The sequence below is a fragment of the Chiloscyllium plagiosum genome, unplaced genomic scaffold (assembly GCF_037043375.1).
Source record: "Chiloscyllium plagiosum isolate Xiang-an unplaced genomic scaffold, Cpla_swu_hap1 HiC_scaffold_3, whole genome shotgun sequence".
Lineage (NCBI taxonomy): Eukaryota > Metazoa > Chordata > Chondrichthyes > Orectolobiformes > Hemiscylliidae > Chiloscyllium > Chiloscyllium plagiosum.
This window is the reverse complement of record NW_028270141.1, coordinates 86573558-86706148: the sequence shown is the minus strand read 5'-3', so window position 1 is coordinate 86706148 and position 132591 is coordinate 86573558. Positions and strand designations below refer to the sequence as shown.

The window sequence follows — 132591 nt, the reverse complement described above, 5'->3', positions numbered from 1 at the left end:
TCTGTTAAGCCTTTCATCTGTTAGAATACAGAGTTAGTTTCACTTCTTTCATGTGTAAATCATAAAACCCTTTTTTTTAAGTTGTATTCTTAGCTGTTAACAATGGTGATGGCTCGACAATATGTTGAAAGTGTTAGCCCCCTGTGTTCTCTGTCTATGACCTGATGTTTAGATTGATTCTAATCTAAAATGTTAGATAATGGAGTTTTACATAAATTCATGCAGTTTTTGAGCAAAATACAATGTAACCCTGCAAGTACAAATTCACCCCACAAAATATATGTGTGCATGTGGGTCTTTGTCTGTGTGTGTTTGTCTGGCTTGGAGGTTGTGAGTGTGAGAAAGTCTATGTGTGTGTGTAGTGAGTGCAGAGTGTCTTAAGTCTATGAGGGGATACACGTGTGAGTGTGGGTATCTGTGTGTATAGGAGTGCCTGTGCTGGAGAGCTGCGGGTTCGAAGCAGCGGACGTCGGCTTTTTGGCTCGGATATGTGTAGTTCCTGAGGACCAGAGGAAGAGATTCTGCTCGAGTGCTGTCGGTTCGACGCAGCGGACGTGTGCTGGCGGGGGAAAAACCACGGGGATCGTGTTGCGAGTCGTTGGAGCTGCTGGAGACCATCGCTGGATCGTGATTGGATGTTGGAGGATCGTTTGGTTGTGCTGACCTGCTCTTGGTGAATCTTTATGCTGGCTTCGGCCTAACGCCAATTCAGGTACCAGCCAACCTCAGAGCTATGGCCTCAGCAGCCGCTCGCAGCCCTGGCCAGGGCATTCGCAACACAGTCAGGGTGACTGTGAAGAAGGTGGAGGAGCACACACTGGTCGATCAGACGGTGTTTGTGAAGAAGATTTTGCTGGAGTGCTGTGGGTTTGAAGCAGTGGACTGCCTGCAGCCCTGATGGACATGGTAAAAGATGCCAAGCTGCACGACGTCTTCAGTACCCCTGCAGACGGAGCGCAGCATAGATACACCTAGTCACGGGCAGAAGGGTCTATCCGCTCAAGGATAGATTACCTGTTTGTGTCCCGAAGGCTCTCGGTCAGATCCACCGACGTCAAGCCGGTGTTCTTCTCTGACCACTGCCTCCTGCTGGCTGACTGTCACCTACAGGACGAGCAGTGGGCTGGTAAGGGAACGTGGAAGCTGAACACCAATCTGTTGACCCCGGGAAACATTGAGGAGCTCAAGAGGGACTACGCAGGTTGGAGAACCGTGAAGCCCCTCTTTGAGTCCCCAGCGGACTGGAGGGAAACAGTAAAAGGGAACATCAAGAGGCTCTTCATCCTCAAAGGTGTTCAGGAGGCGAGAGAGAGGCGGGGAAAACTGTCCCAGCTCCAGGAAAGTATGCAGAACCTGCTCCTGCTGCAGACGATGGGGGTGGATATCACGGAGGACCTCAAGGAGGTGAAGGGCCAGCAAGCCTCGCTCTTTGCTTCGGAGGCCTCCAAGATAATCTTCCGGTCCAGGGTCCGCTCGGTGGAGCAGGACGAGACGTGCTCACGTTTCTTCTTCCAGAAGGTACACAAAGAGAGCTCTGTGCTCAGCAGCCTGAAGGAAGAAGATGGCTCGCTAACGTCATCTCAGGCTGACGTCATGAGGATCAGTAAATCCTTCTACGCCAGTCTGTATGACGCGAAGCCGACTGACAGCACGGCCTCCCAGTCGTTCCTGTCCTCTATCACGGAGGTCTTAGGCGACAGAACACGGGAGAGGCTGGACCAGCCGCTATCTCTGGACGAGCTGACCAAGGCCCTCGAGTCCTTCGAAAAAAATAAAACTCCCGGAAGCGACGGCTTACCGGTTGAGCTCTATTCCGCTCTGTGGGACTTGATTGGCCAGGACTTGCTGGAGGTGTATGTCAGTATGTTTCGGGCAGGTACCATGAGTGAATCCATGAGGAAAGACATCATCACCCTCGTCTACAAGCGGAAGGGGGAGAGGGAGGAACTCAAAAATTGGAGACCAATCTCACTATTGAATGCGGATTACAAAATTCTGTCAAAGGTAATCGCCAACCGGGTCAGGTCTGCTCTACGGTCGGTGATTCACCCTGACCAAACCTGTGCTGTGCCGGGCAGGAGGATCGCTGAGAGTCTCGCACTCCTCAGGGATACGATCACCTACGTGCAGGACAGAGGGTTGGACACCTGCCTGATCAGCCTGGACCAGGAGAAAGCCTTTGACAGGATGTCACACAGGTACATGAGAGATGTGCTCTCCAAAATGGGCTTTGGGGAGGGAGTCTGCAATTGGATCAGACTGCTCTACACCAACATTGTCAGTGCAATGGGTGGGAATCAGATAGCTTCCCAGTCAGATCTGGAGTCAGGCAGGGTTGCCCCTCTCTCCTGCCTTGTTTGTGTGCTGCATAGAGCCATTTGCCGAGTCCATCAGGAAGGATGCGAGCCTGAGAGGGGTGACTATTCCTGGCAGCGGGGGCCTGCAGGTTAAGGCCTCCCTGTACATGGATGACGTCGCCGTTTTCTGCTCGGATCCGCTGTCCGTGCGCAGACTCATGTGCATTTGTGACCAGTTCGAACGGGCCTCGGGGGCCAAGGTAAACCGAGGCAAGAGCGAGGCCATGCTCTTCGGGAACTGGGCCGACCAATCCTCGATCCCCTTCACCGTCAGGACCGACCACCTGAAGGTGCTGGGTATTTGGTTCAGAGGGGCTGGGGCGTGCGCCAAGTCTTGGGAGGAGCGTACCAGCAAAGTGAGGCAGATACTGGGCAGATGGAAGCTACGGTCGCTCTCCATCGCGAGAAAAAACCTGGTCATCAGGTGTGAGGCACTGTCATTGCTATTATACGTGGCACAGGTCTGGCCTATTCCCAGAACCTGTGCCGCTGCAGTCACCCGGGCCATCTTCCAGTTTATATGGAGATCAAAGATGGACCGGGTCCGAAGGGACTCACTGTATAAAGATCTGGGCAACGGAGGAAAAAATACACCCAATGCCACCCTCACCCTGATGGCCACCTTTGTGTGTGGCTGCATCAAGCTGTGCGTGGATCCCCGGTGCGCAAACACCAAGTGTCACTACGTACTGAGGTTCTACCTGTCCCCGGTGTTGCGAAGGATGGGCCTGGCCTCGCTGCCGCGGAACGCTCCGAGTAGTTGGACCGTTCCGTATCACCTGTCCTTCGTGGAGAAATTTATGAAGAAAAACACCTTTGACCACAAGTCCATCTGGAAATGGTCAGCACGTAGTGTCCTTGAGACCCTTCGGGAAAAGGAGAGGGCGGATCCTGTCGAGCGGTTCCCTGAGCAGACTGTCAAAGCCATTTGGCAGAATGCCTCATCGCCAGAACTTTCCAATAAGCACCAAGACATGGCTTGGCTGGTGGTGAGAAGGGCTCTGCCTGTGAGATCCTTTATGCACGCCCGGACTCTCAGCCGCACCGCACGCTGCCCTCGAAGCGGCTGCGGGGGGGACGAGACTGTCACACACCTCCTTCTGGAATGTGCCTATGCAGAAGAAGTCTGGAGAGGAATGCAGTGGTGTTTGTCGAGGTTCGTCCCGAGCAGCGCCGTGACGCGGGACTCCGTGCTCTACGGTCTGTTCCCCGGGACGCACACCGAGACGAACATCAACTGTGCCTGGAAGATCATCAACTCGGTGAAGGACGCTCTCTGGGTGGTCCGAAACCTGCTGATCTTCCAGCTGAAGGAGTTGACCCCGACTGAGTGTTGCAGACTGGCACATTCCATGGTCCAGGACTACGTGTTGAGGGACGCGCTGCCGCCAAGGCGCGGTGGAGAAAGACCACTGTGTAACATCTGCCTGCCTAAAGAAGAACAGGGGGCCCATGCAGTCATTTGGGCTCTGCTGACGCCTCAGCTAATCATATGGGCATATGATTGAAAAATGTACAGACCTGTATAAAAATGAGAAATTCTGATCTCTGTATGTACATGTTTACATATGTATGGCATGACCAATTGTACAAACCATCAACTTATTTTATGAATAAAGTATATTTTTGAAATTTAAAAAAGTGTACTGCCTGCAGGATTTCCCTGCGGCTGGCTATTTCGATGTGACCTTCAGGAGCGTGAAGAATTGCGAGCAGCTCCTGAAGGTCTTCAAGGAGAAGGAAGGGGAACCTCTGTTCTCCATGTTGGCAGTCCCATTGTGTGTGCTTCCTGCGAAGAGGAGTCGGGTTGTAACAATCCAGATGTACAACCCTCACGTCCCAGCAGCAGATGTCCTGACCTTCTTGAGAAGATACGTCCAGGTCGAGGGAGAGAGTACCAGTGTGGTCGATCCTTTCGGGATCTGGACCAGCAAACGACCGGTCAGGGTAACCCTGAGGGTCGATGCCAGTGGGAACATCCTCCATCCACCTTCCAGCTTTGCCATCGGAGGAAGCAGAGGTTACCTGACGTACGCAGGACAGCCAAAAGTGTGCCGAACCTGCGGGAGGTCAGGCCACATGGCGGCAGATTGTAAGGTGACTGTCTGCCGAAACTGCAAGCAGGAAGGCCACCCAACCAAGGAATGTAAGGAGGCCAAGAACTGTAATCTGTGCGGAGAGGCGGGCCACATGTACAAGGCCTGCCCAAGACGAGGGGCCGCCACCTACGCACAGATGGCCGGAGGTGGCAACACGAGCCGTGGACCGCCTAAGACCAGCAAGGTACCACAAAACAGCACGGGAACGGTGTCTGAAGGCACCCAGACGGAAGGGCAGGCTGTAGCGGAGCAGACGGCAGACAGCGGGGAGATGCAGCAGCCGATCCAAGCTCCTTCAGGACAGACGGAGGAAATGGAAGAGAAGGGATCAAAGGAGGCAGAGGATTGGATTACCGTGAAAAGCAGGAAGAGGAAACCTCCCAAAGCCACCCAGCAAGGGGGGGAGCGACACCTACACGGCGAGGATACAGGCAGCTCTTCCGACGGTGAGGACGGGCGCAAGGAGGGTCGTCACCAGAGGAAGAGACAGAGCGCCGTGGGGAAAAAGGAGGGCAGCACCGCCCAAGCAGGAAAAGACGATCCCTCTGAGGGGACGGGTAAAGGCCTCCCCCCACCCGGTGAGAACCAAGAGGTACCCACCGGCCCACAGCTCCAGGGAACTGGGAGCAGTGGTCCTGTGACAGCCCTGCTGTCAGATGGAGAACTGAACTATGAGGACCCTGGGCCCGACCCGAAGACACCAGAGCGGGGAAATGGCTCCATCGTGGAGCCAGACAGCTACCTCAGCCCTGGGAGGGTCCAGCAGTTTGCCGTCACCATGGGGATGCACACAGTTACCCCAGAGGGGCAACACCAGCAGCAAATGGACACTGTTAACCTTGTAAACTGTTAAAATGGGGTTAAAAATTGCCAGCATCAATGTGCGTAGCATCAAATCGGCTACGCGATGTGTTTCTACGATGGCCTTCCTGGCCAACGTTAAAGCCGACGTCCTGTTTCTGCAGGAGTGTGGGATACCGCACCTCAGCAGCTACAGGAGATGGTCGAGCTTGTGGGCCCATGGGCCGTCAGTTTGGTCGGAGGGCAACGATAGCCGCGCCTCCGGCCTGGGTATCCTGTTGCGAGGAGGCAACTTCACCAACTCCGAGGTTAAGGAGGTGATGGGCGGGCGCCTCCTCGTCGCCGACGTCATGTACAGGAATGCTCCCCTGAGACTGATTAATGTGTACGCCCCAGTGGGTAAGAGTGAACGGTTGGCCATCCTGCAGCAGCTTCCACTGTTGCTGGCTATGACCAGCGCGGTCATTCTGGCCGGAGACTTCAACTGTATCATTGATGCAGATGGACGATCCGGCGGGGGGGACAGTAAACTGGACGCCATGTCCAGAGCCCTGATGGACACGGTAAAAGATGCCAAGCTGCACGACGTCTTCAGCACCCCTGCAGACTGAGCGCAGCATAGATACACCTGGTCATGGGCAGACAGGTCTATCCGCTCAAGGATAGATTACCTGTTTGTGTCCCGAACGCTCTCGGTCAGATCCACCGACGTCAAGCCGGTGTTCTTCTCTGACCACTGCCTCCTGCTGGCCGACTGTCACCTACAGGACGAACAGCAGGCTGGTAAGGGAACGTGGAAGCTCAACACAAAGCTGTTGACCCCGGGAAACATTGAGGAGCTCAAGAGGGACTACGCAGGTTGGAGAACCGTGAAGCCCCTCTTTGAGTCACCAGCAGACTGGAGGGAAACAGTAAAAGGGAACATCAAGAGGCTCTTCATCCTCAAAGGTGTTCAGGAGGCGAGAGAGAGGCGGGGAAAACTGTCCCAGCTCCAGGAAAGTATGCAGAACCTGCTCCTGCTGCAGACGATGGGGGTGGATGTCACGGAGGACCTCAAGGAGGTGAAGGGCCAGCAAGCTTCGCTCTTTGCTTCGGAGGCCTCCAAGATAATCTTCCGGTCCAGGGTCCGCTTGGTGGAGCAGGACGAGACATGCTCATGTTTCTTCTTCCAGAAGCTGCACAAAGAGAGCTCTGTGCTCAGCAGCCTGAAGGAAGAAGATGGCTCGCTAACGTCATCTCAGGCTGACGTCATGAGGATCAGTAAATCCTTCTACGCCAGTCTGTATGACGCGAAGCCGACCGACAGCGCGGCCTCCCAGTCGTTCCTGTCCTCTATCACGGAGGTCTTAGACGACAGAACACGGGAGAGGCTGGACCAGCCGCTATCTCTGGACGAGCTGACCACAGCCCTCGAGACCTTCGAAAAGAATAAAACTCCCGGAAGCGACGGCTTACCGGTTGAGCTCTATTCCGCTCTGTGGGACTTGATTGGCCAGGACCTGCTGGAGGTGTATGTCAGTATGTTTCGGGCAGGTACCATGAGTAAATCCATGAGGAAAGACATCATCACCCTCATCTACAAGCGGAAGGGGGAGAGGGAGGAACTCAAAAATTGGAGACCAATCTCACTGTTGAATGCGGATTACAAAATTCTGTCAAAGGTAATCGCCAACCGGGTCAGGTCTGCTCTGGGGTCAGTGATTCATCCTGACCAAACCTGTGCTGTGCCGGGCAGGAAGATCGCTGAGAGTCTCGCGCTCCTCAGGGATACGATCGCCTACGTGCAGGACAGAGGGTTGGACACCTGCCTGATCAGCCTGGACCAGGAGAAAGCCTTTGACAGGATGTCACACAGGTACATGAGAGATGTGCTCTCCAAAATGGGCTTTGGGGAGGGAGTCTGCAATTGGATCAGACTGCTCTACACCAACATTGTCAGTGCAGTCTCAATCAATGGGTGGGAATCAGATAGCTTCCCAGTCAGATCTGGAGTCGGGCAGGGCTGCCCTCTCTCTCCTGCCTTGTTTGTGTGCTGCATAGAGCCATTTGCCGAGTCCATCAGGAAGGATGCGAGCCTGAGAGGGGTGACTATTCCTGGCAGTGGTGGCCTACAGGTTAAGGCCTCCCTGTACATGGATGACGTCGCCGTTTTCTGCTCGGATCCGCTGTCCGTGCGCAGACTCATGTGCATATGTGACCAGTTCGAACGGGCCTCGGGGGCCAAGGTAAACCGAGGCAAGAGCGAGGCCATGCTCTTTGGGAACTGGGCCGACCAATCCTCGATCCCCTTCACCGTCAGGACTGACCACCTGAACGTGCTGGGTATTTGGTTCGGAGGAGGCTGGGGCGTGCGCCAAGTCTTGGGAGGAGTGTATCAGCAAAGTGAGGCAGAAACTGGGCAGATGGACGCTACAGTCACTCTCCATCGCGGGAAAAAACCTGGTCATCAGGTGTGAGGCACTGTCATTGCTATTATACGTGGCACAGGTCTGGCCTATTCCCAGAACCTGTGCCGCTGCAGTCACCCGGGCCATCTTCCAGTTCATATGGAGGTCAAAGATGGACCGTGTCCGAAGGGACTCGCTGTACAAAGATCTGGGCAACGGGGGAAAAAATACACCCAATGCCACCCTCACCCTGATGGCCACCTTTGTGTGTGGCTGTATCAAGCTGTGCGTGGATCCCCGGTACGCAAACACCAAGTGTCACTACGTACTGAGGTTCTACCTGTCCCCGGTGTTGCGAAGGATGGGCCTGGCCTCGCTGCCGCGGAACGCTCTGAGTAGTTGGACCGTTCCGTATCACCTGTCCTTCGTGGAGAAGTTTATGAAGAAAAACACCTTTGACCACAAGTCCATCAGGAAGTGGTCAGCACGTAGTGTCCTTGAGACCCTTCGGGAAAAGGAGAGGGCGGATCCTATCGAGCGGTTCCCTGAGCAGACTGTCAAAGCCATTTGGCAGAATGCCTCATCGCCAGAACTTTCCAACAAGCACCAAGACATGGCTTGGCTGGTGGTGAGAAGGGCTTTGCCTGTGAGCTTGGCTGGTGGTGAGAAGGGCTCTGCCTGTGAGATCCTTTATGCACGCCCCGACTCTCAGCCGCACCGCACGCTGCCCTCGAAGCGGCTGCGGGGGGACGAGACTGTCACACACCTCCTTCTGGAATGTGCCTATGCAGAGGAAGTCTGGAGAGGAATGCAGTGGTGTTTGTCAAGGTTCGTCCCGAGCAGCGCCGTGACGCGGGACTCCGTGCTCTACGGCCTGTTCCCCGGGACGCACACCGAGACGAACATCAACTGTGCCTAGAGGATCATCAACTCGGTGAAGGACGCTCTCTGGACGGTCCGAAATCTGCTGATCTTCCAGCTGAAGGAGTTGACCCCGACTGAGTGTTGCAGACTGGCACATTCCAAGGTCCAGGACTACGTGTTGAGGGATGCGCTGAAGCTTGGGGCAGCTGCCGCCAAGGCGCGGTGGGGAAAGACCACTGTGTAAAGTCTGCCTGCCTAATGAAGAACAGGGGGCCCATGCAGTCATTTGGGCTCTGCTGACGCCTCAGCTAATTATATGGGCATATGATTGAAAAATGTACAGACCTGTATAAAAATGATAAATTCTGATCTCTGTATGTACATGTTTACATATGTATGGCATGACCAACTGTACAGACCATCAAATTATTTTATGAATAAAGTATATTTTTGAAATAAAAAAAAGTATAGGCGTGCCTGTGCCTGTGTGTGTGTGTGTGTGTGTGTAGGAGTATCTGTGTGTATGTATAGTGCAATGGTGGTCACCGAGCAGAGGCTGATAGCTAAGTTCGGTACCCATAGGGAGGGCCTCAACCGGGACTTTGGGTTCATGTCATATTACAGGTGACCACCATTGCACTATACACACACGCAGATACTCCTACACACACACACACACACACACAGGCACTCCTATACACACATACGCACGGACACACATACACACAGACGTGCATACTGACACCCACACACATGCACCCCCTCACAAACGTAAGACACTCTGCACTCACTACACACACACACATACACTTTCTCACACTCACAACCCCCAACCCAGACAGACACACACACCCAGACAGACAAAGACCCACATGCACACATATATTTTGTGGGGTGAATTTGTACTTTCAGTGTTACATTGTACTTTGCTCAAAAACTGCATGCATTCATGTAGAACTCTGAGCTCAAAAACTGCATGAATTTATGTAAAACTCCGTTATCTCACTTTTTAGATTCAAATCAATCTAAACATCTTGGCATAGACAGAGAACACAGGGGGCCAACACCTTCAACATATTGTCGAGCTATCACCATTGTTAATAGCTAATCCGAGAATGCAACTTTTTAAAAAAAGGTTTTGTGATTTACACATGAAAGAAGTGAAACTATCACTGTATCCTAACAAATGAAAGGCTTAACAGACAATCAACTTTTCAATGTATAATTTCAGTTACATCACACTGTAAATTTTTGCTATAAATTCCGTGTTAGAATTGAGCCCTCCACTATCACCTGATGAAGGAGCGTCGCTCCGAAAGCTAGTGTGCTTCCAATTAAACCTGTTGGACTATAACCTGGTGTTGTGTGATTTCTAACTTTGTACATCCCAGTCCAACACCGGCATCTCCAAATCATGTTGTCAAGTTGGTCGTGTGTCACTGAGCTTTGGCTTCACTAAGCTTCATCCATCGCTGAACTCTGTCTCCACTTTCACGGAGCTTTATCTTTACAGAGTTTCAACTTCACAGGGCAAGAGAGCAAATGGCGATTTTGAGCGAGTGTAGATATTTTAATAGTGAAACATTGGGGCTTAGATCTCATGCATTTTAGGATTAGGCCACGTTCTGGCGGTGAGTACAGCCCTAATATGATGAACATGTCAAGTCTCTCTGCCCCTGTTCACAACCTCACAGGATAGCTACTGTTTAGCCATTTATGGAAATTTATCCTTGCTGCTTGAAGTTTTCACTGATTCTTAACTGCCCTGTGAACAAGTGACTAACTGTGGGCAAAAGAGACGAAGCACACTCTGTTTTGTGTGTGGCAAGGTGGTCGCTGGCAAGAATTGCTGACTGATAAATGGGGTTCATAGAATCCTGTAGTGGAGATAGAGGCTATTTCGCCAATCGGATCCACACTGATCCTCCAAAGAGCATCCTACTCTATCTGCATAACCTTGTATTTACCATGGTTGTTTCATCCAACCTGCGCATCCCTGTACACTACAGGGCAATTTAGCTTAGCCAATCCACCTAACCTGTACATCTTTGGACTATGTGAGGAAACTGGAACACTCAGCAGAAAGCTATGCAGACACGGGAAGAATATGCAAACTCCACACAGACTGTCACCCAAGGTTGGAATCAAAACTGGATCCCTGGTGCTATGAAGCAGCAGAGCTAACCACTGTGCCGCCATACCGCCCCTATAATACCACTCAGCCACCTCCTCCCTGACTGGGATTGGAGATGGGAGGAGGGGTTTCTGACCCACACAGTCAGATGCTACAGGTCAGATACCTGTCACACCCAACAACATCTCAGCCATGTTTCCACAGTAACATTCACAAATCAGCAAACTGCAGTGCCCATACACAAAAACAAAGCCTGTTTAGACAAAAGAAGTCTGGGAACAAAAGTATCCGCAGAAGGCTGAACCATGGCAAAAGGCCAAATTAGGAGATGTTCATAAAACAGTCAGCCACCATGCACTGAAATGGTTCAGCAAACCACTGCACAATTGTCAAGAAATAAATAAAGCCAAATGTAGCACCAGTAATGTACCATTCCTTTTCATAAATCAATATTCATTTTGTATAACCTTGTTGGTATTTTTTAAGTATCCTGCTAAAACATTCTTCTGCATTTTCCCTACTCAGCCAATTCTGTAACTCTGGTTTTCTCTCTCCTTTCTTTTGCAAATAGTGTGATTACATCTGCCACCGTCCAGTCCGTCAGGACTGTCCATAATGTACAGAATTTTGGAAGATGACCCAACCAACCATTTCCAAGGCAACCTCATTTAGTATCCAGGGTATAGATTATCCGACACTAGGATTTTATTAGCTTTCAGTCCTACCAATTTTCACTAGTGCTATTTTTTTGACTAATACCAATTTCCTGAAATTCCCCCTTTTTTAATAGAAAGTTGCTTCCCTATGTGGGATATAGGTAAATTAATGTTACTTCTGCAGTTCTGCAATTCTGCAATTATAATTTCTGATACAAAGTAAATGAACTCACACCAGTGTGTAAGTGTTTCGGCTGGGAGCTGAGTCAACAAGAATGGAAACTATGTGGAGGAAATATATAATTGTTTTTGTATTAGCTAAATTTGTATGCCAGCATGAAACGTGATTGCAAAACAATGGTAGATATTATGGGCAAATAGATAAGATGTCGTGAGGGAATGAAGTTAGGCTAGATACGCATGTACAAACAGTAGGTATGAACATCAGTTTCCCACTTTTACAGAGACACAGGAACAAACCCTAATTAAAGAGGTCATAGGGATCAGAGTGGCTTTGGGAGAAGCCCAGATGGAAAGAGTAGATACTGATGAAGAAAAAATATGTCTAACAATGACCTGCAGTGGGATGAGGTCAAATGGCCTTGTGAGGCCAGAAATCAGCATTTTGTCACAGACCAGGCCGGATAAGGCAAGAGATAAGCAGGAGTGGTGGGACCAGTCTTAGGGAAGTGGAGGATGTAAACAGGGGGGGAAACAATGAAAAAAGATAAAAATATGTAGGAACCAAATTATATAAATATCGAGAGTTTGTTGAATTTGGTGTGTATGTCCTCTGCCTTATAGGCACTGGACATCACACCCACTTGCAAGTGTAAAAATAAAGGACACTACTGATTCAGATTTTGGTCTCGGACTGCAATTATTGAAGTGTGTGTGAGCTTTGTTTCTCACAATTGGGGGCTCGTCTGGGATTTTCTTCCGTCACCAGGGGTGAGTGGCTGGCCTTGGACACTGGGAAGACGCGTCCCGTTCCCCATTGAGGAGCGGTCCCGTGTCCTGGTTTGGTCCGCTCCCTTGAGCGAATGGTACGGATCCCACAAGAGAGACATCTGAATCAGACAGTGATAGGACTCGATAGGACATACGGCAAAAAGGGGCCAGGCATCTCTGTGCACAAACCAAGGTAAGAAACTTGACTTTTAAGTATTGCCTTGGTGGCCAGGATTGAGTTTTAGTAGTTAATAAGGGACTAACGAAGGAACTCAATATGGGTTGTGCCGTGGGTAAGGAAAAAGCCTCCGGGAAAACAAAAGAAGAAAAAGGCAATGGAAATGGAGGTGGGGTCCCTTACAACATACCTCCAGAATGTCCTTTGGGCAGGATGTTGTGGAATTGGCAAAATAATACTTGTACAAGGGAAAAAGATGATTAAATATTGTTGCTTTGTATGGACTAAGGAATCCATTCTTCTTCCCGCCATCTTCTGGCCAAAGTACAGGTCGGACGAAGACTGGGTTTGTAAATATCTGAATTTATATGTCAATGTGTGAGAGAGAGAGAATGAAAAGAACTGTACAGCTGGTAGAAAGTTTAACCCTTTGTGATTTGGTTTGAATGAACATTTGTTTGTTGGTGATTGAATGTTTGTGTTTTATTCCCTGGTGCTTGAGTTCCAGGACTGTTTTGAATCTGATTTTTATTAAGGAAACTTAACATGATTTCTTTTAAGGTTAAGGATTCTACAGAGATTATGAAAAAAAAAGAATGATAACTCCTGTTCTTTTTATAGGTCATGACTGCCTTATTGTCAGTTTCTAACTAATCTCTTTTATCTTTACATAAAAGCGATTTATGGAGGACAGTTGAAGTTTCAGTTCAACATTAAATTGTAGTAAAAACGAAACTCCTATGGTTAATATCTGTGACCCTGGATTCGGCAATTGTTCATGCATTAGAAGTTTTTTTTTTAAACTTGAATAGACAAATTCTTTTAAGGCAGCTCTGATTATTTCACGACCTATAGTATTGTAATTGAGCAACGATTGGTCAGGACTACTTAAGAAAACTAATTTTGGATTTAAATTAAGGGACTAAGACTGGGTGATTACAGGGGATTTCAAAATTGGGAACTGTATGCATTTTATATTTTAAATATTAAATACTGAATAAATGAAAGTAAATATATAAATATATTTACAAGTTAGGAACAGGCTTTAAAAGTTAGTCAAGCATGAATTGGTGAATTGGTGTTTGAAATTATGGGGAGCTAGAAATAGTGCAATATTTCTTTAAGAAAAAAAAAGGAAGAACGTAACGACTTATCCCCTTCGGGAGGTACCAATAGGGGACAAAGAGATTGGGTTTGTAAGTGCCCCCCTCACTAGTGGGCAGGTCAGAACATTTAAAAAGGGAATGAAGGTCCTGGTTGAGGATCCGGTGGGGTTGTCTGAACAAATTGATCAATTATGGGGCCAAGTCTGTATACCTGGGCTGAGTTAATGTCTATTTTGAATATACTATTTACTGGGGAAGAAAGGGGACTTATACGAGGAGCAGCCATTAAAAAACGGGACAGGGAACACCCGATTGGAGATGGGGATGCTGGACAGGGAGAGGTAAAGTTTCCCCTCAGAGACCCCCAGTGGGAAAACCAAAACCCGGAGCATAGAGAAGAAATGAGGGAATTGAAAGACCTGATTCTAAAAGGAATAAGAGAGGCAGTTCCGAAGTCACAGAATTTGACTAAAGCCTTTGAAGTTAGACAGAGAAAGATGAGACTCCCTCAGCTTTCTTGCAAAGATTAAGGGACTCAATGCGGAAATATTCTGGAATGAACCCTGAGGACCCAGTGGCACAGGGTCTTTTGAAAGTACATTTTGTGACAAAGGCATAACCAGACATACAGAGAAAGATACAGAAGATAGAAGGTTGGAGTGAAAAACCATTAGATGAATTGTTAAGAGAGGCACAGAAAGTGTTTGTAAGAGGGAGGATGAGAGACAAAAACAGAAGGTGAAAATGATGGTAGCTACAGTTGATGAGGTAGTTAAGAAAAGAATGGAACCAATAGTGAGCAACCAGAGCGTCGGGTGGCAGCATGTAGGGCAGAGAGGAAGAGGGAGAGGGAGAGGACAAGGGGGAGCATTTGACAGAGGGTTCGAGCGACAGGGGCAGAGATGGAGGTCTCCACAGGCAGGATGCTATTATTGTGGGAAGAAAGGGCAATTCCACTTATGAATTTTGATGAAGAATAAGGGTGTCAGGGGTTCCTGTCCTCGGGGGCCCACCAGGAACCCTTGATAAACCTGAAGGTGGGACCCTATATGGAAGAGGTAGTCTTCCAAGTAGATACGGGGGCAGCACGGTCATCGCTGAATTTTAAACCAAAGAAAGTAGAAATGTCGACACGGGTCAATTACTGTTTCGGGGGTAAAAGGGGAAGGATTTACTGTTCCAGTATTTAAACGTATGATGATAGAAGGTCCTAAGGATAGGGTCATAGGGGAACTGTTGTATATCCCTGATATAGGAAGTAACTTACTAGGGAGAGACTTAATTATCCTTTTAGGACTGGAGATTGGAATTCAGGAAAAAGAATTAGTTGTACAAATGGCAATGTTGACAGAGGATGTGGAGAGAGAGAGATAGACCCTATTGTATGGGCTAGGGAAGGGAATCGTGGAGGACTACAGATCCCTCCCCTTGAAATAAATTTAAAACGGAAAGGGGACATTGTCTGTGAGCGACAATATCCTATTTCCATAGAAGGTAAATGAGGACTGCAGCCAGTAATTGAAGGACTGATTAGGGATGGACTGTTGGAGCCATGTATGTCTCCTTATAATACCCCAATTCTACCAGTGCAGAAATCTGATGGAACTTATCAATTGGTGCAGGATTTGAGAACATTAAATCGAATAGTACAGATCAGGCACCCAGTGGTGCCAAACCCCTAATTGTTATTAAGTAAGATCCCTCATGACCACAAATGGTTTAGTGTGATAGATTTAAAGGGTGCCTTTTGGGCTTGTCCCTTGGCAGAGGAAAGATTTGGGACTATCCCCCTATGAAATTTTATTTGGATTACCTTATCTGGGAACGAATGGAGAATTGCCAATTCCCGAAACTAAAGATTTGTTTTTAAAGAAGTATATTCTGGGCTTGTCCTCCTCTTTATCTTCCCTCAGGAAACAGGGTTTATTGGCACAGACTCCACCCCTTGAATTCACCGTTCACCCCATCCGGCCGGGCAATTGGATCTTAGTAAAATCATGGACAGAGACTAAATTGCAGCCAGACTGGGAAGGGCCGTACCAGGCTCTTTTGACTACCGAAATGGCAATAAGGACGGCAGAGAAAGGCTGGACTCATTACACTCGGATCAAAGGGCCTGTGGACCCTCCAGTTGAGGAAGAAGTCTGGACAGCCGAATCAATGCAAGACCCACTGAAACTCAGTCTAAAGAGACTTTGAGTAACTGATTATACAGTGGCGACACGAGCGCGGGATTATTTCTGTAAGATTGTATATTAAGTCTTTTTGTGCTTCAGCATGATGTTTAGAATACTGGGAATGCTTAGAGTTATGATGCTAGCCCTCTTAGTATTGGGATTTTGTCAAATATCATTTTCATATGTATTATTAATAGTTCCTGAGTCTGATAATCCACAAGTAATAGACGCTGATGTATGTAGCTTAGTAAATTGTGGGGATGTAGATAATCAGAGACAGTACCGCAGCTCTGAGATACATCTTAAGTCCTATGGGGATGGCCTCGGGGATGGTACTTGGTATAATGGTCTCGTCACAGTACACCGGGCCCCCTTCCAACCAGCTCGCGATTGTCCCGATAAAAAGTGTAACCCAATATACCTAACAATAAGGAAAACCACATGGCACGAAGCAATTCTCGGGGGGGGGGGGCACCTATGAGATACAATTAAATGAAACATTTGGGATCGAAATGAAAGCAAATGGGAAGGATTTCTTGGGCTGTTGTTTTCGAATTAGCATAGGACAGGGAGAACGGGTAGAATTACTGGGTAATAAGGTACAACCTTTCACCCCTCCCGATGATCCTAAAGTAGTAAAAATTATAGAGGTAAAGGACTTGAAACAGACCATCGAAATAGAAACTGGGTACGGGGATGCAAATGCCTGGGTTGAATGGGTAAAGTATACTGTAAAAAGTCTGAATAAAAGCAATTGCTATGGATGTGCCTCCGGTAGGCCAGTGGCCCAGGTGGTTCCCTTTCCGCTCGGGTGGAAGCGAGACAGGAAGGGCATGAAATGTATGATAGCCCTGTATCAGGATGAGACTGCATGGAATGATAGGAATTGTACCTCCCTATCTCTGATGTTCCCTCCCTTGGAGAAGAAAGATGCAAAAGTCCCCCTCACATTTTCCACCGCAGTTGGAAATCACACTTGTACCGAGGTACAAGTCGGTTGAGAGATTTGGGGGAGCTGAAATTATGTATAGAGATTAAGAATGTTACTGAAACGGAGAAGGGAGGGAACTACTCAGCACTAAAGATCCCCAAGCGGATCTGTGGTGGTACTGTGGAGGCAAAATATTGAGACCCACGCTACCTCCGGATTGGAGAGGGATATGTGCAGTTGTACAATTGGCAATTCCATTTACCCTGGCATTTGAGAAAGAAAAGATAGTAGGGAAAAAGGGAAGGGGTAAGAGATTACTGTTAGACACTTCTTTCGATGGCAGGATTTATCTTGATTCGGTAGGAGTCCCTAGGGAAGTACCTGATGAATTCAAGGCTCGTAACCAGATTGCAGCAGGCTTTGAGTCAGCTCTCTTTTGGTGGGTAACAATTAATAAAAATGTACATTGGATAAATTACATTTTCTATAATCAACAGTGATTTATAAATTATACAAGAGATGCGGTTAAAGGAATATCAGAACAGCTTGATGCGACAAGTAGAATGGCATGGAAAAATAGAATAGCCCTTGATATGATTTTAGCAGAAAAAGGGTGTGTGTGTGTGTGATGTTAGGAGGAAGCTGTTGTACCTTTATTCCTAATAACACTGCACCTGATGGTTCAATTACTCGGGCCTTAAGAGGATTTCACCAGTTTCCTCATTTCCCCTCCCCCCACCTTGTCTCAGTCAAATCCATCGAACTCAGCACCACCTTCCTAACCTGCAATCTTCTTCCTGACCTCTCCGCCCCCACCCCAGTCTGACCTATCACCCTCACCTTGACCTCTTTCCACCTATCGCATTTCCGACGCCCCTCCCCCAAGTCCCTCCTCCCTACCTTTTATCTTAGCCTGCTGGACAAACTTTCCTCATTCCTGAAGAAGGGCTTATGCCCAAAACGTCGATTCTCCTGTTCCCTGGATGCTGCCTGACCTGTTGCGCTTTTCCAGCAACACATTTTCAGCCCTTAAGAGGATTGACTACCTTGGACTTCAACAGCTTCCTCATTTCCCCTTCCCCCACCTCATCCTGGTTTCAAACTTCCAGCTCCGCACTGTCCCCTTGACTTGTCCGGACTTGTCCGACCTGCCTAGCTCCTTTTCCACCTATCCACTCCACCCTCTCCTCCCTGACCTATCACCTTCATCTCCTCCCCCACTCACCTATTGTACTCTATGCTACTTTCTCCCCACCCCCACCCTCCTCTAGCTTATCTCTCCACGCTTCAGGCTCTCTGCCTTTATTCCTGATGAAGGGCTTTTGCCCGAAACGTCGATTTTGCTTCTCGTCGGATGTTGCCTGAATTGCTGTGCTCTTCCAGCACCACTGATCCAGAGGAACTGGCTGAGAATTCAGGAGTAGACACATCTCTCACAGGATGGCTTGAATCATGGTTTGGAAAATGGAAGGGGGTGGTGGTTTCTATCCTTACTTCCCTGATAGGAGTAGTCAGGGTATTGGTGGCCATTGGCTGTTGTATCATACCCTGTATACGAGGGCTCACCCAAAGACTGATTGAAACAGCCTTGATGAAACAGATGCCCCTAAAAGGGAAGCAGACAGAGGAACTTTATCGACTAAATGATGAGGAGATGAGTGAGACCAAGATGGATGAAATCTCCGAATGATGCTTGCGAATTTCGGGGGCGATGTTTAAAAGAAAAAAATGCAGAAGATAACAAATGGTAACAAAAGAAAAAGGGGAAATTGTGGGATATAGGTAAATTAATATTATTTCTGCAGTTCTGCAATTCTGCAATTCTAATTTCTGATACAAAGTAAATGAACTCACACCAGTGTGTAATTGTTTCAGCCGGGAGCTGAGTCAACAAGAATGGAAACTATGTGGAGGAAATATATAATTGTTTTTGTATTAGCTAAAATTGTATGCCAGCATGAAACGTGATTGCAAAACAATGGTAGATATTATGGGCAAATAGATAAGATGTCGTGAGGGAATGAAGTTAGGCTAGATACGCCTGTACAAACAGGAGGTATGAACATCTGTTTCCCACTTTTACAGAGACACAGGAACAAATCCTAATTAAAGAGGTCATAGGGATCAGAGTGGCTTCGGGAGAAGCCCAGATGGAAAGAGTAGATACTGATGAAGAAAAAATATGTCTAACAATGACCTGCAGTGGGATGAGGTCAAATGGCCTTGTGAGGCCAGAAATCAGCATTTTGTCACGACCAGGCCGGATAAGGCAAGAGATAAGCAGGAGTGGTGGGACCAGTCTTAGGGGAGTGGAGGATGTAAACAGGGGGGGGGGGGGGGAAACAATGAAATAAGAAAAAAATATGTAGGAACCAAATTATATAAATATTGAGAGTTTGTTGAATTTGGTGTGTATGTCCTCTGCCTTATAGGCACTGGACATCACACCCACTTGCAAGTGTAAAAATAAAGGACACTACTGATTCAGATTTTGGTCTCGGACTGCAATTATTGAAGTGTGTGTGAGCTTTGTTTCTCACACCTAGCACTTCTGAGAAATTTATTCGACCTTCTTCTTTGAAGACAGAACTAAGCAGTTCTTTCACTGCTCTGCCATTTCCTTGCTCTCCTTTTACAATTCTCATGGTCAGTAATGGGCCTACATTTGTTCTTAGTAACCGTTTTGTTTTACATACATTCAGAAGCTCTCACTGTTTGTTTTATGTTTCTTGAACTTTACCCTCATACTTTATTTCTCTCCTCCTAATCAAGCTGTTGGTCCTCCTTTCCTAAATCTAAATTGCTTTCAGTCCTCAGCCTTGCTACCTTTCCAGCAACTTTATGTAATTCTCTTTATTCTAATACTAAATTTGTTTTGCTAACTGTGGTTAACCCACTCTGCCCCATGTGCTCTTTGACCCAAACTAAATATATAACTGCTCCAAGCCATGCATTTGTGAATTAAAATATTAACCATTGTCTATCCACTTTCATATCTTGTATGAAGTGATCCAATCTATTGCAGCCACACACTCCTCATACCTCTGTAACCTTTGTTTCTGGACCCTACTTTCAGATTGGACAACTTCATTTCCAATGAAGTATTCTATCATTTCATGGTAAATTTCTCCTTAAAGGACCTCTCACAAAAAAATCAAATCAACTCTAGGAAGTCTGCCCCCAAGTTGTTTCCTCCAAAAACTAGCTTGAAATCCCGTCTTTTACCAGGAATTCACCATTATTGCTCATATGATTTGCACAGACAATATGTAGATTAAAATCACTCATGATTACTTTAGCATTCTTGTTGCAATGATTTTTAATTTCCTGTTTAATGCCATCTCCTACCTCAGCACTATTGTTTGGAGGCATTTAGACAACAGCCACTGATATTTTCCTCCAGTTGTTGCTTCTTACTTCCATCCAGATTGATTCCACTCCTAGATTGCCTGCACCAATATCCTTTCTCATTATTGTACCGATTGCAGCTTTCACTAACTATGCTCCCTCACCTCCTTTGCCATTTAGCCTGTTGTTCCTAAAGATTGAATGTTCTTTTGGATGTTCAGATCCCAGCCTTGGTCGCCCTACAGCCTTAATAATCGCAATCATATTAAATCCCTATACCAACTATTTGCACTGTTAATTCATCTATCTTATTGCAAATGCCTTATGCATTCAGATTATGATTCCTGTAGACATTTCTTTATGACATTTTTACATATTTTGTTTGTATTCCAACCCTATTTGTTGCTAGCCCTTGTTTCCTCTGTCATCCAATTTTACTCTCTACTGTCTATTATCTCCATCACTGTTTCATCACTCTTGTCTCTCCACGCAGAATCCTATGCCCCATCACTCTACTAAGTCCTCTGTGACTGTACTAGCAAATGACCCGTGAGGATATTTGTCACATCTTCCCCAACATCAAACCCAATGCTGTAAGCATCTAAGTCCCTCCCACCTACACCATCCCCCCAGTCACAAACTAATTCAGTCTAATCTCCTGTTCCTGGTCTTGTTAGCACAGAGCACTGGTAGTAATCCCGAGATAACTACATCTGAGGTCCTGATTTGTTCATTTATTTCCTAAGTCCCTTTATTCTGCCTGCGAAATTTCATCCCTCTTTTTCTCTATTTCATTGATATGGATGCAATTCTCCCTCCTGCAGACACTCAGTGATATGTTACCTCCTTGATCTTGGAGGTTACATACCATCCTATTTTCTAATCTGTGGTCACAGAAACACCTATTCTGTCCCCTTTATAGAACTATAGATTTTACAGTACTGGAGCAGGCCATTCGACCCTGTACCCAGTCCTGAACGAGGGTCATAGTGTTATGCAGCATGAAAACAGATTCTTCAGTTCATCTAGTCTACGCCGACCAAGTTCTCACACCAAATCCGTCCCACTTGCCTATGTTTACTGCATATCCCCCCCGACCCTTTCCTATTCATGTACTTATTCAAACATTTTTAAAATGTTGTAACTGTACTTGCATCCACCACTTCGTCTGGCAGTTCATTCTGCATAGGAACCACTCTCTGTGTAAAAAAAAGTTGTCCCTCATGTCCTTTTTAAATCTTCCTCCTCTCACCTGAAAAATATGCCCTCAGTTTTGAACTCCCCCACTCTAGGGAAAAGATCCTTGCTATTCACTTTATCTAGGCCCCTCATGATTTAATAAACCTCTTTCAGGTCACCCTTCGCTCCAGTGAAAAAGGTCCTAGCCTATTTTGTAGCTCAGACACTTCATTCCCAGACACATGCTGGTAAATATTTTCTGGACCTGTCCAATTTATTGATATTCTTCCTGTATCAGGGCAACCAGAACTGTACATGTTACCTCAGAAGAGGCCTCACCAAAATCCTGGACAACTTCAACAAGACCTGCCAACATGCTCAATGGTCTGATCAATGAAGGCAAGCATGTTAAACATTTTTTTAACCATCCTGTCTACCTATGATGCAACTTTCAAAGAATCATGAACCTGAACCCTAGGTCTCTCTGTTTTGCCACACTATCCAGGGCTTGACCATTAATTGTATAAGTCCTGCCTTTGTTTGTTTAACTAAAATGCAATATCTCACATTTACCCAAATTCAACTCCATCTGCAACTCCTCCACCTATTGACCCCATCTGATTAAGATGGCTACCCACCTAGTTCCATACTCCTGCCTTATCTTCTAGTCCACTAAATTAATTATTTTAAAATATATATCCAGCTCTCTTTTGAAATCTCATATGGAATTCATCTCCATCTCTCTCCTAGTAAGAGCATTCCAAATCCTAGCAATGAGTAAAGACGTTCCTCCTCATCACACTCCTAGCTTCCTTGCTGACAACCTTGAAATTGTGACTAGTTACTGACATAACAACTTGATCCTGTCAAAAGTATTCATAATTTTGAATACCTCAATAAGGTTACCTCTTAAACTTTTCTGCTCCAAGAAGGATAAGTCCAATTTCTGTAAATCTTTTCTTGTATCTAAAATCAATCATTCTTGATATCATTTTATTAAATCTGCTTTGGCTCTCTCAAGGGCATTATCATCTTTCCATGAATAAAATGCCCAGAACTGAACACAGTATTCCAAATGTGGTCTCACCAATGATTCGTAGAGGTATAACATCACTTACTACCTTTTATATTCTGTGCCTATTTATAAACCCAAGGATCCTATAAGCCTTCTTAACTTGCCTAACCACCTTTGGAAAATCATGTATGTAACTTCAAGAGGTCTCTCTGCTCCTCTACTGTCCTCAGGGTTGTACCATTGAGCCTGTATTGTCTCTCCGTGTTTCTTCTACTAAAATGCATTGCCTCACATTTCTCTGCATTGAAATTCATCTGCCAAGTGTCTGCTAATTTGGCCAACATGTCAGTCTCTCTCTAAAGTTGCTAAGCATCATCCTCACAATTCACTATTCTCCCTCACTTAGTATCATCTGCAAATTTAGAGATTTTGCACTGGAAACCCATCTCCAAATCATTTACAGAAAAGCAACAGTCCCAACACCAATCCCTGGGCAACAACATTTTCAACTTGTCTCCAATCTGAGATATGTCCATCTATATATATCTCTGTTACCTATCCTTTTACCAACTTCAAATCCATGCTGCCCAGGACCCAACAATCCCAATCATTTCTAATTTGCTAACCATCTTACCATGTGGGCACCTAATGAAATGCTTTCTAAATGTACAAACATATATCATCCACAGTACTGCCCTCATCTGCTGTCTGTGTCACCTCACCAAAATTATGATGGAATTCCCTGTCAGTATTGCTGTCACGTCTTTTTCTCCTTTTCTCTTGCAATTGAGCCACTCCTGGTGCCACACACTTGGATCTTGCATGACCTACCCTTGAATAATTTGTTCTTTTTGTTTAATTTATCTACATTAAAGGTCATCACTCAGTCTGTGCTGCCTCCCTGTCAAACTTATACAATTATAATACAATACAATTCAGTACAGCACAGGAACATACCCTTCAACCTATCAAACCTGCGCCGATTCCTAATCCTTATTCCTACTTATTACCCATGCACAGCTTCTATCTCTCTGCTCACTTCCCATTCATGTGTCTATCAAGGTACAGCTGAAATGTTGCTAATGTGCCTGCTTCCCCCACTTCCACTGGCAAGTGTGTTCCAGGCACACACCCTCTGCGTGAAAACTTTTCCCCACACTTCTCCCCTAAACTTTCCTCCTCTCACCATGAACCTGCGCCCTCTTGTAGTTGACCTTTCCAGCTTGGAAAAAAGCCTCTGACTATTCCTATCCACATCTCTCATAATTTTGTAGACCTGTATCAGGTTGCCCCTCTTGATCAACCGTGGCTTGGACTTGGTGGCCAGCTTAGAAGGGAGTTGTATGTGGGGACCCTCTGGAATTCCCATCATATCAGACTCCAAAAGAATTTTCTGGGAAATTGAACATTCCACTGGACAATTCCTGCATGCCTGGAACTCACCCACAGTCTCAGGGTTTTGATGAAATTAAGTAAATAGTTAATATGGAAAAGTTAGATATTAAATTCATATTCTAACTTCTTACTAAATGTCAAACTGAGCTGAAAATGTGTTGCTGGAAAAGCGCAGCAGGTCAGGCAGCATCCAAGGAACAGGAGAATCGACGTTTCAGGCATAAGCCCTTCTTCAGGAATGCCCGAAACGTCGATTCTCCTGTTCCTTGGATGCTGCCTGACCTGCTGCGCTTTTCCAGCAACACATTTTCAGCTCTGATCTCCAGCATCTGCAGTCCTCACTTTCTCCTAAATGTCAAACTGACCCCATATTTGTCCAATTACACTTGCACCAGACCCTCATATTTTAAATGGTTGAGATTCTATCACCTTTTTTAGAGTCATAGACATATACAGCTTGGAATAGACCCTTCGATTCAACTCATCCATATCGAGCAGATATTCTATATAAGACTAATTCCATTTGTCAGCATTTGACCCATATCCCTCTAAACCCTTCCTATTCATATACCCATCCAGATGCGTTTTGAATGTTATAATCGCACCAGCCTCCATAACTTCCTCTGGCAGCTCATTCCAAACAGGTACCACTCTCTGTTGAAAAGTTTCCCCATAGGTCTCTTCTATATTTTTCCCCTCTCACCTTAAGCCTATGCCCACTAGATTTGGACTCCCCTACCCTAGGAAAAGACCTTGCCTATCTACACTATTTATGTCCCTCATGATTTTATAAACCTCTATAAGGTCATCCCTCAGCCTCTGACACTCCAGGGAAAATAACCTCAGCCTATCAGAGTGGCATGGTGGCTCAGTGGTTAGCACTGCTGCCTCACAGCACCAGCGTCCCAGGTTCAATTCCAGCCTCGGGTGACTGTCTATGTGGAGTTTGCATATTCTCCCCATGTCTGTGTGGGTTTCCTCTGGGTGCTCCGGTTTCCTCCCACAGTCCAAAGACATGCAGGTCAGGTGAGTTGGCTATGCTAAATTGCCCCATAGTGTAAGGTCAATTAGTCAGAGGGAAGTGGGACTGGGTGGGTTACTCTTCGGAGGGTCAGTGTGGACTTGTTGGGCCGAAGAGCCTATTTCTACACTGTAGGTAATCTAATCTATTCAGCCTCTCCCTAGAGGTCAAACCCTCCAATCCTGGCAACATCCTCATAAATCTTTTCTGAACCCTTTCAAGTTTAACAATATCCTTCCTATAGGAGGGAGACCAGAAAGTAATATGAAAATATTAAATGGGAATATCTCTCTGGACATTAATTTAATATTAAACTGTTTAACTGCACTTACTGAGCATTCTGGAAGTGGGTGGGAACAACATTCATGCAAGAATGCGGACGATTCCCACTCCATTTAGACAGTCATTTGCCACTACTCCCCAACTATTATCAAATTAAACTATCATTCAACCTCTTCCATTCAGAAATGCTTTCTAGCCATCCCCTGAAGCTAGGTGTATCACATCTACATTGTCTTGGGGAATCACTGAGTCAGGAAATCGTCTGCATAACGATTCCCAGGATTTAGGCATTTACATTTGCATTATCTCCGAGGATGACCTCATCCTACAATTGTACTTGGGATAATATGTGACTGTGAGGGAGTGACTGGGGGTTGTCTTGAGTGGCATGTGACTGTGGGGGAGTGGCCAAAGTATCTGTGAGCATGACCAACTGACCTGTATAAAGGGGACGTGTTTTCTTTGTTCAGAGCCTCACTTTGACTTAACTTCGTACGCCTGCGAAGAGGGTCAGAGGGGGGTCACCCAGCTTGTACAAATTTTAGTAAACTTTAACTGTTTGTTGAAGTTGGTGTGTATGAATTGTTTCTCGTATGTGAAACCTCGGGAAAAGAACCTAACAAGAATTGCATGCAGTACTCCAAAAGTGGCTGAACCAATGTCCTGTACAGCTGCAGCATTTACTGTTTTGCACTGTTTTGACATGTTGAGTGTTAAATTTACTAAAACTGTTAAGAAGCCTTTTGCCAAGAGCCATAAAGTTATAGTCATTCAGCATGGAAACAGACCGTTTGGTCCAACTAGTCCACGCCAACCATGCTCTCAAAATAAATTAGCACCACTTGCCTGCGTTTGGCCCATATCCCTCCAACCCTTTCCTATTCATGTACTTATCCAAATGTCTTTTAAATGCTGTAACTGTACCTGCAACCACCACTTTCCTTTGGCAGTTCATTCCACACATGAACTACTCTCTGTGTAAAAAAAGTTGCCTTTCATGTCTTTTTAAAAACTTTCCCCTTTCATCTTAAAAAATATGCCTCTTCGTTTTGAACTCCCCCACCCCAGGGAAACAACCCTTGCTATTCACGTTATCTATGCACCTCATGATTTTATAAATCTCTAGAATGTCACCCCACAACCTGCTATGCTTGTGAAACAAGTCACAACCTATCCAACCCTCCATTCCCAGCAACATGCTAGTAAATCTTTTCTGAACCCTCTTCAATTTAATAATATCCTTCCTCTGCAGGGCAACCAGAACTGCACCCAGTACTCCAGGAGAGGCCTCGCCAACGTCATTTATAACTTCAACTTGACGCGCCAACTCCTATATTCAAAGGTTTGAGCAATGGAGGCATGAGTGATAAACGCTTTCTTAGCCACCCTGTCTACTCTGACGCAAATTTCAAAGAATTATGTGCCTGAACCCCTGGGCCTCTCTCTTCTATAGCACTATCCAAGGCCTTTCCATTAATTGCCTAATTCCTGCCCTTGTTTGTTTTACCAAAATGTGATATTCAAATTCACTCCATCTGCCACTCCTCAGCCCATTGACCCAATTGATCAAGACCTCTTTGTAATCTTAGATAACCTTCTTCCCAGCCCGCTATATCACCAATTTTGGTGTCATCCACTAACTTACTAATCATGCCTCCAATGTTCTCATCCAAATCGTGTATATAAATGACAAACAATAGAGGAAGGACATGAGAGGCAATGTTTTTCCACAGAGTGATTCATGTATGAAATGAACTGCCAGAAGAAGTGGTGGATACAGTTATAACATTTAAAAGATATTTAGATAAGTACATGATTATGGCAGGGTAGGCGCAATATGGATTAAACACAGGAAAGTGGAACTAGTTTGATTTGGAACTTGGTCTGCATGGACTAGTTGGATCTAAGAGTCTGTTTCCATGCTGTATGACTCTACCCTCATGGTGTTCATCATGGTGTAAGATCCATCTGGCTGATTGGCTGCCATGTTCCTCTTTTCTGGTTGACCCCTGAGTTGAGATCTATGTGGACTTCTTGGTGTAGTGTGGTAGAGGAAATCCAAATGATACTACAATGAGAAGAGGCTCTTGTCTTAAACAAGATGTAGTTTATTCCAGGAGAGCAACTTGGTACAAGTTACATTTAAAGTCCAGACTTTGTTACTGAGGCTATGCAAGATATCTTGATGTTTATTGTTAATTTTTCAAAACTCAAAACTGTTTCCTGAACATTCGATGTGACAACATTATATTTGGCAATGCTACGTTCATTTCTCATGTATTGACCCTTTCAGACCTTTTCACATTTAAATAAGGAAATGTAAAGTCAACATAGTTCTGTCCTCTCATTAGAAAGGGAGATGACTAGTGGTGGTTTAACCTGAGGGTCACCATGCCTCAGGTAAGGGAAGAGGTTGTAAAAGAGAGTCCCTCATGGCATCCTCAGCTGGTAAAAGAAGTGAACCTATGCTGGTGTCACACAGGATTGTAAACCAGCCATCTAGCCAATTGATCTAAACAACATAAAGTTGGCAATGAACTGTTATAAATCTATTGCATGTTATTAACTTTTTATCATGGGTTTTGGATTGGTTCCTTTCCCGCACTTAGCTTATTTTGTTCCTAAATTTTGTCGGATTCTGCATGTCCTCAAGATCTTTGTACTGCATTGCCTCATTTGAGATGTCTCTGTATACATCTGCTGCATCAGTGATCTTCAATGCCATTTGAACCTCTGTCTCAGGCTACTCTGGTTCTTTCATATTTCATACTTCCTCTGTCAAATTCTGCTCTTCATTAACTCAGAGGAATGTGGTTCCCTGAAACATAGCTTTTCTTGAATTTCTGTTTTCACTTTACCGACTCCCTTACTTTCCAAAGCTGTACTGTGAAGTTTGGCATTGCACCAGGACTAGACTCGATTGAGATGAATAAAATTTGAGGGGTGTGAGTTCATCTCTTCCTGTACAAGACCTTAATTATTACAAGTGTTGCCAAACCCAAGCTTCATCTCCAAGTACTGCTAAACCTCAGTTTTCAACAGCAAATCTAACTCTTCTTTCCTCAAATGCTGCAAGGTGCTAACTGGTTCCCCAGGTTCTCTGAAGTTCGACCTCTCTGTCCCTAGTCTCCCTTGGTGCAGCTTAATTCAAACGTTCTAACTCTTTCCTCAAATCCTGGCCATATCCAAGTCACCCACTGCCTCTACTGATATCATTCCAAACAGTGATTCTCCCTCCATTTTATTCTTTGCTGTTATCAAGCCTCAATACCTCAGTTTGTCTCTTAATTGTACGTATTATAAAACAAAGGGAACAATCAAAGAATTGGGAAAAGAAAAATGATAAATAGATACGGAAACAAAATAAACTTACGTAAACTCTTGTCAAATGCTTTGCATATTTATTACCTACATGAGTGTTCCTTCTTACAAGCAAACACAATCATTTTTTTGTTCCAGAAATATTCTACAAACAACAATGTGATGAATAACTCATTCATTTATCTGTTTTCGGTCTTATGTTTTGAGCTGAGGGAGGGAATTTGTATGCAACACCCTTATTTAGAGCACAATAATGTTTCCATCCTAATCTAGCACACACTTTTACTCAATATTAATATAAAGTCACAAGACATCCAGTAATCTAAATTATATTAAAAGAAAAGAGATTGCCAGTGCTTATTTTGTGATCTTTAACATTCATGTTTGCTTCCCAAGTAAACTGAATGAATCATGGCAAGTGACAGCATTAAATATTTGATCTTGGGTTGTTGCCATGAGAATGCAGTTGTGTGAATCTATGAGCCATCTGTAAATGTTTATCCAGCTGTTTAGGTTTAGTTACTGCAATTACTCCACGTAACCTTCTGGAAAAACAGAAAGAAATCAACCAAAACTCAAACTGGGCTTTCAGATATCTGCCAAGAGTTCTCTTTATGCCTAAAACTAACATTTTAGAAAGTCTGTTGTTGAAATCATTTCATTTTCTAGACCATGCATGGGTTCTCAATTTGCCAACAGAACATTTTTTTCAGTCTCTGTGGGACAACATTGAATGAATTTGTACTTGTAACTCACACCATTTTATGAGAAATGAAGACTTGAACTGCTAAAAAAGAATTATATTGAAGCAGTTGAACACAATAAAGCAAGCAATTACATATTTGTATCCCTTTGATAATTTATTTATAGTGATTAGAGATCTGTCAGAGCCAAGAAAATACGGCCAATTTTCTGAATTTGTCCTACCAGTGGGAATTAGATTCAAAGATTATTTTCATAGATTCATCTTTAATGTTAAGTCACATTTGTGCACATTTTGAGAAATGAAAGCTTAAAGGAGGAGTTTCACTGAAATGTAACAACAAACTTATTTTTGTTATTAAAGTAATTTTCTGTATTGAATTTTGTCTGATACTTTGCAGTGGACATGAACTGCATATATAATGAGATTAATTATTCATACAACAGTTTGATTTAATTAATAGCTTTGTCGCCTCTCAGTCAGAAAGGTGTGAATCTAAGTCCGAGTTATTTAGGCAAATAAATGAGTATGATGCTGTATGAGTGCTATGTTGTCAGAGGTGCTGACTTTAAGATGAAATGTTAAATTAAGGATTGTTTGCCTGTTTTTGCATTCAGATAAATCATAATGGTACTATGGCATGACCCAATAATGAATTTAGAGTTCTTGAAACATTGTGCGTTTAACCATTACACCAAAAACAGATGAACTAATCATTTATCAGAGTCCTTTTAGACTTGAAACATTAACTCAGGTTTTCTAGATGCTGCCAGAGCTGCTGGGTCATCCCACACATTCGATTTTTATTTTAGATCTCCAGCAATCTGCTGTGTTTTATTTTTATTTCAGGAATGGCATTTGTGGCATGCGATAAACATCATGGACCATTTCAGCTTTATCAGTGTTTGCATATCCACTAATATCATTTATTGTATCCTTTGCGCCCGATGCGGTCTCCTCTACATTGGGGAGACTGGGCGCCTCCTAGCAGAGCACTTTAGGGAACATCTCCGGGACACCCGCACCAATCAACCACACCGCCCCATGGCCCAACATTTCAACTCCCCCTACCACTCTGCCGAGAACATGGAAGTCCTGGGCCTCCTTCACCGCTGCTCCCTCATCACCAGACACCTGGAGGAAGAACGCCTCATCTTCCGCCTCGGAACACTTCAACCCCAGGGCATCAATGTGGACTTCAACAGTTTCCTCATTTCCCCTTCCCCCACCTCACCCTAGTTCCAAACTTCCAGCTCAGCACTGTCCCCATGACTTGTCCGGACTTGTCCTACCTGCCTATCTCCTTTTCCACCTATCTACTCCACCCTCTCCTCCCTGACCTATCACCTTCATCCCCTCCCCCACTCACCCATTGTACTCTATGCTACTTTCTCCCCACCCCCACCCTCCTCTAGCTTATCTCTCCACGCTTCAGACTTACTGCCTTTATTCCTGATGAAGGGCTTTTGCCCGAAACATTGATTTCGCTGCTCCTTGGATCCTGCCTGAACTGCTGTGCTCTTCCAGCACCACTAATCCAGAATCTGGTTTCCAGCATCTGCAGTCATTGTTTTTACCTCTTAAGCATAAAGTGCAGACTCATTGTCAATCTAATGTCCCGAAGTCTGTAGATTGTGAAGGAGCAAAGATGGCCTTCAGTAGAATGATGTGCTCTTCCTGTTGAATATGGGATTTTAGGGAGAGTTTCCATGTTATCGATGATTATGTGTATGGGAGTGCCTTTGGTTGTGAATCCATCATATCACATGGATCAGTTGGGGTGGCAGTTAGAGGCAATAAGAAATTTACAGGAGCTAGGGGGTTTGATGGATGATAGTTATAGGAAGAGATAAAAGCCGCTGATACAGTCAGGTAAATGGGATAACTCCAGAAAAGGTAGGAGAGGGAGGCAAGTGGTGCAGGAGTCTCCTGTGGCTATCCCCATCTCAAACAAGTATGCTGTTTCGGTAAATGTAGGGCGTGATGGAATCTCAGGGGAATTTGCACAAACAGCCAAGTTTCTGGTACGAGAATGGCTGTAATGTAATGAGGGGTACATCGGGTTCCAAGTGATTGATTGTGATAGGGGAATCTCTAATCAGAGGCACAGGTAGATGTTTCTGCAGCCAGCAGCAAAAAATCAGAATGGTGTGTTGCCTCCCTGGTGCCAGGATAAAGGATATTTTGGAGAGGGTGGAGAATGTTCTCAAAGGAGCGAGGGACCAGCAGGAGGTCTGCGTACACATTGGAACTAACAACATAGGAAGGGAGAATATAGAAAGTTAGACAGGAATTTAAAAAGGAGGTCCTCAAGGTTAGTAATATCTGGATTACTTTTAGTGCTACGAGCGAGTGAGGTAAAAATAGGGGTTAGAGCATGTGAATGTGTGGTTGAAGTGTTGGTACAAGGAGAAGGGTTCACATTTTTGGATCATTGTAATCTGGGATCGAAGTGACCTGTATAAGAAGGACAGATTGCATCTGAATTGGAAGGGGACTAATATATTGGCAGGGAGATTGCCAGAGCTGCTTGGGAGGATTTAAACTAGTAATGTCGGGGGATGGGACCCAGGGGGAAATAGTGAGGAAAGAGATCAGTCTGAGACTGGTACAGTTGGGGAAAGGAGTGAGTCAAAATGTCAGGGCAGGCAGGAACAAAGCAGAGAACGAGATAGGACTGATAAATTAAGCTGCATTTATTTCAGTGCAAGAGGTCTAACAAGGAGGGCAGATGAACTCAGGCTATGGTTATGAACATGGGATTGGGATATCATGGTAGTTACAGAGACGTGACTCAGAGATGGACAGGATTGACAGCTTAATGTTCCAGGATACAAATGCTATAGGAAGGACAAGTGAGGAGAGGCGCTTTTGATAAGGGCCAGCATTACCACTGTACTGAGGGCGGAATTTGCTGGGCATTCAGCCAGGGAAATTATTTGGGTGCAACTGAGAATTAGGAAAGGTATGATCATCTTATTGGAATTGTATTATACATACCCCCCCCCCCCACAATAGTCAGAAGGAAATTTAGAAATAGATTTTTAAGGAGATCTCAGTTATCTATAAGAATAATAGGGTTGTTATAGTAGGGCATTTTAACTGTCATAGTGTTAAGGGTTTAGTTGGAAAGGAATTTATTAAGGGTGTATAAGACATTTTTCTGATTCAGTACCTGGGTGTACTGACTACAGAAGGTGCAAAACTTGACCTACTCTTGGAAAATAAGGCAGGGCAGGTGGCTGATGTGTCAGTGGGAGAACGTTTTGGGGCCAGCGAACAGTAGTTTTAAAATAGCGATGGAAAAGGATAGACCTGATCTAAAAGTTGAAGTTCTAAATTGGAGGAAGGCCAATTTTGATGGTATTAGGCACTCTAATCTAGAATCTGGTTTCCAGCATCTGCAGTCCTTGTTTTTACCTAGTTGATTTTAATCCTACTGCGAATCCTCTTGCAAGGATGCCTGCCTTGAAGAAGTTTTCCTCCTCTCTCTACAAGAATCTCAGAGAGTCCCTCTCCCACTGCAACTCCCAGGTCATTTCCTACTCTATGCTACTTTCTCCCCACCCCGACCCTCCACTCATTTATCTCTCCACCCTTCAGGCTCTCTGCCTGTATTCCCGATGAAGGGCTTTTGCCCGAAACGTCAATTTTCCTGCTCCTCGGATGCTGCCTGAACTGCTGTGCTTTTCCAGCACCACTCTAATCCAGAATCTGGTTTCCAGCATCTGCAGTCATTGTTTTTACCAAGAACTTTCAAAACCTGATTGGGGTAAGATGTTCACAGATAAAGGGACAGTTGAAAAATGGGAAGCCTTCAAAAATTAGATAACAAGAGTGCAGACACAGTATATTCCTGTTAGGGCGAAAGGCAAAGCTGGCAGGTATAGGGAATGTTGGATGACTAGAGAAATTGATTCGGAGATGCCGGTGTTGGACTGGGGTATACAAAGTTAAAAATCACACAATACCAGGTTATAGTCCAACAGGTTTAATTGGAAGCACACTAGCTTTCGGAGCGACGCTCCTTCTTCACAATCACCTGATGAAGGAGCGTCGCTCCGAAAGCTAGTGTGCTTCCAATTAAACCTGTTGGACTATAACCTGGTGTTGTGTGATTCTTAACTAGAGAAATTGAGGTTTTGGTTAAGAACAAGAAGGAAGCATATGTCAGGTATGGACAGGATAGATCGAGTGAATCATTAGAAGAGTATAAGGGCAGTGGGGATATACTTAGGAGGGAAATCAGGAGGGCAAAAAAGGGGACATAAGATAGCTTTGGCAAATAACATTAAGGAGTATCCAAAGGGATTTTATAAATATATTAAGGACAAAAGGGTAACTAAGGAGAGAATAGGGCTCCTTAAACATCAGCAAGGCAGTCTATGTGTGAAATTACAGAAGATGGGGAGATATTAAATGAGTATTTTGCATCAGAGTTAACTGTGGAGAAGGACATGGAAGCTGTTGAATGTGGGGAAAAATATTGGTGCCATTTGAAAAATGTTCATATTACAGAGGAGGAGGTATTGGATATCTTAAAATGCATAAAAGTGGATAAATCTCCAGGATCTGTGTACTCCACAACTTTGTGGGAAGCTAGGGAAGTGATTGCTGGAACCCTTGCTGACATATTTGTTTGTTTGATAGTCACAGGTGAGATATCAGAAGACAGGAGGTTGGCTAACGTGCCACTATTTAAGAAAGGTGGTAAGGAAAAGCCAGGGATCAATAGACCAGTGAGCCTGACATTGGTGGTGGGCAAGTTGTTGGAGGAAATCCTGAGGGACAGGATTTACATTCATTTAGAAAGGCAAGGACTGATTAGGGATAGTCAATGTGGCTTTGTGCATAGGAAGTCATGTCTCACAAACTTGATTGAGTCTTTTAAGAAGTAACAAACAGGATTGATGAGAGCAGAGCGGTGGATGTAATCTACATGGACTTCAGTAAGGCATTCAACGAGGTTCCTCATGGGACACTGGTTAGCAAGGTTAGATCTCATGGAATACAGGAGAACCTGCCATTTGGATACAGAACTGACTTGAAGGAGAAGACAGAGGGTGGTGGTGGAGGTTTGCTTTTCAGACTGGAGGCCTGTGACCAATGATGTGCCACAAGGATCGGTGCTGGGTCCACTGCTTTGTGTCATTTATATAAATGATTTGGGTGTGAACATAGGAGGCATAGTTAGTAAGTTTGCAGATGACACCAAAATTGGAGGTGTAGTGGACAGCGAAGAAGGTTACCTCAGAGTACAATGGGATCTTGATCAGATGGGCCAATGGGCTGAGGGGTGGCAAGTGGAGTTTAATTTAAGATAAATGTGAGGCACTGCATTTTGGAAAGGCAAATCAGAGCAGTACTTATATATTTAATGGTAACGTCCTGGGGACTGTTGCTGAGCAAAGAGACCTTGGAGTGCAGGTTCATAGCTCCTTGAAAGTGGAGTCACAGGTACAAAAGTTAGTGAAGAAGGCATTTGATATGCTTTCCTTTATCGGACATTGAGTATAGGAGTTAGGAGATCATGTTGTGGGTATACAGGACATTGGTTAGGCCACTTTTGGAATATTGTGTGCAATTGTGGTCTCCTTCCTATCAGAAGGATGTTGGTGAAACTTGAAAGGATTCAGAACAGATTTACAAGATGTTGCCAGGATTGAAGGATCTGAGTTACAGGGAGAGCCTGAATAGGCTAGGGCTGTTTTCCATGGAGCGTAGGAGGCTGAGGGGTGACCTTATAGAGGTTTATAAAATCATGAGGGGCATGTATAGAATAAAGATAAAAGGTATTTTCCTTGAGGTGGGGGAGTCCAGAACTAGAGGGCGTAGGTTTAGGGTGAGAGGGGAAAAATTTAAAAGGGACCTAAGGGGCAATTTTTTTATGCACATGCTGGTGCATATATGGAATGAGCTTAGAGAGGAAGTGGTAGAGGCTGGTACATTTACAACATTTAAAAGGGATCTGGATAGGTCATAGAGTCATAGAGATGTACAGCATGGAAACAGACCCTTCGGTCCAACCTGTCCATGCCGACCAGATATCCCAACCCAATCTAGTCCCACCTGCCAGCTCCCAGCCCATATCCCTCCAAACCCTTCCTATTCATATACACATCCAAATGCCTCTTAAATGTTGCAATTGTACCAGCCTCCACCACTTCCTCTGGCAGCTCATTCCATACCCTTACCACCCTCTGTGTGAAAACGTTGCCCCTTAGGTCTCTTTTATATCTTTCCCCTCTCACCCTAAACCTATGCCCTCTAGTTCTGGACTCCCCCACCCCAGGGAAAAGACTTTGCCTATTTACCCTATCCATGCCCCTCATAATTTTGTAAACCTCTATAAGATTACCCCTCAGCCTCCAACGCTCCAGGGACAACAGCCCCAGCCTGTTCAGCCTCTCCCTGTAGCTCAAATCCTCCAGCCCTGGCAACATCCTTGTAAATCGTTTTTGAACCCTTTCAAGTTTCACAACATCTTTCCGATAGGAAGGAGACCAGAATTGCACGCAATATTCCAACAGTGTCCTAACCAATGTCCTGTACAACTGCAACATGACCTCCCAACTCCTGTACTCAATACTCTGACCAATAAAGGAAAGCATACAAAACGCCTTCTTCACTATCCTGCCTACCTGCAACTCCACTTTCAAGGAGCTATGAACCTGCACTCCAAGGTCTCTTTGTTCAGCAACACTCCCTAGGACCTTACCATTAAGTGTATAAGTCCTGCTAAGATTTGCTTTCCCAAAATGCAGCACCTCGCATTTATCTGAATTAAACTCCATCTGCCACTTCTCAGCCCATTGGCCCATCTGGTCAAGATCCTGTTGTAATCTGAGGTAACCTTCTTCGCTGTCCACTACACCTCCAATTTTGGTGTCATCTGCAAACTTACTAATTGTACCTCTTATGCTCGCATCCAAATCATTTATGTAAATGACAAAAAGTAGGGGGCCCAGCACCAATCCTTGTCACGCTCCACTGGTCACAGGCCTCCAGTCTGAAAGACAGCCCTCCACCACCACCCTCTGTCTTCTATCTTGGAGCCAGTTCTGTACCCAATGGCTAGTTCTCCCTGTATTCCGTGAGATTTAGCCTTGCTAATCAGTCTCCCATTGGGAACCTTGTCGAACGCCTTACTGAAGTCCATATAGATATCATCTACTGCTCTGCCCTCATCAATCCTGTTTGTTACTTCTTCAAAAACTCAATCAAGTTAGTGACACATGATTTCCTACGCACAAAGCCATGTTGACTATCCAGAATCAGTCCTTGCCTTTCCAAATACATGTACATCCTGTCCCTCAGGATTCCCTCCAACAACCTGTCAACCACTGAGTTCAGGCTCACAGGTCTATAGTACCCTGGCTTGTCCTTACCACCCTTCTTAAACAGTGGCACCACGTTTGCCAACCTCCAGTCTTCCGGCACCTCACCTGTGACTATCGATGATACAAATATCTCAGCAAGAGGCCCACCAATCACTTCTCTAGCTTCCCACAGAGTTCTAGGATACACCCAATCAGGTCCTGGGGATTTATTCACCTTTACCCGTTTCAAGACATCCAGCACTTCCTCCTCTGTAATCTGGACATTTTTCAAGATGTCACCATCTATTTCCCTACAATCTATATCTTCCATATCCGAATAGGAAGGGTTTTGAGGGATATAGGCTAAGTGCTGGCAAATGGGACTAGATTAGGTTCGGATACTTGTTTGGCATGGACGAATTGGACCAAAGGGTCAGTTTTTCTGTTTTTCTCTATGACTCTATGACACCGAACAGGCACAAGTTGAATTGAAGATACGTTATGGAGGTATAAAATTGAATTTGTCTGTATTAGAGAAGCTGATACTGTGTTTAAAGAAATGTGCTTCAGTCAAGGTACATCAAATAATGAATGAAACTTGATTATTGCAGCACTTTGCACGCAATCACAGCATCTTAAAGTGCTCTTGAAATGGGAATGCTGTTAGTTACGTTAACAAGTACCAACCGATTTTCATAACCCGGTTTCCACACACAGCAGGTTGATAAAAGACTGTTTTGAGTAATACTGGCAGATGAAGGTTTATTATCCAGATAATAGTGACATTTTTCATGCTTTTTCAAGTGTTAGGTTATTTTTCTCTTGACATTCCTACGCACTTGGTGCAACTGCAATACGCCAACGTCAGTGAACAGCCAAAATTTATTAAGCCAGTACAAGCTTTAGAGGATTATTTAACACTTTTCGCAATGTTTGCGAAGCGTGTCAATAGAAGTCTCTGAACAAGGGAACAGCTCTCCTTTTTAGAGGATTTTTACATCACAGTCAGTAATGCCCAAAAGTCAACCCCCAGCCATTCTCCCACAGTCACATGCCACTCAAAACACAATGCAATGATCAGATTATCTCCAGTAACAATGTAATGTAAATCATCCCTTAATGGCAAGATCTGGTGTTAATCTTATTTTAACTGCAGGGTATGGTCAGAATTTTAATTGCAATGTTCTTATTGATTCTGAATGGGAGATGATAATGTAAATTTACTCTGAGATGGCAATGTAAAATTTTTTACATTGTACCTGCAAGACATAAATGTACTACCCTACCCCATCAAATTTCTTGAAGGTCAGCAGACCAAATTAACATCTCAAAGAGTGTTGTTGGTTTTCTTTTATTATCATCCCTTGATTAGGTAAAGGACACATTTTATCTGTTTGCCTAACAATACAATGCTGTCTGAGTATTGCATTGAGTTTCCAGGATAGATTATGCTCAGAATGTAAAGAAATGTTTAAAAGCATTATTTTCTGCTTCTGTGGAGAAATAGTCAGTTCTGAGATAAGCTGTGGAACCGCTGGTAAATAAAAATTGCTCTTTTAGGGCATCACCTATCTTTGAATCAACTGTGCAGCTCAAATTAAGCCACAACTGGCCACTAGAGAACAGTATGGCATAATGTGGTTTTCTACAGAACAGAAGGGGAAAGTGTGTATAATTAGTCTTAGAATGTTGTTGGGACTGTCATTAATTATAGTTATACAAAACACTCCTATCCCGGATACAGTAAGCAAAATGGTGGCTACAGGCTGTGAATAAATATTTAAATTGTCAAAATACAATGTTACTTAAATTGTCTAGCTCAAAAGCTGCTAAATTAACACTTCTATAGCTTTAGTGATGTTTTAGCAGCATGTCATTTATTACTAAGTGTGTAACAAACCTCTTAGACTCATAAAAATATTTTACATTTATTTAAAAGACAAAAGAAAGACTTGCACGTATGTGCTACTGCTCAGAAGCTTTGGCCATATCAAAGGACTTTACAGGCAATTAAGTAGTTTTGAAATGAAGTAACTGCTGTAATTGGAAAGCGGTGGCACAATTGTAATGGCACCAGACTAGTAATCCAAAATCCCAGACAAATGTTCAAGTTTCAGGCCAGAGGGCACAGTCCCAGAAATAAGAGTTACCAATTATGGACTGAGATAAGGAGGAATTCCTTCTCTCAGGGGATTGGGAGTCTTTGGAACTTCTTAGCACAGACAGCTGTCGGGACAGAGTCCTAACTAGCTGAGCCAGGTAGATAGATGGATAGACAGATAGACAGATAGGGAGGTAGATAGATAGGGATTATTGATCTGTAGTGGAGGTAAAGGTTATGGGAAAAGGACAGGAAAGTGGATATGATGAATGTTAGTGATCAACCATGATGTTATTGAATGGCAGAGGAGGCTGAAGGCTACTCCTGCTCCTATTTACCATGGTAAGAAACATGGCAGCAACTTGTCCATAGCAATTTCCCACAAATAATAATATTGTAATGACAGATAATCTGTTTACATGATGTTGTTTGATAAATGTAGATCATGACACCATATGTCCCTATAAGCCTCTCCCCCAACCCACTCCTAGACACCCTCCCCTAACTCTCTTTCAGAAAAATGCCATGTGCTTCCTAATGACCATCTGAGAGGGCAGATGAGGCCTCAGCCTAACGTCTGACCAGGAAGAGTTAATGTAGAAACAAAATCAGAAATTGCTGGAAGATCTCAGCAGGTCTGGCAGCATCTGTGAAGAGAAGGTGGAGTTAGCATTTCAGGTCCAGTGAACCTTCTTGAGAACTGGATAAAAGATGCTATTTAACTTCTTCAAATTCTTCATTACATTCCAAGGGTGTTCACTTTTGAAATATTGTTCTTGTTATGTAGGGAAACACATCAGCAGATGGCCAGTGACTGTATTATTGTGCTAGCTGACATTGTAAGTGGCCTCTTTTCTCAGGTTTTGTTCCCATCTCTTGCAAAACCTCTGTTTCAAACCTTGCTCTAGATTACAGAATATTTTGTTGCCTCCAAAATCAATGTGCATCCTTCCCGTTATTCTATCTATATATTTCTTCAATCAGGTTTCCACGTCTGTCATATGTGGGAATCATGATTGCAATGTTTTGTGACAAATGTTATAACTGCTAACTCTCCTTTTCCTTCTTTAGCTCTGTACAGACCTTGAAATGGTGGAACACACCAACTTCCTCCAATAAATCTCCTCAACTACTTAATTAAGTAGATGTTTCAAAATTGACCCATGCGCTCCATTCAGCCCACTGTGTTCTAACTTTACATTGCATTTCTGCACATTATAACTGTAACAACATTTCAAACTCTTCAGAATGTTCTGAGGTAAAAAGACACTATATTAATAGCATTTTTCTTTGTTTTAGTTTCTTCCCAACCCACACAAACCAGAATTGTTGTAGTGGACGCCAGAACGAAAAAAAAAAGGGACATATTAAGCCAACATATGGAATAGGGTCACCACCTCATTAACACACAGCACAAAAGAGTACTTCAGCTGATCAAAAGTGAATTTGCGAGGACATCATCACAGTAGAAGAACAAAATTATGGATGCAAGCAGTCTGATTTTCAATATTCCAGAAATAACATGAAACAAAGAAATAACATGTTAACAGTACTATAATCAGCTGCATAATTTGCCAGGTTAGAGACTGAAAAGTAATATTTTCCTGTACATTCTCCTGAGATCAATTGTTTACTGACACTAACTCACTGTAGTGGAAATAAAATCTGATGTTTTAGCTATGTTTGAGTCATGAACGATTGTCAAATTTAGACGCATGGACCGCATTTCAAAGAGTTCTTACTTCGTCTACAGTGTGTAACAACTGGTTTTGTAATGAGTCCTGCCAAAGCTTGGGAGAAAATCAAGTCAGAAAATGATGTAAAAGTTGGAAGAGCTCACAGATGTTCATTGAACATGTAATACCAATCTGCTTAGAGCAGCTGCACATATTTTAAGTTTGGGTGTGTGAACTTTGCTCTCAAGTCAGTCATGATATGGGAAAGATCAGGTCTCATGTCCACTCAACTTACTGCTATATTGATTATTACAATATGAACTAGTTTATGTAGTGTATGTGATACGTTAGTATTTTGGAGTTTTGAATTTTGAACTAGGAAGTTCGGAGGAAGGGTCACTCAACCTGAAACGTTAACTCTGATTTCTTTCCACAGATACTGCCAGACCTGTTGAGCTTTTCTAGCAATTTCTGTTTCTGTTGCAGATTTACAGCATCCACAGTTTTTTCAGTTTTAATTTATTGGTTTTCTTGTGTCTGAAAAGGTTTCATGTTGACCTTACAAGTACTTTTGTAGCATGTTCATACCTTTTTAAAAATACAGTCTGGGAAAGATTGTTTTGGTTGTTAATAGAAATGTATTTACATTAGGAGTATTTACAAGGCTTTCAGATAGATTTTTCTGGAGTTATTTTGGGGCTATGAAGCTTGGATATGTTCATTTTAAGTTTGGGGCAGTTTGCAGAAGTTTTTACTGAATCTGGAAGAGTCAAACAGTTGCACCTGAGAAAGGTGGGTAATAAGAACTGTAAGAGAATAGGTTACCTTAGTGTAAGCAGTTTAAAACTTGCAAACAACAAATATTTGGTTAAAATTCAAAAGAGGTCGTTTGACACTTAGAAAATCTAAGCTCAGCAGTATGCTCCAGAAAAAGACGAGTCAGTTTTTCAAGATGGCAAATTGAGGACACAGTTAAATTAAACCCTATAGATGTGAATGGAAAGGAAATTCTCTATAGTGTGAGGACTGTAGAGGAATGTTGTTGAGATTGATGAGTTTCAATTTACAGTGTGTTTTGAAATCTTTAAATTTATATTATATGCAAATATTTTATTTTATCTTCATTACTTTTGCCTAATATTTATCTGTTTTATTGTTAAATCTGAATCTATAGCATCAAATATTAATGTTTCAGTGAAAGATGACTGTTAAAACTAAAAAAAAATCTATTGAGCCAGATTTTATTTTGGATCTTACTTGTCCAATAACAGCATTAGCTGGCGTATAGTTTTCCGTGACACTAGTTTTCTGTGGAGACACAACAGACATTCACAGCTCAGTTAAACAATATTAATAAGATCTGAGGCCCAATTCAATTCGTCCTTTAGTATCTCATTTGGAGCACAAACTCCATATGTGATGTTCATTTCTGTTCTGAAAACTGGTCTAAAGCAAGTATCCCACATTCCTGATGAAGGGCTTATTCCCGAAACATCAATTCTCCTGCTCCTCGGATGCTGCCTGACCTGCTGTGCTTTTCCAGCAACACACTTTTCGACTCTGATCTCCAGCATCTGCAGTCTTCACTTACTCCTAAAGCAAGTGTTCAACTATTGTATTTTAAAACAGTTCACTGGTTATTTTATGTTTATAATGCAGCTTCCAGCAGTTACACTTATCTTGGAGTCAGAGCAAGATTGGACCTGCGAAGGAGGAACTCAGAGCAGGAATGTCTAAATCATGGCTGAAGCTTGAGGCCTACATTATTTACCTGGGAGTCAGAGCGGGATCATTCCTAGCAGCTGAGTTTGGGATATCAATAAATTCATTGGTTGTTAGGGAACTGTATTTGGGGACTCTCTGTAAATCATTATAAATTAGAAAACTGTTTACTTTGAAATAAATATTTTAACTGATGCACCAGGAAAAAATGAAAGTCAAACCCAATATTATATAACAATATAAGTAAGCAAAACATGAGTAAATGAAGTACAGTAATATTAACATAAGGGAAGTACGTTTAAGATTTGGTGGTACAGGAGTTGGTTGAATGAAATAGGTGGCCTGTAATATGTGGAATGTCATGGATCCCATCAGGGTCCCACATGATTACATGTCCAGGAAGTGTTTGCAGCTGCAGAAACTTGAGCTCAGAGCTTGAGAGGTGGCTGGAGAGACTGTGGCATATCCACAAGGCTGAGAGTAATGTAGGTGGCACTTTCAGAGGAGTGGTCACATTACAGCTCAACGGGCTGAAAAGTAGAAGGGAATGAGTAACCACAAGACTGTCCAAACTAAACAGTATCAGAGTCCCCAGGATCCTGCTTACAAATTGGTTTTCCATTTTAAAAGCTGATGAGGGTACTGGTTCCACAAGGGAGTGCAGTCAGAGCCATGTTAATGTGGTGTACGGTAACGTCCAGAATGCTTTTGATACAATGCCACATAACAGATGTTTGAGGAAAATTTTAGGCCAGTAACAACATGGATACAAAATTGTATGAGTGATAGGAGACGAGAGTAATGGTCAATAGTTATTTTTCAGGTTGGAGGAAGGCTTGTGATGGAGTTCCCCAGGGCCAGTATTAGGACCCTTGCTTTTCCTACTATATGTTAGTGATCTAGTTCTTGATGTACAGGAGACAATTTCAAAGTTTGCGGATGACATGAAACTTTGAAGAATTGTAAAGATTGATTAGACCTCCAGAAGGACATAGATAAGTTGGCAGAATGGTTGGATAGGAAGCAGATAAGTGGGTGAATAAATGGCGCTGAGTGCACGAGAAGATCAGCCGTAATCTTATTGAATGGCAGACTAGGCTCGATGGGCCAGATGACCTACTACTGCTCTTGTTTCTTATGTGCTCAGATGCGGTTCAATGAAGGGGTGTGAAACAATACAAATTAGAGGGTACAATTCTAAAGAGGGTGCAGGAGCAGACGGCCTGAGTGTAAATGTGTAAAGATTATTGAAGGCAGTAAAATAGATCATAAAGCATATAGTGTCCTAGGCTTTATTAATAGGGGAAGAGAGTACAGTAGCAAGGAGGTGATATTGAGGTGTAAGATATGTTTAAACTTCAGCTAGAGTACTGTAAACAGTTCTTCCATTTTATGGGAAGGGTGGGAGCACACTGGGAAGAGTGCAGAAGCAACTTAGAAGAATACCTTTATTCTATAAGGTATTTATAAAGGTAGATCAAAGAAGTTGGGGCTGTTCTCTTTAGAGAGAAGGTCATGAGGAGATCTGATAGAAGATTTCAGAATCATGAGCATGCTGAATAGAATGCATAGGGTTAAACTGTCTCCATTCATAAAAGGAATCAAGAACAAGACAGCACAGATTTAAAGTGATTTGCAATAGGAGCAAATGTGATATTCACACAGAGAAAAAAATATTCACACGTGTAGTTAGGGTATGGAACGTATTGCCTAGAAAGGTGTACAGTTCAGATCAACACAGGTTGTTGAGGCATTCAAGACAGCATTAGATGCTTAGGAGAAAGTGAGGACTGCAGATGCTGGAGATCAGAGCTGAAAAATGTGTTGCTGGAAAAGCGCAGCAGGTCAGGCAGCATTCAAGGAGCAGGAGAATCGACGTTTCGGGCATAAGCCCTTCTTCAGGAATATCGATGTTTCGGGCATAAGCCCTTCTTCAGGAATATTCCTGAAGAAGGGCTTATGCCGAAACGTTGATTCTCCTGCTCCTTAGATGCTGCCTGACCTGCTGCGCTTTTCCAGCAACACATTTTTCAGCATTAGATGATTATTTGGATATAAATAAAGTTTGATGATATGATGAAAAAGCAGGAGATTGACAATAGGTAGAATTAGAATTAGCTTTATTATCACATGTACTCACAAGTTTACAGGTCGTCACTTATAATGCCATCCTAGGTACCAACTTACAGATTCTTAAGAACAAATTCTTAGGGAAAAAAATCAGAAAAATAAAGCAATTTAAAACTCCAGCAATTAATTAGAAAAATAGAGAATTAAGTGTTCAGAATAATAGTTCATCTAACCCAGACTGGACTGAACCGGGAGTCCATGCTGGCTTTTACTCCGGACATCACTGATGCTGCCTGAGGAAGGGAGGTAGAAAGAAATAGAAAGAAAAGGCAAAAAAGAGAGAGAGAAAAATAAAAGAAACAGACAGAGCAGACGGGTTCTGGCTTAGGAGTCTGACTCTACCGCCATCTTGTAAGTAAGTTTCAGGTAATGATGCTCATTTGAACAGCCAGTGCAGGAACACTAGGCCAAATGGTCTCCTTCTGTGCCATAACACTCCTGTCATTCTGTGATTACCTTGTTTTCACATTAAACGAAGTGGAGGACCATCAAAATTATTATCACTTTTTATTTTGTATAACCTGAGGTAAGTTTTCAAGTGAGTTCTTTATCTGTAAACTGTGATTGGAAAAAGAATCAATGCTACAGAGGGAGGAACAGCAGAGTACTGAGATGTTGCCACTGCCCAGATACAAAAACTGACTAAAGTATGAAAAATAAATCAGAAGTGGAAACTAATCAAAATCTTCACAATTAAACAGGTATGACTTTCATATACAGCATTATTTTGTCAGAAAGTGGCCATTTTAATGTGTGAAGCTCTGAAAATTGTTCACAAGTTCTAAAAGTCACTAGGTAAGTGCTTTCATCACTATTATTACTGAATTGAACTCAGTGCTACAGTAAAATAGTTATCATAAACCCCTATCGTATCTGTCAAGGTAAGACAGATAGAGAAAGTTTACCTTAATATGTAAAGCACTTTCACTGTAGTTTGCATTGGTTTAATACCAATTTCCCAATTGCAATATTAACATGTAATCTTATTTGCATATAAATACATGTGTGTAGGGAACAAAAATTGCCTTAAATTCAAAGTGTTGGAGACAAGTAAATAGGAGAAAAGAAAAGCAGGGAAATAAAACTGGCTTCTGGCTTATATTAAGAAGCATGTTAACTCATCAGATATCTTTGCTATTGTGGGGAGGGCATGGTATAAAGAAGTGGCAAACAAAAGGTAAAAGACCTGGAGATGCATGTGTTTGCACATAAGTGATCATGGCACTCGGTTGTCTCTTTGCTAGCACATAAATTTGAAGCGGTGTTGTTGTCAGGTGAATTTCCTCTGTCCCACATATGGCACTATCCTTGTTTTCAAATCTTTTGAAGGCTTTGCCCCTCCCTAACTCTGTAATATTTTGTAGCTTGACAACACTCTCCACATCCCAATCATTGGATTTCTCAAACTCTGTTCTATTTACATTCCTGATTTTAACTATTTCCACAATTAGCAGGTGTATTTTCAGCTGCATGACTCCGAAGGTCTGAAATTCCATTCTTATATCTTCACATCTGTACCTAACTTCCTTCTTTTAAGCTTCTCCTTAAAACCTACCTCGTTTGCCAAGCCTTTAAATCATCTTGCTGAATATCTCCTTGTGTAGTTTAGTGTCAAACATTGTGATGTAACACACCTATAAAGCATGTTATGCTGTTTAATTATTGTAAAGGTGCTACATAAATTAAACTTGTTGTTCTCTCATTGTTGGACCAAACTCCTGCAGATGCCTAACTAAAAATACTCTGGAACTACCTTTTCCACATGGTTCAAGTGGACAGCACACCATCACCTCCTCCAGCAAAATTGATGGTATTTAATAACAGTAACACCCATATCATAAGAATGAATATTAAAGAAAAAGAACTGTGGAGCAGCAAGGAGATCAAGTATCAGTGTATACCAGTCACTAAGCTAATGGGCAGACCCCGAAATTGACCTTTCTGCCTACCTGGCCCCACTTCATACAGAGGATTTGTCCTGAGACCCTTCTAGTCTCCTGTGGTAACATCATCCCTTTCTTCCCAACACCCCCCCCCCCCCCCCCCCACTATTCCTCATCCACATTTAACCAGGGAAATTAAGGATAGTATCAAATTGAAAGAAAAACAATGCAATGCATCAAGGATTAGTGGTAAGACACAGGATTGGGTAAATTTTAAAAACCAACAAAAGATGACCAAAAAGTAATAAAGAGGAAGGAGTAACATTTCGAGGGTCAATTTGCAAATATTATCAAGATGCTCAGCAGGAGCTTCTTTACACATAAAAGGAGAGAGCAACCAAAGTTATACTAGGCTCTTCGAGAAGGCAACATAGAAAATTGGTGCAGGTGCAGGTCACTTGACTCTTCATGCTTGCTCTACCATTACCCAACAAAACCAAAGAAATAATAATTGAGAACCAGGAAATGGCAGAGGAGTAGAATATATGCATTGCATCAATCTTCACTGTATAAGATACTATTAGTATTTCAAAATTATAAATATTCAAAGGGTAAAAGGAAGAGAGGAAACAAATATAATAACTATCACAAGAGAAAAGGGACCAGGGAAATTAATGGGGCTAAAGACTGGTAAGTCCCCTGGACTGGATGGGATGCATTCTTGAATATTAAAGGAAGTAGCTGCAGAGATAGTGGATGCAACGGTAGAAATCCTCCAAGAGTCCTTGGACTCTGCATTCCGGAAGATTAGAAAACTTAAAAAGACAAGACAAAACCAAGAATTATAGGTCAGTTAGCTTAATGTCTGTCATTGGGAAATTGTTAGATTCTGTCATTAACAATAAAATAGAAAGCATCTTAAAACACATAATATGATCAAGCTGAGACAGCATGGCTTCATGTAGAGGAATTAGGCCTGACAAATTTATTAGAATTTTTTGAGGAGGTAACAATTATGATAGATAAAGAAGAAATAATATACTTGCATTTTCAGAAGGCAGTTGATAAGATACCATGCTTTAGACAATTTAATAAGACAAAAATCTATGGTGTTAGAAGAAGTACATTGAGATAGATAGATAGACTGACAGACTAATTAGTAGAAGACAGAGAGTTAGGATAAGGGGGGGCATTTTCAGGATGGCAAGATGCAACTCGAAGAGTGTCTTAGGGGTAAGTGCTGGAACCACAATTACATGCAATATATATTAATGATATACGCGAAAAAAATGAATATACAATAGTCAACTTTGCGGGTGATACAAAAATAGGTTTGAAAACAAATGTTAAGTATGATAGAAAGAGTCCAAGGAGGGATATGTGCAGGTTAAGGACATGGTCAAAGATTTAACGGATGGAACATAATGTGTGAAAATGTGAAGTTATACACTTTGGCAGAAAGAGTAGAGGAACTAAATATTTTTTTAAATGGAGAACACCTGCAAAAAGGTACAGCACAGAAGGATTTACAAGTCCTCATGCAGAAAAGCTAGCATATAAATTCAGCAAGAATGTCTGCCTTTATTTCAAAGGGAATGGAGTATAAAAGTAGGGAAGTCTTGCTGAAAGTATATGAGGCATTAATCAGATCACAGCTGAAATACTGTGAACAGTTTTGGGCCCTTTATTGAAGGAAAAATATACTGTTAGTAGAGACAGCCCAGAGAAGGTTAACTAGGCCAATCCTAGATACGTAGAGATTGTTTTATGAAGATAGAGCTTCAGGTTGCTCCATTTGAAGCGTCCTATCTTACCTCCAACACTTTCTGTTCCAGTTCCAGCAACTGCTGCTGCAGCATGAAAGCACTTCTCCTTTAAGAGAGTGAGTTGCCTTTATCACACGTTCCTAAGTTCTCTGTTAAGTTGCAGTCAGTCAGAAGCATGTTTTGGATGGGCTGCACAGCATAATCAATGAGGTGAACAAGTCATCTGAAGCTTATGTGCTGTCTGTCTCAACTTGTCCAAACTCAGGATAATTATGCTTCACGATCTGAACATGAGACTGATAATTTTTTTAATCCAAATTATTTTTACTGATAGGAGAATCCAGAACAAAAGTGAATAACCTTAAAATTAAAGCCAAGCAATTCTTTAATATAATCAGAGAGAACTTCATGAGGAAACTAGTAGCAATCTCCCATAAGTCTGTGGATCTTGTGTCAATTAAGCTTTCAAAGTTTGAGATAATATTGTTTCTTAGAATTAACAGAAATATAGTTCTGGACTTTGCATTGTCCTACCAGTGTAAAGATTGTTTAAAGATGTTTAAAGATTGCCAGCCTGCTCACTGCAACCCAATTGTCCCTGCCCCTCCTGTGGTTTTAGCAGTGGAGGGAGAGGCATTCAGCAGCCAGCCACCAGTGGGCTGATTAAGACCCTTAAATGATGAGATTACAAACAACAAGAGAGGCCACCTCTTCCTAAACTCGTAGGCTTCCCTGTATAGGTTGGGATGGACAGGGGAAGGGCACCATCTAACATGCCCCTGGGTCCATAGAATGGCTCCTAATGTGTTACCACTGTCCGTCACTTTATGGCCTCTCATACTGAAAGTGCCACATCCAGTTGCGAGAGCCAACGATCCACCACTGAATGTCTCTTGATCATGAATGAAGCATTGAGAATGACCTCTGTGCCTGGTGCCCCTGCTAGTCATGGAAGACATTTGGCATCTGATTAGCTGGCTGCATTTTAAGTGGAACTTCATATCTCTAAAGCATGGAAACTCCACTGACAGTCTATTTCAAGCCAATTGACTGTTAACTCGCTGCAGGCCAGCTGTTTTTCACCGGGGCTTCTACCTTGGCATCTAGTAAAATCCATTCCCTGGAATAAAGGCAGATAATTATGATTGCTGTGCAGGTCAGCTGTGTTCCAGTTGAATGGTGGTAGAATCTTGAGGGGTCAATAACTTAGTCTGCAATCCTATGTCCTATGTTCTAATACCCTTTAGTTAGAAACATGCTATGTGAGAAGCTACCAGCACAATTCAGTTCATTCCTTTGCTGTAAGTTATGTTGCAGGATTTGGATATTGCAGCACTGCATCACTTAAAGTGGTTAATTCTTAGACAAAATTGCAATGAGCTCTGGGTGAGGATATAATTCTTAAGTCAACCCTGTTAATGAATGGAATATTTGAGATGCTATCTTGGAAAAATAAATATTCGTATATCAAATGCAGGTTTTGTTTGAACATCTTGGACTGCCAATATACCCCAGATCATTCTAACATATAGCTAGTAATTCAACACCAACTTAATGGAAGGAACAAATGACAGTAATAACGTTTTCTTCTATTGCTGCTTTTCAAAGTCATGCCAGTAACAAGAACTATAAAATTTGGGTCCATATTCTTCAGTGCAAAGAATTGTGATTATCAAACAATATAACTATTTATAATAATGGTCTTTTTCACACATAATATTTCTTGAATATAACTGCTTTTCATAGATATTGTGAAATAAATGATTAAATTATGAAAAATGGGTTTACTTTTAACAGGGTTTTTAACAATAAAAGAGAAATCAAAGCAGAAACAAATACCATTTAAAATGAAAATGTTTAAATGATCAATGATTCCCTTTCCAAATCAGTCAATCTTGCAGACTACTCCTGCATCCTCTGCATGCCCACAGTTAGTTTTTCCCCATCCTGAGAATTTGCATTGAAGAATCGTCTCCTCAGCTCCCGTACAAGCAACGTCATCCATCCAGATATGACCAGTACCTGTAAACAATCAACACAATCCTCTTAATCAACCTGTTTTCATTTAAAAATACTTAAAGTAAAAATTCTCTTTGCAGACATAAAGTAAATCAAAATGACTTGATATTTGAAGGTGAACAACTTTGATGATGAAATTATATCTTTCAAATTTATTTTAAATTTACTGCCTGTATTCAGATTTGTTATCCATTGATGTGTCCATGACATTTAATGTGATTTTTTCTGATTCAAACTGTTGATCGTTGCCTGGAACAGCAAATATAACTTTGTGTGCCAGATTTCAGATACTAGCATATTTGTCCAGAATAGATAAACACTGAAGTGAAAATTTGTTGAAAGTTGTCCAAAATGTGCTCCTTTTAGCATTTTAAGAAATGGCAAATTTTGTGCAGTTTCTGTCATATCAGCTTTGACACAAACTTAGATTTCAGAACTTCATGCTTTCTGGTGAGCATCCTTGATTATTTTTCGGAACGTGAAATGGGCTGACAAGAACAATGTTGTGAGTTGAGTGCATGCGAAGGAAGAGCTTAAAAGTATATGATTGGAACTGGGTTTAGTAAATTGAATTGAGATGACAGTGAACCCAAAAGTAGATCAAAACCAAACATTTCTATTTCTCTACATTTTGCATATAATCTTGCAGTGTTTTTAAGAGCATTTAAAAATGACTTTTAAGTGTTTGCATCAATTTTAAGGGGATCAATTGTAATTTCTTTGATCATGAGAAACCCTTGACTTAGAAGTAGTTCCAAGATAATGGAAGTAACATACAAATCAATATGGCCAGATACAAAAAAAAATTGCTGCACAGGGCACATTTACTAGGAGCTTTACATGAAGATTAGATTCCATACAGTGTGAAAACAGGCCCTTCGGCCTAGCCAGTCCACACTGACCCTCTGAAGAGTAACCCACCCAGTCCCATCTCCCTCTGACTAATGCACCTAACACTATGGGCAATTTAGCATGACCAATTCACCTGACCTGCACATCTTTGGATTGTGAAAGGAAACCGGAGCACATCCACGCAGACACGGGGAGAATGTGCAAACTCCACACAGACAGTCGCCCGAGGCTGGAAGCAAACCTAGGACCCTGGTGCTGTGAGGCAACAGTGCTAACCACTGAACCACTTTGCCACCCCCCCCCCCACCCCCCCTAGAAGCAGGGCAGAAAACTAAATGCAGGTTAGAACCAGGATTGTGAATTAAACAATTTTACTGCTGTTATTTCAGCTTTGCCAGAACTAACCAGATCATTTAACTGGGAGTGTCTGAGGAATCTGTGCGATGAAAACTGTCATGAACCTTAGGATATTCTGCAGTAGTGTGCCATTTTTTGTGCTGACTTTCTCAAGGGACTTTGGATGGAATACAACTATCAATACAATGCACAATAAAACCATAGTCTGGTCATAAAATGACTCAGTGAGGATCAATGATTAACAAATGTGACCATAGAGAATATCCAATCAAAAATTAAGGCATTTCAAGCGGTGAAAACTGTTGGTAGGCAAGAGGATTAGAATGATTTTTTAGAAACCGGCAGTGGATGACTAAAAAGCTAACAAAAAGGGAGAAAATTAATACTGAAACTAAATTAACAAGAAATTAAAAACAAACAGCAAGACCTTCTAGTAGTGTATAAAAAGAAACAGAACAGATAAAGTGAGTGTTGGAACAAGAAATGGCAGATAATTTAAACATATATTTTGCATCAGACTTCATGGCAGAAGACACTGTAAACATTCCAGGGAAATCAGATAAGCGATGTGCTATTGAGAGGAAATATTTTATAGCATTCTGTAATACAAGGAACAATATATTTAACAAATTAACTGAAATCATAACAGACAAGTTATCAGGACCTCCACCCTCAAAACCCATCCCTCGAACTGAAACAAGGACAGAACCCCCCGATCCTCACCTTCAACCCCACCAACCACTGGATACATCGCATCATCCTCCACCATTTCCACCACCTACAAACAGACCCCACCACCAGTGATATATTTCCATCCCCAACCCTATCTGTGTTCCATAAAGGCCATTCCCTCTGTGACTCTCTTGTCAGGTCCACTATCCCAATCATCCCACCCTGCCCTCCCAGCAAGAATTGCAAAACTTGCACCAATACCTCCACCCTCACCTCTGTCTAAGGCCCCAAAGGAGCTTTCCACATCCATCAGAGATTTACCCGCACTTTCATACATGTCATTTACTGTATCCATTGCTCCCGATGCGGTCTCCTCTATATTGGGGAGACAGGACACCTACTTGTGGAATGCTTCACAGAACATCTCCAGGACACACACACAAATCAACCTCACTGCCCCGAGGCTGAACACTTTAACTCCCCTCCCACTCCCCCAAGGACATGGAGGTCCTGGGTTTCTTCCATTGCCAAACCCTTACCACCCACCACCTGAAAGAAGAACGCCTCTTTTTCTGCCTAGGGACCCTCCAACTACATGGCATCAATGTGGATTTCACCAGTTTCCTCGTTTCCCCTGCCCCCCCCCACCTTATCCGAGGTCCAACCTTCCAACTTGGCACCACTTCTTGACCTGTCCATCTTCCTTCCCATCTAGCCGCTCCACCCTCCTCTCCGACCTATCACCTTTACCCCCACCTTCAGCTACCTATCGCACTCTCAGCTACCTACCCTCCCAGCCTCAGCCCCCGACCCCCATCCTACGCCACCTCCCATTTATCTCTCAGCCTCCTTAGCCCACAAGCCTCATTCCTGATGAAGGGCTTATGCCCAAAATGTCAATTCTCCTACTCCTCGGATGCTGCCTGACTGGCTGTGCTTTTCCAGTACCACATTCTCAACTCTGATCTCCAGCATCTGCATTTGCAGTCCTCACTTTCTTCCATCAGGACCTGATAGTCTGCACTTGTTTTACAGCAAGTTGTTATGGAGATGATGGAGACATTGGTCAAAATATTCCAGTTCTCACTAAATTCTGGGAGGGTTCGAGGTGACTGGAAAACTGCTAATGTGATCCTCCAATCAAGGAGGGCAGGAGACACAAAGCAGGAATATATAAGCCAGTTAACCTTACATCTATCATTGGGAAAATGCTAGAATCCATTATAAAGGTAGAAATAGCAGGACATTTAGAAATGTTTATGCAATCAGTCAATATGGTTTTGTGAGAAAAAAATCATGTTTTACAAACTTGCTAAAGTTCTTTGAGGATATAACAAACAAAGTTGATAAAGCCAAATGGGAAAATGTATTGTATTTGGATTTCCAGCAGGCTTTCTTTAAGGTGCCACATAAAAAGTTATTGCATGAGATAGGAGTTCATGATATATGGGGTAATTATTAGCATGGTTTGAGAATTGGTTAAGACATAGATGACAGAAATCAGATTAATAAATCTTGCAGATTAAATTAGTGGCATGCCACAAGGATCAGTCCATGGCACTTAATTATTTGCTGCCTATATTACTGACTTGGAGGGGAGGGGGCAGAGTGTAATGTGTCCAACTTTGCTGCTGATACAAAAGTAGGTGAGAGGGTATTTTGCAATGAGGGCATAAGGAATCTGCAATGGGATATAAATATACTGAGTGTGTAGGCAAAAACTTGATAGGTGGAGTTTAACACAAAAGTGTAAAGTCATGTACTTTGGTAGGAAGAATCAAAGGCAAACTATGAGTTAAAGTCTCCAAAAAGGTGTAGCACATATGGATCTGTACGTTCTTGTGCTTGAAACACTAAAAGTTAGCAAGCAGATGCAGCAAATAATTAGGAAGGCAAAAGGAATTTTTGGCTTTGGAATTTGGAGTTCAAAATAGAGGAATATTGTTACAACTGTATAGGTTGCTAGTGAGTCCACACTTGGTGTTTTGGTTCCCATGCTTAAGAAAGGATATAATGGCACTGGAGACTGTTCAAAAGAGATTCACTAAGCGGTTTCCTGAGGTGAAGAGATTGACTTATCAATAACGGATATTTCGGCTGGCTGGCCTTTTATTTATTAGTGTTTAGAAGAATAATGGGAGACTCGTGAAAAAAGATGGGAAGGAATTTCTTCTCAGAGGGTAACAAATGTCTGGCTATGTGTACACAGAGAGTTCTGGGGATTGAATCACTGAAAATATATAATGAGGAGGTAGGTAGATGTTGGAAATAAGGAGGGCTATGATGACTTAGTATGAAAGAGCAGCTGAGGGCTGGGGCAGATCAGCAATGATCTCATTGAATGGCGGGTCAGGCTTGAGAGGTTACATAGAGTCATAGAGATGTACAGCATGGAAACAGACTGTCTTGCTTCTATTTTCGTTAATCTGACTGAATGGGCAAATTGATTCGATGGGAAAATGAAATATGCCATGAATCAATTCAGTTTTAATTTCAGTTTTTATCTATATTTGAAGTCATCTCACTGAAAACTCGTCTGAAGTCACAAGATTGCATTCTTTCCAACTGTCAGATTATAAGGTAGTTCTGAAGGAGAGCAAGGCAGAGCTAAATCTGATGTACCAAGAGTTGGTGTATGGGTGCATGGGTTAAAAATTGGACGATCAATGGTGCCTGCTTTTATGGAGGTGAGCTTGGTGGGCAGGGAGAAGCACTCCTGCTCCTTCTGGCCACCAACAATGTTTCAAAGTCTTTCACAACTCCCCTCAACTGCCGAGATTCCACAGGCACAAGAAACTCAGTCTTCGGGTATTAAAATTTAAATTACAATGCAGTTATTCATCCTCTTTAAAATCTTTCAGTGACTAACCTGTCTCCTTACAGTGGGTTGGTTAACTGTCTCAAGATAAATCAATGCTGAGGGAGGATACCAACCCAGCATTTTACCAGTTTTCTTGCTTTGGAAATACTCTGCTTCAAGCATGGGTAAAGAACACCACCTCCTTCCATTATATTCAGAGGTGAAAGATTTGAAGGTAGGTTATTTTTAAAATTTTGCAGTGCTAAACCACCCTGTGTAGGAGAAACTCAGCAGGTCTGGCAGCATATGTGGAGAGAAATTGGAGTTAAGATTTCAGGTCCAGTGACCTTCTATAAAACAGAAGAACTGAAAAGGACGAAAGTAAGGACTGCAGATGCTGGAGATTAGAATCGAGAGTGTGATCCTGGAAAAGCACAGCAAGTCAGGCAGCATCCAAGGAGCAGAAGAATCAATGTTTTGGGCAAAAGCCCTTCATCAGAAGAACTGAAAAACCCTGCCCTGGATTAAACCTCAGCGTGCCTTTTTTCTTTTCCAATGTTGAACCTAACTACGTTGTGGTCTGTCTTTTATTAATTTATTTTTCCTAGGCCAGTTGTTCTCCTTAGCTCTAAATAATTTATTTCCTTTATTGGACTTGAAAGACATTCATCTAGAAGCAGTCCTGACTGCAATGTAAAACTCCTACATGAATTACCTTTATCACAGTCAAAATTAAGAAGCTAGAATACAACAAAGGAAAAATAAAATGGCATTTGGATTTTTAGCAGACTTTCAATTATCCGGAAGTACCTCAGTAGTTAATTTCTACTTGTTGCCCACTTTTAAAAAGGCACTGTACTTGTGTGACTCAGTTCATATGGATCCTGTATCCTCCAGTTGATCATCTTTCACTGAGACACTGGGGTGGAAGTTAGCCAACATTGGTCTTTAAACATGGGCACTATGTGGCCAACTATGGCCTCCAAATGGCAGTTTAGAAGTGAGTCCGTGTTCATATTGGGCAAGGACAAAAAAAAAGGTGTTCTTTACCACGCTTGAAGTAAATGTTGCAGTTTTGCCAAAAGCAGGAAATGTGGTAAAGCCCCTGCTGGAGATCTTCCCTCCAGCATTGATTTACCCTGAGTCTGTCAGTCTGTGCAATTAGAGAAGCAGTCCTGCTGAATACCTAACACCATATTAAAGGACCCTGATGACTGCCACCACTTCAGTCCTTAACTTCTCCTTTGCAACGAGATCTCTGATCCCTGATTTTAAACCTGTACATATCTAAGTGTCCAGCTTTCCATCTACACCTTGTCCCACATCCCATCAGCCCTGTCACCCTTCTATTCTTTCTCCCCAGTGACTCTAGGAATCCATCTGTTCTTTCCCCTGGACCACCCACTGAACTCTGGCACTACCTTCCTCTGCATCTTGTTCCTGAACTTCCAGGATCCACTAACTTGAGGAAAGCTGCAAAATTAGGCAGCAGCCTGATATTTATTGCAGTTCTCTCCAGTCCCTGAAGTGGGCTGTAGTTCCAGTCATTGAGATTTAGGCAAAAGTATCAAGAACAGCTTGGATCCTGCTATTCTGATCTCACCACCTGACACTCTTTGTCCTTTTTTCACCTAGTCAGGCTGCTTTGAACAAAATGGAAGCAATTTTTAGCCAACAGACATGTTTATTACTTGAAAAAGCATCAACACGCACAATTTGATCCAGACCTGAAAAACAAGGAAGTAAGCACTGGGATTTGAATCGGCAATCAGATGACTCATAGTCAAGAGAACAGCCACAGCTAACACTAAAGACAGAGTCACTAAGCACTGACAGCAGGGATTTATTTTGCTGATAGGCAGCCTAGCCTGCGGGCACATGTGGGAAATTGATGGGAAGTTTTGGGACACATGCCCACTATAGCCTGCTGTGAGCTGCTTGGGTGTGAGACCCCCCATCAGCAACATGGACAATCATTCTTAATAAGTCATGGCAAAACTACTAAGATATTTATGTAGGATGGTTCATGGTGTTTGGAAACATCTTCAAAGTCTCAATTAACTACAAGCATCTGTCTTTAATCACAATTTCTGCAAAAGTCCTGCAGCCAACAAATATGTAGTCTCTCACCCTGACAAAGCCATCTGTGTAACTAATGGATATCATTTTTTCTAAGGGATGCGCATTGTTTTTGTCAGTTTTAAATTAATTCACTTGTAATATACCTTTTTTTTGTTTCAAATAAATGATATTGAGCTAAATATTTGTAACATACACTTAAAAACATTGTTTCCCTCTTTGTAGCATATTCTAATTGATAGCAAATGTAAAACCAAATGTTGCAGAACAGGTTTTTCTTTGCAAATACAATTTGTTCTTTATGTAGAAGAAATACATTAATAATTTTCTTTCATCCAACTAAGAGTTATGTGCTAAATAACTCATCACATTTGCCCACATGGGTTACATTTACGAAAAAACAGAAGATATGAGCTATAAACATTCATAGCAATTAATTGCATCCAAATCCTTTTATTTTAATGCCAAGTTTTCTTCTGCAAGATGTGTAAACAAGCAAAGTTGATCACCAGTCAGGCACTAATTTAACACATTTTTCTTCTTTCAGGTTTCCTCTCATTTAATGCAGGCAATGGATGAGTACTTAGAACACAGAACATAGAACATTACAACGCAGTACAGGCCCTTCGGCCCTCGATGTTGCGCCAACCTGTCACACCAATCTGAAGCCCATTTAACCTACACTATTCCATGTACGTCCATGTGCTTGTCCAACGACGACTTAAATGTACTTAAAGTTGGCAAATCTAATACTGTTGCAGGCAAAGCATTCCATACCCTGACTACTCTCTGAGTAAAGAAACTACCTCTGACATCTGTCCTATATCTATCACCTCTCAATTTAAAGCTTTGTCCCCTCATGCTCGCTGTCACCATACTTGGAAAAAGGCTCTCCCTGTCCACCCTATCCAACCCTCTGATTATCTTATATGTCTCTATTAAGTCACCTCTCAACCTTCTTCTCTCTAACGAAAACAGCCTCAAATCCCTCAGCCTTTCCTCATACCAGGCAACATTCTAGTAAATCTCCTCTGCACCCGGTCCAAACTTCCACATCCTTCTTATAATGCAGTGACCAGAACTGTGCACAATGCTCCAAGTGCGGCCGCACCAGAGTTTTGTACAGCTGCAGCATAACCTCATGGTTCCGGAACTCGATCCCTCTATTAATAAAAGCTAAAACACTGTATTCCTTCTTAACAACCCTGTCAACCTGTGGGAACTTTCAAGGATCTGTGTACCTGGACACCGAGATCTCTCTGCTCATCTGCACTACCAAGAATCTTACCATTAGCCCAGTACTTTGCATTCCGGTTACTCCGACCAAAATGAATCACCTCACACTTGTCCGCATTAAGCTCCATTTGCCACCTCTCAGCCCAGCTCTGCAGTTTATCTATGTCTCTCTGTAACCCACAACATCCTTCGTCACTATCCACAACTCCACCGACCTTAGTGTGGTCTGCAAATTTACTAACCCACCCTTCTACGCCCTCATCCAGGTCGTTTATAAAAGTGACCAACAGCAGTGGACCCAACACTGACCCTTGCGGTACACCACTAGTAACTGGACTCCAGGATGAATATTTCCCATCGACCACCACCCTCTGTCTTCTTTCAGCAAGCCAATTACTGATCTAAACTGCTATATCTCCCACAATCCCATTCCTCCGCATTTTGTACAATAGCCTACTGGGGAGGAACCTTATTGAACGCCTTGCTGAAATCAATATACACCACATCAACCGGTTTACTCTCATCTACCTGTTTGGTCACCTTCTCAAAGAACTCAATAAAGTTTGTGAGATACAACCTACCCTTCACAAAACCGTGCTGACTATCCCTAATCAAATTATTATTTTCTAGATGATTATAAATTCCTTGAATAAGCTCCACATTTCTAAGTTATATGCATTTGACTAGTCCTATCAGAACTGGATAGCAATCTCTGAAAATATTTAATCACCAATTGACAGTCTTTTTCACGTGTTGCTTCTGTGACATGGACTGACTGAAAATTGCTGCTCAAAAATGCCTTACAACTCAGTATTTCTCCTTGGTAAAGAACTGAAATATGAATGGGTGGAGTTAGAGCATCTGTATGAATATTGCACTTCAAGGATACCATGTGAGCAAAAATGAATGATGATAGTTAAGTTTTTTTGTGTTCCAGATCTGGAAGTCCTTATAATGCAAATTCTTAAATTGCAATCCCTTGCTGGCCAAAATTGGAAATTTGGCTGCAATCCATACTTTTCTGTGAATTAAAATTTATAAAATTTCTGATATGCAACTGGAATGTGAGTTCATAAATGACCTACAACCTGTACCCCTGTAACATATTGCACGTTTATATCTCATGGGATTATTTTTAGCTTCCCAGTATTATTGTTAACAGAATCATTGAATTATATTGCTGTAGAAAGCTAAAGTACATTTGGATTGATTCTGGAAGAAACAATTGATGCAGCATTATCTTTTATGTAAGTTGAATTCTGATACAATAGATTAAAATATTTAAATGAAGTTTATCATTAAGCCATTTTGAATCAAGAAGAAAATACCACACATTTGCAGTTAAGATGCAGAAACTGGCTTAGTACAAAAGCTTAAATTGACATATCTCCCTCTTTACTATTACCATCAGGCCAGATTATTGACCCTGGTTAAATGAAGAGGGCAGGAGGCTGTGCCTGTTTAAAAAAGGTGTAAACATGAGAAGCTACAACACAGAACTACTTGCATACAACATGAGACAGACAGAATTAAGCAATTACCCATAGATCAGATCAAACTTTTGCAGTATCCAGTCGCGAATGGTCATGGATAATTAAACAACTAAGTCTAACCCTATTGAGGAAGCTCCACAAATAGATAGACTTGATGGCAAGGTTACATCATGTGAAATCCAGAGGTAGCTAGCCATTTCAATACAAAATTTTACTTGAAAGGTTGGAAACAGAGAGTGATGGTGGAGGGTTGTTATTCAGAACAGAGGCCTGTGACCACTGGTGTGCCGCAAAGATTGGTGCTAGATCCACTGCCTTTCGTCATTTATATAAATGATTTGGGCTTGAATATAGGAGGAACGGTTAGTAAGTTTGCAGATTACACCAAAATTAGTGGTGTAGTGGACAGTGAAGAAGGTTATCTCAGCATACAACAGGATCTTGATCAGATGGGCTGAGGAGTGACAGATGGAGTTTAATGTAGGTAAATGTGAGGTGTTGCATTTTGTCAAGGCAAATCAGGACTGGACATACATGTAATGGTAGGATCTTGGGAGTGATGCCAAACAAAAGCAACATTCTTGAGTTGCAGTTTCATAGTTCCTTGAATGTGGGGTCACAGGTAGACAAGGAAGTGAAAAAGGTGTTTGGTATACTTGCCTTTATTGGTCAGTACATTGAGTATAGGAGTTGGGATGTCATTTTGCAGCTGTACAGCATATTGGCTAGGCCATGTTTGGAATACTACATGCAATTCTGGTATCGCTCTTATAAGGAAGATGTTGTTAAACTTGAAAGGGTTCAGAAAAGATTGACAAGAATGTTGCTGGGGTTGGAGGGTTTGAGTTATAGGGAGAGGTTTAATAGGCTGGGGCTATTTTCTGTTGAGTATCAGAATTTGAGGGGTGAACTTGAGAGGTTTACAACATCGTGAGGGGCATGGATAGTGTGAAATAGTCAAGGTCTTTTTCACAGGGTAAGCGGTCCAAAACTAGAGGGCATAGGTTTAAGGTGAGAGGGGAAAAATATAAGAAACGTTGACCTAAGAGACAACATTTTCATTCAGAGGGTGGTGCAGGTATGAAATGAGCTACCGGGGAAGTGGTGGAGGCTGGTATAATTACAACTCTTAAAAGGCATCTGGATGGATACATGAATAGGCAGGGTTTAGAGGGATGTGGGCCAAATGCTGACAAATGGGATTAGATTAATTTAGGATATCTGGTCGGCATGGACGAGTTGGACCAAACGGTCTATTTCCGTCCTGCGCAACTCTATGACTATGGCTTTATCCCTATCCTAAACCACTCCTTAACTTCCATTGACAGATGAATACAGCCGTATGCAGCATCAATGGACAGGAAAATCACTGCAAGAATTTTAGATATGTATGTTCTACCAAGTGTGTATCACTGAGTTGAAAACAAATGTCTTTTGTGATGTATTCCTCTAAGCTTTTTCTGATCAAGCCTCTTTCATTTCTTTATCTTCTCAACAATACAGGAAGAGAATATTTCCCATTCAGAAATTCTTCTTAGAATCCCTACTGTGTGGAAGCAGGCTTTTCAGCCCAACGAGTCCACATCAACACTCCAAAGAGCATCCCACCCAGAACCTTCCTCTCCCCATAGCCTTGCATTTCTCATGGTCAATCCACCCAATCCACATGTTCCTGGACACTCTGGGCAATTTAGTATGGCCAATCCACCTAACCTGCACATCTTTGGATTGTGGGCGGAAACCTACACAGACATGGGGAGAAAGTAAGTTGGAACGGGTGACAATGGAAAAGCACAGAGGGTCAGGCAGCATCGGAGGAAAAGGAGAGTCGACATTTTGGCCTGAAACGTCGACTCTCCTGCTCCTCCGATGCTACCTGACTAGCTGTGCTTTTCCAGCAACACCTCTTTTCAACTCTCCAGCATGTACAGTCCTCACTTTCTCCACAGGGAGAAAGTGCAAACTCCACACAGACAGTCACCTGAGGCTGAAATTGAACCCAGGTTCCTGGTGCTGAGAGGCAGCAGTGCTAACCACTTTGCTACCCAAATTCTTTACAGTGCAAAGGTTAATTTGTTCAATATTTATCTTATAATGTCAGAAAACCTCTGTGGCACTGAGCAAAATTCCAAAAGTCACTGTCCTGGGAATGTCAGAGAAAGATGCTTTTAGGCGAAATATAAGGTCCTTCTTGTATTTAATATCCAAGCGTTCTGCAATGCTCATTCTGATACTTACATTTTTAAAAATTGAATTTGAGACATTTATTTGGAAAAATTAAAGCAAGATTTTGGCCATGCCCAAATATTGCTCCTTCTCCCCAATATGCATGGACTGGACCAGGTTAAAAAGAGGCAATTGTGAAAACTAGTGGTTTTTGGAATGAAGACATCTGATCAATTTCTGAATGCTTGATTGTGATCCAGATTTTTACACCTCAAACCTCCCAAAAGGGGTTGATATTTCAAAGGTAGAATCCTGTCCAACATTTTTAATGCTTGCAATAACATTGAAAACTCAAAAGTGAATTCCAGCCATGTGCAACAAACACACTACACTCATTACAGGCAAAGTTAAAAGGAGCCCATATGTCAGGAATCACAATGAGCTCCTGCCTCTGAAATTAAATGTTAGAATAACATACTGCAGCTTTTTTCTGTTAGGAAAACATACTGTGCCTATTTCCTTCTGCGTGCAAAAGAAAATCAGGAATAATTCTTAAATCAGTCCTGCCAACTGAAGTACAGAAATACTAAACATCAAAAGTGCACTCCTGTTTAACATGTAAACAATAATATGATGATTTAAATCCTCCCTTGACTATTTGCTCACCAGGTCCTGTAAGCTCAATACACTAGTAACTTTTCAGTCATTTTTGAAGTTGACTTCTCACCTACATAGGAGTCTGTCATGAAGCAGGAACTTTGAGGCATTTTTAAACATCTGAAGCTGTATATCTGGATCAAATTGATACAAAATTATGACACACGTTTTCCTAATGCTTTGTCTGATCCATTAGTTTATTAATTGCTGTATTTTTTCAGAAAAAGTAGCTTAGTAAATATCGAATTAAAATGTATAATGTGTACTCCGGTTTGTAAAGGTCAAAAAAAAGCAAATTAATTGCTGATTTCAGTTTAGTATGTAAAATGTTGTAAAGAATGTTTTAGGCTCTCTTCCGTTTCCTTTTACTTAACTAGATCCTGGAAAATTATTAACTTATTTTGTATTATTTTTCTTTTAGAACCTAGTGGTCAGAGTATTTAATTCACACCATATACCTGCTAATGTATCATTAATAGTTCCATGCCACCTGTTTTGATTTGGAAATGGATATTAATATCAAAGATCTACTCAGGTATTGATCTGGTGACATTATTGGTTCAACTGATCAATTGAATATTTGTAATTGTACATTTAATTGAAGTTCCGCATGAAATGAACTTTGAGAATTTTAATATTGAACTTAGCAGACATATGCCCAAAGCCCCTTATTGCCACTAATTTGGACACAGTTGTGAGGATTAATTATGTGTTTTTTTTCCCCTCAGTAATTAAGACATGGACTTTGACTCTTTAGTTATTTTGACTGCAGTTTATATGTAGACAGAAGGTAACCCCCACCCTCCTCTAGCTTATCTCTCCACGCTTCAGGCTCTCTGCCTTTATTCCTGATGAAGGGCTTTTGCCCGAAACGTCGATTTCGTTGCTCCTTGGATGCTGCCTGAACTGCTGTGCTCTTCCAGCACCACTAATCCAGAAGATAAGTTGTGACAAAAGTGGTCTCTGAGGATGGGTCCTTTTAGTTACCAGGCTGGAATTTGCCCAGCCTGAAATGAAAGGGAACAGAGATTAGTGGCAAACAAACGAGCCAATCAAGGACGTCCCCACCTGTGTTTCCATCAGGTATCGTTTTCATGAGAACCAGGGAAGGTCCAAGTCCTCTGTGGTTCTACTCCTTTGAATAAGCTCGTAACATTATCGTGGGGTGACTTGCAGCAACAAGTCTGAGTTCCAGAAACTCTCGAGTTTTCTACCAGTTATGTGGAAGCAAGAACAATGGTGATGGAAGCCAAAAGACTTTTAAAAGGCAAGTAAAATGGTTGCGACTATTTCATGTTTCACATAAAATTACGTCTTTTTTTAATTGAGTCATGATGGTGCTGTGAGTGGAAGATTTCACAACCAAGGTATTTTCCAAATGTTATGCTGCTATTGTTGAATGTTCTTGTAGGTTGAATGATGTGGTGTGTGACAAGGAGAACAATTAGCTGCTAACAATGAACAATAAGCTTGTTGCTGCACCTCTATTTGGACAGTTGAAGAGTAATGCCTGAGCATTTGCTTAACCATCCTTTCATGTGGAAATATGAATAGCTGCAGTCTAGCAATTTTTTTCTCATGGAAGAAGTGAACATTAAACCAGATTCTTTCTGTTAGCTATTTTGCTACCTGCCAACTGACAAGCTGCCAAATAAAAGATTGTAAACAGTCAGAATGGTCTTTTCACACATCTAACCAAATTGGTGCCAGTTACAAGAGATCTTCCATATTTGCTTTTAGAAACAAGTTTAGTTCACAAGTCTGCACAATAATTTCTTTTTCTGAGGTTTGATGATTGTGACCTTAAGCATTACAGGTGTAAATGATACTTACATGTCATGTAGGAATTGATGTGGAGCTTTTAATCTGCCTGTTTTAGAGTCAGCCCACCTCCTATCTCTTATCTGCTGACAAAGGCAACAGACTCTCCTTCTGGCCAACTAAAACCACCATCCTGGGAAAATCCACTTCCTTGGAGGCTGGTGGTAGAGGTGGAATTGGTCCTACCTCCTGACTCCATCTACAATGGGATAATCTGCCCCTAGGTACCTGGGAAAAGAGGGTGTTGACTACTTCAACATTTTTCCTTCTATGTTCTGTTGGGGTATTTGGTACTACATGGTGATCAAGTCAGATAAGACATTAACATTCTTCACCAGCAGGGTGGTTGTTAAGCTCAGGAAGTCTGCACATTGCCACTCTTAATCTGTATTCTGCAACTTACTCATCACAAATGATGAATTTTACCTGTTGTCGGTTTATAAATGTGTGTAACTTTGAAATGTTTAAGTATGTAAAGCTATTCAATCTGTTAAAAATCACACAACAATCAGGTTATAGTCCAACAGGTTTATTTGGAAGCACTAGCTTTCAAAGCACTGCTCCTTCATCGGGTGGTTGCCAACATGATAATTTTCATAGGGTTGTGTTAAATTTAGAAGGGAAAGACTAAGGCAATAGGACAAACTGGTGGCTCTTTCAGTGAGCTGAGCCAGGCATAATTGGTCCCTATAGCTTGCTTTGGTTTTGGCAGACTAACCAGTAGAAGCCTGCGGTTGGGTAGTTTGCTGCTAACAACTGAGTCTTACCAAAGAGACTCCTATCTTAAATGGGATGGAGTTTATTGCATAGTAATCAAATGCAAATTACTTGAATAAAATAAACTTTTTCACGGAGATTGTGAAGGGACCTGAGGGTACCTTCGCTCCAAAAATTCCATAATGTTCTGCCTTGCTTCAATCCAAGCTTGCATGGAACTTTTAATAAGATTGGATGGAGCTTAATGCAGTCTCCAACATTAGCCCTGTCAGAACCATTATCTTATTATACAATACTTTTGTAGCTGTATATTTCCATGACTAAAAGATCCCATTCTGCCTAAAATCTATTGAAAGATTGAAAATGATCAGAAATAAATAATTTTTCTTAAAGTCAAGTAACATATGGTTAATCTTTCTCAACGTTTTAATGCATCAGCATCCCAAAACATTTAATTCTGTAGATTAGAAATTTGTTTGCAACAAATCCTTTGTACACAGAGTGTGTTTTAGTCTGCCTCCTTACTTAAATGATTGGAGCTTGTGGCTCACTGTGACCAGAATACTGCTGACTGGATGCCCCTCACTTGAGCTGTAAAGGCAGACAAGACCAAGACATGTTAGAGAATTGTATTACTGTACCCAAAAATAGTCATAAATTGTTTTGGGTATCAGAAAAACTGAGTGGGGGTAGGGTTGAAAATTTGAATTCCCACTTAGAAACAGCAACACACAAACTGGCTCAGGTTGCTGCCCCCCCCCCCCCCCCATACATGTCCTGTGACATCGGAGTCCCCATCGACAGACCTAAGGAAAGTTTATATTTATGTCTCACACTATTTTGTCAAGTCAAGATTTTAGAATCCTTTGGAAAACTGGCCAAGAAACAGAATTTGCAAACTTTTAAGAAGCCTGCTGAGAAGATGGGAACATTCAACCTTTTGACAACTTCAAGTGTCACTATTAGATGCTTTCTTCTATGTTAAATGTGTTTTTATAGCAGTGATTATCATAATACTCTACCGTTGAAAGAGTAAGTTGACCATTGACAACCATTTGTTTAAGTGTGGTGATGCTTTACAGTATATTTCCTTTATGTAAAATTGCTATTGAGCCGTTAGAACTACAGGACACAGTGGTGGAAACTCTAGTGTCTCAATAAATGGCTTGACAGGATATGCTGAGATGTTGTTTGACTAACCAATTTGATTTTACCAGTCTAAAAGAAGATTAAAGACAATTATGATTAATATGCTACCATTTTTAACATGCCCTCATTATCTCCTTAGTCATAGAGTCATAAAGTCATGCAGCATAAAACAGGTCCTTCGGCCCAACTCATCCATGCTGACCAGGTTTTTTGGTCCCATTTGCCTTGGGCCCATATCCCTCTAAATCTTTCCTAACCATGTACCTGCCCAAATATTTTTTAAATGTTGTAATTGTACTTGCCTCTACCACTTGCTCTGGTAACTCACTCTGTGTGAAAAAGTTGCCTCTTGAGTTCCTTTTAAATCTTTCCCCTCTCATCCTAATCCTATGCGCTCTAGTTTTGGACTCCCTGACCCTGGGAAAAGAACTTGGCTATTCGTCTTATCTATGCCCCTCACGATTTTATAAATTTTATAAAATCAGCCCTCAACCTGCTTCATTCCAACCTTCCAGTCTTGGTAACATCCCTGTAAATCATTTTGAACTCTTTCCAGTTAAAAAACATATTTCCTGTAACAGGGTGATCAGAATTGTATGCAGTACTCCAAATGTGGCCATACTAATGTCTTGTACAGCAGTACATGATATCCCAACTCCTGTACTCAATGCTATAACTGATGAAGACAAGTGGATCAAGTCCTGTGTACCTGTGATGCCATTTTCAAGGAACAAGGTACCTGTGCCCCAATTCTCTCTGCTTGACCATACTGCCCAGAGCCTTGCCATTAACTGTGTAAGTCCTGCTCTTGTTTGTCTTATCAAAATGCTAGACCTCACATTTACCATTAAACTTCATCTGTCATTCCTTGGTCCACTGACCCAGTTGATCAAGATCCCATTGTATTCTTAGATAACCTTCTTCACTGCCCACTGTATTCCTTTGATTACTCCTGATTATCTCTGTCCTGCAGTAAAGCTACTTTGAGGGGGCATATAGACTATTCTCTCCAGCATCTTCTCCCTTATTATTTCTTCTCTCCACCCACATGGATTCTATATCTTCAAATCTAAGATTATTTCTTGCTACTGCACTTATTCCATTTTACCAGAACAAAGTTACCCCACTGCCCATTCATTCCTGCCTGCCCTTTTGAAAACGCATGTACTCCTGTTCACAGCTTTGATCTCCTTTTAATCACATTCCTGTAATGGCTATAAGATCATACCCATTAACCTCTATTTGTACTGTTAATTCGTTTATTTTGTTCTTGATACTACATGCTTTTAAGTAAAGAGCCATTACTTTTGCCTTTTTATCATTTTCCCCCCTTCAACCCAATTTATTGTTTTTTTCTATTGTTGTATACTTTGTTCCTTCCTGACTACTCTTGGTAACATTTCATAAAAAGCTACCCTGCATTACTACCACGTCATTTTGCTTTGTAAGCCTATTTATCCCCTTTGTCTGGACACTGGCCCAGCTCGGTTCAAGTGCAGCCCATTCCAATGGAACAGCTCCCTTCTATTCCAGTACTAGTGGCAGTGTCCCATGAACTGAAATGAATGCACCCAGACCAATCTTTAAGCCAGGCATTGAACTGATTGACTTTATTTATCCTATGCCAATTTGTCCTAGACTGAGGTTGCAAGCCAGAGATCATTCCCTTGGAGGTTATGCTTTTTCATTTAGTTACTAACTGTTCAATTTCTTTCAGTGGAACCTCCTTTCTAGATCTATCAATGTTGTTTCTACTAAAATGTGGACAACAGTAGCTGCATCCCTCCCATCCATTCCAAGTTCTTCTCCAGCCCCGAGGAGATGTCCTTAACCCTAGCAAGAGGCAGACAACAGACCTTGGGACTCCTGCTTATTGTTGCAGGGAATAGAATACATCCCTCAAATTGTTCTGAAACCTAGCACTACCACATTCCTACTTCCTTCCCCCACATCAATAGCTCCCTGTACCATGATGCTCTGGTCTACTCATCCTTCCTACTGTCCCAACTTTCATTCACTCAGCTTGCATGAACCACCTAACCATTAAATATTTACAGGAGCTGGGGCTTCTTAAGTGTTACCTTGATTCACCAGACCTGTCTCATCTTCAGTCATACCCTCCTGTCTCTGATTACAGGACAAATTTGAATTACCTATTCTGAGGGCTGTGATCATCACCTGTAGGAAAGTGTTCAGGTAACTTTCCCCCTCCCCGATGCGACACAACATCTGCAACTCAGATTCCAGCTCCACAGCTTGGTTTCAAGGGTCCTTGAGCTACAAATACTTACTACAGATGTGTTTGGTCTGGATCACGTTTGTGTCCAGCAGCTCCCACATGTTACAGCAGCAATATATCACCATATTATATATCACAATATATCCTACTACCATCATATTTTATTTATTAATTAATTACTCTAGTTTCCCCACTCTCTGCACTTACTTGTTTTTTTTTGTTTCTCTCTCGTATCAACCGTACAATAATACAAGCTATTTTAAAACAAAGTGATAAACAAAGACTAGAGACCTGAACACAAGCTCAAGTCCTTACTTTATTTTAAAGAGTAGAAATACTGACCAATCCTACTAACTAACAAGTTGCTTTTTCTAAGTTATTGCCACATTGTGGTTCATGATACCACTCTTCCCTGGTCCCACAGTAGTTAGGTTTCTCTATTCTCCCCTTATATCCTCCCCATTAACCGCTTACTCTGAAAATATTATTTCTTGCAGTAAACCTTACATAAAGCATCTGTTTCCTCCTCTGCACCAAAATTCCACTTTGAATCAAATTCCCAGATGTACTCACTTGGCCTCACTTACTGAGAACAAGTCTCCCTCACACTGATTCCTTACTGAAGCATTAGCAAAATATAAAATCTGACACTGTACCATTCTAGAGCATCAGTGGTTGGCTCACACAAATCCCCTCTCCAAACCTGATGGAGGAGATTGTTCTGCAATTGAGAGGCCAGCTGCAACAGAAGCTTTATCGTTCATTGACAAAAGGTTAATTTTGGAGAAAGTTATTGCACAAATGGGAAATATCAATTCACACTGATTCAATAATGGTGCTCCCATCAGTATATTGCGAAGTGCTCTAATTATCAGTGGGATTTCATCAGTGAAAAATGTAAAGTTTATCATTGCTAATAGCTCCAAGATGAAGAGTCAGGAAAAGAGAGATATAAAGATAAATCTTTATTCATGTTTGTTTTTTTTTAGAAGCAATGGAATCTTGAAATCAAACAAAGCCTCTTTTATATAAATAATTGAGAAAGATTGGTAGATAAAAGAAAGGAAGAAAACAAGTGGAGTGTAAGTTTGATACATCTTCCAGCCTCCTAAAAACGATCTTTGAGAAATCAAGTGGGAGTGATGGAAAAGGATTTCAGTGACAGTGAGAGTAGGCTACATGAATCCGGGGGTAGTTAGATCAACGTGAAGGTTGTTAGTGTTAATTAATACATCTACAAATGCTGATGGAGAATAAAAAACAGAGGAGGCCATAAAATACAGAGATGTGGAGAATGAGATGGGAGTGAGGGCATTGGAGGACTAATAGAAGTAGGGAACGGGAAATGAGTCACAGAGGGCTACAGCCCACAAAAGTATTTATTTTGATCAGGCCCTCATTTAGGAGCAAGTGAGTGTGACTTGGAAATGAAGTCCTATCTCCTCATCTTATGGTGGCATTAGTGGGGTTGGAGGAGATTATTGAGATAGGGTTTGTGGGGAAGGGTAGAAAGAAAAGTGGAATCTCAGTGCTCCCTACTACAAGATTATCTCAATAGGCCAGAAAAGTGGCAGAGGTCTAAATGGTTCTTAGAAATGGTTACAGCACTGAAGGTGGCCATATGGCCTATTGTGTCCATGCTAGCTCCCTGTGTGAACAACGTGGCTTGACTTACCTCAAATTGCACCCCTCACCCAGATTGCGTTTGTTTTGTGTTAAAGAGAGACAAGAATGTCTATCTCCAATCATTTCTGGTTGACAAAGAGTCAAGGGTTATGGGGAGATTTGGTGGCATACAGCAAAATGGAATTGAGGCCACAATCGATCGAGCATTCTCTTACTGAAAGACAGAGTGGGTTCAAAGGCCAAATGGCACACTCCTGTTCCAAAGTCCTTTGTTCCGATTAAACTTAATTGGCAAATCGCTACTGGCAATCCAGCATATTGTTTGATGATAACAGAAACCAAACACTCACTGACATTTCCACTTTCTGAAAAAGAGAATAGTTACCTTGACCAAATTTATTTGCCGTGTGAATTTCATAAGCTTCTTTATAACCGAGCATCCTGCAGACCACTTCAGCATCCTGTTTGTCCCATTTATCATCACACACTGTTCCCCAGAGCTGGTCATAGAAAACCTCCACCCTGCCTTCATGAGGTCCTGATCCATTCACCAGTCTTATGATAGGTCCAAGTTCTCCTAGTGAAAAGATTAACAAATTGATTAATATCCCATCAAGGTAACTAAGCCCACTGAGTAGCCAGCAAGATATAGGTAGGATTTTTTCAGATGACAGGAATTGGTGGGGTATCTGCCTGCCAGTTATAACAGACCCACAGCTTTTAATGCTCCAAGGAAATTTGATTAGATGTTTGGTCCTTTATCTCACCCTGATTGGTTGAGCCACATGCAGTAACAACCAACAATGCACTTGCTCCTTTTGTGCTTTCTTACTCTTACCACCCACATGGCCTCATTTTTAAAAATTTTTTTTCATGATATCGTCTCTCCTCCCCGATAGAAGTGATTCTTTGATCAATATTGTCAAACTCTTTCCTCTTCTATTTCCTCCTTTCCCCCCACCCACCTCCAATCTAAATACCCTATATACAGGAATGTTGAGCTCCAATTCTGCCAATCCAGCAGCCAACAATTGGTCACAGTCTAGATATCAGACACCCAATTGTCTACTTGTACTCTTGTTTGTCTTATTCTTCAGGCTTGGATTGGAACATTTCAAATATCGTTCCATTATTTACAAATGATTGCAATGAATGAAGAAACCACCAAAAATAGCCTATCAATTTAACATCAGTGCAGAAAATCCACTGAAATCTTTCCTAGCAGGCAGATTGACTGTGCACATGGAGAAATATGAGCTGGGCAAAGATACAGCATAGATTTGTAGTCTGACTAATCTAGTTGAACTATTTGTGGAGTTGTTAACACAAATAATTATTAGTCAAGACGAAAATGCAGAGTCTTGGAGGTAACTTTGTAATGCAGATCGGTGTTGGTTAGAATGTTAAAGAATAAAACAAAACAGGCTTTGTAGCTAATTAGCCACAGTAGATCTGTGACTAAAGAATCCAGAGAATGAACAAAATGTCAACGCGTAGCTCTGTTGGAAGTGGACATTACCATGCAATTTTAATTATTACAGTGTGGTCTCCACAGCTATATCAGCAATGTCTGAGCCACATCAGAGGCTGCCAATGTGTAAACATTTACAGGAATGGAACTGCAAGCTGCTGAACCTGAAACAATTCAATGGAGACAATGGGGTGTAATTTTCAACAAAAGAAACCCTTTTTACAGCATATGATCAGAGAATCACAGAATAGCTATGAAGGATAATAGGATTAACATTATCTGCACGTGTAATAATGCAATGCTGATGTCAATGTCACATGAAGAGGTCACACTGGAGTCAAAATATTAACTCTGTTTCTCTCTCCACTGATGCTGCCAAACCCACTGAGTTTCTCCAGTATTCTCTGAGTTTGGTTCACATGATTATGAAATGGAGTGGATGCTGTAACAGGGTCTTGTGTGTACAGGTCAAGCTGTAAATAGACTCAAACAAAGAAAAGACTTAAGCAGCAGTAATTTGAGAGACTAAATAGAGTTAGACACCACATATGCAACAAAACAGGATACAGAACAGAAGGTCATTTGGCCCAATGCATCTGCACTAGCTCTTCAAAGGAACAATTTATTTTGTGCCATTCACTGGTCTTCAGCCAGAGTCCTGTGCATGCTGTCTTATCAGATAATCATTTAATTTTCTCTTAAAGTTTCAATTTAATGCACCTCCACCCATTCTCTCAAGCATTGAATTTCTGATGCAAAAGTCTTACAATGAAAAATGTAATTCTCAAACGTAATTTTACTTCATGGGGCATGAACGTAATTATGGTATGTGAGTGCACGTGGTAGGCTGAGTATTTGTGCTCCCACAGTGATGGAACTATAGGCAGAGGGAGTGCCTGGAATTGGGCTAGAGCCTCATCGTTAACATCCTTTTTCTAATCATTCTTGGGATAGCGGTATGGCATGTGAGACCTGCATTTATTGCCCTTCCCTAATTGGCTGCAAATGGCCACTGGTGAGCCAGCTTGCATAGTTCATCCTGATCGGCTGGGTTTTGTTAATCTGTCCACCATCCTCAACAGGTTGGCAAGTGTAGAGGCTGGTGTGATTTGAGGAAGTCAATAGAATTATTTGAATTGTGCTTATGCTTGGCACAAGCAAATGAGTAAAGGATGCGGATCTGTTTTGGTGTTGTTGCAGGAAGAATATTCCTCTTTGATTTGAGCCAAGGGATTATATCCAGTAGAGTCAGCAAATAGAGCCTTCAGTGACTGCCTCATTTGAAGTGTGATATTTCTGAGAATGCAGTCCTGCCTTAGTACTGCACTAAAGTATTAGTCTAGATTATATCAGAAGTCTATGAAGAAGATTTAACACACAAAACTTTGAATGTGCTACAATCTGAACTGAGTGACACTAATGGCAAAGGCAGACTTGTTATCTTTCCAAGCATATCAAAGACATTGAAGGAAGAATAGCCCAGCTTCCATTACTAGTAGTGTAAATTTCAATTTGATTCCTCACAGACAGTTAAATGCCATTATTATTAGAATTATTATTAGACAAATAATATGTGATCCATACTCAATGTCCACATGAAAAATCTTAAATTGTAAATGTGAATTATTTTCTATATGTGGGAGTTCCTGGCAGTATTTTACAGATTGTGATTAATGATTAACAGATGGTATTGTTAGAAATACTTTCATTTACAAGTGAAAGCATACCTACTGGGCCCCTTTTTATGATATCATGATGGAAAAATCCACATGCTGCATTACAAATCCAACTAAAGCGGCATTTATTTTTATTCATTCACAGGCTATGGGTTTTGCCGGCTCGGCCAGCATTTGCTGCCTGCCCCCAATTGCCTTTGATGGTGAGTTGTCGCCTTTGACTGCTGCAGTACACATTGAATGGTCTAACCCCACAGTGCTGTTAGGAAAAAGTTTCAGGAATTTGCCCAGCATTACAGGTAATCAGCATGGATTTGTAAGAGGGAGATCAGATCTGACTAATTTAGTTGAGTTTTTTTAAAAGGTGACTCGATATATAGATGAAGGTCATGCAGTTGATATGCTTTACATAGACTTCAGTAGAGACTTTGATTGAGGTGTACTAAGTTATGAATGGCATGGACAGGGTAGGTCATGAGAGTCCTTTCCCTATGGCAGACGTGTTTTAAGACCTGAGAGCATACATTTAAAGTGAGGAGTAAGTGGTTTAGAGGAGATCTGAGGAAACATTTTTCTCACCCAGAGAGTGGTAGAAATATGAGACGTGCTGCCTGAGAAGGTGTGGAAGCAGGTGTTCTTGCAATATTTAAAAAGCATCTGGACAAGCACTTAAAATGCAATGGCATAATCAGCTGTGGAACAAATACAGAGAAATGGGAATTGGTGTAGTTTAGACATGAAAGGCCTGTTTCTATGCTATATGACTATGATTCTAATAGCAAAGCAACAGCAACATATTTATTGCCAGGGTGCTATTTGGTTAGGAGAGGAATGTGCATGTGGTTGGTCATTGTCTTCTAGTGGGTAGAGCCCATGCTTTTGGGTGGCGCTGTCAAATAATCTTGCTGAGTTGCTGCAGTGGATCTTGTAGCTTACACACACACACACACACTACTGACACTTTGTGTTGATGGTGGAAGGAGCAAATGTTTAAGCTGGTGAATGGGTTGGCAACGTTATCAAAATGTTTGATCATTAGTGGCTACTTCTTTCCAGGCAAGTGAAGTTTATTTCACCATTCTCCTGACCTCTGTGTTGTAGATGGCAGATGTTTCGGGGTAGTCAGGAGGGGAGTTACTCACCACAGAATTCCTAGCCTCTGACCTGCTCTTGCAAGTGTCGTACTTTTATAATTGCTTCAGTTAAGTTTTTGGTCAACATCAAATCCCAGGATATTGATAATGGGGGATTATGGAAGTGAGATTGAATTTTAAAGGAAGATGGTTTGATTTTCTATTGATGGTTCTCTTGTTTTTGTGGTGTGCTTGTGAAAATTAAATTACATTTAATTAATAAACCCGGAATTGAAATGTCATCTCAGTAATGGTGACCATGATCTATTGTTCACTCATGCCTTTCAGGGAAGGATGTCTCCAATTCTTACCCAATCTGGCCTATATATGACTCCAGACCTTCAGCGATATAATTGTTTCTCAACAGCTCTTTGATAAGGCCTGGCATATTACTCAACAAATACTGGCATTGCCCAAGGTACCAACACCCCAAGAAAGAAAAAATAGAAGTAAAAAAGACTAAGATTGTTGGGACGAGATGAACTCCTGTAACAACATTCTGGGATGAGATGATTGACCTCCAACAACCATAATATGAGCTAGATATGATTCCAACCAGTGGACAGAATTCTCTCTGTTCCCGTTGATACATGTTTTGCTTGAGATCCCTGATTTCCCACTCAGTTAAATGCTGCCTTGATGTCATGAACACTCACTTTCACCCCGTGGTGCTGAGGTCTGCTCTTTTGTTTATTTGTGGACCCAGACTGTAATGAGGTCAGGAGCTAAGGAGCGTTAATGGAACCCAAACTGAGCATTAATTAGCATACTGTTTTTGAGGAAGTGTTTTTTTTGTTGTTAGTTCTGTTGATGAGTCCTTCATTTTACTGATGATCTAAAGTGGATGGGACAGCAGTTGACCTAGTTTTTGTGAACAGGACACTTTTTAGCTTGGTGGCACTGCGAGGACCGAAGAACTGCTAACTCTTAGATTAACAGGTGGCTTTTGGAGGCAGGATGTTCTGTGTTGGTGTGAATTAGAGGTGCAGAGAGCCATGACTACAGGCAATTAATTACACAAACAACATAAAATTGAGTGTGGCTTCTAGGCCAATGGAGAGGTTTGGCCCTGGACCTTCTAGCCATTAAGCACATAAACAAAAAAGGAGACACTGCCTTTGGAATAGAAAGAGAAAAAACTCTGAAGAGTTAAAAGAAGAAGTCAAGATATGATGCAAAGATATGAGCTAGATACTAGCATTTAGATGTAGTTGCATGACTAGTGCTCAGGGGATGGTTGAGACCTTCAAGTTCCCAGGAATAAATATCACCACAATCTGTCCTGGTCCACCCATGTTGATGCTATGGTCAAGGAAACACACCGATGACTATTTCCTCAGAAGGCTAAAGAAATTCAGCATGTCCACAATGACTCTTACCATTTTTAAAATAAATGTTCCATAGAAAACCTCCTATCCAGTTGCATCACAGCTTGGTATGGTAACTACTCTGCCCAAGCCCACAAGAAATTACAGAGAGCTGTGAGCGCTGCCCAGTCCATCACGCAACCAGTCTTCCTTCCATTGACTCCATCCATACTTCCCCCTGCCCCAGCAAATGGCATGGTGGCACAGTGGTTAGCACTGCTGCCTCACAGCGTCAGAGACCCGGGTTCAATTCCCGCCTCAGGCGACTGACTGTGTGGAGTTTGCACGTTCTCCCCGTGTCTGCGTGGGTTTCCTCCGGGTGCTCCGGTTTCCTCCCACAGTCCAAAAGATGTGCAGGTTAGGTGAATTGGCCATGCTAAATTGCCCGTAGTGTTAGGTAAGGGGTAAAATGTAAGGGTATGGGTGGGTTGCGCTTCGGCGGGGCGGTGTGGACTTGTTGGGCCGAAGGGCCTGTTTCCACACTGTAAGTAATCTAATCTAATCTAAAACAGCCAACATAATCAAAGATCCCTCCCACTCCGGTTATACTGTCTTCCACCCTCTTCTACTTTTCAGAAGATACAAAAATTTAAAAACACATACAAGCAGATTCAAGAATAGCTTCTGCCTCACTGTTTTTAATGAACCTCTCATATACCAGATTTACCACATTGCCACACAGTACTTGGGAGCTGTATTGGAGCAGTTTGGCTGGGATATGGCTAGTCTGGAGCACAAGCATTTAGTACTATTTACAGAATGTTATCTGAGTCAGGGCCTTTGCAGTTTCCATTACAGATGTTCAACAAATACTAACCGAACATATATTAACTCTCTTCGTTAAATGATGTCCAAATGAAAGAATGATATAATTACACCTTTAGGAAGAGAATATAAATACTTGTCTTTGTATAATATCTCTCAGGCAAGAAAACCACCAATCCCACCTCACATATCTTAAAGCGTTTCTTTATTTTATTTCAATATCATGTGTTGTGCTTCTTTCAGTGGCTTTTGATCAGGATGAGCCCATGTGTTGATCTTAAAAATATTCCAGGCAACAAGTTAAGGTGAAGTCAATTCCATAATTGCTAATTAACACTCAAAAATAGTGTACTCCAACATTTTCTGACCACAGGGACAAGAAGAATAATGGTGAAAACACTACCACATCCAACTTTCCCACAGAGACTTAATTCATCCTGATTTAATCAAATATTACTGTTTCTTCTTCACTGTTGGATCAAGGTTCTGGAATTTCCTGTGTAAATACCAGGGCAGCACCACTACCATAAGGATTCAACAGGTTTTGTTCAAGGCTAACCACCACCTTTTCAGTGCGACAAGGAATGGAAGATAGAATGCCTTTCAGAATTGTCTATGTCCAGATTTTGAAATAAGGAAGATGCAAAGAAAAATCTCTACATCTCAATTTAGATATAACGAAACTAATCCTCTGCATAAAGTTTAAAAAAAAAAATTTGCTGCAGCTCAAACAGAAGAAAATAAGTGCAACTTTTGTTCATGATTTTGTGACAAAAGCAGCAGAGTAGAAGTTTTTACTGAGCCTACGCAAAAACCATTTGAGTCACTGCCAATTTGTCTGCAGTAAATAAACTGGGAGAGCTATGTGAGAAAATTAACAATGTAGACATGATAGACTACATGATCTGATTGTGAGCTGCAATATTCTCTAGTTATGTAGTGATACATACCCAAGTATGGCTATGCAGTGTTATTCAGTAACTCATACCATTTGATTTGTTCACCAATAGAATTTACAGGTGCAGATTAAAAGCTCTATCCCAGCATGTCTAATGGGCATTTGTTACTACTGTCCTTTTTTAAAAGATTCACTCAGTGACTCACCTTGATCACCTTTCTCCCCCTTTTCTCCTTTTCTTCCTCTCTCACCTCTACGACCTTTAAAACAAATCACAAAAGAAACACAAATATTAACATAGAAGAATGCCCATGTTGTAAACCGATTGCTGTCCATAGCACTGGAATTATAAGTGCCCAATCAAAATACATGCAAATGAAGAAAGAAAGATTTGTAAACTGCCAAGATGGTTACATTTTCTGGATCAGTGGTGCTGGAAGAGCACAGCAATTCAGGCAGCATCCGAGGACAGGCAAAATCGACATTTCGGGCAAAAGCCCTTCCTGATGAAGGGCTTTTGCCTGAAACGTCTATTTTGCTGTCCTCGGATGCTGCCTGAACTGCTGTGCTCTTCCAGTACCACTGATCCAGAATCTGGTTTCCAGCATCTGCAGTCATTGTTTTTACCACCAAGATGATTACATTTGTTTGTTCTTCTTGGTTTGTACTTTGTTAGTGCCTGGTTTGGCTCAAAGTGAAGCTTTATTCTAAACTATTACTTATTATAAAATTAGAGCTTAATCTAGCCACAAAGTGTGTTGAATATTGCCAGGAATTGACTGTTATAAAAAACACAAAATATTTTATCTAAATCAAAAATTGCATTTAGTTGCACCAGTAGAATAGGAAGGGCATGGGTTCAAGTGAGTATCCCAAGCATAATAGGAGAGTTTATCATGTTACAATACTGAAGTTTAGAAGATTGGTGTATTTTGGAACACTGCCTTTCATTTAGGATAAAATGGAAGGCATGAGGTCTCGACCAAAGCCCATCCAACATTGGGCCTCATTGAGCAGACTACTAGCTATTAAAGGATAATTTAGAATGTTTTACTGAGAAGAAGCTGTAAGGTGTTCACACTTGGAGACAATGGCAGCGGCATTTGTAATAACAGTAATTAGACAAGTCCTGTCCGAAGTCCCAGGTAGGTGTTAAGAATGCCAGGATGTAAACAATTATACTTTAAACTGTGCATTTAATTGTTAAAAATGGAATATAATTGGAACATAAAGAATAGCTAATCAAGCTCCTAAGGGATCTCAGAAACTCAGACAAGTTATTCTGCCAGGATCTGTGAAAGAGAGATCAACTAGAGGCCAAAAGTCTCTCTGGTTCATTGCAGAGGAATGTGGGTACGAGCTCATGCTCAGATGAAAAGATTAAATTTGTCAGGATTTGCAAGAGGTTAGACAGAGAATCTCCAGTTAGAAACCCCACTATAAAAGATAACAAAATTTTCTGCTGTGTTGAGCAGTGTGATTGGGAAAATAAGGCAAGAATGAAAAGGTCAGATTCTTGATGCAAGAAAAATATTCCAATCATTCCCTGAGGGTTTAAATGTCAAGTGATTGAATCTTGCTATTGAGCGGTGACTATCTTATTTCGATGCATATGCACCTATTATTAGCTTATCTCTCCTCATTTCTATGCAGCTCCCAAATTTCCCTTCCCTCTCCAAGGAACTAGATGGCATAATTTGGAATATGAAAAGCAGTGTGGCTGCCTGGTGGTAGCAGCTCACCATTTGGTTCTCTGGGCTTTTAATCAACTCTACCTTCATCACCGTCCCCTGACCAATCCATTAACATTGTCCTCTTCCACAAAACAATACAGAGAAGCTGAATAGGCTGGGGGCTATTTTTCCTGGAGCATCAGATGTGGAGGGGTGACCTTATAGAGGTTTATAAAATCATGAGGGCGCATGCATAGGGTGAATAGCCAAGATCATTTTCTCAGGGTAGGACAGTCCAAAACTAGAGGGCATAGGTTAAGGTGAGAGGGGAAAGATTTAAAAAGGACCTGAGGGGCACCTTTTTCATACAGAGGGTGGTGCATGTATGGAATGAGCTGCCAGAGGCAGTGGTGGAGGCTGGTACAATGCATTATTTAAAAGGCATCTGGATGGGTGTATGAATAGGAAGGGTTAAGAGGGATATAGGCTAAATGCTGGCAAATGGGACTAGATTTGTTTCGGATATCTGGTCGCCATGGACAAGTCTGTTCCTATGCTGTACACCTCTATGACTCTTATGATTCACAAAAGTTGGCAGGCCACCAGACTCACTACATCATCAGAACTATTTTTGGACCAATTAACAGGTCTTATCAGCCTTTCACCTTGGAGCTCAGGGATACTTATGACTTGCATACTTTGTGTGCAGGGACACGCACATCTTACGTTGGAGCGGGGCTTGCACTCAAAAGGATTGGTTTCTGTCAGGGTTACATCTACCACAAATCTTTATGCCAATGGCTCATTTCAAGGAATTAGTGTGGACTCTGCAAGATGTCTCTCTATTCTTGGTCCACAACTACATCCAGAATGTCACTACCACATTTTCCCCACAGTCCCCTCTAGTTTATATCCTTCCCCTACAATGAGGAAGGTCAATTAGCTCAGGCAGTGGGATTCTCCAACATCACTGGTGCCCCCCACCCCCAGCCCTGGTGCAGGATCATATGGAGAGCACTCACTTTTCTTTGAGAGTGTCCTATCACCAACTTGCAAAGTTCATCAACTGAATTCTAGGAATGCTGAGCTTGTGAAAGATCATTGATGTGAGTTTTAGTGGTCTGTCTCAGCTATCGTGGGAGTTGCCATGATGTGTATATACACTCTCAGGTTCCTGCTTCTCTTCAAGATCCTCAGACTGTAATGGGATGGCTGTTGGGAAATAAGAAGTACTCTCTACAAACATAGCTGATGACATCTTTACATAATCCTCGGACTGATTCATACCAGAGGTACAACTCTACCCAGGGCCATAGTGGAATAGAGCGCAGGTCTCCTTAAAATAAGGGCCTCAATGCACTGCTCTAGGGGTCTTGCAGTAAAGTCCAGGAAGAAGGCACCACAATATTGGAGTATGCTGTGCCCTTCACAACTGGAGCCCACAAAGGCCACTTTATTATCCTGGATGCCCAAGAAATGTGGGATCAAATGCTATTCTGAGAATGAAGATCAGGACATTGACAGGATGGATGTTCAGGAGACCATGATAGGGCTGTGCATCATGGTACGCGAGAGGTCAAACAGAGCCTGCACTTTACAGGTCCTACTCAGTGTTTTGGAAAAGGGCTGCAATCAGTGAGACATAGCAGTAACATTACATTGCACCTGTAAATATGGATGATTTGTGGAGCAGAGGCACTTTTGCAGTTTCTGAAGAATGGGTTTAGTCTCATCAAGTTAATCATGTTAAATATCAGATTGAAATAAATCAGAACATTAATGTGCTAAGATGGGCTACTTAGAATGTGGAAAGCTAATAACATACCCCATGATCCCTTTTGTCCTTTGACAGAAAATCCAGGTAGGCCACGTTCTCCTGGATCTCCTTTGAGGCCTGGTATTCCAGGTGCTCCTGTCAAGCCAGGTAAACCTAAAATACAAAATTGCATTGTTTGGTGAGCAATGTGTTTATAGTATCACAAATAAAATGGGATAAAATCACAAAGAGGAATACACGAATACAATTTCTCACATTTTGAATCCTTCAATAAAGAAACTAGAAGAGTGACATAAATTATATAAGAACAAATTTACTCCCACACACTCCTCCACCCATCCTGCTTATCACCCCACCCGTCAGTTGTGCTAACATACAACTTAGAGTAAATACGTCTGAGTGTTCATTGCTTTGTCTACTTTAAAGCCACCCCACAGAATCACAGAAATTTTACTACAAGAGATCAATTTTACCCAAGGTTACATAGCCCTAGCACAAAAGTACCTTCAGAAGCTCTATTGGAATATTTTATCTTCCACTTACATCTTTAAAAACTATATTCAACTAATTACAAGAAATGAGCAAGTTACAATATGGGAAAATGTGAATATACAAATTAGGAATAGAAGTAGGCCATTTGTTCTCTTGTGCCATTTAATAAGATGATGGCTTATAAATAATAATTTAAAAGCATGTTTATGGAATAACTCTCATTTAACAAATTTACCATCAGGTTATTTATTTTGCATCAATTTAACATGCATTGACTGATTATAATATTTCCTGTTTGTGGAGGCTTTTGCTACCTTTGGAAGCTCACCTATTATCAATTACTATTAGAAGTACCAAACAATCCTCCTTCTTTAACTACTTTTTGGTATCAGTTGAGGAAAATTTGCTTTTGGAACTTGCAAGATCTTTTCAGTTAATAAAAGTTGGCCAGATCTTCTGGAGAAACTTCAATTTTCAGCAACATAATTTATATTTTGCTTCGCATCCTTTGTTGAACTCACCTTTTTTCCCAGCTACACCAGTGAGTCCAGGAAGTCCATCCAATCCGTCATCACCCTTTTCACCTTTTGGCCCAGGAGGCCCTAAAATATTGAATAGTCAATAAAGCAATTGAACTGCAGTTAACCAACCTATGCAGGTTACCTTATTTCATCAGGGAATTCAAAGTGTTTTGACCTGATCAGTTGTTTCAAAGATCACTGTACTTTGACTTTTTGTTGTTTATTGAGTACTCAGATTCAACAAGTTGTTGAAAATCATGTCCTAAGAAATGAAAATTTTTATTAAATAAATGTTTGCTTTCAGCAGCGAAATCACACATGCAGCCAGCACATATCAACTAAACAGAGGCATGTTTTCACCAGTAACCCAATAAAACAACAAAAAAGTGATAGTTTTATTTCTATGTTTTGGTTAAGATTAAAAATGATCAAAACCAAACACTGTAAACTGATGGCAGCTTTGAGGAAATTGTGATGTTGTAGTAGGGCCTACATGACACCTTCTATTTCCTTGCAGTTTTTATTCATCTTATCAATGGACTATTACTTAATGTTCAACACATACCTCTACAATTCTTCCCTGCATAATCTAATATTGAAACTTTTAATTATCTAATTGTATAGTTTTCTCTCCATAACCATCACATAAGCCATCAGTTAATCTATTCATTTATGCTTTGTTGTATGCATTATTTGTGGTGGAATTCCATAGAGATACAGTTTGTATTTCAAATGAACTGTTTCCATTTGCAAAGATCATTTTACTGTTTAACTTTGGCAATCTCCGTAAGCTTTTCTAAGTTTGTTTTATTGCCATATTTGTGGTTTCAAGAGAATGGTGAGCTGTCAGGCCTCAACTTTAGGAAGTGAAATTCTGCTACTTGTAAAGCACATGTACTTGGCTGTGTTTGTCACTAACAAGACACAAAGGAACAATATATGAACAAGTTAGTATAATAGGTGAAATTTAGCATGGTTTCCTTAAGGTCATGTGATATATGAGCGAAAAACCACAAACCAGTGGTTTAAATTATTTCTACATATTAAAGGCATGCCTCTTTTCAAGTTTCTATTGCTCTGAACAGTGCAACGTAGAAGAGGGTATTATAAAGACTACAGAGTTCAATTTAAGGTAGACAAATAATGAATTATCCCTGTTCATTAAGTAGCTGCTTTTAAAAGTTTTAATGAACGTAGTTAGGAAAGTGATTCCCTGCTCACAATTCTCACCAACTATGATGAGTACATAAGAAGATTCAACATAAAAGAGTATTTGAAAGTATCAAAAGAGTTATATTCAATAATAACAAAATTATAAATGTTCTATAAATTAAAACAAAATATGGTGCAACTTTAAAATATTTAGTTCATGTAAAATACTTTAGCAATGATGTAGAAACTATTTGAATCTGCACTCATATCATAGGTATACCTCACAGGCACCAAAGTGGCCAGTGAGTAGTGTCAAAAGTGAATGTTCTGCAAAAGGCATTCACAACTAGAAGAGCTAATATTGTTTGAGAATCCCATTATACAGAATTCAAGAAATATGCTGTACATATGGTTTGAATAACAATCTTCAAAAGGATTGGAGCCTACCATGAAGATAATAGGCTTGTTGAAGTTACGAACCTGAATACTCCTCCATGTTTCACTGCAACGCTGAACATTGTTAGAATTCACTTGATGTTCTCCTCCTCTGCAAGTTGTCTACCCCAGTAATTGGGCCCCTCTCGCCTCATTGCCTCCTAACCCCCTCAATTACTTTCACACTCTGACTGTTTGCCCAATGCCGGTCACCTCCCACATTTGTCTAATCTCTTGTCCCTGACTCCAGATCACCCCCTCTCCCTCCCAATCAGCACATCAGGGGCTAAGGCTGATGAGCCACCCAATGTAAATAACATCATAATGTGCTGATAAGTTGCCCGGCACACCCTTTACTGTTGTATGTCCACAGCTTGCTGGTTTAAGTGAGTAAATCTTGAGTCTGTTGGTTATGATGCAGGTATGGTTATCTGTGCCAGTTCATTTTGACCTGTTGGCATAAAGCACTTTCGAAGTTACTGTTTGCTTTCATCAGGGCATGATCTCCTTACCAGACAGGCCTGTGCCTGTCTCCAAGGTTTCCCCACAATCAACCCTGCAGGTCCTGTGCATCATATCCTCAAAATACTTTCTCACAGTGATACAACATGCATCATTAAAGGTAGAATTCCAACTAAAAGATATGCTACTTGCACAAAATAAAGAAGAGAAAACAAAATAAAGAGAATGCTTCAAGCAACAAAACGACGGTAAAGTAAGGATATCCCTCATTATACCCTGTTATCTTTCATCACATTTATAATTTATCTTCCTTTGGGATATTATTAAAATGGAAGAATAAAAGGGAAACAAACTTCAAAGAATATTAAATTACAAACTTCTCATACCCTGCACTAAGGTAAGATTTTTCAGGGTAATTGAATGTTCCCAGTCTTTCAGTCTCAGGTCTTCTGTGACATTGCTGAGTATGGCTACCTCATCTTTCAGTTGTTTCTCTATATTTTGCTGAATGACTTTCAATATTTTTGCATCTTCTGACACATTTGCAACTTGTATTTGAAGCTGCAGTAGACTTGTATGGTGGATGCTTATATCCTCTGTGAAGGTGCCATTGACTGCATTTAGAGTCCAACGTGCCTCCTTTACCTGCCTGCTAAGATTTCCTACATTTGATGTTATTTGTTTCAAGTTTGCTTGTTGGTGTCGCAGTGTACCCTGTGCACTGTTTATACTTATAGACAAATTGTATATCTCTTGTCTATTTGTTGAACTGAACTGTTGTAAATCATCATCTAAATCATTCACAGATGCATTAATGTCATCCATGCGTGCCTCAAAACTCTGTAACTTGTTTTCCAGTTTCTGGACAGACTGACTCAGTTGAAGGAATAGGATTGTGTGATTCTGGAAAAGCTCCTGCAGTTTGAAAATATTATCCATGACATCTTCCTTGGGTGCCTTCTGCTCCATTGTTTGACGCATGTCTTTGAAGCCTTCACCTAAGTTTGTGACGTTTTCTGTTAATATTTTCCAATCAGAAGGTGGAGGTTGATATCTGGGAACTGAAATATATCAAAAGAGGTGTCATTTATAAACATCTTGCTGTCATTTGATCTTATATCTTTTGGATAAGCGTTTCTTTAAATTCTTAATAAAAGTGAGCAATTTGCAATTCATCAATTCATTTACTCTTCAAGCCAGAATCAAAGTACGTATTTTTATACAAAATAGTTTTAAAAATATGTTGGTCTCTGCAAAATTCATGAAACATATTGGACAGATCATTGAGAACTCATTGGCTTCTCATTAGAAACAGGTAATTATAACTCTTTTCTGCAAATATCTAATCAATGTAATAGAAAACATTTTGATTGTGTGAAGCTATTTGCCATGTCTTACATGCTTCCTCTTTTAAAGTAGTGATTTATACTGGGATAGAGTCTCACTAGTCTCTTCTGATGCCTCACTTATTAGCTGTTTTCATAGATGAACCTAATAATCAACACCAGTTAGAGCACTTGATTCTTGGAATCATGCAATCACAATTATCTGTCCAGTTTCTTTCATTTCAGCTATTGTGAATCATTTCATGTTACCACAAAAGCACAATTTTATCCTCCAGTAGCCTCAGTGCTCTGTTAGCTGAGTTCATCTAACTGAACATAAAATCATCATTAGAACTTCTTTAATCTTGTGGCTAAGAATCTCTTCATAATGAATCACTGGAAAAGCCTCATTGCAAGTGTCCTTTTCCTAATTTACAATAATTCAATTATGTCAACAAACTGTACCACACCGGTAGAGGATGTTCAACCCATCAAGCAGAATCTTAACATAAAAGTCACATCGTCATGGGACCGATAGTAGGTCAGAAACTCAGTTGCAATTGAAATGGGTTTGTCTGTCTCTTCACCTCAGCCATAGTATTGATATTCTACTTTCACATTTCATGACTTATCACTGTAGAAGTATGTGATGACGAGTTCAATGTGTCAAAGGAAGGGTTTCTATTTGAAAGGACCCAGGTGAGAATCCTAATAAGTGAAACATGTTGATGACTGATATTTCATAGTATGCAATGCAAGAGCCATTCTCTAATTGGTATCTAATATTATTCCAGCAGATTTATGATCTTATAAGAATATAAGATAGGCATTGGTGTTCAGGTCCATTGTAACCTGAAGGTGGCAACACAGGTCGATAGAGTTGCCAAGAAGGCATTTGGCATGCTTTCCTTGATTGGCTGGGATATTGAGTACAAGAGTTGACAGGTCATGTTACAGTTGTATATTTGGTTTAACCACATTTGTAATACTGCATACAGTTCTGCAAACCACATTACCATAAGGATGTGGATGCTTTGGAGAGGGGGCAGAGGAGGTTCACCAATGTGTTGCCTGGTGTGGAGGGCACTAGCTATGAAGAGATGTTGAGTTGATTAGGATTATTTTCATTGGAAAGACGGAGGTTGAGTGGGGACCTTATTGAGGTCTACAAAATCATGAGAGCTGTAGACAGGGTGGATAGCAAGAAGCTTTTTTCTAGAGTGGGGGACTGAATTACTAGAGGTCATGAGTTCAAAGTGAGTGAGGAAAAGTTTAAGGGAGATATGCATGGAAAGTGTTTTACACAGAGGGTGGCGGGTGCGTGGGATGTGTTGCCAGCAGAGATGGTAGAGGTGGGCACGATAGCATCACTTAACATAGAACATAGAACAATACAGCGCAGTACAGGCCCTTTGGCCCTCGATGTTGCGCCGATCCAAGCCCACCTAACCTATACTAACCCACTATCCTCCATATACCTATCCAATGCCCGCTTAAATGCCCATAAAGAGGGAGAGTCCACCACTGCTGCTGGCAGGGCATTCCATGAACTTACGACTCGCTGAGTGAAGAACCTACCCCTAACATCAGTCCTATATCTACCCCCCCTTAATTTAAAGCTATGCCCCCTTGTAATACCCGACTCCATACGCGGGAAAAGGTTCACACTGTCAACCCTATCTAACCCCCTAATCATCTTGTACACCTCAATCAAGTCACCCCTAAACCTTCTTTTCTCTAATGAAAACAGCCCCAAGTGTCTCAGTCTATCCTCATACGATCTTCCTTCCATACCAGGCAACATCCTGGTAAACCTCCTCTGCACCCGTTCCAGTGCCTCCACATCCTTCCTATAGTATGGCGACCAAAACTGCACACAATATTCCAGATGCGGCCGCACCAGAGTTTTATACAACTGCATCATGACCTCAGGACTCCGGAACTCAATTCCTCTACCAATAAAAGCCAGTACGCCATATGCCTTCCTCACCGCACTATTTACCTGGGTGGCAACTTTCAGAGATCTGTGTACATGGACACCAAGATCCCTCTGCTCATCCACACTACCAAGTATCCGACCATTAGCCCAGTACCCCATCTTTTTGTTATTCTTCCCAAAGTGAATCACCTCACATTTAGCTACATTGAATTCCATTTGCCACCTTTCTGCCCAGCTCTGCAGCTTCTCTATATCCTGCTGTAACCTGCCACATCCTTCCTCACTGTCAACAACTCCTCCGACTTTCGTATCATCCGCAAACTTGCTCACCCAACCTTCTAACCCCTCTTCCAGGTCATTTATAAAAATGACAAACAGCAATGGTCCCAAAACAGATCCTTGCGGAACACCGCTAGTGACGGCACTCCATGAAGAAACTTTGCCATCAACTACTACCCTCTGTCTTCTTCCATCCAGCCAATTCCTAATCCAAACCTCCAACTCACCCTCAATGCCATATCTCCGTATTTTCTGCAGTAGCCTACCATGGGGAACCTTATCAAACGCCTTACTAAAATCCATATATACCACATCTACCGCTTTCCCCTCATCAACCTCCTTCGTCACCTTTTCAAAGAATTCAATAAGGTTTGTGAGGCACGACCTGCCCTTCACAAAACCATGCTGACTATCCTTGATCACATTATTCCTATCCAGATGTGCATAAATCCTATCCCTTACAATTCTCTCTAAGACTTTGCCCACAACAGAAGTGAGACTCACCGGCCTATAGTTACTAGGGTTATCCCTACTCCCCTTTTTGAACAAGGGAACCACATTTGCTATCCTCCAGTCTTCTGGCACTACTCCTGTAGACAAAGAGGACATAAAAATCAAGGCCAATGGCTCTGCAATCTCCTCCCTTGCTTCCCAGAGAATCCTAGGATAAATGCCATCAGGCCCAGGGGACTTACCTATTTTCACCTTTTCCAGGATTTCCAACACCTCTTCTCTACATACCTCAAAGCCATCCATTCTACTTATTTGTGACTCAGTATTCACATCGACGACAATGCCCTGTTCCTGAGTAAATACTGAAGAAAAGTATTCATTCAGTGTCTCCCCAATCTCTTCCGCCTCCACACGCAACTTCCCACTACTATCCTTGACTGGACCTATTCCTACCCTAGTCATTCTTTTATTCCTAACATACCTATAGAAAGCCTTAGGGTTTTCCCTAATCCTACCGACTAAGGACCTTTCATGTCCCCTCCTTGCTGCTCTTAACTCTCTCTTCAGGTCCTTCCTGGCTACCCTATAACTCTCAATCGCCCCAATTGAACCTTCACGTCTCATCTTGAGATAGGCCGCCCTCTTCCATTTAACAAGGGATTCCAATTCCTTATTAAACCACGGCTCCCTCGCACGACCCTTTCCTCCCTGCCTGACAGGTACATAATTATCAAGGACACTCAATAGTTGCTCCTTGAACAAGCTCCACATATCATTTACTTAAGGTGTATCTAGACAGATACATGAATGGGTAGGGATCAGAGGGATACAGATCCTTAGAAAATAGGCGACAGGTTTACATAGAGGATCTGGATCAGCACTTAGAGAGCTGAAGGGCCTTTTCCTATGCTGTAATTTTCTTTATTCTTTGTTCTATATTTCAGCTTCAAGGAAAGTATGCTGTGTGCCTTCTGACACTTTCGCATTTTTCTTCCTCACTATCGTCTACACTATCAATTTTGTATCATCTGCAAATTTTGTAATTGTTCTTAGATATATAAGTCTTTGTGGGTGGCACGGTGGCACAGTGGTTAGCACTACTGCCTCACAGCGCCAGAGACCCGGGTTCAATTCCCGCCTCAGGCGACTCTCTGTGTGGAGTTTGCACATCCTCCCCATCTTGCTTCCTATCCCTAAGCTAATTTTGGATCCAATATGCTATAATCCCTTGGATGTTGTGGTTGTTTTATAAACCCAACCAAAATTCATTCAGACGATGTATTGCATGTTTCCCTCATCCATCCTCCCTGTTACCTGCTCAAAAAGCTCAAACAAGTTAGTCAGATACAAGGGGCAGACTGTTCTAGGAGCCACATGGGCTTTAGCAAGAATTGTGCAAGAAGTCTGGTGAGACCTATCTTGATGGCAAGAGCATCTCGCTCCATCTGATATGCTTTTGTTGAGTCCCATGGTGAGCTTCTTGTCAGGTAATGGTTAGTTGACAATTAAGAGGGATTAAAGGTTGTTAAATGTCTTGCTAATGGCCCAACTCACCTCAGTAATATTTATCTTCCTATTTTCCCAAACACATCAAGCAAGCTCGATATCAACAAAACACAGCTAGGAAATAATCACAGCAAATGACATCAGCTTACCACATGCTCCATGCTGGCCTTGATGACAGTGGGTCAGGGAAGATTTTGTTGGTAATAGTGAGACTCGTAGAGCATAAGCCTTGGTGGGAGGTGGGTACAGTAGCAGAAATGAAGTGAGTGTCAAGTATTGGATAGAAAATGGCAGCACTTACACTGGTGAAGTGGAGAAGGTCATTGAACTTCTTCCTACTGTGCTGAACATTCCTCCAGCTGGCTGAGGCTACTCTAAACTGGGTGGCAGCTTTGGACTAGGCTGATACGGCCTGGCGTCCTCACCTGCTCCTGGAGGATGTGGAATTTCTGCCTCTACACTACCTCATCCAGTAGGATCTCCAGGTCCCTGTCCACAAAGAACAGTGGGGATTTCCCTTGTCTAGTAAGTCCATTCCCAATGACTTCAGACTAACAGTGATTATCCAGGTATGACAATGTACTCTTAAAGATGGCTTAAGGACATCAAGAATGCTGGTTAATTCAGGCTATGCTGAGTTGTTGCAGGAAGGGCACATGAGATGAGGCTGGAATCAGATGTGAGGGCATCATAAGCATAGAGTAGGTAGTTCATGAGGTAAGTTTCTTAAGAGACGATGAGAAAGTTTGTGAGGTCTCACGGCAAAACGCCATTCCAGAAAACTCAATTCAGCTTACACTTAACCAAAAAAAGTGACGTTCACCCTGAGATCTTTGTTGACGTTTTGCTTTGGCTAAAGACAATTAAGATTGAAAATAGAATGAATCAAACAAAACCACAAATTTCTATTTTTGTTTGTTTCAGATCTCCAGCATACACAGTTCTTTGTTTTATTATAAATAAACTGAATAATGAGTATGAAATTGAGACTATTCAAAGAAGGGAATGGAGAAAGACTTTGAAATAAAAAGGAATGAGAAGCTAGTTCCAAAATGAACAACCACCACATTTCAGTTGCTTCGATAATGTTTACTAGCCAGAGAGAACGTCTTTGGACAAAACAGCAGAATTAGGTTGGTGGACATGTATCACTTACATTTTCCAATGTTAGTAATGATCTGGACATATATGTGGAAGGAGATATTCAAGTTGGGGTTGATGGCAAACTGCGAGATGTGACAAAATGCTGAAAACAAGCCAAAGACTACGAGGGATGGATAGCTACCATTTAATGCAGAAAAAATTATGGTATGCTTTAGCTTTAGCCAAAAAGAATAAAAAATGTAATGGGATCCAAGTGTGTAGATTCATAAATTCTCAAAAATATGATTACAAACTTTAAAAACAAAGAAAAACTATATTTTTTTGTGTATTTTGAGAACAACTGGTAACAAAAACACTGCGGTTAGGCCATCTCTGGAATGCAAGACAGAAAATTACAAGCCAGAAACAACATTCATTCCCAGTATATATCCCTGAGAGCATACTTTCATTGCATGACATCACCACAGTATTAGGTTCCTCAGTTTAGGAGAAATATAATTAAATAATACTGGGTGAAATAATGATTTATGATAACAGAGGTTAAGGGATTGAGTTGTTAGGAAAGGTAGAGTAACTTAAATTGAAGGGATATTTAAATGACATCAAAATGATACAAATCTAGATGACTGATTTCCTTTAGAAGATTTAGTGAAGAAACTATAATCTTAAGATTATAAACTATAACCATTTACCACTCTATTGCCATTGGTTATGCTTGCTATGATTTTGACCACACCATTTAACTTCTGAACTCCCATTCAGTGTGCACTACACCTATTCAATACCCCTAGTATATCTTCCTGATGTCTGACACCAACGTAACATTACTTCCACAACTTTGCAATCCAGGTCTCTACAGATGAAGACCAAAATTCCATTATCTTTTATAATTACAATTTGTATTTATCCACTAGATTTTAACAACTTGTGTGAACTGGCAGCTCTGTTCCACCACAGATTCTAGTTTGCCATTGTTTAGAAAATACTTTGACTTTGTTGTTTTTAATCTAAAGTGCATGATCATACAGTAAATGTAATGTTTTATCCCTCTACAGGCTAAGTTTTTTCCTTGTAACCTCTTGCTTTCATTCATGCCACTTAGTGTGCATCCTAACTTAGTTTAGGCTAGATGATACCCCAGTAGATACCCAGAGAGAGAGCCTATTCTAATAATTGGCTGAATATTTTTTTTTCTTATGCTTTCAGGCAATATCACAAGCAAGACCAGTATGTGTTGGCCATTCCTAATTGGCCTTGAACTAAGTGGCTTCCTTAGCCTTTTTTTTAAGGTGGCTAAAAGTCAAACGTGGGTCTGGACTCTTATGTAAGCCAGACCAGGTAAGGACTGCAGTTGCCATTGTACTTACTTTTAATTCTAGATTTATTGATTAAATTTTGAATTTCAGCACCTGCTCTGATGGGATTTAAACTCATTAGTCTGTGTCCTGGATTACTAGATCAGTGACAATGCCACTATGACACCCTCTCCACAAATGGTTGTTAATACACTTTGCTATTTAACTTAATTTCACACACACTGTGCACTGCCAACTCAATTTCTCTACACTTTTGATCTGTAGGTTCATCTATTTTTATTTTGTGTTTTTACCTCAGATCATTAACATATGCACTTTGCTTCTTTTTGTACATCTTCTAATTTATCTTCTAAATGAAACAAATCATCTGCAAATGATTACATTTTTGCTTTTCAAGCTGGTACCAAATCTGTTAACATTAGCAAACTTCAAAAACATAATTTAGATAAAAATAAGGATTGCTGAAAATGCTCACCATGTTAACCACTGTCTTTGGAAGGTAAAACAGAGCAAGTTACCACTTCAAGTCAATAACAACATAACTTTAAATATTAACTCTGCTTTTTCTTTCCACAGGTTCACTTCCTGGCAATTTGTAACATATTTGGTTTTTGTTTCAGATTTCCAATAACAACATTTTGTTTTTGCATGAGAAAAGATATTATTGTGCCACACAGTTTACTACATTAGGGCATGAAATTATATCTTTGGACAATTTTCTCAACCTGTGAAATGCTAGTGTATTCATGTAATGGTCAGAGTGTAAACTGTTACACCTGGTCCCTGTGAATCTTATATTGTCTAGAATTATCTCGGCATTGAGATGAGATGTGTATTTCTATAATAGGATTAGAGTTAGGGTTAGGGTCTCATAACTTGCACACATTAGATATAGCTGCTGGACCTGTTCTCTTGCCACTATTTCCACTTCTCATATTTATTGCAGACTTATTTTTAGCAAATCCTATAGAAATAAGACACTAAAATAGTTTTCATGGTTCCTGGAAATGTATTGTCTGCAAAAATCTTAGGGCAGCCTAAAGGGAATAGGTTCTGGCAATCAGAAGCACAAATGTAATCATCTCAATGGCAACAACAACAACAATTTGCAATCATAAAGCATCTTTAACTGTTAAAATGTCTCAAATTACAACAAAGGGTTGCTATGAAACTAAATTTCAGAACAACAGTCTACATTGCTTTCTAAGGTATGATGAAAAGCAGAAAACAGCAGTGTAGTTGGATGGGCTAAGAGTTGAAATGGGAGAAGGAAAGTCAGCTCATTATTTTTACAGTGTAAATATTCAGTAGTGTTGTTTATTTACCACTTACATCTCAATTTCAATTTTGAGAAGTCTTATTATTCATCAGAAGTAGAAAGACCATCATTAACTTGGTCTGTATTTTGAGAACATTTGATGAAATTATGAACTCATGAGTTTTTTGACATGTGCCTCTCAGTCTCTAGGAGCAATATGAAATGTAATTATTTGACATCCTAAAGTATCTTGGATGTGTATCTAACATTGGTGCCATGGCTCTGTGCAGCATATCATCTTTTCTATGTTGTATTTGAGCCTCAAAGCCATTTAATTACATCTTATTTCCTTTGATTTAGTATATAAGACCTTGAACAAGTGACCTTAACCAATGCAACATTGACAACTCGCTGCTTAAAAGCAAGCCACCCTGTATGCATTATGTCCCATACTGCAGAAACATTGTGTTCTTCCCTTTGAAGAACACACAAAAAAGGAGCTAAAAAGCCTGTTTTAACAGTATTGGAGTGCGCTATTGGGATTGAATATTCCTCTGTGCACCAGCTCATGTTTGTCCATTAATGTACTGTGAAGATTATAAAAGAGTCCCCAAGTCATCCCGATGTTGTAGGTAAAGGGACTATTTCACCCTACATGCTGCAAATTAGTTAAAGTTGGATATAGGGTAATGAAAGGATTTCTGTCTCTCTGAGTGGAGGAACTCAGTCACAACTGAAAGGAATTGAAACAATGGCATCTTAACCAATCTGCAAAATGAAGGATTGTGGAAATGTGTATTGAACAACTGATGTCAAACTACCAGGAGCCTCCACCACAATGGCTGCAAAGTTCAATTCAATCTCTTTGCAAACAGGTGTCACCAAGATTGGTGGTATAGTAGACAGTGAAGAAAGTTATCTGGGAATTTTGGTAGGTCAAACTAGGGCAGGACTTACACAGTCATCAATGGTAGGGGAGTGTTATAGAACAAAGAAATAAAGGGGCACAGGCTCATAATCCCTTAAATTGATTCACAGGTAGTCAAGGTGGTGAAGAAGGCTTTCGACATGCTTGCTTTCATCAGTCAGAGCTTTGAATGTAGCAGTTGGGATGTCTTGTTGCAGCTATATGAGACATTGGTAAGGCTACATTTGGAGTGCAATTCTGGTCGCCCTATTATCGAAAGAATATTCTTAAACTAGAAAGAGTACAGAAAAGATTTACTAGGATGCTACCAGGAGAGGCTGTTTGAATTATAAGGAGAGACTGTATCGGCTGGGATATTTTACCCTCGAGCATGGGAGACTGGCGGGTGATCTTATAGATCTATAAAGTCATGAGAGACATAGAGAGCCAACAGCTTTTACCCATGGTAGGGGAGTCTAAAACTAGAGGGCATAGGGTTAAGGTGAGAGGGGAGAGATACAAAATGGTCTAGATGAGGTAATATTTCCACACAGAGAGTGGTGAGTATCTGGAATGGACTGCCAGAGGTAGTGGTGAAGGTGGGTACATATTTGTAATTTTAAGAAACATTTGGATAGTTACATGAATGGAATAGGTATGGAGAGATATGGACCAAACACCAGCAAATGGGACGAGATTGATAGTGAAAACTGGGCAGTATGGTCAATTTGGATCGAAGGACCTGTTTCCATGCTGTAAATCTCCGTGACTCTAAACAATTCAGAGACTGATCCATATTTGAATTTTTTTTGGAGAGTGTGTCTGTGTCTGTGGGAGAAAAATATTCACAAGGAAAGAGATCTTGTTTTTTAAATTAACTTTGTTGAAACCAACCAAGGGAACATATGAAAAGGGAAGGGGGTGCCCCAAGAGATTAATGACTGGGGATATCCCGCCTGGAACTGTAACAAATGGAGGAAATTTATCTGCGGTCTGGTCACTCTGCAAGGGTACGTGTCATCATCTTCTGCTATTTCACATTTACAGCTCTGCCATTACACATTCATCTCACAAAGACTGATGGACAACTCTCAGTATTGCATGCATCATATCCAGTCAAGGCTTCACACCCACCTCATCATCCTGAACTACTAACCCTTCCTGCCCTCTGTGTTTCTGATTTATTCCATCATACTCAATCTCTCCTTATCTCCTGACAGGAAAAACTGGCCCATAACTGGATCATTAGGTCTAAGACCCCAGTACTTGGGTGGGTGGTGGACATTAGACCCCTGAGGTAATAAATCTGAATATGGCCAGAGAAGAGTGGGACTGTTTATGTGGGGAGGGCAAGATGCAAATGGACAAGCAACTCACTGAGTTTCATTATGCTGCTCTTCCACTATCACCAGTGTTAACAAATTCTTAATGTGCACAAACCTGTATCCATTTCCTACAACTAATTCCCCCTCTTTGCTTATATAATCACTGGTCGCATTCAACATAACTGCAATGAAGAGACCAGTGCTGAAGACTGTCAGGGCCACCTGCATCCCTGAGGAAGTCACTGGATCCTCGGAGGATACACTGGCAAGGTTTTCATCAAGGCACCTTCCACCAGCTCAGAGACTTTCTGGGAATCTCAGTAGGATCTCCATCTAGATTCAACCATGAACACAATCTGATAGATACATCAATGAGACCGCTCTACAGCTGGTCAAGTAAGGACCTCCCCAAGTTTCTGGCATTCAGAGGCCTGACAGAGCTCAGCCTCAAAGAGAATTACTGTCTTGGTCAAGATCCAGTGACAGGCACAGGGACATCAGGCAGGCTGGCTGGTGGAAGTCAATAACGTAGGATTAAGAGGGCAATGTTCTCAGTATTGTGCTGTCTCCAGCATTTCTGTGTTTGGCTGCTTCCATAAAAAGTTTGCCGAATGACCTGGAGACCCAGGTCCCAGCTAAGAGTCTGTCAGGTACAAGCATGAACCTGCAATGCATTACTTTGGCCACTGGTGCTCAGTGGGTGAGGTCCTTACTCTTACTCTAAGTGCCCTTTCTCTCAAGCATACAGGGTTGAGTCAGCAGGTGCTCACAGGGAGGAATTTGATGACATTGATAATACATAGCAGCTTTAAAAATATAAGCCAAACAATTCTAAATTGAAGAATATATGGGAGAGCAGCAAAGTTAACACCAAAGGTTTTTGGATATATAAATATTGTGTTTTGCAATCAAAAAAGTCAAACATTTTAAATAATTGCAAGGCAGCTCAATGAAGTAACTTTTCATCAATTTGAAGAGAAGGGAACATACTTCCTTCTGAGACAAGAATTGATAGTTAAGCTTCATAACAATGATGATGCTGACACATTGATATTCCACATTGGATTCGAAATTCTTACCAGCTCTTTGAAACCTTATCGGCATATTGCTTTGCTAGCTGTACTCATTCACCAAAGGGAGTTTGCACTTAAGAGTGCAGTAATTCTAAGGAACAGGAAGAGGCCATTACTACCATATCTATTCATTCTGGAGTGATGTGGATGCCAGGTCAGATTATCAAATAAAATCAAGGGAACAACAATTGTTTTAAAATTAAGAAACAAAATACTAAACAAAATCACTTGCAGATGATATCAACACAATACATAAACCATCAGTATTTTGATGAATCTCAGCTTTCTGAGATTTATTGCCCCTTTATGCTTGGACACACAAATTGGGCACAGTAATCTCACTGGCGCCTAAAATATATCTTGTACAATTTCCTTATTGCTTCATACCTGGTGTACTGTATAGTCAATATTTATAAAACCCTAAATTTTATTAATCCTCTCTTTGGTTCATGATGCATTCACATTTTCAAAGAATTTTGGCAGAGAAATTAGATTGTATTGCAGATTCTTTGATAAACACATATGGACTAATTTCAGCACATAAATTCCCAGACTCTTTTTTATTCTTTCATGGGTATGAGTGTCACTGGCTAGACAAGCAATTATTGCCTATCGCTAATTGCACTTGAGATGATGATGATGAGATGCCTTCTTGATCTGCTGCATATGGCAACAATGCTATTAAGAAGGGGTGTCCAGAATGTTGACCCAATAGCACTGAAGAAATATCAATACATTTCCAAACCAAAATGGTATGTGGCTTAAATGGGAATTTGTAGGGGTGGTATTTCTATGTATCTCTTGATTTTACCTTTCTGCATGGTAGAGTTTGCTAGTTTGGACAATGATGCAAAAAGACACTTGCTGAGTTGCTATTGTGAAGCTTGTAGATAGTATGTAATGCTACACATCAATGCTAGAGGGAGCAAATATTTAAGGTGGTATGTGGGGATGCTTATTAACGAGGCTCAACTCAAGCTTCTTAAGTTTTGTTGCAGCCGTAGTCATCCAGGATAGTTAACAATGCTCCACAATTCTCCTGACTTGTGCCTTGTAGATGATGGGCAGACTTAGGTACTCATCAGAAGAAATATTTGCTATTATCCTAACTTTTGACATGGTCTTGCATCCATAGCATTAATTAGGCTGGTCCAGTTCAATTTTTGATCAGTGATCACCCCAGGATTTTGATGGTGGGGATTCAGCTATGATAATGCTGTTGTACATCAAGGTGAAATGACTAGATTGCCCTTGTTGGAGATGGTCATTACCTAGCACTTGTGTGGTACAAATGTTACTTGCCACTAATCTGTCAAAGGTTAACTATTGATCAGATCTTTTCTGATCTGGTCATGGACTGCATCAATATCTGAGGAATTGCAGATGCTACTAAACATTGTGCAATCACCAACAAACATTCCCATTTCTGACCTTACAATGGAGGGAAAGTCATTGATAGAAGAATCTGAAAATGGTTGGACCGAAAGACTACCCTAAAAAACTCCTGCAGAGATGTCCCTTGTGTATGATAATTGCCTTCCATCTTCAACAACCATCTTACTTTGTGGTGGGCACATCCAATGAGTAAGGGGTTTTCCCCTCTGATTCTCTCATTGTTTTCAATTTTGCTGGGTATCTCTGATATCATATTTTGTCGAAGGCTGCCTTGATGTCAAGGCTGGATATTTGCACCTCATCTCTTGAGTGCTGTCTTTTTGTTCATGGGTTTTGAGAAAATTTGTAGCTCAGGTTGAGGTTCTGGTTGTGGGTTTTTAGATGTTCCATCACCATACTAGGTAACATCATCTGTGAGCCTCCAGATGAAGCACTGGTGGCATGGACCGCTTTCTATTTATGTGTTTAAGTTTCCTTGGTTGGTGACGTCATTTCTGGTGGTGACATCATTCCTGTGGTGATGTCATTTTCTGTGGTGATGTGGAAATGGCATCACCAACGGAAATGATTTCATCACAGGAAATGACATCACCGACCGAAGAAAACCTAAACACATAAATAGAAAGCGGGCCATGCCATCAGTGCTTCATCCAGAGGCTCACTGATGATGTTTCCTAGTATGGTGACAAAACATCTGAAAATAAACCTTCTAGCTCAGTGAGCAAATTTGTTTTTCATGTTTGGACTAAGGTTGTAATAGGTAAGGAGCTGGCCCTCCTTGGCAGAAGCCAAGCTGAACATCAGTGAGCCAGTTTTTGCTGAGCAAGTGCCATTTGATATTGCTTTCAATGACACTTTCCATCACTTCACTAACAATCAAGAGTTGGTTAGAGGGTGGAAGTTGTTCAGGTTGCATGCAAGCTGCTTTTTGTGGAAAGAAAATACTTAGGACAATGTTGAGTAAAAGCTAATGTTGCAATTGTACTGGGTCAGCGTGGTTAAGGGCACAATGATTTCTGGAACATAAGTCTTGAATGCTATATATGGCATGCTGTTTGACCAAGTATTCTTTGCTGAATCCAATGCCTTCAGTCATTTTTTGATATTGTGAGGAGAGAACTGAACTATCTGAAGACTAGTGTCTGTGATATTGGAAACTACAAGAGAAGGCCACGATAGATCAAAATACTTTAACCTTGACTTTTATGCTGATCTGCTGACCCCCACCCTTCCACCATCCATACTGATGACAGGGACTTTTTGTGCAGCCTCCTCCTCCTGACAATTACTGTCCACCACCATTCATGGTGGCACTGAAGAGATTTGACTTGGATCCATTGGTTGTGGAATCACTTAACTCTGTAAATTGTGTGCTATTCTACTATTTGTTATGAATATCATCCTGTGTTGTAGCTTTTCCAGGTTTGCACTTCATTTTTAGTATGCTGGGTGCTGCCTCATGTTCCCTCACCCACACTCTCACTTGAGCCAAGTTTAATCCAGGCTTGATGGTAATGGTATTGTAAGGAATATGTCACACTTAAAGTTTACAGATTATGGTTGAATATAATTCTGCTGTAGCTGATCAGTCACAGCGCTACATGAATGTCCAGTTATACATTCATAGGATGTCATAATAGTTTGGAAAGCCAACATTTATTGTTGTCATGAAGATTCATAATATATTATTATTCTTTGATGGCTTGGGTTCTAAAATGGAGAAATAATTATAGCTTTAAGTTTGATTTGCATTTGCATATGCATGTTAAGAAGTGGGAAAACATGGTTCATAGTTTCATTTCTATTTTGTTCTAAAAGTGCTGTGGAGGTTTATGAAAATATGTTTTGTTTACTTGCATTTTAATGGAGTTTTTAAACCCTTGAGGAGAACAATTGTTAGAAAAACAAAGATTATGAGGAAACTGCTATTGCCTAGCAACAGGGGTCAAGTAACGTAGAAAACCAGAACAATCCAAAAGATGTCAGGCATTATGAAAGGTCATTGAGAGAGAAGTGGTCCTTAACAGTGAAGGTGCTATTAGGTTAGCAATCTTTAACAGAGTTAAGGCAGGACTGGGGGGAGTTTTGATTTGCTTAGAAGAAAACTCCAGAAGGAGAAGGCTGTTGAACTTTCCAAGGAAGAATGCATCTTACAAGGCTGTTATGGTGGTTCAATGGTTCGTACTGCTGCCTCACAATGCCAGGGACCCAGATTCAATTCCACCATCATCTGAACGAAGTTTGCACGTTCTCTTCATGCCTGTGAGTGTTTCTTCCCACAGTCCAAAGATGTACAGGTTAGGTGGATTGGCCATACTAAATTGTCCATAGTATAGGCTAAGTGGGTTAGCCATGGAAAATGTAGGGTCACCATGGATGGGGTGGGTCTGACTGGGCTGCTCTTTGAAGGGTTGATGTGGGCTTGATGGACTGAATGGCTTGCTTCCACACTGTAGGGATTCCATTCAGTAAAGACATAAATTTTCCATAAAGAAACTGACTACAGTCAGGCCAGCTGAACAAGGAGCTTTAGAGTGTAGACTGGCGAGACCGCTCCCTGAGATTTGAGTGTCTATCTACTTGTGTTATGGTTTTAATGAGATTGTTATAAATGATTATTGTATAGTATAATATATAGGGTGTATGCTTTTCCTTTGTGTATACATTTATATTTTGTACATTGGTAGCCTTTTGTGAATGTTTTCAGTGACTGATCACAGTAAACAAAAAGTCAGCTGTCACTCTGGAAACTGACTTGTTCAGCCTTGCCATCATATTGTCTATACCAAAGGTGACGCACCTTCTTCAACACAAGACTGGTAGTTTTTGGGGTGGGGCAATAAAAAAAGACCATCCCCTTTCACCATCCACAATTTATAAAACAAAGAAAATGAAAGTTAATTGGATAGTGATGTCTCAGAAGAAGGATTGTATGTGACCATACTACATTTATCAATATCTCAGGCCCTGCATTACCCATGGCTATTGAGTATCCCAACAATGATCAACTTTATCTTCCATGAGGTTAGAACATTCAGCCTCATCTGTTCCCTCTAGTCATCTCCTACTGTTTCTGATGATGTATTATCTTGTTCAGCAAGAGACAGGACAGTACATTTGTTAGAATCAAGCAATCTGTCTGACTGACGCGATTGCTAAGTTTGAAAATTGTAAGATGATGTGAATCTTTCAGCAGTGTTGATGATATGGTGTAGTGATCAATGTAGGAGCTCTGATTGATTGTTAGTGGATGTGGGCTGTAGATGTGGTGAATTAATCAGAATAATGGTGCAATTGGTGGGTCATGCTCTTTGAAAATGCGTTCACGGACCTTGACCATTCATGTGAACCGTTGAACATAGACCATTTATTCCAGGTCCTCAAGCTTGACATATGGGATTGGTGTCTCCAGCTATCTGCTCCCAATGTCTCTGAATGTATATCTGGAGAGACTCCTGACCCCCAGCAGGTACAGGGCATTTATCCTAAATGCCTCTAGCAATGCCTCCAATGTAGCATCTGAAAACTGTGGAGTCAACTGTAGAGCATTTTGAGCCAATTCTCAGTATTTCTCATGTCAGATTTAGTTCCTGCCTTGCTGTACATTTGCCAGCGTCTGAGGCAGCCTTTCTATACTTCCCATTTAATAGGTGCAGACAAGTATACACAGTGGGCAGGTTAGATTTACTTGATGCTAGCAAGTTGCAGTTTTGCCCTCCGCTGCTCTGTGCAGCGAATGGTTGGTGTGGTTAGCGTGGCTGCATGCAGGTATCCTTCAAATGAGCAGGCTGTCTAAAGTTGCTGAGCTATTTGTGTAACATTGAAAGGGCATTGATTACTTGCCCATTGCAATCCCACATCTATTTTGGCTAATTTAGTAACCAAGGAGTTTTAGAACTTAGAAGAAGGTTATCTGGCCTATCCCACATATCCAGTTTTCTGAAAGGACTGTCCACTTATTTCCATTTCCATGGGTTCTTACATCTACGATATATTTCCACCTAACTGCTACGTTGAATTTATGAGATGGCTGGTTAGCAGTTTCAACTTTGCATGGATAATTTTTTATGTTAGTTTGCTTGGTGGGTTCAGTTCTTTAGTGAGATTATCATTTCCCATTGTAGCTGGTTTAACCATAAAGGTCCAGTTTATGCCAGTTAGTGCTGATTTGATTTATGATTCAAGAAAGCTATGACTCATTCCTCTGAACCAAATGCAGCCAATTTTCCATTGCTGATAAAATATAGCTTTACTCAATTATAAAATATAATTGAGTAAAGCAGTAAATTGCATGTCACAAATGGATGTTGATGATAATTTCCAAGAGGGGGTCACCTCATTCTTGTGTGTCTGCGCTGTATGCATGAGGCACCACGACATGAGCAGATCAGTTTGCCGGATTGGCTGGTTGACATTAATAAGTAGGTTAGATGTGACCTGGGATTGCAGATCCTAGCCTGAGGGAAAATGCTAGGTGTGAATCAAGCTGATAAACCTGTGCAGAGCATCACACCACACCACAACAAAGTGAAGAGAACGGCTCTTGTGGTTCAATGTGCCTGATTCTCTCATGACTTCTTGAACCTTTTAGGAATGAACAGCTTCAGAAAATCCTCAATTTATATATTTCAACAGCAAGAAATTGAGATTAAAATTGATAACCTGAATTGATGCTAACATTGGAACAAGTATAATAGACTGGGTGAAATTTCCATGATTATATGCAGCTGTTGAAGGCTATAAACCCCCTTTTTCAGATCTGTTTGGAGAAATATTTATTATTAAAAATGAACAACTGTTTCCACTATCTCATTAAATCTGTGTTGCTTCATTTGCACATTACTGATGCATAATGGTCTTGAAAAATGTCCATATTACAGAGGAGGAAGTGCTGGATGTCTGGAAACGCATATAAGTGGATAAATCCCTCAGACCTGATCAGGTGTACCCAAGAACTCTAGGAAGCTAGGGAAGTGATTGCTGGGCCTCTTGCTGAGATATTTGTATCATCAATAGTCACAGGTGAGGTGCCAGAAGACTAGAGGTTGGCTAATGTGGTGACACTGTTTAAGAAGGGTGGTAAGGACAAGCCAGGGAACTATAGACCAGTGAGCCTGACGTCGGTGGTGGGCAAGTTGTTGGAGGGAATCCTCAGGGACAGGATGTACATGTATTTGGAAAGGCAAGGACTGCTTAGGGATAGTCAACATGGCTTTGTGCGTGGGAAATCATGTCTCATAAACTTCATTGAGTTTTTTGAAAAAGTAACAAAGAAGATTGATGAGGGCAGAGCTGTAGATGTGATCTATATGGACTTCAGTAAGGCATTCAACAAGGTTACCCATAGGAGACTGGTTAGCAAGGTTAGATCTCATGGAATACAGGGAGAACTAACTGTTTGTATACAGAACTGGCTCAAAGGTAGAAGACAGATGGTGGTGGTGGAGGGTTGTTTTTCAGACTGGAGGCCTGTGACCAGTGGAGTGTCACAAGGATCGGTGCTGGGTCCACTACTTTGCATCATTTATATAAATGATTTGGATGTGAGCATAAGGGATATAGTTAGTAAGTTTGCAGATGACACCAAAATTGCAAGTGTAGTAGACAGCGAAGAGGGTTACCTCAGATTACAACAGGATCTGGACCAGATGGGCCAATGGGTTGAGAAGTGGCAGGTGGAGTTTAATTCAGATAAATGCAAGGTGCTGCATTTTGGGAAAACAAATCTTATCAGGACTTATATACTTAATGGTAAGGTCCTAGGGAGTGTGCTGAACAAAGAGACCTTGGAATGCAGGTTCATATCTCCTTGAAAGTGGAGTCGCAGTTAGATAGGATAGTGAAGAAGGCGTTTGGTATGCTTTCCTTTATTGGTCAGAGTATTGAGTACAGGAGTTGGGAGGTCATGTTGCGGCTGTACAGGTTAGGCCACTGTTGGAATATTGTGTGCAATTCTGGTCTCCTTCCTATCAGAAAGATGTTGTGAAACTTGAAAGGGTTCAGAAAAGATTTACAAGGATGTTGCCAGGGTTGGAGGATCTGAGCTACAGGGAGAGGCTGAACAGGCTGGGGCTGTTTTCTCTGGAGCGTCGGAGGCTGAGGGGTGACCTTATAGAGGTTTACAAAATTATGAGGGGCATGAATAAGATAAATAGACAAAGTCTTTTCCCTGGGATGGGGGAGTCCAGAACTAGAGGGCATAGGTTTAGAGGGGAAAGATATAAAAGAGACCTAAAGGGCAACTTTTTCACACAGAGAGTGGTATGTGCATGGAATGAGCTGCCAGAGGAAGTGGTGGAGGCTAGTACAATTGCAACATTTAAAAGGCATTTGGATGGGTATATGAATAGGAAGGGTTTGGAGGGATATGGGCCGGGTACTGGCAAGTGGGACTAGATTGGGTTGGGATATCTAGTCGGTATGGACGGGTTGGACCGAAGGGTCTGTTTCCATGCTGTACATCTCTATGACTTTAACCTTACTGGAAAATGGGAGATAAAAACTAAGATGGTAACTATTTCCACTATCAAAGCTGAATTGACAAGTGTTCAATCAAGGAAATGAGTGAGATTTATGAACAAGTGAGACCTATTGCAATTGCATTTGTTGTATTTATTTTTCAGGATGAGTTACTAATTTAGAATGTTCATCCATGGTAAGTAACAATTTGCTTATTAGAGACAAAAAAGTAGCCATGTTAGAGAATATTTTGACAAGTTAGAAATTGGGATCATTGCTTCAATCATTTTCGTTCCTGCCATTACAATCTGTTGCAGTAACTAAAATCAAAGTTTGCATCCCTGATACCCGTGAATGAAACTGGAATATTTTTATAAACACCTAAAAGTTTATATAACCTCTGATTCTGGTTCAATCTGTAGATGGAATACGTGCAAACTTAGGACAGCTTCACTGGTGCTGATTATGATTATTGACCTCTACATTCATCTTGCTGTTCTCTGAACCTAAATTGCACTATAACTAAAGGGTCTCATCAGTGGGAGAGAGGAACTTCAAATGAATACAGGCTCATAAAAATACAACTCTCTAATGTACACATACTGTGGGATGACAAACAAATAAGTAGCAGCTGTTTCCTCAGAAAGAAAGCTTTGCTGTTGTGTATCTATAGCAATGCTATTACTGTACAGGTAACAGCTTCAAACCTGGATGAGACACTGCAAAATTGCAGACGAAATTAACATGTTGACTGACTTTCTTATGATGGTAAAATAGTAAGTGTTTGCAAAGGTGGGAACGTTGTTTTTAATCTTCACAACAAATTCTTTTAGTTATGGCATGCATTCTTTCTTAACATGAACAGAATGAAAAATAATTTATTAGCATTTCAGTATGTTCAGTGGACTATCTAGGGATTTTAAATGGGGTTTTATACTGTAGTTATGCAACATCAACTGCTGACCCTTTGTCACATGAGACCACTGTTATTCTTGTTGTAATGTGTTTGGCAGTCTGATGCCTAACCTAATATGTATGTCATCCTGCTGCCATGGCTTTGCTGAACACTCAATTTCAGTGTACATCAACACAAAGGTGATCAGATTACAACAGCCTTTACTAAACTTGAAGGCATCAATATGTGTTAATGTCAAGATATTTACAAAACATAAATACCATCTTTCATTTAAAAATTGAAAGAACTGTGGATACTGTAAATCAAAAGTAGACAAAAGTAGAAGTCTCTGGAAAAGCTGATCTGAGAAAGTGTTCTGAGGAAGGGTCACTTGACCCGAAACATTAACTCTGATTTCTCTCCACTGATGTTGCCAGACCTAATGAGCTTTTCCAGCGATTTCTATTTTTGTTACCATTGTTTATTTACTTACTGCATATTCAATGCCATCATCAAATTTGATGAATTGTGAAATTTATGTTTAAAATGAAATCTGTTCTAGATTTCATCCCTAGTTAGAATTTATATGAATTCATCTATATTTCTGTGACCATGGATCATAATTCTGGATTACTTATAGACATATTAAACTTTAAGGCCAATATATTTTTTAAAGGTGCACTGATACAGCCAAATAACTGCAATTATAAATCCAACAGCTGACTGGATAGAAACTCTGGAATGTTTCCTGATGAAGGGCTTATGCCTGAAATGATAATTCTTCTGCTCCTCAGATGCTGCCTGACCTGTTGTGCTTTTCACTCTAATCTCCAGCATCCGCAGTCCTCACTTTTGCCTAGAAACTCTGGAATGTCACACCTACAATTTTCAAAGAATTTCAAAGGGATAGCAGGCACGATAAACTGAACTGCAATCCTATCTGAATATCTCAGACTGTGAACATGATGGTTTAAAAAAAAACAAGTATGTGCGAGACATATATTTGCGCTTTCCTCTCGCTAGAGAGCTTCAGCCGTGGTCTGTGCATTAGTGACCAGCTATCCTAGTGTGTGTAGGCTAGTGTGCTGTGAAGGTCATAGCTTTGGCAGCAGCCATTAAACACCTCTACACCACAGGTAAAGAAAGGGAATAGACTCTTACTCGAAGTGCTATTGTACATACTCTGTCTAAAGGAACCATGCCAATAGAAGTTCAATTAACTTACAGAGCCAAGAATCTTGAAATTGACTGTTCAACTACCAACATAAATGTTACTGGTAACATTCACTGCAATGGCCACAACCATAATGTTCACTTCATGAATAATTCACCGAAACTGATCCATATATATTGTCTTATTTTTCTTTGGACTCACTTTACATTTCTAATCTGTATGTTTGTGTGTAGCATTATTATTTCCATAGATAAATTAAATTAGATTAGATTACTTACAGTGTGGAAACAGGCCCTTCGGCCCAACAAGTCCACACCGATCTGCCGAAGCGTAACCCACCCATACCCCTACATTTACCCCTTACCTAACACTACGGGCAATTTAGCATGGCCAATTCACCTGACCTGCACATCTTTTGGACTGTGGGAGGAAACCGGAGCACCCAGAGGAAACCCACGCAGACACGGGGAGAACGTGCAAACTCCACACAGTCAATCGCCTGAGGCAGGAATTGAACCCGGGTCTCTGGCGCTGTGAGACAGCAGTGGTAACCACTGTGCCACCGTGCCGCCCACCACATTTCTTCTCACATTTCATAATTAACAAGCTTACTCCCTAGTTAACTTGGGAAATTGACTCCTTCTAAAACATAAATGAATTTCAGTCTAGGAGAAAGGTATCTAGGAGAGGGAATTCATTGTGAATTAACTTTTTGTGAAAAGTAGAGGCAACAGAAGAAGTGGGAAGTGGAGAGATGGAGCAAATTCATTGCCTCTCTCCTGGGAAATTGATAATTTCGAGTAATCCCTCTGGTGCCACAATAACTTGGAAAATCTTGCCCAGGGCCAAGTCATAACATTGTACATGAGAATTATTTTAAAAATGACCTTTCTGCATTATCTAAGCACCTCATGGATAAGTGAGGGAAGCATCTGACTTATGGTTGAGCTGAGATTTTATCAATGATTCAATGCTTGTATATAGTACCTGCCACTTACGACAACAGGGAAAGAACTGCACTATGAAAAGAAAATATGTTACCTGCAACAATGATAATTCCAATACAAATGAGGAAAACCAGGAGATACAGGACTACTATCGCACACTTCATCCCTGCCATTGAGTTCCAGTGGTTGCAAAAATTGCTTGCGGTCCCTCGCCTTCCAGCTGGCCCTTAACAAAATTAAATAAACGGTCAATGGTTGTTCTGTTTTGATGAGCCACAACTATTACACATTGAAACACTTTCAAAAGTATTGCACAAATCCTGTTAGCAATGTGAAATCATCAACATAAAAATCCCTTTAATGTCACCATTACAGAATGAATCTTAAACATGCAAATTTTACATTCATGCAGATAAAGCCTCTTTCTTTGTCCAATGCGTGGTAGTGCATATACGTCTGTAAGCATCCAGAGGTATTCCTACTATGCATTGTGAAGAAAAATGTATATTTACGTTTTACAAAGTTTGCGTTTGCAATAGGTTCAACAAATTGAAGATTTTAATGTAAAAATTTATTTTGTGTCAATGTTTGCAAGAATGAGTGCAAAGGGTAAATTCTAAGCAGAGATTTCACTATTTCCAGCCTCTATTATTTCAGAAGGACATCATTGGAAACTCTGGAGCAATGATGAAAACATCTGTTTGTGCCATTTTATTCTGTTTATTCTGCTGATCTTGCATCAAATGTTTTCCAGACAACCATGCATAGCCAAGTGTTGAATATGGCATACTAGCCATTAAGAAAAAAGACAGCACCTTTCCCACAACCCTAACACAATTGTGTAGTTTGAGAAACATAATTGTTTGAGAATTGGTTAATCACACATCCAAGTGTTTAAAACAGTCTGCATTCACAGCCAGTGTGTCCTTTTTTGTATTTTCTTGAAATCAGTCACAAACAATTAGAAAAATAACATAATGCCAGTTATGTTCGAAATCCTAATTTGGGTTCTCCAAATTAAGTTATATAGACAAAATTATTTATATTGCGCTTTCGTCAGATTATTTCAAGCATTTTATATCCAAAGTGGTCTGCTCTCTGTTATATAGATATAAATAGACAGAGACCAGGAGAACACTATGAAACTGCTGTAGAGACACCTTACACTGGGAACAATCTGCTCCTGATAATTTAAAGTTTTGTCTTTGCACTAAAACATTAATTACCCAATAATTTGTATTACGGTACATTAAATAATGTTGAAAATGATAGTTTAGTATTGAAAAATGAAACTGTCCGATAATCAACTTTAAGTGACTTTGCATTAAAAGCAGACTGCATCAGATATCATATAGAAATAGATAGAATTTACGGCCCAACTGGTTTGTACCAATATTTATGTTACACACAAACCTCCTTACATCATTTAAATGTAATTTTGTCAGCATAACATTCTCTTCTTTCCTCCTCACTTATTTTCCTAGCTTCACATTTAATGTACCTATTTTATTCACTTCAATTACTCAGATGAGCAATTGTTGGCGAGTGATATTTCATCGGGCCAGTGCTGGCACAACTGATCATATTGATGAACAACTGATCACCATATTGGTGAACAATTTAGACTTGGGAACCGGAAGTACAACTTTCAGTTGAAGATGACATCAAAGTGAGCTGTACAGTTATTACAGAGGAGGACTTTGATGAAATACAGGAAAACATGAATAAACTTGTAGAAAGGTAATGAAATTCACAAATGAACTTCAATGTCAATAGTGCGAGGCATTGTGTTATGATAGGAAGCATGAGGAGGCATATATTCCTCATGGAATAAGAGCTGAATTTTTTACGGTGTTCCTGAAGACCGCAATGGTGCCAAGGAGCCTTGAAAATACCAGCATTGAATGGCATTTTGATTTTAAAGCAAGAATACCACTTTCCCTCCAACTCAGGCCAGTTAAAATAGAAGAGTTAAAAGCGAGGACAGGTTTTAGAATTGTAGTTTGAAAATAGTGGAGGGTAAGCAGGTACACAGTGGGAGGTGAGTGAAAGCATTGCTCCAGCCTCATATGAGATTCTGAAGGGCAAACAGGAACTGCATGCTTGAAGAACAAAGGAATAGGTGGATATGTTGATGGGGATAGATGAGGAGAAAGCTCATTTGGAATGCTGTAAAAAGATACAGCAATCTGAACAGGGTCTAAGGTTTGCCTTACGTAGCACCCAATATCATGCTGTTAAATAGAATTGTTGGGTGAATAGTTTGGGATCTGGATAGAGTAAGGCTTAACATTTGGGTTTTCCTCATATTCTCTGTAAATGATGTCTATCACATAACTGTAACTTCTTAATAGTTCTGACAATAAAATAAATCACATGTCATTGAAGACAGGTGCTTCTTCTTCTTAGAGTTGAGAGTGTGGTGCTGGAAAAGTACAGCAGGTCAGGCAGCATCCAAGAAGCAGGAGAATCGACATTTCAGGGAAAAGCCCTTCAAGGCTTTTGCCCGAAATGTCGATTCTCCTGCTCCTCGGATGCTGCGTGACCTGCTGTACTTTTCCAGCACCACAATCTCAACTCTAATCTCCAGCATTTGCAATCATCACTTTCATGTCTTCTTGTTCAACTGCCAAGTAGATGTTTTTACAGCACTAGGTCAAGTAAGCACTGTAAACCCCTGCCTGAAAAAGGCTAGTGGCAGCAAACCTACCACATAGCTCATACATGTTGAGCAAGGGTGAGGATTCATATCATAACATGGTTGAAAATGGTGCCACTGACTCCATTTAGCTCCCTCCCTGGCAGATATAGAGATCAGAAGATTTCTTCAGTCACAGCTTTAAGAAGGCTGTTCATGCAGAAAATGAGTTGCCAATCCTATATATAGTTGAAGGTAAAGTTGACATATGAGAGCTCACTAAGGTATTAAAGAAGCATCAGATACTTTTGAAAAGGTAGCGAAAGCCTTTAGCAATTATGATTAGATTTGATTCCCTACAGTGTGGAAACAGGCCCAACAAGTCCACATTGACATTCCGAAGAGTAACCCAGACAGACCCATTTCCCTCTGATTAATGCACCTAACACTATGGGCAATTTAGCGTGGCCAATTCTCCTGACCTGCACAATTTTGGACTGTGGGAGGAAACCAGAGCACCCGGAGGAAACCACACAGACACAGGGAGAATGTGCAAACTCCATACAGACAGTTGCCCAAGGCTGTGATTGAACCCAGGACGCTGGTGCTGTGAGGCTGTATTGCTAACCACTGAGCCTCCATGCCGCCCTAAATGAATGGCCCTCTTGAAAGATAAAAGATTTCAGCCTTCAGGACTTTCTAATTCCATTAATCATTTCTACAGATTTGTGTAAAAATATGAAATTATGGAAATTTGAAGTCACAGTTCAAAAGGAATGTGTTGTTTTAGGAGTTACTTGTAAGTCTTTATCTAATTTAGTACAGTATAAGGAAGATCTGATCTCAGAAAATGCCATTCAGATGGTGCGTGAAGCAATCACAGATTAATCCTAAGAGAATTTATCACAGGTGATCAACAGTATCCATTTAGCTCTTGAGGTATAAAACTCCTCAAGGCAAAAGTGAGAAACTAAAGCAGTGAGATAGGATTCGGATTGGAAGGTAGAACATATAGACTCTGAAGAAGGGAGAAAGGCAGCAGAGTATAAACTATAGGCCAGTTAGCATGACATGTGTCATGGGGAGGGTATTAGAATCAATCATTAAAGAGACTATAATTGTGTATTTAAAAACTCTAGGTAATCAGGAAGAGTCCTGTTTAGCTAATTTATTGGGGTCCTTTTAAAGATCAACGTGCTGTGGATAAAGGGAAGCCTGCAGACATGACGTATTTGAATTTCATAATTTCATAAGGTCATTGCAGAAAATACATGTTAGTGGCTGGCAGAAAACAATAGGCTGAAATTTATGTTTTTTTGTCTAAGTTTCAGCTTAGGGTTAAATCTCCTGAGGATGTAGTACAGAGTGGGTCCTTTGCAATTCTGAGAGAGTGTGGCCCTCAGCTGAGGCAGGGCTACAGTCAGCCCTGCCTCAGCTGAGGGCCACACTCTCTCAAATTGCAAAGGACCCACTCTGTACTACATCCTAAGTTTCAGTTTAGTCAAGTTTCATGGAGGGTTTCACTCTGCAAGTTCTCTCTATGTACCATACCAAATCTTATCTCATTAACTATTTACCCTATAATATGGCTTCTCCCTCTCATCCAATTCTAGCCCCATTCTACCACTCATTGTACCCAGAACAACTTGCCACTGCTGGGTTATCATGGAATGTAGCAGCATCGCTGGCACGGGGCCATCTTTAAAAGCTCTGTTGGACCAGAGCTACCCCGACTCGTACCCTGAACATGACATAAAAGTGTAAATTTGCACCTTGCTTTATAGGCAGGGTCATGAAGATCCTGACCATGGATAGGCAGGATGTCCTCTTGCCCCAGGATGAGCAGAAGAGTCCGTGACACCAGACCATGTGAAACTGGTCCAAGGACGCCACCCAAGTCAAAGCAGTTCCAGCTGGCTGGAGGAATGCACAGCACTTTAAGAGGAAGCGTAATGACCTTCTCCACTCTGTCAGCATAAGTGTCACCAACTTCTCTCCAATACCTCAAACTCACTCTACTGCTGTAGCTAGCCACTCCCACCAATGCTCATGCTCTACCCTCTCACCATTGCCTGCAGTATCTTCCCTCACTCACTCTTACTTACCTCAGTCCCTGGCACCACTAACCCTGCAAGCCCTCTGCATTACCAACTCAGGAACCACCTCTATACCTACATTAAAAATAACAGCTATGCCACACATTTTCATCTCTTTTAAAACTTGCTTTTTCTCTCATTCCAGTAGGAAAACAACCAACAATAAAGCCGAAACAATCATGACAGATGATGCTCAGCCTGACATTTAGCCCCTTATCACTCATACGTAGAAGATCCAGATTCTGACAATCTCAAGTGACTGACTGACCGTGTCCAGGTCCCTGAACCGATATCAGAGGTTTCTTTTGACATACTGTGCCAATAGCCCCTGACTGAAGGCTATCTCCCTTGAATTTATGGGAATTCCTAATCTCCATGATAAACGTCTTGGCTTTGTGTTTTCACTAAATGGCAATGCAATTCAACAACTGTCAGCCTGATATCTCTGACTGAGGCGCAAGGTGCAAGGTAAGTCAAGACTAGGAGGGATTCTGTGAGATTCCAGATAGGCTCAAAGTGACTGAATGCTAAGAGAGCAGGTGAACAGCCCAGAGATGCCACCGGGTCCAGTCCATGAACTGGATGTGTGTCCCTAAGAGCAATGTGGAGTCCGAGGTGTAGCAATGAAATGTAGGTGCATTTTCTTTTACTGTACTGTAGGTGGATTGAGGTTGAGCCAATAGCTTCTTAGAAGCTGGCACATTTCAGATGTCAATATCCATAGACCATGTGGTGCATATGTCCGATGGCCATGGAGCGTGCCTTTGATGATGTTGAGTGGTGACAAACATGAAGCTCTTTTCAGTGAGGGGCAAGCTGAAATTGGCAGGTACCTGCACTGACTTCCATGATGAGAATCCTCAACATCCGTCGTTTGCTTGTGTCCAATTGTAAGATAGAATTCAGTACCAGTGACAAAGCAAGAAGCAATCTTCAAGTTGTATGACTGATGAAGCAAACATTTTGGTTTCAAGAATACTGCAGTCACCAAGATTAAATAAAACTGCCCAAGTTAAGCAACAAGTTGAAGTGTAGACTCCCTACTTCAGAAGGTTGAGAATAAAAATCTGTTCACGTAGATTGAACACGTGGTGTTCACAACTCCATGGAAATCACTAGATGATTTATTTCACAGATCTCGGATATTATCAAGAAGAGAAAATTGCCTTGCTCAGAGATCCTGGATGCTTGAAAAACGTTTTGGCTGTTTCATTAGGACAGCTGTTCTCCATGAGGGAAATTCATGAGATCCTCCAGACACTACAGTGGAGAGATTGCCTGTTTCAGCAGGAAAGTGTCCTCAGTAAAGGACAACATCAAGAGATAAAACATCTTCCAATGTAAAGGACTGTCAGGAGCAGATTCATTATCAATAATCTTCACTGGAAAGACCTACATCTACCAAGCTTCCAAGACTGAAGAGAATGCATTCTGAGAAGATAGTGAAATGTCCAAATCAGCTGAAGTTGAGAAGTGAGACCTTTGGGGGAGTTACTGTATAGGACATAAAAGCCTGAAATGCTGAGGAGTGCTTTAAGCACCATGATGATGGGAGGTGAACAGTTTAGATCTTGAGGAATACATCTGGGTCTTACTCATCATTTCTGAAATGAGGTCCATTTTATTAATATAATTTATACACGTTTGCTATAATGCAATAAACTACCTCTTAGAGTCATAGAGATGTACAGCATGGAAAGAGACCCTTCAGTCCAACCCGTCCATGCCGACCAGATATCCCAACCCAATCTAGTCCCATCTGCCAGCACCCGGCCTATATCCCTCCAAACCCTTCCTATTCATATATCCATCCAAATGCCTCTTAAATGTTGCAATTGTACCAGCCTCCACCACATCCTCTGGCAGCTCATTCCATACATGCACCACCCTCTGCATCAAAAAATTGCCCCTTAGGTCTCTTTTATATCTTTCCCCTCTCGCCCTAAACCTATGACCTCTAGTTTTGGACTCCCCAACCCCAGGGAAAAGACTTTGCCTATTTATCCTATCCTTACCCCTCATAATTTTGTAAACTTCTATAAGGTAACCCTTCAGCCTCCGACGCTCCAGGGAAAACAGCCCTAGCCTGTTCAGCCTCTCCCTGTAGCTCAGATCCTCCAACCCTGGCAACATCCTTGTAAATCTTTTCTGAACCCTTTCAAGTTTCACAACATCTTTCCGATAGGAAGGAGACCAGAATTGCACGCAATATTCCAACAGTGGCCTAACCAATGTCCTGTACAGCCGCAACATGACCTCCCAACTCCTGGACTCAATACCTTGACCAATGAAGGAAAGCATAACAAATGCCTTCTTCACTATCCTATCTACCTATTTAAGACAAGTGCCCATTCCCATTAGATTACCAAGTAGTTTTCCTCCAATATACCTAGTTCAACCAGGCCTTGTAGATCCCAAACAGGAAAGAAAATAAACTTACCAGCTACAACATAATGCACAGTGGTCAGAATTCAACTTGTAACCTGAAGTATAAATGCTAGACTGGACCTGATTGGCCAAATGGACTATTTCTCTGCCTTAAATACTTATAATACTTTCTAGCTACTCCACGTTGCAACGGTCAACACTCTCTGGATAAAGACATTTCTTTGGAATACCTCACTGGATTTATGAGTGAGGACCTATTATTTATAATTCCGAGTTGCATTTATGATTTTGTTTTAAAGTGTATAGATTTTTTTTGCAGAAATAGGTAGTTACCAGCACAGAAATATTTTATACCTTTTCTCAGGCATGGTGAAACAGTCCATTGGATACATTTGGTGAAAATTAAACTGCTGCCGATGATAACTAACCTTCTTTGATCAACAGATCAATGCTGACTCCAGACCATACCAAGATGTGCTTCCGTTATAATACACTGGTGTTTGATATATTTGTGGTGGAATTCGAGAATTTCCTCAAAATATGTTATGCCACAGTTGTGTCATTTAAAATGTAAAATCACCACACAACAGCCCAGAAAGAGAATTGAAAGGTGAATTTCCTGGGTGTACTTACTTGCATTCTTATTGGTGCTGTCATTAGAGTAAAATACAAATGAGACCATCTAGAAATGTTGGCAACAGATAGGGAACCAACAGGTGAGATGTAAGGTGCTTGACTCTTTCACCACAGTTGAAGAAATTTCTATTTAAATGCCCTAAATTCTTCCATAACAGACACCTCACACTTTCTTGTAGCTGCTGCATTTGGTAACCGCAGTTACTGTTTATTACATCATAACCTTTTAGGAAAACTGCAGTTGCTGCACATGGCTCTCACTGTAATATCTGCTTGCAACACCAATGCAGTAGTCCCATTGCAAGATGATTGCATGCTGAACTGACAGTAGAGCTAACTGAAAGGCAATAAATGCATAAATGATCCCTTTGTCAATGATGTCCACATTCAAAGAATAGATTTACTTAAACTTCGGAAGATCGTAACTGAAGGAATATGCTAAGGCTAGATTCATTAGTAACAGGGCTTAAACAATTCTAGAACAGGATTTAACATTCAAGAAACAGCAAACCTAGGAAGTCATTCAGCTATCCACATTTATGAAAATTACTTTGAGCTTCGAAATCTTAATCATCGAATAATAATCCAAATAGCAGCAAATATAAAATAACAGAAAACCGTGAATCCTTCTATGAAAACAGAGATCTCTTGCTCTCAATTTCCAATTCTCTTTATGGACAATTATACGTACTTTCTTCACAAAGGTTCAGCTTTGAGAGATTCCTTCCATCAAACTCAAGTGATTCTTCATACATTGATCCATTTTCCTGAAACTCATTTGCGATGAGAGGCAGATCTTTGTTCTCCATTTATTCTGAGCACTGAAGACTTCACCTATGATAAGCACAGTTCAGCCACTCAGTTACAGAAGTCAGATTTTGCTTTAGATTTTGTATCAATAACCTGTTAGCTACTTTAATTTAATCAGAAATAATTGCAATAAATCAGATTCTGTTAATATTATTCATGCTGCATACATTTAATGCTCATTCATTTTCTTAGCAAAAGAAAAAAAATCATCCCTTTATTTGTATGTGCATTGCTTGACAGGTTAAAAAGGAGAAAGTGAGGGCTGCAGATGCTGGAGATCAGAGCTGAAAATGTGTTGCTGGAAAAGCGCAGCAGGTCAGGCAGCATCCAAGGAACAGGAGAATCGACGTTTCGGGCATAAGCCCTTCTTCAGGAATGAGGAAAGTCCTGAAGAAGGGCTTATGCCCGAAACGTCAATTCTCCTGTTCCTTGGATGCTGCCTGACCTGCTGCGCTTTTCCAGCAACACATTTTCAGCTCTGACAGGTTAAAAACCCAATGAACAGTATTCATATGACATAGAGAAAACTTTGAGATGTGGGTTTAAAAATAACAAGAAAAAAAGGTTAGGAGGGATGACAAAAAGTATGAATGAAGAAATGATTTTTAAAGAATAGGATAATGGACTGTTTGAAGGTACTGAGGGAATGCCAAACTGTGGGTGGCTTAAGGCATAGCCACCAATTTGCAGCCTAGAACCTGCAGGAGTGCAGTGAATCATGTGATTGTCTTCCTCCCTCCACGGACAGGTTGGTGGCTGCCATGGAGAGCCCATGTCCAGAATCCCCAGGGGCTGCTGAAAAGGCACAAATACCTGTACTCCATCGCCCAAAACACTGGTCTTCAGGACTGAAGAAATGGTGTCAGTTGGATGGCTAACCTGGCACACAGTCCAGGTGTCCCTTCCTCACATGGAGATGTGTCAGTGCTAGGAAGAAGAATCACACACAACCCCCTCAGAAGTCTCCTATCAAGAATACTCCACCTCCATTTTACCTGTTCCTCCCTCTGACCTTTGCAATTTGACAAGAAGATCCTCAGCAAATCACTTCCATGCACACTCAAGCCTCCCTTGGGTTGTCTGACCAAACATTCAGAATCATCAGGACCTCCAGGTTCCATTAGGAGTGAGGAGCGCAGATGTTGGAGAAGTCAGATTTTCCTTCACATCCACCCACCTCATCTCCTGCATCTATTGCTCTCAGTTTGGCCTCCTCTACATGGAGGAGAGAGGAGCATTTTAGGGAACAACGCTGGGACACAGACACCAAACAACCCCACTGCCTTCTGGCCAACCACTTCAACTCCCCCTCCTACTCCCCTAAGGATATGCAAGTCCTAGGCCTCCTCCACCGCCAATTCCAAGCCATCCACCAACTAGAGGAAGAACGCCTTATCTTCCACCTTGGGACCCTTCAACCACATGCCATCAATGTTGATTTTGACAGTTTCCAAATCTCCCCTCCCTTCCCACCTCATCCCAGATACAAACCTCCAACTCAGCACTGCCCTCCTGACCTTCCTTCCTACCTATCCACTTCACACTCCCCACCAACCAATCACAATTACCCCCACCTGCATCCACCTATCACCTTCCCTCCTACCTTGCCCCCTAACCCACCCCCCCACCCTCCCCACATTCCTGATGAAGGGTTTATGCCTGAAACGTCGACTCTCCTGCTCCTCAGATGCTGCCTGACCTGCTGTGCTTTTCCAGCACCACCCTTCTTGATTCCAGGTTCTACTGCAGAGCATGCTCCCTCCAGCCCAGCTGCAGAAATAATGAGTACACTAAGGTGCAGTGGAAGAAAGAAGATAAAAAACTTATTGAGGGCACTTTGGTTGCATGGTTGAATGCACAATATATCATTTTGGACTTTTTTTATAGACATCACTGACTTCACGTTACATCTGATTCTTTGTGTCCCTGTGTAGCCAAGTCGTTGTTTCACCATGAGATATCACTTCATGATCACAGACAATGTCCCATGGATTGATGTCTGTACTGACACTGCTGTTTCTTCCAGAAGTAAGAGGAACAAGACGCACACAGGGGCTCTGAGTGCTGGTGACACCTTCAGCCATCCATGTAAAACATCCCTATTATTTAATGCTCCCTATGTTGAAAAGTGTTGCAGTGAATGAGTAGGTCACTGATGTCTGGAGATGTGTAATGCAAACAATGATCAACGTTTAATGATGGCCAGAGAGTGGGAATCCCATAGATCTACATGCTATACATTGCATGGGTCTGTGTGCAATGTTCCTTTTGCAAGTCCAACATCAGTGGGCCCTGCAGTCTCCTTCCTCACAGATCGAGATACTCACCCTCCCCACCCTGAGTGTGGATGCAGCCATTTCTCTCCCTGTTGTGCACTTTTGGTTCGCAGCTCAGTGAGCCCTGGGCTGAGAACAATGTGCAGCCTCAATGTGTTTGTGAGCCCTGCCAAATGTCCAGATCTCCTTCCCATAAACTTCATCAGCTTCTCACCTCCCCAGAGCCCTTCCCAACGTGTCTACATGAGTCTGCCTACCTTTCCTAGCTAGCCCCTGGAATATGAGATGACCATGCTAAGTATGGACTGCCCCTCCATCCCTGATCTTGAGGTAAAGCTACTCTTGATTGTGGACAAACTCCTTCCCATGTGACCAGTCTCCTGCCCATGGTGGATCGTATTGCCCCTTGCCGATACGCTTGACCCCATCATCGCAATTGTCGTTCTCCATTCCCAGACTGACACTGTAGCCCACACTCCTGAAGAATAACTTGATGAGTCTCCTTTCTGTGGCAGCTCTGTGCACTCTCAAATCCTCTTTCCCCTACTTTCTCTGGATAGATCCAAGAGATGGACTACGGCCCACTCCCTGGAGTAACTTAACTGGCCAGCCCTGGACAAGAAGTCTGGAGATCCCTGAGGAGTGGCTGTACTGCACCCTGATCATGTTAGCCTGAACTGTCCACAGGAATGACCAACATCCACAGCTTAGACTGTAGAGACATGGACTCCCGTAGAGCACTCCACCCGATTGCCTGACCCTGGCCAGTACCCTGGACAGGTGTCAGAGGTTGCCCTTTTTTTTTGATTAGATTAGATTAGATTAGATTACAGTGTGGAAACAGGCCCTTCGGCCCAACAAGTCCACACCGACCCGCCGAAGCGAAACCCACCCATACCCCTACATTTACCCCTTACCTAACATTATGGGCAATTTAGTATGGCCAATTCACCTGACCCTGCACATCTTTGTGACTGTGGGAGGAAACCGGAGCACCCGGAGGAAACCCACGCAGACACGGGGAGAACGTGCAAACTCCACACAGTCAGTCGCCTGAGGCCCTTGACTTACTGCCTTGTCTGGCAGGTACCTTTGTGGACCCTAAGACATTGCTGCTTACTTGCTGAATAGACAGTGTATTTGCCAGTTAAACCACTGGCACACAATGTAGGTGTGAGATCAACTTAGCATACTGCAAGAGAGAAAGATGAATGCCCCCTTGCCTGAGGACTGCTGCCCAGCAAGGTAAGCTGCCTGCTTTTCTGACTGAACTAATTGGAATAGTAAGGCAAGGAATGAATTGTATGAACATCCAGATAGGCGCTAAGTGAGTCATCGAGAAGCCTTAAGATGCAGCCTGGTCTAATCTGTGAGATGGGTCCCTGCTAGTTCCTGGTGTAGCCTGCTTCGTGAGTCTGTACTTCCTGAGTGATCTGCAAGTGTGTTGGAGAGGTTCTGTGAGGGTGGCAACGGATTGGCAAATACCAGACGTGAACGTGCATAGGTAAAGTGTGCATGCAGCTGATGTGTGTGTGTGTGTTGTGCTCCATGATGCAGGTTAGTTGTATGCAACATGGAGGCTGCTTGGAGCAAGTGGGGAGCTGAATTTTCCAGGTACACGTTCTGGCCTCCACGTCAGGTTTTCTCATCTTCCAGCTTGTTTCATGCACTTGGCAACTCAGAAAGCTGAATATTAATTAGGTTAATTGCTCCATTAACAAGGGATTTTACAAGCAATAATCACCATGAATTGGCAACATGTCACTGACTAGTGAGAAACTCACCACAGCCCTTGTCAAAAGTATAAAAGATGGAGCAAGAAGTTCCTGACGTCGAAATGGGCCTGGCCAGAGTTCCTGTCTGATCCTGCCACAAATCTCACCACGACCCACATTGCTCAGACCCCTGTATGATTTTGTTCAGTGTTTTCTGGCCATGTTAGCTAATGAACAGACAGGCAAACAGCACAAGACAGAGAGGGTTCTACCGCAGGATAAACAGCAGATTTTAATGCCAAAGTCGAGAAATGAAAAGATAGCCTCAGCTGATACATGATTTGGAGATGCCGGTGTTGGACTGGGGTGGACAAAGTTAAAAATCACACAACACCAGGTTATAGTCCAACAGGTCTATTTGGAAATACTAGCTTTTGGAGCGTTGCTCCTTCATCAGGTGGTTGTGGAGCATAAGATCATAAGACACAGAATTTATAGCAAAACATTACAGTGTCATGCAACTGAAATGATATATTGAACAACTGTGGATTATTGTTAAGTCTTTCATCTTTTAGAATGGATTGCAGGTTTTGGTTGTTATTGCAGAAATTTCATCTTCCTCAACGTTTATTAGAAAACTTCAAACTATCTGTCTTTGGAAACTCTCTTATCGAACTGTCTCTGGTTGTTGTTTGTGTAAGGCCCTCTTTCACTGGGCCCCCAGCAATCCCTGCTCAAAGGTACTATTGTGTTTCACTTAAATGCTGGAGCAGGCTTCTAACTCTGTTTATCACTTGTCAGCTATTTTGTGTCTAAATGCTGGAGCAGGCTTTTTAACACTGCTTATCCCCTTGTCAGCCAATTTGTGTCTTTCAACTATGGGCAGCTCTTACGATTACTTATTTTGAACCTGTCGCTTGAGTGGCATAAGAGTGTGATATGTAAAAGTAACTCCCTTCCCAACATCATGTGGGTGCACCTAGAAGACATGGACTGCTGCAGTTCAAGAAGGCTGCTCATCACCACCTTCTCAAGGACAATCAGGGATGGGGAACAAAGTCTGGCCTTGCCAGCAACACTAAACCCCATTAACGAATATATAAGAGGTCTGTATTACTGCCATGGGTAATGCAAAGGAAAATTTACTCTTGATCAGGTATTCAAACTTTCTCCAAATTCAGCCTTGGATTCTGCAATATCCTGGTAAACAAGCAGTTGCTGAAGCTATGATTTAGATGGTTTCCCTTTTAGTTGTGAAAACACAAAGTTGAACTGCCAGTTCCTGGCAGTGTAGGAATTTGCATACTTTCTTTTTTGACAATCAAGAGTGGCCTTGCCAGTTTTGATGGGAGTTTGAGGTGATCTCAGTTTCTCAAACGGCACAGTGAGATAATCTGTGTTCATTAATAGTTTAAAGATTTTATGTGTTTAAAGACAGGAATATGATAGGATGTTGGACACTGGTCAGAAATACCATTTCTTCTTGGTCCATTAGGCCACTCCTTATTATTTTGTTCAAAGTAAAAATCCCAAGTGGAGCAGCCATGCATATTAGGATATTCTGCGTCTAAAAAAACATATTTATAGTTTTGCTTCATGCTTAATATATGAAAGGAAATTGTGCACTAATCATACTTGAAAAAAACGAATACTTTCTTGTGACAAAAATTCTGTTAAATTCAACAATTTTTATTACGTGAGGAAAACTTGTTTATCAGTAAATGAGTAGGATCAGGAATACATTGCCTCAGAATGTAGTGGGAACACAATCAACTATAGCTTTCAAACGAGAACTGGATAATTATCTGAATTGAAAAATAAAAGCAGGGCTAATGTGAGTTGCTCTTGCAAAGAGCCAACAGGAACATAACAAGCCAAATTTCATCCTTCTGTCTTGTAACCATGGTAACCAAACTGCATAAGAGATATCAGCACACATGATGGTCAGAGACAAACACTAAGGAGTAACTTAAATGAAGAAACAAGTGAAGTGATAAACAGTTTCAGAGATGCAATTCCAAAGTTAGGGGCCTAGACAGCTGAAGGTATGGCGAGCAATGGGGGGTATACACAAGAGGCTAGAAGCTGTCTTCTCTTTAAATCCTATCCTATCCTCTCCCTTGACCATTTCAACTTCCAATGGACAGAATTTTCTAATTTTGCCAACATCAGCTCCTTTTACTTTTCACGATCAACAGAGTTGTCAATTAATCAGCTGTTGCCTCTTTACAATTTCAGGCCTCTTCTTTCCATAACTTGTTCTTTTTGACTAGCTGTTTTTTTTATGAACAGCTGGTCACTTATAACATTTTCTAGTTGTAATAATATGTCAGCCACCTGAAACATTAATTTTATACCTCTCTTTCCTCTGGTTAATTGTTGCCACTATTTTCCGTTTTGATTTTGGAAATTATTTTTCCTAGCCCAGGGTAAAATGTGACAAAAGTTACTGCCATCCATCTAGCATCAACCAGACAAATACAAGGATCATACCTTGAAAATTCCCGGAAGGTTACAAATTCCTCTGGTCACTAGTTCAGTGACATTTTAAACATGTTTGTGAAAAAATCTTGCATTCTGTGTCTGTAGTGAACCTGAAAATATTCTCTTTTCAAACAGAGTCTGCAAAAGCTAGCAGAGAAAACTTCACAGACATCATTTAAATGTCACTACGCATAATATCCAAAGGAATTCTTACCTCTGGTTTGAATGGCTCAATGCCACCACATGTGGTATATTTACCCACTAGAGTGATTCCAGGATTCCCTGATTCTTGCAGGGAGCCACATTCTCCGTGACTGCAGGCTACAATGCTGCAGTCCAATCCCCAATCCTTGATCCCTACAATTAAGACTTCCCTGCTGGAAAGTACAAGATTATGGAAGAATCCCATCATAGAAATCATTGTATTTTAGTTGTTACTAATGTGCAAAAACCTCACTGTACTTTATTTTTATTATAACTTTTTTTAACATAGGCTATTTTAATATAATATTTTTATATAATTTTAAAGCAACAATCAAAGCTCAAACACTGATTTTGGTTTTCACTAAATTTATATAAGTCCAAAAAATCAATTATAACGAAGTTAAAATGACTTACCTTTGTGTTAAAGAATCTTTGGTGTTTTCTCTTTGCAGTTACAGTTAAAGCAATGTTGCATCATTTACATTGAAGTACAGTATATGTTAAAACCATTAGGTGCTTCACATTATTTTAACTTTTGAGCATTTGTGCATTTCCAGAAAGTGACAAGAACATGGTCTCTCATTAAATACAGTACATGATCCTACAACAACATTGTATCAATGTTGTCACTAGAATGGTCCTGTTCTTAATCCAAAATACTTTCCCAGAAAGGAAATTGTGAGATAATGGGAGGTGGAAAAGCTTGAAGGGAGGAGACGGAATCTGCATCAGCCCTGTGTTCCAAGAGTTCTGTAACTCAAGAAGTTGTTATTATTGCGAATGTTAAAATGTCTGCTCTTTGAATACGGATGTGGGGATGGGCATTGATGCTTCTAGCTGATGACATTTATCATCAATATTTTGTAAACATGGCAAAGTCAATTAAAATGTTATTTAATTCAGGCATGTTCATAATAAAATGCTGCTGCATTCTCTGTTACTGGAATGCTGGCACCAAAAACCACTGCTGGCAAAAAACAGAGCATAATATTAACACAGACTGCAAAGTTAACCTCACAGTTTATCCAGTGTCTATAAAAGTCACTGTTGCTGTATACTTGATTATTTTTTAGTGATTATGCTCTCGTCATTGGAGGATCTTTCATTGTGTCTAATTGCTACATAATTTAGCTTTTTCTTTCCTCTCTACTTGACAGTGGTAACTTCCACCATCTGTTATTTATTATTTTTCTTGCTTAACACTTCAAAGTCAGGGATTATTAAATTAGAATTATAACAGCTATAACAGCAGCCTTCAATCATAAAAAAAATTCTATTAGGTGAGGTTCAAACTGTTGTTGTTGATTGACAGTAGATCTGTTCATGAAATATCATTTATGATTTGTACAATATGTTTCATAAATTTGTTCACAGATGGTGATTGCAACCAAGTGTGAAATCAGACATGCATAGTTTAGTATCCACATGAATTAGAGTTACTTATTTGCCATAATGTACCATCTTGCCTTTTCGTGGATGAAGGAAAACAGAATCATTGCTTCCCTAGTGATTATAATTTCATCAAGTCCCCTTCTTCCTTCACCTTCCTCATTTACAGGTATTACTAGAGTTTTTTGGACTCTATAATGAAGACAGAAGCAAAATATTTAATCATTGCATTTACAACTTTTTTTATTATGCACTTCAACTCCCCTGTCTCACTCTTTAGAGAACCAACTTTATCTGTTCTTGTTTTTAGATACATGTAGAATTTCTTTCTATCTGTTTTTATGTTCCTAGCTACTTTATCTCACACTTTAGTTTATCTGTTCTGATTCAGTCACTTTCTGCTATTCTCTGTATTCTGACCAGTAATCTGACCTGCTTTCCCCTCTGCGTAATTATATGTTTTTTCCTTGAGTATGTTGCTTTCCTTAACTTTCTGAGTTAACTGTGGATGGTGGATCCTCCCCTTGAAACCTTTCTTTATTGCAGAAATGTACTTATTCTGTGTATTCTAAAACATCCCATTAAATGTCTGTGACTGCTTCTGTATTGATCTGTCTCTTTGCTGAATGTCCCGGTTCATGTCAGCTTGCTAAGTCTTCATATTCACACAGTCACCTATTTTTAAGTTGTGACATATTTCTCAATATCAGGTTTTGCTCTTGGATCTGTTCCAGTATGTAGTATTCTAAGAAACTTTCCTGAACTTATTCTAAGAACTCTGCATCAATTGCCAATCTGAACTTTCCCGTTTATATGTTTGTAAAATTATCTATAATTATTACTGTCCCTTTATCACAAGTACACATTATTTCTTCTTCCATACTTCTGCTGACATTGTGGTTATTGGTTGGGAATTTGTAGATGTTCCCATAAATCATTTCTTTCCCCTATTTTTCCTCATCTCCGTCTGAACAGATTCTACATCGTGACCTCCTGAACCAATAGTTAGAAATTATAGTTAGTTTTTATCACCTTGACTGTTCATATCTTCTTAGGTTTTTCTTTCTCACTGCCATTCTCTGATCTTCATCTTCCATTTTGATATTTTAGTCTCCTATCTCAACTCTATCCTTTGATTTGTTGTATTTACCCAAACTTGATCTTTCACCCCAACTCTGCATTTAGTTTAAAGCCTTCTATTTTTTCCCTAATCATGCAGCTCACAAAAACATCAGAGCTAGCACAGAGTCTGATGTAGACTTTTTCTGATGAAGAGCTGATGCTGAAACATTGATTCTCCTGCTCCTCGAATGCTGCCTGACCAGCTGTGCTTTTCCAGCACCACACTCTACGACTCTGATCGCCAGCATCTGCGGTGCTCAATTTCTCCCAAATGTAGACAATCCCTGTGGTACAGCTCCCATTTTCCCTGGTATTAGTGCCAATACCCTACAAATAGGAATCTATTTCTCTCATACCAGTCTTTGAGCCATTCATTCACTTAGAATTATAGAGTCATAATTTGTGGGCGGCACGGTGGCACAGTGGTTAGCACTGCTGCCTTGCAGCGCCAGAGACCCGGGTTCAATTCCCGACTCAGGCGACTGACTGTGTGGAGTTTGCACGTTCTCCCCGTGTCTGCGTGGGTTTCCTCCGGGGGCTCCGGTTTCCTCCCACAGTCCAAAGATGTGCAAGTCAGGTGAATTGGCCATGCTAAATTGCCCGTAGTGTTAGGTAAAAGGGGTAAATGTAGGGGTATGGGTGGGTTACGCTTCGGCGGGTCGGTGTGGAGTTGTTGGGCCGAAGGGCCTGTTTCCACACTGTAAGTAATCTAATCTAATCTAATATACAGCAAGGAAACAGACCTTCGGTCCAACTCATCTATACCAACCAGATATCCTATATAAATCTAGTTCCTTTGTCAACATTTGGCCCATATCCCCCAAACTCTTCCTATTCATATATCCATCCAGATCCCTTTTAAATATTGTAATTGTGCCCGCCTCCACCACTTTCTCTGGCAGCTCATTCTATATACACACAGCCCTCTTTATGAAAAAGTTGCCCCTTAGGAACTATGGACCTGCCCTCCAAGGTCTCTTTGTTCAGCAACACTCCCCAGGTCCTTACCATTAAGTGAATAAGTCCTACCCTGATTTGCCTTTCCAAAATGCAATACCTCACATTTATCTAAATTAAACTCCATCTACCACTCCTTAGCCCATTGTCCCATCTGATGAAGATCTCATTGTATTCGGAGGTAACCTTCTTCGCTGTCCAATACACCTCCAATTTTGGTATCGTCTGCAAACTTACTAACTATACCTCCTATGTTCACATCAAATCATTTATATAAATAACAAAAAGCAGTGGACGCAGCACTTCTCTAACCTTATTTAATTTATCCTAATTTGCATGTGACTCAGTTAGTAATACAGAGATTCTTAGCTTTGTGAGGTGCTGTTTTTTAATTCAACACCTAACTTCTCAGACTCCCTTAGCAAAGTCTCTTTCCTAGGGTTGCCAGAATTGGAGGGTTTGAGCTTGCAGAGAGGCTGAACAGGCTGGGGTGTTATTCTCTATAGTGTTGGAGACTGAAGGGTGACTTTACAAAGGTTATAAAATCATGAGGGGCACACATAGGGTGAATAGTCAAGATCTTTTTCCCAGGTTAAGGGACTGCAAAAGTAGAGGCCATAGAATTAAGGTGAGAGGGGAAGGATTTAAAAGGTACCTGAGGGACAACTTCTTCACACAGAGGGTGGTGTGTATATGGAATGAGCTGCCAGAGGAAGTGTTGGAGGCTTGTATAATGACAATATTTAGAAGGCTTCTGAATGTGTATGTGAATAGGAAGGGTTTAAAGGAATGCGGTGCAAATGCTAGCAAGTGGGACAAGATCAGTTTAAGAAATCTGATTGGCATGGACAAATTGGACCAAAGAGTCTGTTTCTGAGCTGTATAACTCCACGGCTGTATAAATGTATCTAGCTTTGTCATTGGTACCAGCGTGGACCATGACCATGGATCATCCCCTTCTCACTGTGAGTTCTTCTCCAACTCTGAGCAGATATCCCAAACACTGACAATAGACAAACAGCTGTCTAGGTTTCCACTCAGAGCTGCAGTGAGTAGTGTCAATTCCCTGTCCCGTACAATCCTTTATGTGCCATTACATACTTCTTACTTCCCCCTCTTGAGTAGCTTCCTTGGCCATTGCCTATGGTCAGTTCACTCATCCACCCCCTCACCCTCACCCTCATCCAAACCTCAAACCTGTTGGATAATTGCAAAATTTGAGGCTCCTAAATTTCTGCCTTCTGGTGGCCTTACCTGCCTCACTTGAACACATGTACTCCTACCCATAACCACGAAGCAAATCAGAGGACCCTACCCTAAGGGGTGTGTTTGCTCCCTGGAATAAATTGTTCAGGAACTAACTCCATTCGCTGATGTACCACAGTACCTGCAGCTTAGCCTCCAGTTCAATAAGTCCGAGCTGAAATTTCTTCAGCCACGAGCGTTTACTGAAAACGCATTTGCACTGAATCACACCAAGGTCCAGAAGCTCCCATATTCTGCAATTGCAACACATCACTTGCTTCGCCATCATTAATATGCAAACTAGTACTGGTTGCAACTGCAAAAGGTTTACATTGGAAAAAGATTGGAAATCAAATCCTGATCAAAAGTGTCAAAGAAAACACCTCTTCCCACCCTTTATCAAGTTCCTCACTCAGCACACTTTTCTTCTTGCAGTAAACTTTATTTGAAGCACTTCTCTACCCTATTCAGCAAATTCCCCACTTTGAATCAAATTCCCAAATATACTCATTTTGCCACGGTCTAATTCAAGTGAAATCTCTTACACTCAGATCATACTCCTGTAATATGATCAGCACAGAGGGTCCATAGTCACTTCCAAAGTCAGGTGTTCCAGCTATTAAGAACAATAAATGCCTTTTATCTCACAAAGTGAGCAAAAATGTAATAATCTTCCTTTTTTTTCACATAGTCAATGTAGACATATTATGAATATACCTTCTCCCTTGGAGAAATCAAAAGTCATTGGAAATAAAGGGCAGTATAGACATTGTCGGATATATGGGACATCTCAGTCACAACAGCCCGAAGTGTGGTTTCTAATGTTCAGCCTTACATTATGTTTGTATAGCTTGCTGCTTTCACATATATTAATAACCTCAATTATTCTCACCATTGGTGCCTACTGTGCTTCCTTGTCAACACTTGCTTCTATCTACTGTGATTTATCACTGAGATTTGCTACCCTTAAATGTCTTGATAAAAATTCTCATATACTATTCATTTACTGATACTGGTGTAGTATATTTTAAATACTTTTGTCTATGAAGAGAACTGATAGACTTGCCAAGTCTAAACTGGAGTCAAAAACATTTTGTTTTGATTGCACATCAGTGAAATTCTTTACAAGCTTCTCATTAATAGCAATCTGAATTTAATTTGGGTAAGATGACTTTTCACTAATGTTTGGTAATGCGTAGTTGATTATGGGTTAGAAATACTTAAAGTGGATCTAAACATGCCAAATCAGTTTGTTAATCCTTTCTACCCACTTGTTAGCATTTTAAAATAAACTTTTACTTTTTACTATTAAAATTAACCTAGTCAAGAGTTTTAACTCTTCTATGATTTAACAGTGAGAATTATAGAAAATAGCAGTGACACCTGAATTTTTGTACCTGTGAACATTTTCTAAGTTCATTCCAGTACGAGAGAATTTTCACTTAAAACTGATTTAATCCATTCCATACGCATACCAATATAATGGTGGTAGTATAAGTACACTTTAATTGAATCAATCTGTGTATGTGGTTAGGGAGAAAGGCAGCAGCTGGTTTATGTACTGAAAAGAGAAATGACAAGCCAAGGTTTGCAGTTACTGATTTTATTTAACTCTTTTGTTGCATTAATCCATTTTGTTTTCACTCCAAACAAGTCCATATTGTTTCCCTAGGTTTTTTTTAAACCAGTTTGAATGAAGAGTCTTACCTTTAATGTTGTATTCTAGAGGGCAGCTTCAGCGGAGTGCTTCATGAATCATCAATTGCAGTTGCAGCTTCGAATACTCACGACTGTTCTCTTTCTAAATCACACAAGGCAAACAATGGCTGTTGAGAAGAAATCTAGCCACTGCAGCTAGATACCTCTTTTCAGATGAATTCCTTTCTGGACAGAGCAGTAAAGTTGTTGTCAATTGTATCACATTTAATTGAAGACAGACCTTTTAAACTACATCTGGAAAATCTGATGTTGATAGAATCTATAATCCGAGCGCTTGCCCTTTAGCCATGGAATGAATGAATTTCACCATGTTATCATCTCTTAGGCAGCAGGTACTAGGTTGCCTGGTGTGAAGCAAAAGCAAACTTTTGTTGCCTGCTTTGACTCTAATTCAACTTCACTGTGTTGAGGTTTTGTTCATGAAAGGGGTCTACACATGTTCAAAAGCATCACACTGTAATTAACCAGAAAATCACGCCAGCAAGCTGAAACACCATTTCCTTTTATTCCTTCCCAAAAGACAGAAGATTCTTCAGCTTCTGTTGTGTATGAATGAGCACATATGAGAGAGGAAAAAAGGAAATGACATCTTCGCCCCTCTTCATCTGGAATGTTAGATTAAAGTCTCAAATGCAAGACAAGAGGAGAGCAAAATGGCAAAGAGAACAAAGGAAACTATAGTGGATCATGTAATTTCTCAGAAGATGCATCCCTGGAGACACAGAAAAAAGCATACAGACAACAAAAATATAACACCATCTGCACTTGTCTTTTTGCTCAGACTGGATCAACTCTGCGGTTCTATGACCAATGTGTTTTCTGTAAACCTACTAAGCCCAATGGAATTTAATGCTATTCAGGCTGGGTTGCTCAAGTATTGCACCACAGTTCTGAATCTGTTTGGAAACTTTATTGTTAATTTCCTGCTGCATGGCATGGTCCTGTCCCACAATCTGCTCAGCACAACTACTAGCTTTTGATCATATCAACAGAATATCCCAATAGGCTTCACGTCCAAATATATTAGGTTTGTGATTTGTATTGCTATTAATCTAGAATAAATTGTGGTATAAGGTAATGGTCTGGAAGGGGTTAATGTTCAATGACTCTATGTATTCTAAAGATGTCAAACACAGTCTGTGGGTGGAGACAAGGAGTTTTGCTCTCACTTTCAGAGGGAGCAGATGTATCTGAACCAGCTCCCGAAACTCCTCATATTCTGCCTGACCAAATCACATTGTTATCATGTGATAATCATTATTGTTATCCAAGAAAAAGTATTTGGTTGTGCAGTAGTAATCATAGAGTCATAGAGATGTACAGCATGGAAACAGACCCTTCGGTCCAACCTGTCCATGCTGACCAGATATCCCACCCAATCTAGGCCCACCTGCCAGCACCCAGCCCATATCCCTCCAAACCCTTCCTGTTCATGTACCTATCCAGATGCCTTTTAAATGTTGCAATTGTACCAGCCTCCACCACTTCCTCTGGAAGCTCATGCCATACACTTACCACTCTCTGAGTAAAAAAGTTGCCCCTTAGGTCTCTTTTATATCTTCTCCCTCTCACCCTAAACCTATGCCCTCTAGTTCTGGACTCCCCTGGCACAGGGGAAGACTTTGTCTATTTATCCTATTCATGCCCTTCATGATTTTATAAACTTCTATAAAGTCACCCCTCAGCCTCCGATGCTCCAGGGAAAACAGCCTCAGCCTATTCAACCTCTCTCTATAGCTCAAATCCTCCAACCCTGGCAACATCCTTGTAAATTTTTCTGAACCCTTTCACCTTTCACAACATCTTTCCGATAGGAAAGAGACCAGAATTGCACGCAATATTCCAACAGTGGTCTAACCAATGTCCTGTACAGCCGCAACATCACCTCCCAACTCCTGTACTCAATACTCTGACCAATAAAGGAAAGCATACCAAATGCCTTCTTCACTATCCTATCTACCTGTGACTCCACTTTCAAGGATCTATGAACTTGCACTCCAAGGTCTCTTTGTTCAGCAACACTCCCTAGGACCTTACCATTAAGTGTATAAGTCCGCTAAGATTTGCTTTCCCAAAGTGCACCATCTTACATTTATCTAAATTAAACTCCATCTGCCACCTCTCAACCCACTGGCCCATCTGATCAAGATCCCATTGTAATCTTTGGTAACCTACTTCACTATCCACTACGCTTCCAATTTTGATGTCATCTGCAAACTTACTAACTATACCTCTTATGCTCACATTCAAATCATTTATATAAATGATGGAAAATAGTGGACCCAGCCCCGATCCTTGTTGCACTCCACTGGACACAGGCCTCCAGTGTAAAAAACAACCCTCCACCCACCAACCTCTGTCTTTCACCTTTGAGCCAATTCTGTATCCAAATGGCTAATTCTCCCTGTATTCCATGAGATCTAACCTTGCTAACCAGTCTCCCCCAAGATAGGCATAGAAGTGTATCATAACACATCCAAACAGATTGATTGAAAAAATGATCACTGCCTCTTCTGTAGATATTCTATGGTACTGTATGCTGTACCACCAATGACTCGATAGGCAAAAGCAAAATAATGGCAAAAGAGGATGGTGGCAGTGAATTATCCCAAAATAATCCTTATCCAGACATTGAGCTGCCAATATCAGAGGCACGAGAGCAGTCACCTGAAAAAATACCACATTGTTGCAGTGATACAAATCTGACTTAGACCTTGAGAAGAAGAAATCTAGAAGACCCAGAAGAAAAGATTTTAACATCAATTAAGTGAGTTTACTGCTTTAAGAGTGTTATCATTTTACGAAGACAGTTACTTACCAGCTGAAATGCAATTATTGACAGAGAAAGGAAATAGCAGCCATAGAAGTAGCAGACAGACAATCTCAGCACTTGAAAGACAAAACCTCATTGGAAGCTGGTAAGAAGTGCTGGAGTGAGACTGCCAAAAATAGAGAAAAACCAGCCACATTTAGTGCTCTAAAAAGCAAAAATAAAAGTTCAAGCGGATAATGTTAGAAATTCTGAAAGGAAAAGTGAAAATACAACATTTGAAATAAACTGATTTAAAAAACAGTAAATTACCACAGAATAGCCTCCAATTAAATTTAAAGCTTTATTGAAGAATACAATATAGTTTTATATAAAAGCAGTTATAAATCAGGACAAATGAAGGAAATACTGCAATATTGCTGTGGTAGAGTCTAACAGGCTCCACAGTTATTCAATTTAAAACAATGTTACTAAATACAAGAATACAAGTTTAGAGAATTACAGATTAAAAGCAAGTTTGAAATGACATAGATTTAAACTATCTTTACGGTAAGATTAATCAGCGCATTGCAAAGAAATTGAAGAAGTTATATTACTTCCCAACAGATTAATTGTCAGAGATAAGATCGTATAGAATGGAAAGTTTGGACTTCTTGGAAGTGTCAGCTCTTGAGAAACAGCATTGTCTCAAAGTTAAAAACTAAGACTGAAGCTGAGCAAGTAAGTACAGTATTCTACTCCATTGTTTTGATTTGAAGATGATATTATCAAAATATTGGAATACATACACATCTGAATGCCTTCAATAATTACTTCAATTTAAGAACAAATAAAATCCTTGAATTAGCAATAATTAACAAAAATTAGTCTTCCAAGAGAACCCACAACCAATTTCATATAACTTCCAGTACAGGCAAGCGCACCACACTGCACAGTCCCCTGATCATCCTGATTTGGTTGTTAGCACAATTCATTGCACACTCAGTTGAAATTCAATGCAGAGAAATGTGAACTGATACATCTGGTAGGCAGACCTTGGAGACACAATAAAAAAAAGGTTACAATTGCAAGTGGTTTGCCAGGGCAGAAGAACCTGAGTATGTATGTGCATAGGTTCTTCTGCAGCTGTACAGGGCCCTGGTGAGACCACACCTGGAGTACTGTGTGCAGTTCTGGTCTCCAAAGACATTCTGGCTATTGAGGGAGTGCAGCGTAGGTTCACGAGGTCATTCCCTGGAATGGCAGGATTACTTTACACTGAAAGACTGGAGCGACTGGGCTTGTATATCCTTGAGTTTAGAAGACTGAGAGGGGATCTGATTGAGACATATAAGATTATTAAAGGATTGGACACTCTGGAGGCATGAAACATGTTTCCGCTGATGAGTGAGTGCCGAACCAGAGGACACAGCTTAAAAATACGGGGTAGACCATTTAGGACAGAGATGAGGAGAAACTTCTTCACCCAGAGAGTGGTGGCTGTGTGGAATGCTTTGTCCCACAGGGCAGTGGAGGCCCAGTCTCTGAATTCATTTAAGAAAGCGTTGGATAAAGCTTTCAAGGATAGTGGAATCAAGGGT

The 132591-nt window shown here is 41.3% G+C and overlaps 1 protein-coding gene across 5 annotated transcripts; it reads right to left on the bottom strand.

The window, feature by feature from the left end:
- Positions 1-43826: 43826 nt before the first annotated feature.
- scara5 (scavenger receptor class A, member 5 (putative)) lies at positions 43827-128907 on the bottom strand. Of its 5 annotated transcripts, none has more exons than XM_043685078.2 (10): positions 122224-122555; positions 121820-121982; positions 115012-115154; positions 106657-106788; positions 83594-84268; positions 81159-81239; positions 80194-80298; positions 76902-76955; positions 69771-69962; positions 43827-49524 (listed from the first exon to the last, which is right to left on the bottom strand). In XM_043685078.2, the coding sequence occupies exons 3-10, from the start codon at positions 115127-115129 to the stop codon at positions 49388-49390; spliced, it is 1494 nt and encodes a 497-aa protein (XP_043541013.1). In that variant the 5' UTR covers positions 115130-115154; positions 121820-121982; positions 122224-122555; the 3' UTR covers positions 43827-49387. The 5 variants fall into 5 exon arrangements, with proteins under 5 accessions (XP_043541013.1, XP_087837485.1, XP_087837484.1 ...); XM_087981359.1 differs by having other exon boundaries at positions 121864-121982; XM_087981358.1 differs by having other exon boundaries at positions 121820-121979.
- Positions 128908-132591: the final 3684 nt, after the last annotated feature.

Excerpts from the sequence above, each read along its gene's own strand:
- scara5 (XM_043685073.2), bottom strand. The coding sequence starts at position 115,129 with ATGGAGAACAAAGATCTGCCTCTCATCGCAAATGAGTTTCAGGAAAAT. Across the intron at positions 81,240-83,593 it reads AAATCTTACCTTAGTGCAGG|GGCCTCCTGGGCCAAAAGGT; the intron begins GTATGAGAAGTT and ends TCAATATTTTAG. Across the intron at positions 49,525-69,770 it reads GGCAAATAAATTTGGTCAAG|GTACTGGTCATATCTGGATG; the intron begins GTAACTATTCTC and ends GATTGTTTACAG.